General features: G+C 44.1%; 3 protein-coding genes across 3 annotated transcripts; all 3 read left to right on the top strand.

The window, feature by feature from the left end:
• The first annotated feature begins 74,385 nt into the window (after positions 1–74,385).
• Positions 74,386–105,598, top strand: LOC134415330 (protein LYRIC-like). Its single transcript, XM_063150561.1, has 12 exons — positions 74,386–74,526; positions 74,599–74,682; positions 85,593–85,652; positions 86,850–86,940; positions 89,396–89,464; positions 91,324–91,539; positions 92,433–92,507; positions 94,071–94,169; positions 100,591–100,694; positions 101,391–101,510; positions 102,792–102,921; positions 103,386–105,598. The coding sequence occupies exons 1-12, from the start codon at positions 74,386–74,388 to the stop codon at positions 103,439–103,441; spliced, it is 1,245 nt and encodes a 414-aa protein (XP_063006631.1). The 3' UTR covers positions 103,442–105,598.
• An 8,035-nt stretch (positions 105,599–113,633) lies between these two features.
• Positions 113,634–126,850, top strand: LAPTM4A (lysosomal protein transmembrane 4 alpha). Its single transcript, XM_063150887.1, has 7 exons — positions 113,634–113,795; positions 120,281–120,401; positions 122,513–122,589; positions 122,683–122,805; positions 123,942–124,037; positions 125,446–125,544; positions 126,071–126,850. The coding sequence occupies exons 1-7, from the start codon at positions 113,697–113,699 to the stop codon at positions 126,143–126,145; spliced, it is 690 nt and encodes a 229-aa protein (XP_063006957.1). The 5' UTR covers positions 113,634–113,696; the 3' UTR covers positions 126,146–126,850.
• Positions 126,851–129,591: 2,741 nt separating this feature from the next.
• Positions 129,592–143,855, top strand: MATN3 (matrilin 3; the record flags this gene model as incomplete). Its single annotated transcript, XM_063150560.1, has 6 exons — positions 129,592–129,727; positions 131,296–131,865; positions 135,000–135,122; positions 135,955–136,077; positions 141,401–141,508; positions 143,350–143,855. Coding segments are annotated over 6 exons (1,116 nt in total), but the record flags the coding sequence as incomplete, so codon positions are not given.
• Positions 143,856–144,179: the final 324 nt, after the last annotated feature.

Genomic DNA, 144,179 nt, shown 5'->3' with positions numbered 1-144,179 from the left:
GTCCTAGAAGGTTGCCAGAAGCGCCTGGTGGCTTGACTTCGATCCATCTAGGGATGTGCCACCCGTGTCTGAGGACATGAGAGGCGCTCAGGTTTGAATGGTACAGGAATGATGTATTTACAGGGTGAAAATATAGATTTTAGGGTTTTTGGTACAAAGGGTAATGGAGACAAGATGGAGGAATCAGGGCGTGTCTTGTCCTTCTTTCTTCTTCTTGTCATCCATTTTCTGTGATGATGTTGGTACTTGGGGATTGGTTTAGAGTACAAGTGCACTGTTTAACATGGGTGATAGGTATTGGGACATAAAAGTAAATATGATATACGTAGTTTGTAGTATATAAAGACGACACCGCCTCGGGGGCGGTCAGAGTGCCTTTGGCTGCCTTGCTGTTCAGATCTCAGCTGGGCAGAAAGAAAAACTTTGTAGATAAGAAATAATAAACAACCTGAAGATTGCAAACTGAAGAGTTCAGTCTCATCCTTCAAAGCTCGGGCTGCTCAGAACCATCTCACACACCTCGGGGCAGACACAGACAACTGGTCCCGAGATGGCCCCAGCAGGGTGCCAGGGCCAAACCTCTGCCGCAGAAGAAACAACCACAGAAAGGTCCCAGCTGCTCCTCCCACAGCTCTGAGTCCTCTGAGCTCTCCAAAACTGCCATTTACTCTCCTAAACTACGTCCACCACCTCAGTTTACACTTGGTGAGCCTGCATCACCTTAACCCCTCCACCTCAGCTCCGTGCACAGCCACAGTCAGGCTGCAGTGGCGCTGCTCTGCACAGGGATGAGCCATGGCTCGGCAGAGGCCTGGCTGCAGCAGACTCTCCCAGCAGAGCCCTCCCATCCCTGCCTCTTGCCGTGTTTTATTTCTCCCCCACGCTGCCTTGGCCCGTGGCTGCAGGCTACAATTCCTGACAGTAACTAATGAAGCAGCAGAGAGCTCCAGATGAGCCGGGAGAGGTCAGCCTGAAAGCAGGGCTTTAGGAGCAGCCCTACCACTACCCCTCCACATAAATAACTCCTCCTGACTTCTCCAGGCCTTTGACTTGCTCTGTTGGAAGAGCTTTGCTGCTGCTGTCCTCCCAGCAGGTCTCACCTCCCTCTGTGCAGCTATTTGGGCTGGGGCTGCACCTCTGCCCATGCCAGATCACCTGGAGAAAGAGTGACCCAAAGTCTGGCCAAACAGTGACCCAAGCAGTGACCCAAAGTCTGGCCAAACAGTGACCCAAGCAGTGCCTGACCTTCCATGGGCTCCTGGCAGTTCCATGTGATGGCATCCAGTGGGCTCCTCACAGGGCTCTGCAGCATCCCTTCAATACTGCTTGGGTTATTTTTACTTTTTCCTTTGGGCTTGTAAATGTGAAAATCACGTCTTGATGCTTTAAAAGGTCACATTTGGTATCTACAAAGAGGAACTTTGCCATTTTTTTTCCAAGAATGCTGTAGAAGTGGAAGGGACCACTCAGCAGGTATTTGAACAAGGTGCCTTTAAGCCAAAAAGGCCCCACCATTTCCATGTGACCCTATGAATGTTAAGCCTTCACATGATTTCAAACAAGCAGCTGAACAAATTCATACCGGACAAAAGCCCATGTGGGTATGAAATGCAAAGTCCCTCCCTCTGGTGCAGAAGGCCCTGTGCTTTGGCTGAGAGAGGCTGGGACACCACTGTGGGTAGGCTGGACATGTTTGCCCCATTCCCATGGTCTGCCTGCACCAGATGGGACAGGGACAGGGACAGGGATGGGACAGGGATGGGACCCTGGGCTGGGTAGATGTCTGATCCCACCTGGTTGTGTACAGCCATCCCTGTGCTCTCTTGTAGTGAGCAGTAAGGCTGCAGGGACAAAAATTTCAGCTGATTTTACATGACAATAAATATATTTGTAAGGGAAATTGCATAATGTGGTGGCTACAGTGGAGCCTCCTCACCTTTTAGACTCCGTCCAGCCTTTTCCTTCTCACTTCAGTCACAGCCATTTCCAAGTGTCCAATTTGAAGGTCTGATCCATATTATATCAAATAAAAGATCAAATCCCTTGTTTTTCCAGGAGCAGGGCCAAAAGTGAAACTCCAGTGTTTTGTCTGGATTCAAACCCAGTTTCTTACTGGGTTTGATATTAGATATACCTGGATCTGATATTAGAGATACCTGGAATTTGGCCCACATGGTTTAAAAATCTCAGGAGCTCTGAGGAAAGTGAAAAAGCGGCATCAGATTTTAGGCAAAAGTATATGCTGGGGAAAAGCCTTCATGTTTTAGCTGAAGTTCACACAGTTACCCCTGTTCTGGATGAATCATAATAAATCCTTTAGCCTAATTGTACTCAGGATTTCATCACAGAGCTCTCTGCAGAGCTTATGACTTAAGAAGAGGAAAAGAAAATGGTTGCAAAATATGGGAAACAAGAAAGAGGCTTTTGCATACTCTTATGCTCTGTAACAATGAACCAGCATTGTCCTGCTCCCCAGTAAACATTCAGAGCATTTTATAAACACAAGAAGGCTTGTGAGTTAATGAGAACACAATACCTGGGTGCTGCAAAGCATTTGTACTGATTAGATGAACATCCTTTACCCAACCACAAGGACGAAATGTCACATAAGAGCAGTAGCAATGAAAATGTTGCAGATGAATGCCTAAAGCCAGGTTTTTCTTCTATAGCAAGGGAAAGTCTGTTCTTTGGCCTTCAGAAAAGGTGTCAATAAGCAGTGTTGTTTCCCAGCATGTTTGAAATTCAGAACACTGTTTTAACACCTCACTGTGGAATTAAGAGTCCATTTAAGGTCTTGCTATAGATGTTTCACCTGGTAAATATTTGAGGAATTTGCAATAAATATTTTTTCCCCATTTTTTCTCAGTTGCGTATGAATCAAGAAGTCCTGTAAACTTTTAAAGGCAGATTTGTGTTGCACCCTGCTGCACAGTATACAGGAACTCCAGGTATTTATAGAAAAATACAGAAACTATCAAGACTTGCACATGAGTTGTTGCTATTTTACGCTAAAACATGTTAGTTAGGTGTTAATGTTCTGATCTCACAAATATTTATGCCAATAAATAACTTGAGTTAAAGGGGAAACATTGCTTACACGTGTGACATTAGTTACAATCACAAAATTGTGCAGGACTGGGGTTTCATCTTGTAAACCTTCATTTGCTGAAATTAAAATCATAAAAGGCCATGTTATTTTAGGCAGCATAGATTTTTGACAATTTTTTTTTTAATATTTTATCTCGTAGGACATCATCCATCATTTATTGGTTTATTCTTGGAGTGGCTCTATTCCAACCAGGTGACAGGACTGTTTGTACCTTCTACGTGCAGGAGTTTGGGATCACCCTCCTGACTCAGTGTCCCTCGAGTTCCACTGCAGCTGCCCAGAACTCATCTGGGATCTCAGCAGCAAAAGTCTTTTCACCAGGAAATGTCAAAATGCAAAATCCAGAGGTTTTTTTTCAGAAATACGTTGCATTTGATCAAACCCACTTTGAGAGTTGCTTTTAAGAGTAAAAAAAGGAAAATAAAAAATTCTGATTAAATTTCGAGAGGCCCATTGCAGACTAACAGAGCAGAGAAGCATCAAGGAGCTTTCAGGAGCCTTATATCTATTAATTGGTTTGGCTTGGGCAGAGTAGAGACAAACCTTGCTCGCACACACAGGCAGCCTGGTGTTTGATTTACCTTACTCTTCACTTTCTGCATTTCCTGGCCAGTCCCGAGGGTGATGTGCACTCCTGACACATTAGTACATGCTGGGAATTACAGCCAATGCTGGGAATTACAGCCAAAGCATCGACTTCTGCCAGCTCTTTAGAAGGCAGCAGCATCACTCAGTCCCTGTGCCCTGGGACTGAGTAAACTGAACAGTAAAGTAGCTGAAGAACAAAATTATACAAAATGCAAGCCATCAATAAACACATTTTCATGCTGGGAACTGTGTGAAATGGTGACCTTTTGTCTTCTAAAGGAAATCTATGCAACTGCTTACCAGGTTATTACAGCATCAGCATTGCATCACTCCCAAGCACACTGCAGACAGCACCAGGATAAAGGCACTGGAACAATGAAAGATGACTGTGACAATTATTATGTGGGATGTAGCTCTTGCCTTATTAAGCAATCTGTTTCCCACTCCTTTAGGGCAACCTGAATATGCTTTCAGCAATCTTGCTTCATTCCCTGGCAGGAGAAAGATTACAAGGCTGTTAGAAAAGAGCCTGAGATGGAAGAACCCTTTAAAAACTATTTAGGGACTAGCTCAGTCCCTGGAGAAGATTTGTTTTAGGTAAAGGCAACGTAAAACCAGATCAACAGGAAATTCTTGTCAAGGACTTAGAAACAAACAAATGCTGCACGAAGCATCCTAACTTCAAACACCTTAATGCAGTAATTTGTTTTTAATCATCCATGAGATGGAAAATATGAGGAAAATGTAATATAACTGTCCAAGAATAACAGTGGTTAGTTGTTTGGATTTAAATCAAAGGCGGTTTCTGTGCTGTTGAGGGTTTCCACACCGACGGGAGCTCAGGGTGCAGCAGGCTTCCATCTGCTGAGGACAGACACTTGTCCTCTCCATATGCTGGGATAATACTGCAAGGAGCTGTGCTGATGGGGCAGTGTGGCTTGGCCACTCCCTGGGGGCGAGTGAGCCTGGCTGGAATTGTTCCTCCTGGGGACATCCTCACCTGGTGCCAAAGTTCTGCTCCAGCGACGCCCGGCAGCCGCCTCACCTGGACCCTTGGGGTGTCTGGGGGCCCTGCCAGCACCGGGACCTGCCCAGCACTCAGAGAGGTCTAGAAACAAAGCAGTTAGAGGTCCACTTTGGAGAGACCCCTCTTATTTCCATGGTGATAAAAATAAAATGTTTCTACCCTCTTTTCGGGGGCTCTCAAGCCTGGTTTGGGATAGAAAGGAAATAAATTTTTATCGTGGGGAAATGGAACACAGAAAATCTTCTACGCACCTGTCTGCTTCTTTTGGTGCCTAAATACCTTTGAAAGTCCTGCCTTGAGTGCCAAAGTGATGATGGATCACGCAGTATTTCCTTTTTATTATTGCACTGCATCCTTTGGGCCTCACACTAACATAATTAGGGCCATATGGCACCAGAATCTTTGTTGGTTCAAACCGACGCAGCTCCTTTGAAGTCAGAAAGCCTGTGCCAGTTTATACCTGCTGAAGATTTGGTTTATGGTCTGGGAAATAAGAGAGAGAGGGGGGAAAAGGGACCCAGGCACTTTTTGTAGTTAATTAAGAACTGCCTAGATGTATTTGTGGCCCGCTGCTGCTGTCCACCAGGAGCCGTGCCTGAAGTGCCTCCATGGCTGTAATATCCTTTGTGTGATTGCCTCTCACTGTCAGCTGCCCTGCCTCTCCTGGTGACTCAGAGTGTTTCAGTGGCTGCAGGTAAAGCTGCACGCAGTGAGTCAGAGCCAGCCAGCCACCTCTGGATGGCAACCAAAAACATCCCATTCCCACTCCCCTGGTCCTAAGGAGGGAAAGAATTGCCTGAGTGACTGTAGTCTCTGTGCAAAGGAATTACTCTCACTTTTTCCTCTAGAATTTATTGTGAAAACAGTTACAAGTAAATAAATTCTAATGAAAATATCTGCTGGGTAAGACCAAATAGATAATGAAATGTAAAGAAGGTAAGTAATGTAAATCCAAAGCACAGGGCCATGGAATTAGAGCCAGGGAGCAGAGAATTATTGTGACTGGATGAAGCTTCAAAGCCCTGGACCAAAATTCACATTCCTGAACCCCTTTACAAGGCACCCAGAAAAAAAGTAAATTATACTGTCAGAAATGTTGCAAATGGAGTCACTGAAAGCTCTGAGTTGTCAGTACCTGGAAAACTCTGATAATTGGCCTCTTGGGAAGTAGAGTCATGTCTTTTGAGAAACTGAAATGTGAGTTTGTGCATCCACACTCTGCCCTGCTCCTGTAACAATCCTAAAATGATGTTTCAATTCCAAACACTTCCCTGTTTTGAGGCAGCTCATATTGACATCTAACCAAGGCTGGTGTGCAGTGGATCAGACACCCATGTCCTGCAGCCAGCCATGGTCTGGCTCAGAGGGCTGGCTGTCCCCTACCCCAGCTCACCCCCACGGCTCAGAGCCATCCTGGGATGCAGCAGCCCAGGTCACCACTGCACACCTCAAATACATTCCTGCAAGTCTCCCAACAGCTCCAGTTAGCACCAAAATGGGCCCAATAAAAACTCCTTTGCTTCACAGTGCTGTAGGTCACAGGGAGAGAAGGGTAATCCAAGTGCTCAGCTGTGGGCAGCAAATACCCAAGCAAAGTCTGGAGCCCAAACATGCCCTGGCCACTTTGCAAATGCCACACTGTACCTGTCAGCTGAGCCACTCTGTGCTCACTGCCTTTCATATAACGCCCTTTAATCATAGAACCACATAATATGCTGAGTTGGAAGGGTGATTGAGTCCAACTCCTGATGAAGGAAGGCAAATTTTGGTCTCAGAAGGTCCTTGAGATGTGTAGCAATGGGGGTCTGGGACTGCACTGTCTGTCTGCTTTTTCCAGCCCTCTCGGTGCCTAAGAACATGCATTACCACTCCCTGCAACACGAGCTCTCCCTGTGTCCCTGGGTGAGAACAGCAGCACTGTGACCTCTGGGAGCTCAGGCACCAGGATTTGGCTGGGGGTGGTTTTATCCCAGGCAGATCCAGGACAGTGGAAGCTGTCCCTGCCCATGCAGGACCTCTCAGGTCCCTTCCAATGCAAACCATTCTATGGGTATGTGATTCAATCAGACAGAAAGGCAGCTGAGCCCTGCCTGAGCCAGCGCTCTCCCTCTTCCTGAGAAAAGGGGAAAAATCAGCTCTTGCCAAGTGCCAGCAGGGAGAGGGCAGCAGCAGGACAAGGTGCAGAGGTGCCAGGCAGAGCCCTTGCCAGCCAGGCACAGTGTGCCAGGGATGCTGGGCAGGGGTTTGTGTTTGCTGTAGGTGTAGCTGATTTTCTAGATCACATCTGTTCTTAATCTTCTGCTACTATGCACAGTTAAACATTTCACAGGGCTTTTATCAGCCAGCCCTCAGCTGGGACTAGGAGCTGGTTATTCTGAGGAATTTCCTGCTCTTAAATTAGTCTGTCACAGGGCAGAGAGGGCTCATCTCTAACCACAGCTTCAGCACATGAGGACTCCTTCCAGACCTCACTGGATGGCAAAGTCAAAGTGATTTCTTGTGGCCATTACCTCTTGGTAAGAATAATGAAGATCAGCAGCCTTTGTTAGAAGATTTCACATAACTAAGAGTGTTAAGCTTTGAACAGACTAAAGAATGTGGATTTAGACAATGAGACCAAAATTTGGTCTATGTGAAAAAGCTACTTCCCCAAAAGAAATTTTAAACCCCTCATCATCTCATATCTCATCAATGCAAATCAATCTAACCCAAATATGGGAAAATTTTACCACTGAGATGAACAGATTGCAAAAAGACTTGTCTAGATGTGAGGATTCCTTAAAAGGGGGAAGTGCAGGTCATCTGGCATGGGTGTTTAGAGTCAATACAATAGGGGGTCATTCAGTCCCTCATTCATGGCAAGAGGGAGAGCTCTGGCTCAGGCAGCTTGGTGGAACAAGGAACAGTATTTTATTCCATCCTCTTCTTCTCTGTAATGCAGAAAAAGTGGAGAATTATGTTCTAAATAACAACACACAGAGTAATTATCAAACTGTAGTGACTGTTTTACCCTAAAAATCAGCAATTGATTTGTTGTCTGCATATGCAGTAATGTAAGTCAAATTTTTAGCACTTTTTGACTCTCCCAGCTTGAAAAATCATAGCTTATCTTCATGTTTTGGTGTTGATGCCACTGTTTTAATGTGGTTACATAACTTGCAGCAATTAAAAACATTTCATTAAACTTGTTTTGCAGGTTACATATCACTTTATACTTCACAAGTGCCCTCCATCAAATCCTCTTTGTACTTTTGGTAAGCATTCATTATATCCTGTGCCAGTCCAGCAGGGTATGGCAGCAGTGTCACAGTCAAATTGATTTGGCAGTGAGAGTCAAACACCTGCAGGTGCTGGAAGAGATCAAGTTTGTTTTGGGGGAGCTCAAAACTGCATAATTCAGACTTCTTTAGCCCTATCCCAAACCAACATAGAGTTGGGATAGTGGAATATATTGAGATTTGGCCTTCAAAACCTTTGTGCATCCAGGTTTCAGAGCAGGGCAATTCCCTGGGCAGGGATGAGTAGCAGAACAGGGATAATGCTGTTTAGAATGTAGGTGCTGGTGAAACAGGACTGAGAGGAGTTTTCCTTGGCTGCAGCAAGCCAAAAGACTGGGGCTCAACCCTCCCCTCTCTTGGTCCAACTTTATGTTTTGCCTAATGCTGCAATGACACAAAATGGTCCTGGCAAGGGAAGGACATGAGTTTCCACCTGCCATGGTGAGGACAAGGCCAGACCTGGACTGGTTACCCTTTGCTGGGGATGCTCCCAAAGCTGTGGTGTTTCTGCATGCACTCAGGTGTTGAGGAAGCCCCTGTGGCTTTCTGGACCTCCCTGGCATTTTTGGAGGGGCAGGACAATGACCACCTCCTTAAGGAGAGTGTGGCTTGATAGGAGGGCAAGAGGAGGGAAACCAGGAGAAGTGTGAGAAGTGTTTGATGATGAGAAAGGACCCGTGCAGGGAACCATATTCATAGTCCAGGTAAAGCTTTTCCTGGCTGCCAGGGGAACAGGCATGTCCTGGAGCACATCACCAAGCTGGTGCCCATGCCAAGCTGGCAGCATTGGCCACCACCTGCAGTTCATCACACCCTGGGTCTGAGTCCATCACAGCACTCCTGACCTTGCTCTGTGCTGTTTGCTCTTCCTCCCACTCCCCTTTTGTGGCTTACATCTGCTAAAAGTACCCAAGTGTTTCTAAAATGCATTGAGTCCCACCTCCAGGTGAGCAGAATCCCAAACATAAACTGCTCCAAACTATTTCTCACTTGAGTCCAAACACTCCCACTTTGTCACCATTGACTCTTTTAGCATCATTTGGTCATTTTCCTTCAGGGTCCAGGTCCCTGTCACCTAACTTCAGCACCAGGCAGAGGAGCATAAGGTTGGAGCCAACCTTTGCCTCTTCTGGGAAGCATGAGAGGAGAGGAAAGAGTCAAACCCCTTTGGACCTCACATCCCTGGCATAATACTATTAACTGACTTGGCAGGAGTAGCATAAGGCTTAATTAGTAGCTATTTGTAAAGAGCATAAAGATAATTTGAAGTGCAAGATGATGTATTAACCTGAAGAATTAGTCTAATTAAATGCTTGAAATTGCTATTAGATACCTAACATTATTAGAGCAGAGGCTTTATATCAATAATGTAATGCAAGCACAGTTTTGATTTTATGTTTTGAAAAATACTGCCATAAATTTAATTACAGGCTGCTTAATTATTTTATCCCCATTAACACTAGTCATATCTTAAAATAATTTTAGCGTCTCTATATCTTTCATGCAGATGTGACTAACAGTGGTTTTTGTTTCTAAGAAATTAATGTCTGAGCTGAAAGCACAGGAAAATATCCATCGTTTTGGGTTTTTTTTCAAAATCATCTTTCAAAGGACTATAATACGCAAATTTGGCTCCACAGTGAAGTGGTATGGACAGAGGTGTAAACTCTCCATCCAGGCAGACGCAGAGTTTTCTGGGACAAAGTGTTCATTAAGCAGAGTCAAACCAACAGTGGCTCATGAGGAGTGTACTCCTGTTTCCCTTTCCCATCCCCTCCCACTGTTCCCAGAGCAGAACTCTGACCTCATTGTGAACCACCTTGTGGTGCTGCCCCTTGGCACCATAACCCCACAACACACAGAACAATGTCTGGGGGACTGAATCCCTGAATCAAACTTACTGTAGGGTGAGATGAGTGGCAGAGCAGAGGAGACTGTGCAGCCCAGGATGGAGGAGAAAGCAAAGCAGCAGCACTGCTTTAAACACCAGCTCCTTCCAAAATTGCTTTATTTGTAGCATAAAGCCATACTGTTGGAATGAGGGGCAGCCACCCCAGCACACTACTGCCAAGCAAGGAGAAAACAATTAAAAGCAACACAGCAATTACTAGCACACCAGTAGTGATCAGAGATGCAGCTGATCTCAGGCCTGCTGCAATACAGATTTGCCAAGGACAGGAGGCAGGAACAAGACCAGTTCCACCCAAACCTCTCTCCTGCTTCCCCATGCATGCAGTACCACGAGGAATTAGGTCAGTAGGCTGTGTCTGATGGTGCAGTGCTGACACAACTGAGCAATGTGCACCTACTCTGCACAAAGACAGGAACCATTCGTGCCAGCTCCAGCCAAAGGCTCAGGCAGCCCATCATCGTGCTGCCAGCAGGGATCAAAAATGGGCACCTGGGGAAATACATCAGGAAAATGCAAATGTAGCATGACACTTGCCCCATGCACTCTGTCAGCCTGCACATGCCCATAGCTCCTGGGCTCAAGCACTGTGGAAAGAAGCATTTCATTCTGTGAGTTTTGGATCTGCATCTCTTATCTTTGTATTCCTCTTGCCGTGACAGTGAAAGCAGACAGTTCCTCTCAGCTGGCCCTCTTCATGATTTTACACACATGTATCTCTAAGTCCTCAGTTGCCTCTCATGGCAGATGAACTGAGGCACACATGGGTCTTCTTCACGTAGTGACCATCCTCTGCCTCATTCTCCCTGCTGGCCTTCTTGGGTATTCTCTTTCCAAGCGTGGAAAGCTGGATCCCTGATGGATGGACAAAGGACAATATTCTGAAGGTGTAGGGTGACAAGCAGGATATAAAAAGAGGAAAGCCAATATCATAAAAATACTGATCACTCAACTCCCAGAGGAGATAGAAGTGAGAAGGCCAGGGATCCTACACATGTTCCTTTTCTGTATCAAGGTCTCTCAGTGAGCTACCCTTCAATCTTCTAGGAAAAACAAGTATTAGGTTTTTCCTGGTATAAGACTATTTAAGGAAAATTCTACAGTTCCTCTTATTAACCAAATACTTTGAAGACTTTCCATACAGTCATGATTAGTCACTACTGACACATCCCATCTATTCTGCTCTCAGAGCTGCACACCATGCCCACTGTAGAACCTCTAAGGGAATTTTAAAATTTATTTAAGTGAATACTTTTTGAATGTATTTAAGTGAATCCTTTTACAGAGGTACTCCTTGTGCTTAAGGCTGATGTTTTAAGGACCTAAATGTGCAGGTTGGAGTTTATCAGAATTTGAATGTAAGGGCCACATGTACATCACACACCTAAGCATTACAGAAAACTGCACTAGAGCTGAAACATCCATGAAAGTCACATTACAACCCTAAGATACTGTGGAGAATTTGGAAATCACAGTCTATGATTTCTTTTATTGGTATTTTTACATTTCTTTCCATTTCCTCAGTGTCTCCATCCCATAAGAAGAATCAAAAATGCATGAAATAAGGCATTCAAGAGAGAGGGACACATCAAGTGAAGTGTTGCCTGCAAAAAAATGGAAATATCAGTATTGTTGAGCAAAGCCTCAATAAGACATCATTTAGCCATCCTAAGGTAAGGAAAGAAGGATTCAAACCGGAGCAAGCTCAGAGAAGAGTAGCTTGAATGGCTGGAAGAACTGGCAGTCTATTAGACATGGAGAAACAAAAACACCTTGGCTCCTTAACTGATGCCAAGTTAAAATGTGTTGTATAAAATGGCTGTTATACAATATGAGGGCACCTGTGAGACATGGAAAGGATGCTTAAGAAAAATGTTGGTACAGCAAATTATTTATAAGCTAGCCATGAATAAGGTTAGGATGGAAATTGGAAAGAAGTTTCTTCCAGGGGAACGCCACTCTCTGAGCCTTTCCCAGAGAAACAAACAATCCAGTCACTTCTAAGCTTAAACAGTTTGTGAAAGGGATTATATCAAAAGGCCTCAAGATTATGTCACAGCAAGTCTCTGCCAGTCCTATTTGCCAACATCCTCATACCCAGATAGAGCTGAGCCAGACAAAAACAGACTGCGTGAATGGGGGAACTTGGCACAGGCACCAGGCTGCAAAACTTCCTTGTGAAACTGTAATCAGAAACCTCCTTTTGGGAGATGCACTGAGGAAAGCAGAACCATTCAGTAAGTATTTCTGTAGGGGCAAGGAAGAGAGCAGTGGGTTTCTTTGACTTCCTAGTCCATTGAGAGGACAATGGTGAACGTGTTGGAGATTCAGCAGGGCCAGGTAACCTGAACTCCAGAGCCACAAAGGAGTTAGGGGAGGGAGACTCAGTGCACTGATGATAAACATTGGAAAAGCTGGAAAGTTCAAGAGGGAAGAAATGGTCTCATGTTAAGGCAGTCACACATGGAAATCAGGATTATTTGCATAACCACAGGCCAGGTATCCCACTGCTCTCAGACAAGGGAATAATTCCATTAGCAAGATTCATTTCACAAAGAAGACATCAATAAGAACATAATTCATGCTTCACTGTCTCATTCAGACTAGTTTGATTTAATTATTGGGGGGACTGAACAGCTGAGTGGTGATGGTAAATAGGGGTTCTCAGAGCTTGGGCCTCCTGTATCATTGCAATTACAAAGAGCAGCATACACTGCCAGTAAAGCACATATTAATTGGACTGTGAACATGCTAATTGATAGGTCTCAAACAGTGACTGTCAATGGGGAATCATCTAGTGATGAACTGCAGAGATCAGTGTATAATCAATGCTGCTCAAAATTTTGTACACTGTTCTGGAAGCACATACAAGGAACATGCTGAGATAACTTGCTGTAGGTGACACAAAGTTTGACAGGATGATAAATAATGATTAAGATAAGGCTGTCATCCAGAATCAGCTGGAAAGAGAGATAAATTGAGCTGATTCAAGCAACCTGTATTTTAAATTAGAGAGCTGGAAAATAACAGATTTCATAGCAAAGAGAGCTGACCATCTGCAGAGTGAGGCTGGCCCTGAAAAGCCATTACACTGGAAGGATTGAGGAATCTTATCAGTCAAGCAACACAATACGAACTCCCACAGTGACAGAAGAGGATAAAGCAATTTCTGTCTGTACAAGCAAGGAAGTTGTTTAGTAGCAGCAGAGAACATATTTTGCCTCTCTAATTGTCTAAAGCTGATCCTGAAAACAAAAAAAATCTTGCAGTTTTGGTGCCCTTTTTAAAATACTCTTGCAAACTGAAGAAGTCAATAAGAGTGTCATGAGAATTGGCTGAGCAAAACACCTCTAATGAGAAATACAGGCTCAGCCTCCTCAAATTATCAAAAGCAAGAGTGAAGGGAGCTTGACTGCAGTATATGCACTTGTCTTGCAAAACTGAAACCTGAAAAAAAAGAAAAGGATAATGCAAGCTATGGCTGCACACTGTAACCAGGTGAATTTTGAGGGGAAAAAGGGCACTTTTCTAACAGCACACGTGCTGCAGTATTAGATATCACAACCTGTGGTGTGTGCACCAGGGAGCACTGCACACCTTGGCAGCTACAGGTGAGCTGCAGGGCTCTGAGGAGGGGCAGTGTGTAGTTGCATTAAGTTCTAACTCTCTGCTGCAGTTTGGAGAGTGCTGTTGCTGTGTAAAATGGGACAGGAGCTTTCACTGAACTGCTGATGGACAGCATGGGATAAGTGTGACCCATGGTGTGCATGGAGCCACTGAGCACGTGCCCTTCATACACTCATGAAATTGGGCTTATTTCTGTCTGCAATCCATTGTGGGGTGGAAAGAAACAATTTGTGAGTTGGGTCACATAGCAGGACGATGCATAATGATAATAATTGACCCTGACAGCACAACACTCCAAATGCTGATGAGTTCAAGCTTTTTGAAGTGCAGGCCAACATCCTCCTTACAGCCAGAGCTGAGTGCTGATGGAAATGTGACATTTTGTGCTCCTGGAATGCTCGGGGCTGTGGGCATCCCTCCCAGCCACCACACTGGCAGCAGGAACTGTTTGGTCCCGTCCTGGTCCACCTTTTATGGGAAACTTGTGTCAGATCTGCCCTTGTATGAGTGGGTGAGTAGCTCCAAAATAGGCTGAGAGCAGAGAAGCAGGTATGGGAGAGCCTGCTCTGACACCTCTGGGAGGGTTGGCACTGACCACAGGGTGGCAGGATGTTGGAGGACACTTGGCTGAAGCCTCTCCAGTGGGTCCCCAGCACAGGGAAGGGGATCTCAGCCTGGATGCAAAACATCAGAACAAAGCTGTGATGGAGGTTGAACAAAAGCTCCTGACCAGCGTGTCTTCCCCAGCCTTTGTTTAATTTAACAGTGAGAGGTCTCTTAGGAAACCAGGAGTCTCCAAAGCCCAAAGTAAGCACAGAGAAAGGCACTGATAACAGAGGAATTTGATAGATCCCAGTGAGGACATTTTTCCATGGATCGTGCAGTGTCTGGATGTGCAAACAGAGCAATGGGTGAGCCCGTGGCTGAGGAGCAGAGACACCCAGCTCAGAAGCTGCAAGAGAGGGAGGCAGCCTGTGAAATCAAAGACATGTGTTGCTGGGCAGAGTGGGCAGGAGAGAAAACCTGGGAAAAGCTCACGTAGTTTGGGAGCTGTGATTCAAAGAAAGCCAGTTCTGTGTGAACAGTAACTTGCTGCTCCTGTCTTCAGGGAAGAAGAACTTTGTATTTTCTTGTGACAAAGCAGCCATATAAAAATGCTTGAACCCATCTCCAGCTTTCTCTCTGTAGCTAGATTTCTTTTACAAAATCCTGAATTTTAGTGAGCTACTTGGGTTAAAAAGTTCAATGTATGTTTGAAAGTTTTAATGCTGTGTGTGTGTGTGTGTGTGAGAATAAGAGTGTAGGCACCCCAAATTATGTTTCAGCTTCCAATTGAGGGTAGCAACTTTCTCTGCAATGTCAGCAGCCTGACTGGAAGAGCATGTTTCTAATGAGGGAAATGCAAAGTATAGCCAGAGAGAATTTAGGAGACAGACTAGAAAAAGACAACTTCAAAATATTGTTAGAAATGAGCTCATTAAATGTGATGTTTTGATCTCTGCATCCCACACAGTACAAAGGGTCCACTGGCTGTGTATGAAGGGGGGTGGAAGGATCAATTCCTATCAAGGACATCAGCAGAAGTACACAAGGATTTAGGTGTCTTGTTTCACTTGTGGTTTTTTAAGCTTCTGCTTATGACTGCATTTCGTTTTGAGCTTTGAACCCAAGAGCAAAGGTGCAGTGAGCCACAGATGTTGGGAGACTGAAACAGGGCCAGGCAGCAGGGCCTCGGATGTCAGGGCATGGAAACAGGGGCCATGGAACATAAACATGGCAGAGGGGCAGGGTCATGGGCAGTAAACACGGGCTGTGCAAGCAGATCCTGTGTAAACATGGGGTGTCCAGCAGGACATGCCTGAGCACAGAGCTTTGGCAGAAAGACTGGAGTTAGGTCCCTTCTCCTCAGAGAAGAGAAGGCCTAGGGGAAATCTGATCACAGTGCTCCAGTAGTGCTGGGGTGGCTATAAAGAGGATGGAGGGTGTCTCCTCACAGGAGAAACACTTGAGTGTGGCAGGGCCATGAGCTACCCACACAGAGAGGGTGGGGGAAGGAGGATGCCCATGTGTGTGCAAACAGAGCAGGTCAGGGCATGAGACAACAGAAGAACTCTGGAATGGAGAAATTTGGGAAAGCAACGTCCCTGCTTAGCAACACAGCAGTACTGCATGGCAAATGTGACAGCTCAGGGAGGAGGTTTCAGTCACAGGTGCTGTAAGGGCAAAAAAGGTGTGGAAAGCATCCATTCCTTCTTAATGATGGTGTGTATTATTTGCCATAAAAATAAGCATAAGACAGGTTGCCTTTCCAAGGGCAAAGGAAAGGCAACCTTTTTTTGGAGATAAAGTCAATATAGACATAAAGGAGATCCTCTTCTGCAGGAAAGTGTTCTGTGGAGAAAAATGAACTATTAACTTGGTAACTGATGCTTTACTGGTTAAACTGGAATGAATCTCATGTGCTTCTGCTTCTGATCTCATTGTTTCCACTGGATTCCTCGGGCTGAGCGTGGGAATCTCACTTGTGCTACCACACCCATAAAGATGATCCATGCTGGGAAGATGATGTCTTTGCTCCACTCACCACATTTATGGTGAAGCTGTTCTTGTACCAGCATTTGTAGGGAGCAATGTGGGAAAAACAAGCATGTCACTCTGACATAGATAAGGAAATTGGATTAAACCAAGTGGATAGGGAGGGAGTTGGAGTTTAGCTAGAGCATCTCAGTTAGCTGGCATGAGTTCCCTCCATCCTCTCCTGTTTCATCACATGTGACACAAATCCATGAGCTCCTCATATGCAGCTTGTCTGCACTTTATCCATGGAAAACATTGAGTAAGAGGTGATGTGAGCCAGCCTATGCTAAATCAGGTCAGAGCTGCTAACGGGGCACAGAAACCATCGTGCTAATTTCCATGCTGCTCCTCACATGAATGACTACAGTATATATTTCTATTTATATAATAGGGGAAATAAGTTATTAAATGGGATTCCAGCTGCAGATGTACTTGTGTGTCATAAGAGAGGTCATTGACATGTAGCTGAATCAAGGAAGATGACCAAGAATTTAAGAAATCTGGGCATGTATTATTTATGGAAAGAGAGGCTCAGCGAGGAGCTGTGTGGCAATTGCTGGGGGCGGAAAGACTCATGGTGTCTGGGTGAGGAATACTTTGTGTAATCTGTCTAGGAAGGGAGAAGTCATCTGATTGAAGGAGAAAAGTATACAGATAACTAAAGCAACCACAGGAGGCTGCTGCACGAAGGCTCCCAGGAAGGAACAGAAGGGATGTTAGGATGCATTTTGGGAAACATGAAAGCTCTGCATAGCACTGACCACACAGATAGGTCTGAGGTTTATTTTAAAGACTGTGTTCACCACAGCTGAGGGCAAAGCTCAGGAAACATATGAGGTATCATCAAAAATCCAGCAAAATGGCATAATCCCCCTCCCCTGCCATGATACACAGGGACAGCAGAAGTAAGTGCAGACATCCAGGGCATCCAAGTTTGCTCCACCCTCAGCAGCAGGGAGAGATCCAGGGGTCAGCCTTGAAAAAGCAGAGATGCTCTAAAACACAAGGACCAGCAAAGGCTTGGAGAGCAAAATATCTCCTGTGTACCTTTGGCAGCAATCTCTGCAAGGGATGAGTTGGCATTAGGGGTAGATTAACAGATTTTTTCTTTCTGCACCTTCCAGGCTTTAGGGTGGGACCCTCATTTTGCAGACCTCTGTTTTCTCTCTTACTCTTCCAGAGTGATCCCATCTCCCCTGGGTCCCCAGCTCTTCCCTCAGCCTTCAGCCTGCCATTGCCTCACCCCTGGCAAGAGCTCAGTGATAATATAAATCCAAACTGAATTTGGTGGATTTAAACCCAGTCTGCCTATCACTGTGCTTCCCAACAAGCAGACATATCAATGTTATGGGAAAATTAAAAAGAAACTTAAAATACAAACCCTTTTAAGGAGAGCCAGTCCAGAACCGCTTTGAATCTGATCATATTTTATGGTTTAAATATAAATCCCTTTAAGGGGAAAAAGAAAAGCCAATAAACAAAAGAGATAATGTAATGGAAATAATGTTTCCCTGCCCAGGACAGAGCTGCCAGGCTGAGCCCTGGCTGGCATTTACACAGAGCTACCTCACACCTCCTGGGTGAGGATGAGGCCCCACAGCCACATTTCATTGACACGTTGATGTAGTGCAAATAAAGTAGGGCTGGAGCTGTGGCTGCTACAGGCAAGAGGAAAGGAAATGAGCCAACTGTGATGTCTGTGTATACTTGCAGATTATAGGAATGTGTTTTGCTGGCCTAATGGTAATCCAGACTTTGAACTCCCATTCATTCCCTTTCCTCTCTCCCATGACATAAAATAATTCCTCAGGACTGTCTATAACCCCCAAACTCCTTGGAGCTTGTTCTGTGCAATGTTACACCACTGGGGCTCCTCACACTATTGTGTAATGGGGTGAGATCAGAGGAGCTCAGCCCCTGTGGCTTGCACTATCTTGCCCGCCCGATGGTTAGCTGCACATTAAAAACTAAAGAACAATTCCTGTAGGATTACAGCCATGATTCTTAATAGTGACAGGAAATACTGACATGCAAGTGATCCAGACCAGCAAGAAATCCATTGATGTGGGGAACTTTTCTGCTTATGTCTATAAGTTCAGATGCTGTGGTCACAGTTTGGGAAATTCAGCCTTTATTTGTCTTACTGTGCTTCACAAACACATATGGATGGGTTAATTGTGGAGTCTGGTACAGGGGCAAGGACAAGAGTACTGTCATGTTTTCAGATGTGGTGTTTGGCCTCACAATGTTAAACAGAAACCTGAACAGTATTCGTGGATTTAACCTCTCATCAGATGCACCCTGATGGTCAGATTAAAGCCTCTGAGAAGGAGGAACTACCATGCCAGGGTAGGATTTTCCTCTCAGATGAGTCACTGGCCTTTGCCAGGCTCTCGTTGTTAAAAGGCTGTCAAATGTGAGGCACAGAGACCAAGCACTCCAGCTTCCTGCAGTTTGCCCTCATTGAACAGTCAGGGGGGTTTTGCAGCCTTTTTATTTACAAAGAGCCTCTGGAAAATGCAGTTTGAAAATGAGCCTGGCATGGTTTGCTGAACTGTATTCTGACCAGGAGGTCCAACAGAGATGGGACTCAAAGCTGTGTCCTTGGTGACTTATTTAGCTTTCTAACCACAATTCAAATCTCAGTGCATCATCAGACAAAAAGTGAGCAAACTTGATCGAAAGTAAGTTTATTTGGAAGCTTCAGACTTCTGTGACAATCTGATAGTTGTCACAGAATCATAGAATTCTAGAATGGTTTGGGTTGAAAGGGGCTTTAAAGATCATCCAGTTCCAACATTTCTGCCATAGGCAGGAACAACTTCCACTAGACCAGGTTGCTCAAAGCCCCATTCAGCCTGGCCTTGAACACTTCCAGGGATGGGGCATCCACAACTTCTCTTGGCAGCCTGCATATATTTTATAGATATTTGTATATATTTTATTCACTAAAATTAAAATAACTAAAATTTGAAAAGTTGATCATATGGATGTGTAAATATGCTGATGCAGGACAGGAAAACAAGAACACACAGTGTAGTCACTAAAAACTATTTAGGTCCTCTGGGGAGTGTAATATGTGTCTGGGCTGAAGGGAGAGGAGCACCAGGCTCCCAGCAGCAGCTCATGGTATGTTCTGGTCTCCTCCAGCATCAGTGTTTAACCATCCTGCTGCTGCTTCCCTGATGTCTATTACCTGTCCTTCACTGTTGACTACATAGAGTTAATGGATAATGAAAATATGCTTTGGGAGAGATTTATACGACCACATTTTATCATTGGGTCATTTTCTGTTGGCCTGTGTGGCTATAAACTGGGAGGAATAGATTACTATAAAATAAGCCCTTTGGTCAGAGAGGATGAGCTGTGGCTGGAAAATGCCATTCACTGTCTAGAACAGGCTGAGAAGAGAAAATTGCAAATGCCCAAGAGCTTAAACATTTACACTTGGAGGTAAAACAATGACATTCAGTCACCCTGGGCCTGGTGTTGGTGTTGGCACCTTGCCCTCAGATCATTCTCTGGGCTGGTTTCCTGCAGCAATGCCATCCCAGGCTGATTATACATCAACCCCAAGCCAGACAGAGGACAGGACTGTGCCTCTGGGTCTAGCCTGAGGGCCACAAGATGAAGATTTGACAAGAAACTAGTTTCCTGTTTACTTGATTAAATACAACTATAAAATTAAGATAAAACATATCCACAGCCCACTAGAGCTGTGTGAGATGCACCACTGAATGTTTGTAAAGTGGTTTGGAAGTGAAAAACATTGCAGCAATGCAAAGCCCTGTCCTTGTGAAAGACAGTTGATTGCTTCTTTTACAAGGCAACAAAGTCCAGAAAAGTAGAATGGAAATTAGCAGGTCTCCAGATCCCTGGCAGCAGCTGCAGCTCTGACACAGCCTGATGCTGCAATCTTCTGGAGAGAAGAAAGCTGTCTAGCACTCAGTGACTTCAGTGACTGAATGTTGTTATTTACTCAGAGGAGTACAGATGCATCCCCCAAATCAGGAGTTCAGGCCTGAATTCAGCTGCCATCACAGTGACCAGTGTGGCTTCACAAAAATCTCACCATCTCTTTATCACCAAATCTGCAGCATTGCTTACTCAAGGATTGTGAGTGAAAGCTTCTACAAAAAAGCTGGCAATTGGTGTCCAGCGCATTTTGAAAACTGGCAAAACCCTATGGTAGCAGAACAAGCATTGCTCTTGAACTTTTAGAAGCATTTGTGTTACGAGGATGAATGTTTGTATTTGTGAGTCTATGGGACACAGGACCATGAAAATCTTGGAGGGGCAGAAACATGCACAGTGTGTGTCAGTAGTTCTCTTGAAGAATCTCTAATTTTATTGAAGGATGTCTGTAGGATATACTGCCATGGAGACTGATAACTCCAGAGCACAGCAGGGGCATTTTATAGCTCTGTACTGAGAAATCTGTCTATGCAGTGAGGTACAAAATACCTTCTTATTCTCTCATTGCCAATATCCAGTTGCCCACCATATTATTTGAAATATATTTCCTGACTGAAATGTTATTGCAGGGATCTACTGGAAAAGCAGTGAGTGTCTCTGCCCTGCTTGTTTGGCTACCAAAGGGCCCTTGGTGGGATCCCACCCTGTTTGCTCTCACCTTCTGCTGCAGCTCATCACCCTTCAGCTGGGCTGGGGCAGAGAAGGATGTTTCTATTTCCAGTGAGGATGCTTTCAGTGATGCTGTGTGCGAGGGGGTTTCAGTCACTGGTGTGCTCCCTCTCCTCCAGGGCAGGGCTGTGCCCTCTGCCCCAGGTGCCAGGGCTGTTCATGAGGTAAAGCACACACAGCCTGGTGGGAAGTCCTCAGTTTAACTCACAGCAGTGCAGCTCTTGTGGACAGGGATGGTTCAGCCACTGGGAACTGGAACAGGAGTCAAGCAGGCTCTGTGCCAGTCCCAGCTTTGCTACCCTGTGGGACCAGCAAGACCACAGGAAAAGGTTCAGGGCAAGGAGAATACAAAAGTCATCACCTTCCCAAAGCCCTTCCCTTTACCTTAAATGCTGATTTAAATGCAATTGCTGATTTAAACTTGCATCTCAGAATCATCACCAACTCGTGCAAAACATCCTTTAAGCAAGAGGCAAAATGACTTTTTAGGAAAGCTGTGGAATTCCTGCCTGAAATTAAAGTGCTGGTTCTTTTTGGTCCCTCCAAGCTATTTTTTTACAGTTCCTTAAGCCACAGGTGAGAAGGAACAAAAGCACAACAAAAATCCAATTAAGGAAGAGCTTTGGGAAAGTGGTTGTTGTTTAAAGGTGAGCTGTAAAGGTAGCCAGGAAAGGTGGGTTAAATGCAGAGCCTAAACATCCAGCAGCCATAAGTGTTATCTGAGCTCTGCACCATTAGCAATGCAGCAATACTGGTTTGGGTTTTCCCCTCCACTCTCCAGGTTCACATGTGAGCAGGTCTCCACAAGCTACTGTTATTGGTCTGATGAAAAATTGGCTTGAAAAATAAAACCCTGTTAGAAAAAGAAAGTGTATGAACAGGCAAAGTAACAGTCTTGGAGCTCTGGAAAAAAATCTTGGCTCCAAATTATTCTACATTGGGAAAATTCATTGGGTGAGAGAAAACAAAAAACCTGACAGCCTTGTTTTGATTTCCACCCATTCCAGCTGATCCCTAGTCTCCAGGCTGAGCTTATCTTTTTAAAGAGAGCTTCTTATTCAGTGAGCCACAAGCAGTGACTGCAGGGAGAAAGCCCAGCCTAGTTTTATGTAGGATGTTTCAGCTGCCAATGAAAAGATCTTCCTTCCATGAATGGCACAAAACCTACACCACCAAACTGTGCCATAAGTGATGTGCATGCAACAGGATTTCCTTGTACTCCACTAAACAGAGACAACCTGAGACCCACTTACCCATTCACCCACTGAAAAGGAAATGGGATGAAGAATTAGAAGAAGGAACAAGATAATGAACGCAAACACATTTGCCATTCATTCCCCACCTGACTTTTGTACAGGCTCCTTCTCCTCTGTCTTTCTCTCCCTTTGACCTGTATGTCTAAAACCACTCTGCAGGGCTTCTGCCTTTTTCAGTTTGCTGGCCTTGGTGGAGGGAAAAAATCAGCTTTATTAATTTAAGCTATCTGGCAAAAGGCTTGTTTTCTCAGATGGCACAGATGCAAAAGGCCACAGACTGAGCAGTGCTAATCCACTAGGTAAAATGAAGACAGAGTTTATGGGAAAGAAGTGGTTTTATGCAGGTAAGTGACTGAATCTGCCACTTCAAAAGATCAGAAGAAAATAAATCAGCTCACTCTATGGATTGAATTCTGCCTGTGGCATAAAAAGGAAGCACAGCTGTACTAAGGGCAGCATTGGGCCCTGGGTATATATTTGGTTAATTAGATACTCTTCCTCCTTCCCAACCAGGATAGCTTCGTTTTATGTCTGCACCTCTCTCTGGTCGACTCAGCTCCAACATGATGGAAGGCACAGGGATTCCTGTCTTTGGCAGGGAAATCAGGAAAAGCTGATATTATATATATATATATATATATATATATATATATAAAATATTACATATGTATGTATATATATGAGTGTATATATATATACACGTGTGTGTATCACCTCTTCTGGAAGTCATAGTCATGAGCACTGACAGCTCTTAGTTCAAACGGAAGTAGCTCAGGTATATACAGGGATCTGTTTGTATATATTATTCAAGTAAGTATGTGTGTAGACATATAGAAAAAATCCACATGCGGCAGCATACTCCAAATGATGTATTTCCATATAAAGTCATTTATCTTGAGAGGCAGGCAAGGAGCAGTTTCTGGAGCAGCTTTCTGCTGGAAAGACTGACTAAGAGTGATCTCCCTTTGGTCATTTAATGAGTGGTGGGGTCAGATTAAGATCTCTGAGGCTTTCAACATTTAGCTTTCTTTCTCCCACCTATTTGTCTTTCTTTCTTGTATTATGCAAGAGGTGAGATGCTCTGATAAAAACTCTTCTCGTGAGAGAACATGACTCAGTTTTCACAAGTGGATACCCCAAGAAACATAGCCATCATTCCTCATAAGTCTTCATATAACCAAAATAATATCAGAAGTGGAGGCAGGAGAGAAGCAGGGTCAGAGGGGTGAAGTGGAGGAGGAAGTCATAAACTTCCTTCTGTATTATTTGCACTTAGATCCTACAGCCTCTGAATCACAGCTATGTGCACAAATAAGTCACAGTCATCTGCAGGAGATCAGCACAATTGTAATCATCACCCTTTCTACTCCAGAATTTTCAAAGTTAAAGTATTAGTGGCATAATATATTTGTACACATCCAAGTTATACCTCTGCCGTGGAGGGGGGTCCCATTCTTCTAATCTCATTCAGCTGTCAAACATCTCTTGAATGGGTCTGGGAAGAAAATCTAATGGAATAAACCACATCTTTATCCACCAAGGGAGAAAAAAACTTGAAAACTCATTGTTTTCTCAGACCCAAGAGTGGATATACCTAATTCAACCACAAATTGTTGGGGTGAGCAGGGTTCATGGCGCAGCCAGGAAGACTAATTCTTTCCTGTGCAGGAATTACCATGTTAAACTCCCTGACCTGGGTTACACAGGAGGTCAGATTAGATTATCACTGTACAAAATTCTGCTCCCAGAAACCAGTTTCCAGTGCCCATCTGGCTGCAATCCCAGGTAAACATGAAGAAAGGAGAAAAGCAAGCATGTGGTCAGGGTATCTCGTTTCTGTGTGCTGCAGTGGAAGGGCTCTCACTGCTGTCGGTAAGAAGGCAGCAGACATTCCTGAAAACAAGAAATGCTTTAGCAGATGTCCAGGAGGGATTTTTAGGGTCATGAGTGGCCAACATGGAGCCCTCCCAGCATGGCCTTGTGTGCATGCAGGTAGTTCCTGCTGCTGACTCAGGGCTCCCAGGTGCCCTGAACTTGGTTAAATACAGAGAAACTCCCCCATGGCAAAGTGAGTCCCAGAGGTACAAATCATTGCAATGGGCAATGCTGCCAGTTTGTTCCATCCATTCCAGGACTACTCTGGGACATTAGGTCTCTACTGGAGAAGGGGATGCCACCTTGTCCTATGCAGCCATTCAATTACCATTTCTGCCCATAAAATAACATTTCCGCCCCAGTGAGAGACCAAACAAGCTTTGCTGCCTGCCTTCTTTCTGCTGCAGCAGTCAGCCCAGAGAACAGACCTGGAATGGAGTATTTCCATGCCATGGATACCCACGGCAAGCCAGCCCCACACACCTGAAGGCCACAATATACCTGGAGAGGTATCTGCTCTCTCCAGTCAGCCTAAGCAGCAGAACTTTTATTTCTCAAAGAGCTGAAGGAACATCTGCTCAGTAGCTTCTCACCTGCCAACACAGGTAGCGGAGCCTGTTTCTCTGGTTTCTTGGTGCTCACTTCCAGCTCACACTTATCCCTAAAGCTCCAGGATCCCTTTTTAGCACCTCCTGTGTGAAATGCTTAGGCAGATGGTACCAGCAAGGCTTAAGCTTTCTTTCGAGGTGCCAAGAAATCACCTGCCCATCCCTGATTACCAAACACTGGCCTCCATCCACTGTCCTGTCCCCACCCCAGGGAGGCTGGTGAGCCCAGAGCTGCTCTGTGACTAACGCAGCGAGGAGGCCACCATTGGCCACCTAAATCAGCTGAATCAGAACAGCAGGGGAAAAAAAAAAAAAAAAGCTGTGTGAGCAAGCACTAATCGCTTACAAGCCGCAGCATGAGCATCAGGCACATTAGTGAGTCACGGGTGAAATGTGTGACAATGACTTGGGTGAGGTGGGAAGGGCTTCACGCCCGGGCGGGAGCGAGGGTGTGCGGCGCAGACACAGCCCCGCCAGCCAAGTGTTTCCCACGCACATTCCTCCCCTCCGTGCACTATGAAATTCGGTCAGGAGATAAGGCATGGAAGCAGAAAGAAATTCCTAGGAGGAAAGCGAAACAGAAAAACAAACCAGCATGGTAATTTCTTGCTTGTGAAGAGCGGTATTTCCATGTGCGGGCTTGCTCCACCTGCAATTTTACATGTGTACAGTGATTTCTGATACATGCCTCTGGTAAGAAGCTTGATCTGTCTCAGGAAAATCGCTTTCTTGTTAATTTATTATTTGATATATATGTAAAACAGCATACAATATAGCCTCAATCCACTGAGACTCATGCCTTCAGGGCTGTGGGTAAAGGAAAGAGTACAGAAGAGATAAACCAGAGAGAGAACTAAGCTAACAGCTGAGCACCCTGGGTTCAGAGCAGCCCCTGGTGTTCTTTTGGTCATGTTTACCAGCACTGCGGTAGCACCCACAGCAGTGCATGGTGCTGTAGTTACACACAGCAGGTGCCTATCAGTGGGCATCCCTCAGCAGTGCAACCCTGACACTGGACAAACACAAAAAACCCAGCCTAGGGATTTTTGGGGTAATAGGAGACAGATCTTTGGTGGTGCTGAATTGGGTGAGTCTTTTAACTGGAAATGTTCAAGGTCAGGTTGAATGGGGCTTTCAGCAAGCTGCTGTAGTGGAAGGTGTCCCTGCCCATGGTAGGGGACCTGGAACTGAGTGGTCCTTAAGGTTTCTCCCAACCCAAACTGTTCTGTGACTCTGTGATTCTAAAAGTCCCCCTATGAGTCCCTGCATCTGAACACTTTGCAGCAGAAGAGCATTCGTGAAGAAGTGCTGCCTGTCTAAGGGCCCACACACTCCAGACCTCACCTCAGAAGGCATCTGTGCATGATGGGTAAATAGGTGAAAAACGCTGCTCTGCAATGAGGAGAGTACTGTTCCAAGCAGTGACCTCACCGGCTCCCTGTGCTCCCAGGTATTCCAGTCAGCTGCACCGACATGCGGGTACCTGCCGGGACACCGGCCCAGCCCCGGGGCTCCGTGCCCGGCAACAATGGAGCAGATCCCAGGGCGAGCCACACCGGGATTACAAAAGAGACCTGAGCTGCAAAGGAGCCCTGAAATACTCCAGCAGCATGGCAAACAGGGCTCCAGAGCTCCCCCAGCCAAACCACTCTGCGTGTAGGTGCAGCCAAAAAGCACCGGAGGAGCAGCCTGGAAGGGAGAGCCCCCCATGCCCAGCCCCTGCAGGGGAGGCGCAGCCCCCAGCCCATCGTCCCAGAGCAGCTCCTTCTGCCAGCAGCGGCACACGGTGAGCTTTCCACGCAGCCAGCCCTGATTGCAACACAATGACTTGCCGTGTATTACAATTAAGCAAGCAGTTAAACCATTTTTCAAATCAGGTCCTAACATGAGACAAGATGCAAAGACAGCTCCATGGAGGAAAAGAAGGGGGCGGAGGAGAAAGGGAGGAGCGCTCCAGACGTGCTGTAATATAAACCAACAGCGCGCCCGCCCTGCTGGCTGCCAGCCTGGGCGCTTTTCCGACACACCTGAGAATGGGAGGTGAAGCCAGAAGCCCAGGCAGCCCGAGAGCCACCACAAGCCCGCAGGGTGACCCATCTCCTGTGTGGCTCACGTAGCTCTGCAGCCTCTGCCCACCCCAGTGCCTGGTGTGCAGCGATGCCTCGTGGCTGCAGGGCTCCATGGGTTTTGTGTTGGGTGGGCGCCACCCGACCTGAAATCCCAAGTGCGCAGGGCTCTGTTGCTGGCAGAGACTGCCAAGGCAAGCCCGTGGTGCCTGCAGCTCCCTGCTCCCCTCCTTGCTGCCTGCCTGCAAAAATTCCCAGCAGTTCAGCACATTTTTTGTTGTTTATTCTGCTGACCTTTGTACAAAAACCAGCCTCTTGTTTGCAGTGGAGAGGACACTTGCAAAGAACCTGCAGGTATTCACTGGCTCCTGGAGCAGCTTTGGGTGCTAACAGAGCGCTAAACAGCCTTGAGCATCCCTCCTGCCTGTGAGTGACTGGCTCCAAGGTAATCTTTTTGTGGATGTGTGAGTTTTAGTTAACATCATCTAGTACAGGTCCCTGGGAAGGGCTGTAGGACATGTGCAACAGCCCTTCACAACCCTTTTGTTGGGTATTAATGGGCTACCATGACCCTGGCTTCCAGGTCTCAGTTCAGTTCACACCAGTTCCTCTCAGGCAGTGTGAGTTGTGCATCTCTATCACTACTAACACTGGAGCAGCTGCCACTTCTCTATCACAAATATACACTTGTTTTTATAGCAAAGAGATTGAGCCTATTCCATCCTAGTATGAAATCAAAAGTACCCACTGTTCTCCTTTTTTTCAATCTTGCGTCTGGCCTCTCCACCACCATTATATGGCAATAAGGACCCAGCTTCAGTCCTATGAAATGTCTTTTGCATCCAAAGAATGCGCTTTTCTAATGAATGTGCTTTTCCTTGCCCGCTGTACCCAAAACATTATCTTTTTTTTTTTTAATTGTGAGTTAGAGTGAGGCCCTGGGACAGATGGGCAGAAACATCCAGGTAAGGCTCTTCTTTTCCATAATTTTCATGGGGCAGAGGACATCTACAAGCCTAGCCAGGTCCCAGGCTAGGGGCCAAATAAAAGGATGGGTGGAGAGCCTGGCTAACACCTGCTGCAACCCTACCATGTCTGGCAGGTGTTGGAGAGGCTTGGGAGAGCAGACACCCTCTCCATGATGGAATGGGGTTACAAGATCCCATGTCAAATGAAGCTGTGGCTAATGCAAGCTGTATCTGGGGCTGCTGTATTGAAACTGCATTCAGCACTGAGCTCCTGGTGCCACTGAAGCACTCTTGCCTTCCCCAAACTTCCTGGGAAGTGTTTTGAACTTTATTTTTAAAAGTGCAGTTAATCACAGTGCAGGGCTTGAAATGAGTCCAAGTGCAATAAAAGCAGCAGAGCCTGCTCAGCCCAGTGAGCATTGTTCACCATGGCCTGACTTCAGGCATCAGGAAACTTCCAGATGTAACTTTGCTGCTCCTGGCTCCTGCAGGAATCTTAACTGCTTCCATCTGTACAGGGGAAAGACTCAGAAAAGCAGCTCTCCCTCTCCTTTTACTTACATTCCTCCAAGCAGCAAGAGTTGTTATCCCACAGCCTCTGCCTTTTCTGCTGGCTTCACCCTCACTGATGGAACGCTGCACCCTGCACCCTGCCCTTCCTTGCTGCTCCCACCCCTGGCAGGGAGCATCCTGAGGGAGCCCCTCCATCTGCTCCTGCTCTGCCTGTGGTTTACAGCATGCTCCAGGAAGGCATTTTCTCACGCTATTAAGTTTTCACTGGATGTGGAGGGGGATCAGGAATGCCTGGGATGGCGTAAAAATTCCCTTCTTGGTTTGGTTATTAGGATCTAGCAGCAAGCAAAATTATAGCCTGCATGAAATCTGAGTCTGCTGCCCTGCCATGGGTGAGGAGTGCACCCATCCCCACTCCAGGTACACTCAGCATCTCCTGGGCCAGCCTCAGAGCCTCTTCAGTTCCTCCCCAGGCCTCCAAAGGCAGGAGTAGCTTGTACCTGTGCAAGCTCCCTACTTATGCCCACAGTCTGAGGGTCAGGAGACTTTCTGGCTAAAAGGCCCCAAAATAGCACTTCCAGCTGAGCTGCTGCCCTGGGGAAGTTGTCCTTCACTCAATCTGTTGCTTTCTTTCCAAGAAGAGGCTGCTTTTTGCTGTGTGTTTATCACCTTTTCCTCTTTCCCAAATACTTCTAAGCAGCAACCCCATGCACAAGCTCTGTAGATGTTCCTAAACATCCCAGTTACATTTAGCTCCTTGGTCCGTGCTCTGTGAAGCATTAGAGGTGTCTCACAAATGTAAATTAATTGATTTTTTCACTCTCAGAGGATGGAGGTGAGCAGGGGCTACACTCCTTTTGCAGATGAGGAAGCTGACACAGGAGAGGTCCATGGCTTCACACAGGGCCACACAAGGGGTGAGTTAGATCAGAAAGCTCTGGCTCAGAAACTCTGCTCAAACCACCTAAAGTCAGGGCAGAGGAAAATGGGAAGGAGCAGGTCCAAACCAGAAGTGAGCAGTGCCCAGGACTATAAATAGTTTCATCTGACACAGCTTTTGTGAAGCTTGTGTAAAATTCAGAAAAGGCTGGTGTTGCCCTGGGGTTTATGGCTGTGTTTCTTTCCAAAACCCTATACAGATCACTCAGCCCCCAGTACCCAGATGAGTCCTGGAAATGAAAGTCCAGTGAAGCAGTCTGACCACACAGACCTTGTCTGTGGCCAGGGCTTTGGGTGCTATCACAACAAAGCCAGTAACAAAGTACAGCTGCTCTAAAGCAAACCTGCACACGAGGCCTTGGAAGAGTGGAGCAGTGAGTGAGAAACAAGGAGGAGCAGGGGAGAGAGGAATGGAGATGCTTGACAAGAGGAGCTCTGGTAACCCAGGATTTCTGGGGAAAGCTAAAATGCAGCACTGTTTACCTGTCTGCAGCATGACTGGATGTGTTTGCACCCAAATACAGAGTGGATGTGTTCAGAGATGGGACTGCCTGCCCTGTGCTCCTGGCTGGGAATGAACCAAAGCCCTGCTGGCTGGAGAAGGGGGAATGTGACTCAGCCTGGAGGAGCTCCAGCCATCCTGCCAGCACGCCAGAGCTGCTGTCCTCAGGCTGTACATGCCCCCAGGCCACATCTTCTGGGAGGAGGGATGTTTTCATAGACACTGTGCCAGAGCAGAGGCAGGATGCAGAGACATACACGTTACTCATCCTGGCTTAAACCCCACAGGATGTCTCAAGTGACTGAGCTGTAGGCTGAAATAAAGACTTAAACTATCACTTTGTGGATTTTGGCAATAAATCATTGTCTGTAGGGAGGGCCAGCATGGGATGACCAAGTAGATAACCCCAAACGACAGCAGAAAAAGCTGCCAGATGGAGTTGTCTGTTCCTGAGGGATTTTGGCATCACTAGTGGCAGTCGATGCCCGGGCCCTATTATGGCAATATCGGAGCAGAGAAGTTGTGGTCACAGGGGGAACAATGCTTATTTTTTGCTCATCTGTGCTGGGTGATTTTTGTAGCTGTTCATAAAATTTTGAAATCAAGAAGTTTCTGTCTTCTCCATTTTTCTGCCAGTGCAGCTTCTGTTTCTGAGAACAGGCCCCAGATGGGGAGCAGTGGAAATGAGATGTGAAATGAGAATTCAGATTTCACATTAGAATCAGAAATTAGGAACGACAGTTAGCTCACCTCTCCACTTTCTATGTGGGACAAATTAATTCCCTCAAATTTTCAATGCTTTCAGTGTTATTTGCTTAATCTGATGGAACAGATCTTTTATTAGGAAATTAAAATGTTATAGCATGATTCATCAGGAAGCAGATAAAATATATTTAAGGAACTATGTTAAATTATGATATGTCTAAACATGTATAATAAAGCAAGGATTTCCGTATCCAATTTATACAGAAGATTGTACAAGATTTATTGGACCAGTTATTCTAATGCATGTTAATTTTGGGTATAATAACAGAAATGCAAAGCAAACTGGAGGACAACACCTGTGACAGTTGTGACATGGTGGAAATAATTCAACACCACCCATTAAAGCTGAGCAAAGAGAAAGGAAACTGAGAAGTCAGGAAGATGATACCACAGAAGAAGAGAATGAGCTGCTGCTCCTCCAGAATCAGACATGGTTTCTGTCTTTGCCATTTCTTAGCTCATTACCCCTAGAACAGGCTCCAGCTGTAGTGCATTGACATCCTATTGCACAGCTACCTTCTCATCAAGTCTTTCACTAGAAACAAAATCAAAACCACTTGTGATAGCTCTGTTAACTGCCAGCAATCTGCTGACTGGCTTTGGCAGCCATCACTCTCACCTTCCAGGCTGTAAGGTTTTCCTCACTTGTTTGCCCTTTTCCTTGGACTCTTGCTCTGTTTTCACCCATATATCCAACAGTGTCACAGACAGCAGTTCCTCCACAGTTGCACAGACTGCTGTCCCAAGGGGGCTCACTAATATCTGTGTGGAGTAGGCAGGATTATGATGTTTTGAATGCTTTCTAGTGCTCCTCGTTTCAAGGATTACTTGTGATTTCTTGTGACTGATAGTGTTACAGATGTTGTGCTGGAACTGTGATGGCAGCTGGAGTGCACAGTGTGAGAACTGAAATTCTGTTTCAAGCTCCTGCAGTAACCCAGGAAAATAATATTCATTTGCCTCCCATTCCATTCAAATACACATGTGTGGACGCTGTGGCCAGATGGCAGCCTGTACAACATTTATTTCTGCAGCTCTCTGAGATACCTTACAGGAGATTTTCTTTAGGATCCACATCGAATGGGGTTGCTATACTAAACTTGTTCAGCTGGCCTGATTCACTCTGCTCAAATATGTATAAGGGTAGGTTTCAAACTTTTTTCCATGGGAAGAAAAAAAAACATAAATAAGAAAAATACATCCTAGTTCATTTCTGCATTCTGCAAAGGTCTGGTCTCTTCACCAGGGTTTATTTTGGCAGACCAGAGTGCACCGATCTGCCTGTGGGTGTCGTTTCCAAGCATGTTTGCTGTTGAAATGATCAGCATCTGATCCGTTCCTATACAGATTCCTGGTTCGCATGATTTTTTAGAAGTGGGAGGGAAATAGAAATGTGATTCAAACATCACAGTGCCGTGTATAAAGGTACCCTATGGCCAAGGTTCAGGACCTGTCTCTGCCTGCATGGGGTCAAACAGAATGACATGCATAAAAATCTGGACCTCATTTTCTCTAGGTTATAAACCCACAAAACCTGGGTCCAAGCTTAGAAAATCTTTTCTCTCTATTCCAGGGGATGGTTCCTGTGGATTATTGAGCAATTCAGTTGATCAGGAAGCCTAACAAAGTGCTGGAGCCCCCCAGCCCTGAGGTACCTGTGCAAAGGGTCCCTCATCTGCTCAGCCCCTCCCTGCTGTGAGATGATAAGTGCTCTGCTATTGCCTGAGCTCGTTTTCATCAAGGACTGTCATTGGCATGTGTTTGTTTGCCCACACCATCAGGGTTCTCAGGCTGCACCTAACTCACTCAGGCTGCACCAAGGGCTCATGGCATCCTTCTCCACTAAGAGTGAGGGGATGCTGGTGCAGTAGCAGCTCCTTTTGCTTAGAGACCTTGAGAAACCCAAAGGTAATATAGGGTGACGAGTGCTGGAGACCCAGACAGGAGGTAAAAAGAGGGCTTACACAGAGCTCTATTGTTATAGCAAAAATAAGTAATAATAGCAACCACAATAAAAACTGTGACTAGGACAAAAGTGTTGGTTCATGCCAACATCCTCAGGATACATAAATAAATAAATAAATAAATATATATATATATATATATATATATATATACACATATACACACATAAGCACACTCTTGAGCCTGCAGGTACCAAAGTTGCATAGATAAATATCCAGATAGTTGTCACATGCATTTTACTCCTGTAGCACTTCCCTCTCAAGGATCTCAGGGATCTTTGAGCACATCCACAAACAGTTGAAGTGAATGAATATTGAACATGCATCTCTTGTGAGGAAATCCTGACCCTGCTCTGAGCAGGAATGTTGAACCAGATGGTCTCCAGAGATCCCTTCTATCTCCAACGATTCTGTGAAACAGCCTTAAACAACATGGGAAGTCTGGGTTAGGATCAGATCCTTTGAGTCAGCTCTGAGCACATCATTCATCAGACCACTTCTTAGGACTTAGATGGATGGAAGAAGTAGTTCCCCTCTAAGAGTGCTACCATCAGGAATTTTATGCTGATCCTACCTACTACCTTCTAAGGAAGTTGGACTTTGATGACCCTTGAAGGTTCCTTTTAATTCAGGATGTTGTATGATTCTAAGGCTAGTAAAACTTCATCTTTTTCAAAGTCTTAGAGAAATTGTACTCAACAAGGCAAAGTTTCCTCTTTGGATGGGTGTTTCCAAAGATCTCAGGCCTTGACTTGCTTCTAGTTGAATTCATGGGAAAAAATTAACAAATTAATTGAAAAGGACTTCAGTTAGGTTGGTGCGTGGAAAATTCTACTATGTTGCTTTTAGTGAAAATGACTGTAATTAATGATAATCCATTTTCTCTTTTGGTGCAATGGTGGGCTCAGGTAAAATGATTGCTACTCTTTACAGTGACAGCCATAACAGGTATGTTCAGTGCTAGCTCAGGTGGCACTGGATCTATTTTTCCTCTGTTCTCCAAGTGGCAGTGCACAAATCCCTTGCACACAGGGACAGACAGACATTCATATGTGCTAGCCCAAAATATCTTGAGCCCATCACACTTCAAGTAGCACTGCTCCATGTGGTTGTATGAGATTATTCTGATTATGTCTGTTGCATCAGATCATTTATGTTCTCATTTTTGTCTCCTGAGTTGTCCTTTTTCAGGGCTTCCTCACTGCAGCTTCTTTTCCTTTGCACACTGCATACCTTGTTTAGATAAGATATTCAGATCTGGGTATCTTAGTCAGCTTCCATGGTACTTAGCTGCACGAAACCTTCTGGTAAGGCAAACCAAGCTGCTTGTCTTAGTGGTTTAGTTTATCCCTGTCATAAAACTTAACCCTGGTGTGATGGGGGTGTGTATGGGGTAATGGGACAAGCCAGTTGGGAAAATGCGGAGTGGGAGAGGTATGTCACTGCTGAGAATATTTCATTCACCATTCATGGGGAAGAAAGGTCACTGAGAGTGAGCCATAAAGTGGATGAATTGCCCAGGCAAGATATACGGACACCAGAGGTCATACATTAGGTATGACACTTTTTATGAAACTCATTTAAAGGGGGGTTCTGTATATCCTAAATTTTATTTTTCTTCTGACACAGGAAAATTCCCTTAGGCTACCAGCATCAGCTGCTCTCTGTTATGCTGCCATCTGTTATGCAAAATAACTAGAATTCCTTTTTTGTCCTTCCCCCATGGTTTTCCTGTTTTTCAGCTTCGGTCAGTTTTGTCTTTTTGGCTTTCTTTTATGATGCAAAATAGCTTTTTACTTGTTAAATAAATAAAATGCTGCCAGAAATACTTAAATTATTTATCTTTACATATAAAATGCATCAATTTGTTTTTACAGTAGTCATTTGAGAAATACCCATTGCATTACTTTCTAGTTGCTGACTTAAATCACAATGTGTTCCAAAGTGTGTGGGGCATTTATGCTGGGAGTTGAGGCAAGCCCCCTGTGATGGTGTGGTGGTGTACTTCAGATCCAAATCCAGATCCACTTTTAGACATTTTTGAACTAGAAATCTTATTGAATTAAGGGTTTGGATTTAGAATTTTCATTCATTTAAGATCCAATACTCAAATGAGTGGGCCAGGAACTAAATATATGTAATATTTATACTGCCAGTCCTCAATAGGGTGCTCCATAGATGGCAGTGAAGTCTTTGGTGACTTGTTAGGTTGATATGGACTTTAGAAATATGTGAAACATGCTGTAAAACAGACTGCACAGTTGTGTTGTTATTTGAATTCTTTTCTTAAAATTATAACTGTTCTTTATTTTTTTCTGGTGAGCCTCAGACAATTTTTAGGACAAGCCCTCAGCACATTTTCCTGTGCCAACTACACATTCACTATTTCTCTAAAACGGAAGAAATAATCACTGTACATGTAGAAAAGTCAAATTCTTTCTGACCAAAGGGGTTTTACAAAAAAATTACTCTTCTGCAGATTTTCAGATGACTGTAGTAAAGCCAGGGTTCAACAGTGTGTACTGCCCTCAGAAGACAGCAGATGCTGTGATGCAATGTCTATCCCTCCAGCTCCCCTTCCCCCTGGGGGTCTGGGCAGCTCCCTCTGTTCCCTCAACTGGTGGAAATGATCTTGGAGTCTGCAAACTCTCTGCATCACCAATCTCTTTATAGAAGTTTTTACTTTATACAAGTAAGGGACAGTGGAGCTTTTCTGTATGTTAACCTCAAGTTTGAGTTAGATTTCCAGGAAGAGGGAAAATGTGATGGCATGGGACCAGCCACTGGAAATTACTGATCCTCTGCTGGTATAAAAGGAACAAGAGGAGAAAAGGTGTTCACTGCCTGGTGCAAAATAGCTCTCCTGTGAACTTTTGTGGGGGAACTGGGAGGGAAGAGGCTGAGGTTTCTTCCTGGAGCTGATCAAGGTGAAGCAGAGAGGAATGACAGGATCTGCTTTCACTGGGCACTGTTGTGTCTGTTGGCCTCCAGCAGATGAGCTGCTGGAAATTGCACAGAATTCATAATCTTTATGCATTCCTAAACCACCTAAACTCCGTTTTTAGTCTTTCAGAAGAAAAGCCACAAAACTCACACAAAGCCTGTTTCTGTGTGTAGGTGCTACCTTGCCACCTGCTCCACAAACTCATCCCTTCCCTGGGTAGCTCCTGCTATTTAAGTGATCAGGTTGTCCTGCCTAGGAGCTGTGACTGTCCCAAGGGCCAGCAGCAATGGCCTTGTGGGCCCCTGCTTTCAGGAAGGACTAAGAGACAGAGATGATAGGTGTCATACCACTTCCATTCAGGTATTTAAATTTTGCCACTTAGGTCTCAGCACTTCTGAGACTCCATTAAAGTCATTAGAGGCAAAGTAGGAAGTTGGAGGACAAATTTCTTCCTATCTAACTTTGACAGTTGCCTTTGAATGAGGAGAATACTCCACTCAGCATGGTCCTTTGATGCCACAGAAGGCAGAGGGAAGCTAAAGACGACTTTTACATGTTGAAATTCAAGTGAAGCTGATTCCACCTGGAGTAGTCTGTGCCTGATGTGTACCAGGAGGAGCCTGTGGAGACACAGCAAAGCTGAAAGCTAGCAAGCAGTGAGCTGACACTGAGCACAGCAGACTGGGAAGTGTCCATGGAGATGTTTACCAGATCAGTGGCACCACCACAGACACAACCAAAGTTGCTTCAATTCACTGTCAGATGCCAGTCAGACAGAGCCAAATGCAGCTGCACAGAGATGTCACTCACTAAGGTCCCCTGGGGTAATTTTAGAGGTGTATTTTAGAGGTTCCTCTGCTGGAGCATCCAGCATGGATGTGTGCTCACTGTGGGGGAATTATCCAGACTTCAGTCCTGTAGAATCACACTGGTAGACTGAAGACATTTCTGTCTTTTGTAAGAAATCATGCTTTCTTAGATCAGTTGGGGAAACTGGCAATAAATAATGGCTTTGACCATTATGCCTTTAAGGCTACTAAATATGGGGGAAATTACACATATGCAGCTTTTACTCTATGCAGGCCCTCTAAGAAGGGGCTGCACATGGAATATTAACTGCATTATTTTACAGGAATTCTCTGGTTAGGAAACTGCAGGACAGCTGTAACTAGTAAGTTACTCAAGTCTCAGGACAGTGGAGTTTGCTCCATGAGGTGTGTCTTCTGGGGGCTTTAAATGGAGTTTATAGAGATTTGTACATTGGGAAATTTGAGCCAGGACACTGAGATTAACCTTTCTGTTACATGACAGGCACACTGAGCACTGTGGTGAGTTGCTGAAACTCCCCAGTCATGACTGCATGGCATGTTCAGTATCACTAACAGAAACAAGGGATTTATCAGCGGGAAAAATCCCAATAACTTATCCTGTCTGCCACTTCAGAATGATATATACTCAGATTTCTTCTTCTTTCATGGATTTGCAGCCACCTTCAGAGATGGGACAAGAGCAGCTGTTCAAACACTATGTAGCAACCCTAAACCATGCAAGGAAGTGGAAAGATTTATCATTACTTGTTGTGGTGTGCTGTATTGTCCCATTTTGGCCTTCCAGGTCACTTTCCCAGGTGTGCCTATGTCTCTCTCCCTTCCCCCTTACCCCCATGCTGAGTGAGTCCTGTCACTCAGACTTAACATTCCAGCAAGGCGTCGTGTGGTTGGTCAAGTTCAAAGGATGCCACTCAGGCCCAGGGGTCATTGGCCTGTCTGGGTGTCATCTTCCCCTGAGACCCTGCCCCTCTCACCTGGTTGGTGGCTCACCTGTACCTCCCCTCCCCCTGTCCCTGAGCTTAAAAAGGTCATCAGACCATGCGGTCTTGTTCTGTTGGAGCAGGTCCTCACGTTCAGACCTCTGTAACCATGGAATAAACTTCTGGACATTAAACCCTCCAGCAGAATCCTCTCCTTTTTCTCTTCACCATCGCCTGAAGCTATCCTCCTGAGGTAACGGGGTCCCTTACAAGCCTGGACTTGTTCAGTGCCCAGCTGCAACCACCAGCAAGCCGAGGTATCTCTGCGGTGATACACCGCAGTTGCTGCCTTTGGCCCAGCAGTGAGGGTCAGACTGGCCCAGGCACAATCTAACTGGTAATATTGGGAGCCTTTTTTTTTCCAATATTTGGCGTCCCTGAGGCGGGCAAAGCGACTCTGCAGCCCAAGACGGACCCGCAGCACCTTGGAGAAGCTTCTGGCAGCCGTGCATCCAGCTGAAAGGGGCTTTGGTTGCAAGGCCCTCGGCTAGAGACTTAGGGAATATTCCCAGAAGAAGTTTCGTGGACTGTTCGGCGCCTCTGGAAAGCCCAGCTCCTTTCTGGTGAGCAGATTTTCCAGACGGAGGACAGGGGAGCCTCTCTCGCCCAAGAGAGGTCCTGTTCCGGTGAAGAGACCTGCCTGTACCCAGCCAGCTACAGCTTCCATTTTGGGTGAGTATCTCTGCTCTCGGTAGGGCAGGAGCTCAAAAACAGACTCTGCCGTGAGTTCTGTTCCTTTTTGCATTTGCATTTTTGGCTGCGCAGCCCCACAGACGGGAATTCATTGATTTCTAGCTATTAGCTTTCTGCCGCGTGTTTTGCTGTCTTTTGGAATTCGCGCCGGAGTGGGAGTGCTCTCTGCCCTTCCCCCAGGCTCTGCAGCGCAGCGTGCTCGGCTCTCTCCACGTGGTCGGGAGATCTTTCTCTCTCTCTCTGTGCCGGGGAGGAGGGGTTCTCGGCTCTCTTGCCGCGGGGGACTCTCTTTCTCTCTCTCTGTGGAGGAAGGGGGGTTCTCTGCACACGCGGCGCGGGGGGCCCCGGTTTCGGCTTGCCACGTGGCGTGGCTGCTCTCTCTGCTCCGCGGGGGGGTGCATTCCACGGCGGGGGAGGCTTTGTTTCTGCCTCAGCTCAGCAGGGCGTGCCCTGCTGCTGCTACCCGGGAATTTTAAAAGCGGTAAATACAGCTGCATTGTGAAGCTTTTGTCGGCTCGTTATCCCTTTCCATCTGTGTTTTTTTTTTTTTAGAAATCGGTAGCTGATTTTGGCTTTGTTCTTGGTCAGGCGGGATTTAGTACTTTGCTTTTTACATCTAACATGGGTTTGAAACTCAGCATTGTACAAAAAGGAGTGTATTATAATATTGTTAGCATTTTAAATAGTGGTAATGTGAAGTTCTCAAAGGGAAAATTGAAACAATTTATAAGATGGCTTTTCCTCCACTTCCCACAAATCTCCCCTGAAGAAATCCACAATATTCAATTCTGGGATAAAGTTGGGAATGAATTGATAACCTTAGGACAATCTAGCAATGCACCCTCAGCTAAATTTGTGTTTTGGAGTTTACAAATTCGAACAGCATTGCTCAAACAAAAGGAAATGGAGAAAAAGCCAAATGTAAAGCCATGTACCCCTGCTCTCCCTGTTTCTCCCTCTCCTAGTTCTAAAACCCCTAAACCTCTTTCCCCAAAACTTAGTATTTTAAACAGATCAAACTCATTGGGAAGTCGACGCCCAAAGTCTGTTGAAATGCATGAGTTGCCCTCTCCACAAGGCCCTGGCCAGCCTGCGTGGAACCTCTCCCAATCCCCTGTGTCCCATCCTCAGAAACCCACAGCACGTGTTAGCTTTGCAGAGAGTAGTGTTACCCAAAATGGCCCCCAGCCCCTAGGGGGTCCACAAGATGGTGGATGCCACGTGGCATCTTCCCAAACCTGGTCTTCTTCTTCCCAAAATCCCCTTAAGCATCCCGAAACTCCAGCCCCATCCCCCTCTCCTTCTGTTCCTCGTGATACCTTCCCCCCTCCCCCTCCCTTTCCTGCAATACCCTCAGCTCCGCCCCTCTACTCCTCCCAGGGGGCGTCTGCTGACGTGATGTCACCAGGTGTCCCCGCCCCCTGCTTGCCCCCTGTTCCCACGGTTTCCCCGCCCCTTGCCGGCCCCCTGTCCCCGCCCCCTGTACCCGTTGCATCCCCGCCCCCTCCCCGGGTTCCCAAGGTGGGGACACACCCACTGCCATCCCCCAAACCTGTAGCTGTGATCCCAATGCTTCCAATTCAAGGGATACAGAGCAGGGAACAGCAGATTCAATGCATAGTCCCATGTTGTCACTGGCTCCTGTTACCTTTCAGCCTGCAGCTCAGGGGGGAGCAGCTCCAACTGCTAATTGGAGTTCTTTTGGATGGCAATTGATTAAAGAGATCTGTAAGTCTCATAAAGAATATGGTCCACACAGTCCATATTTCCGTGGCCTTTTAAATTCTGAATTGAGTAGGACTGTAGTGATTCCACATGATTTAAAACAGCTTTTTTCCTGTCTCATGACCTCTACGGAATTCAAATTATGGGGAATAGCATGGAAACAAATGCTGAATTATGCTCTCCCAGGCTTGCATGCTGATCCAAACACAGCCAAAGACAACAGTGGTAACCCTATCACCATTGAGCACCTCTGTGGTGAGGGCCAATGGTCTTCTCCCTCAATCTAAGCTACTGCAATTCCTGCAGAAACACTCGAAAAAGTAAAGGAAGCAGCTGAAAAAGCGTTCTTTTCCCTACAACCTGAGGGGCCTTTTGAGCCCTATAGTAAAATTAAACAGCTACCATCAGAGCCTTTTTTGAAATTTGTAGAAAGGTTAACTAGAGCTATTGAAATACAAGTTAAAAAAGAGAATGCTAGGGAAGCAATTTTAGAAGAAATGGCGTTTACAAATGCAAATAATCAGTGTCAAGCAGCAATCCTCAGCCTTCCTCTCGAACCTACCCCTACGTTAAAAGATATGCTCCTAGTCTGTAACAGGAAAGTGCCTCTGATGAGTGTGGCTGAAGACACCAGACCAAGGCTGCTGCCAAGACCACCTCAGCGTGTCGCCGTTGCCAGCCCTGCGCCTTTCCCCTCATCACAGCAGTACCCTGGGCAGCAGCGGAGACCAGCACTGGCTGAGCCCACAAAACCATGCCTGCTTTGTAACAACCTAGGGCACTGGAGTAACCAGTGCCCCCTGAAAAGGGAATTTGATGAATTTAGAAATGGCAGGGGAGGAGAACTACAAGCCCTCCCTGGGGGTCAACAACAACAAAAAAACTAAAGAGCCTGTGCCGGCCTGCCAGGCGCATAGACACAAAAAGAGCAAACCCAAGGGGACTGAACAGTTGTGAACTGTGGCAAACAGATGTAACACACATACAGTCTTTTGGACGGCAGAAATATGTTCATGTTAGTGTAGATACCTTTTCTGGAGCGGTCTATGCTTCTGCCCACACAGGAGAATCATCTATTGATGCTACTAAGCACCTCTTGCAGGCTTTTTCTTTCATGGGCATCCCCAAGGAGCTGAAAACTGATAATGGGCCTGCTTACAAATCCAAGGAATTTGAGAGCTTCCTGCAGCAATGGGGAGTAGAGCACAAAACTGGCATCCCCTACTCCCCTACAGGTCAAGCCATTGTAGAAAGAACTCACCGTGATATTAAAAGGGTCCTGGACCAGCAACAACAGGTTCTGAAGGTAGAACCTCCCCACATCCGGTTATCCAGGGCGCTATTCACAATAAATTTTCTGAATTGTTCTTTTGACAGCCTGAACCCACCCATCCTACGCCACTTTGGGGGGAGCCATCATAGGTTAATTAAGGAAAAACCTCCAGTTTTAGTAAAGGACCCTGAGACTTGGAAAATGGTGGGACCCTACAAATTGGTTACTTGGGGACGTGGATATGCCTGTGTGTCCACCCCCTCTGGTTTAAGGTGGGTTCCTTCCAAATGGGTAAAGCCCTATGTTCCTAAGGTCTCAGAGAAATCTACAGAAGCACCCCAGGTTGCTCATGCTGCCTGGAGAAGAAAACGCCGCCCGTGTTCTCTGGAGGAAATTCCATTTAAGCCTCCTATCTGGAATAGTTTATAATATATGTTTGTTTCAAGTTTTTGTGGCAGTTTAGATCCCGCTGTTCATGTGTAGCCTCGAGACGCCATGAGACCGAGCCTGCTTCTCGTCCTACTTGTGATCATCCCACCTGCGATCTCCTGCATAGTGCCTCAGCCCAAACCACATATGGACTACCTTGACAAAGGCTCTCGGACATCAACAGAGAAACTGACAACTGGCTGAATGGACTGTTCAAAGGCTGGGGACTCTCGGGCTGGTTGGGATCTATTCTGAAAACTGTGTTTTTAGTGATGTTTATTTTAGTTATAGTTATTGTAGTTTTTAGCATTGTTTTTGGACAAATCAAACGCATGGTTCTCAAGTTAGTTTCAAGCTCATCTCCCCCTCCTGAGGTCTACCATTTGGAAGCCCTCAGTGCTCCAATGGATGACCTAGAAGCCTCAGTGGAAAACACTGACCCTCCTGTAGAGGAAGAACTGATTTACCAACCATGGTTTGGCAATCATTCTGCACCACAAACACAGTCCTCTTCTTTTTAAACAAAACTAGGGGGAGATGTTGTGGTGTGCTGTATTGTCCCATTTTGGCCTTCCAGGTCACTTTCCCAGGTGTGCCTATGTCTCTCTCCCTTCCCCCTTACCCCCATGCTGAGTGAGTCCTGTCACTCAGACTTAACATTCCAGCAAGGCGTCGTGTGGTTGGTCAAGTTCAAAGGATGCCACTCAGGCCCAGGGGTCATTGGCCTGTCTGGGTGTCATCTTCCCCTGAGACCCTGCCCCTCTCACCTGGTTGGTGGCTCACCTGTACCTCCCCTCCCCCTGTCCCTGAGCTTAAAAAGGTCATCAGACCATGCGGTCTTGTTCTGTTGGAGCAGGTCCTCACGTTCAGACCTCTAACCATGGAATAAACCTCTGGACATTAAACCCTCCAGCAGAATCCTCTCCTTTTTCTCTTCACCATCGCCTGAAGCTATCCTCCTGAGGTAACGGGGTCCCTTACAAGCCTGGACTTGTTCGGTGCCCAGCTGCAACCACCAGCAAGCCGAGGTATCTCTGCGGTGATACACCGCAGTTGCTGCCTTTGGCCCAGCAGTGAGGGTCAGACTGGCCCAGGCACAATCTAACTGGTAATATTGGGAGCCTTTTTTTTTCCAATAATTACTCTTCATCTCCAAGGAATTCCTGGAAGATGGTGGAAATTATTTTTCATCCCCAAGTATACCATGTCTCTTCTGACAAAAGTATGCCAAGGTTTCTTTAGTGTCCCAGCACATTTGACTTCTTGGTTTTGTGCTCACGAAAGGAAGGACCCACCATTGCAAGGCTCATGGAAGAAGAAATATTGAGTTTTCAGCTCAATTTTGAAAAATTGAGAAGTCAGTGCTATGACTGAGAAAGCCTCATTTAATGGGAATAATTAAGTCCATGTACTCTGAATTCTATTTTTTCCTAATCTCTCTGAAAATGTAGAGAATGCAAAAGAGATTATGCAGAAATCTGGGCAGAACTCTTTTTGCTTATGGCCATTTCTGATTCTTGTGTTGACACATCACCTGATGCCCTTCTCTACAACCAATATTTTTTGTCTCCCAAAAAGAAGTGGAAGAGGTATTCCCATGTGATTATTTTCAGGAAAATAGTCCCAACTTGATGATACAGTTGGCATATTTATCTAATAATGTTCTTCTATCTGTGTTATCCTGAGAAGTGCACTCAAAGAGATGTACATGATCACACAGGTAATATCTAGCATTGCACTGGGAAGGACTGCAGTTAATTTAGTTAAAACTCAGACACAGCGCTGGGCTGGCAGCACTTCTCTGCTTTGTTGAGGGTGCAGGAGTGGCGTCAGAGCCCACAAAGCACAAAGAAAATCAGAAACAAGGTAGGTGTGCTGTATCTTCATGATCCAGACACACTGTGCTAGTGATACTTTCGCCCATGTTACAGAGATAAAGGGTTTGATCCTTCAGCTGGACTTTGGATCTCTTACACAGGCTCCCCAACGCCAGAGCAGAGCAGCTAAAAGTGAAAACCTATCTGAGGCTTCACACATCTTTAGTTTTGGACAATGAAGCCTTTATCTCTGCTTGACAGATCCAATATTGCTCCTGGCATGGATTTAAACAGCTGTAATGTCAAGGATTTACAAAAATTCAAACAGCAGAGTGTAGCCCAGGGCTTCAGCAAGCACAGTTTAAATGGTGTAATTAGGCATTTACTGAGATGTTTCTTGGTGTAAATTGTATTACCTGTTCTTCACACTTGCTTACAGCCTTTGTTAGCAGAGACAAATGGTACCATCATAAGTCCTGTTGAAACATTCAACCTACTTTTAAGGCTGGGTTATCCATAAATTCCAGCATTTATTAGAAATTTAGACCTTTACATAGAAAAGGAGCTGTTTGTTACGAACCAGGTCCATTGCACCTCAAGTGTTTTTCAGGTATTGTGACGGTGTTCACAGGGGTTCTTGGATGAGGGAAGTTCGTGTCGTCCTTTTTTCCCCTCTCACCCTGACCTTGGTACAGCTGTGTTATATCAAGATACAATATTCCTACTATTGTTGAACCTCACTTCCTGAGAGACAAAAATCTGGGTTCTCTCCCTCTGAAAGTGTGACTCACAGCAGCAAAACAAACCTCCTTCACAGGAGGTCTACTCTTCCAGAATAGTTCCTCTTCTTCTCATTCTTGAGCTCAGGAAATTATATCAGGAAATTGTATAATACAAACAAAACATGGTTTAAAGGGGAAAGGGCAAGCTTAGATTGAACAAATATCTTTCCTGTTAGGATGCTCATGATGAAAACTGCAAATGTCTGTCACGGGCTGCCCTTTTGCCAAGCATGCACTTTCTTTCCTGGCCTGAGTACTTTTCTCCTTAATACCAGCTTACCTGCTGTCTTACAACAGATGCTAAGAGTGAAGAAAGAAGCAAAAAGCTGCAGTAGAAATGTAACTTTTAAAACTATTGCTGGTAGATATTTATACAAAGAACTGGAGGCATGATTGAAGTTAATGTAAAGAAAACCACCTGTGGACCAGAAGCATTAATTTCTGTCAACAAGGTACAAATAGTAAATGGCTTTGGTTTCCAGCTTTGATGTTTACCAATACCTGACACTTACATATATAAAAGTGCATGTTTATTCTAGCACATTGTCTTCATTTTCTTCCAGCAAACCTTTGAGAAGCACTGTCAGCATCACGAGCCCAAAGGCTGAGCAGCTGTGGCTGGGCACTGCTGGTGGGTGCCCAGGCCCTGCCCCAGCCCTTGCCAGGATGCCAACATTACTCACTTTGGAGTCCAGCCCCTCTGGAACAGCCACAGGGTGTTTATCACTTGTGACTAACACACCCCAGTTCCCCCCTCTGTGCAATGAGTGCTGCTCTCTGTATCTGCAGAGTAAATCAAGAATAACTCAATCTCAGTTGTTGTGGCATCTAAAGAAGCTAGAAAGGAAATCAGAGTTGTTTCAATTCTTTCCGTGCAATTTGTTCAGCTTTCCCTCCTTCAGAAAGGAGGGAAACATGCAGTGGCAAGTCTGACTGTGAATGTGGTTAGGGAGGGTGAACCTGTGGGTGTAACTCTATCATCCAGTGCACCCAGGTTCACAAAAAAGGCCTGTGAGCCTGAGAAAAAAGGGCATAGAAACAGAGAGACAAAGAGGGGATAGATGACAGAGGGAGGAGAGTGAAGAAGGAAGGAAGGAAGTGGCGGAAGGAAGTGGCGGAAGGAAGTGGCGGAAGGAAGTGGCGGAAGGAAGTGGCGGAAGGAAGTGGCGGAAGGAAGGAAGGAAGGAAGGAAGGAAGGAAGGAAGGAAGGAAGGAAGGAAGGAAGGAAGGAAGGAAGGAAGGAAGGAAGGAAGGAAGGAAGGAAGGAAGGAAGTGTGCTGATATGGGCCATTCTTGTTTCTCACACAGAACCTGTCACAAAACTAAATGCTGCAACAGGAGCAGACAGCATGCCAAGCAGGCACTGCTGATCTGAAATGTATCCAAAATAACTAAACCTCCTGAGCCTGGAAATCCTGGCTTGAAATTCCATTACAATAAACTTTCCAGCACTGGCACTCTGGGATTTGGAAAGTAGAGTCTGTTCTCTTGGTCTTGTTAATTCCTTGATCTATCCTCACTTTTATGTTCAGCCACAAATAAGTCAGATTCTACTCAATTACAGTCTGAACTGGACAATATTTCCCTACTCAGCTGAGTGGTGTTCCATCACAGTAAAATAAAAAAAAAGGCTACAAAGATGCAGCAGAGGTCTTTTCTTTCCTTAGCTTGCTATGCCTACTTTTTTATTACTACTCCATTTTCCGAGAAACTTACTTAGACTGGGAGAATACTACCAGTTACCTGCCTATCTGTGAAAGTTATCACAAAAACCAGAAGAAATAATCCAGATTAGGACCAAAAACAGCCCCCCCCAAAATTGCCTTTTACGACAGTCGCGCTTTACGGCCGATTTTATGACAGTCGCGCTTTACGGCCGTATTTACGACAGTCGCGCTTTACGGCCGCATTTACGACAGTCGTGCTTTACGGCCGATTTTACGACAGTCGCGCTTTACGGCACCTTTTACGACAGTCGCGCTTTACGGCCGTATTTACGACAGTCGCGCTTTACGGCACCTTTTACGACAGTCGCGCTTTACGGCCGTATTTACGACAGTCGCGCTTTACGGCACCTTTTACGACAGTCGCGCTTTACGGCCGTATTTACGAAAGTTTTACGACAGTCGCGCTTTACGGCCGCATTTACGACAGTCGCGCTTTACGGCCGCATTTACGACAGTCGCGCTTTACGGCACCTTTTACGACAGTCGCGCTTTACGGCCGTATTTACGACAGTCTCGCTTTACGGCCGTATCTACGACAGTCGCGCTTTACGGCACCTTTTACGACAGTCGCGCTTTACGGCCGTATCTACGACAGTCGCGCTTTACGGCCGTATCTACGACAGTCGCGCTTTACGGCCGTATTTACGACAGTTTTACGACAGTCGCGTTTTACGGCCGCATTTACGACAGTCGCGCTTTACGGCCGCATTTACGACAGTCGCGCTTTACGGCCGTATCTACGACAGTCGCGATTTACTGCCGTATTTACGACAGTCGCGCTTTACGGCCGTATTTACGACAGTCGCGCTTTACGGCCGTATTTACGACAGTTTTAAGACAGTCTCGCTTTACGGCCGTATTTACGACAGTCGCGCTTTACGGCCGTATTTACGACAGTCGCGCTTTACGGCACCTTTTACGACAGTCGCGCTTTACGGCCGTATCTACGACAGTCGCGCTTTACGGCACCTTTTACGACAGTCGCGCTTTACGGCCGTATTTACGACAGTCGCGCTTTACGGCACCTTTTACGACAGTCGCGCTTTACGGCCGTATATACGACAGTTTTACGACAGTCGCGTTTTACGGCCGTATTTACGACAGTCGCGCTTTACGGCCGTATTTACGACAGTTTTACGACAGTCGCGCTTTACGGCCGTATTTACGACAGTCGCGCTTTACGGCCGTATTTACGACAGTCGCGCTTTACGGCCGTATTTACGACAGTCGCGCTTTACGGCCGTATTTACGACAGTTTTACGACAGTCGCGCTTTACGGCCGTATTTACGACAGTCGCGTTTTACGGCACCTTTTACGACAGTCGCGCTTTACGGCCGTATTTACGACAGTCTCGCTTTACGGCCGTATTTACGACAGTCGCGCTTTACGGCCGTATTTACGACAGTCGCGCTTTACGGCCGTATTTACGACAGTCTCGCTTTACGGCTGTACTTGCGACAGTCGCGCTTTACGGCCGTATTTACGACAGTCGCGCTTTACGGCCGTATTTACGACAGTCGCGCTTTACGGCACCTTTTACGACAGTCGCGCTTTACGGCCGTATTTACGACAGTCGCGCTTTACGGCACCTTTTACAACACTTTTACGACAGTCGCGCTTTACGGCCGCATTTACGACACTTTTACGACAGTCGCGCTTTACGGCACCTTTTACGACAGTGGCGGAAGGAAGTGGCGGAAGGAAGGAAGTGGCGGAAGGAAGGAAGGAAGTGGCGGAAGGAAGGAAGGAAGGAAGTGGCGGAAGGAAGGAAGTGGCGGAAGGAAGCAAGGAAGTGGCGGAAGGAAGGAAGTGGCGGAAGGAAGTGGCGGAAGGAAGGAAGTGGCGGAAGGAAGGAAGTGGCGGAAGGAAGGAAGTGGCGGAAGGAAGGAAGTGGCGGAAGGAAGGAAGTGGCGGAAGGAAGGAAGTGGCGGAAGGAAGGAAGGAAGGAAGGAAGGAAGGAAGGAAGGAAGGAAGGAAGGAAGGAAGGAAGGAAGGAAGGAAGGAAGGAAGGAAGGAAGGAAGGAAGGAAGGAAGGAAGGAAGGAAGGAAGGAAGGAAGGAAGGAAGGAAGGAAGGAGGAAAGGAGGGACATACATACATCTTGTTTTAAAATTACAACTTTCCTCATGGTCTAATTTTCATTACTGACTCAATATATGAAATTTACCATTAAAAATGTACTTAGCGAGAGTAACACATCAAATACCATAAGGATGGAAATATAACCACAGCAATAAACTAAAATGGTTCAAGGCATACCAGCTCTGCACACTAGCACCAAACACCTCTCCATCCTCAAATATCAAGAGACAATATCAAGCCAAAGAATATCTCAGAGAAGTTTTTTCTCCCTAACTGTTCAAATCCATATCTGACCTCTGCTGGCCAGGTTTCTCCATGATGCATTTGCAGAACACTGCGTGTTGGCTTCCCAGGAATGGCTGAGGCTGGGAGGGGGTATTTTGCATGTGGCTATTTTGATTCTTCTCTCAGCAGAGTTTTTAAGCAGCTGGGCAATCCAACCGCTGTTTCTAACAGTTTCCAAAGGCTGGGCAGCCAGCGGTGCTGTGGCAGATAGCACTGGGCAGGGTGGGGTGTGCGGCTGCTCTCCCGACAGGTACCCGGCAGCGTGACCTGGTTTCGCCTGGGAAATCCCCGGGTCAGGTTTCCCACGGGCCAGCACACCTTCACTGCCACCCAGCCAGGGACAGCTACGGCTCTGCTGACACAGAAATCCCACCCCTTGCTCACAGAATGCTTTGTGGGCAGAGTGTTATTAACACGGATTTCATGCTCATGATCTTGCTGTGTTTCTATAAAATGTAATTGACTTTCCTTGCTAGTTTTAAACTTTTAGGAAGTGCAGAGAGAATGTGACTGCATGGGAACATGCTGGACTGGCCCAAAGCTGGGTGAGTTCTCCTCTCTGACTGCAAACCTGCATCTGAGACGCATGTGACAGGTAGGTGATTGGTTTAATACATCACTGAGAGGCATTCAAACACAGGGTGTGCTACAGGGACCTGGGGAAGCACAAGCAGACCACAGTGAGTGCATATTGCAGAGGCACAAGTCTCCACAAATATCCCAGCCTCGTGCTCAGCCCTCAACAAGAGCCATGGCCTTGTGGGGGAGCGTTCCCCCTCCCAAGTGCTGCAGGGAGCATCCCAGCTCGTCAGGAATAATAACCATTTAATTCCATGTGTCCATCTGACAAGATCCATGAACATTAATCACAGGTAGCCTCTAAAAGTAGCTTCAGACACAAACTGTAGTATTCCTCAGAACTGCCAATTCCTGTTTTAATAGCAGAGTTTGTGAGCTCTTGAGCTTTAATATAAAGTGTATCATGCACCGGAACTGGGAGCTCTGCATGGACTTAAATGTACTTTCTTCTTTTGTGCATTAATATGTTGGTTTCACTCTGTAATCCTCAGCTGGCCACAAAATTCTGTAGCCTTCTAGATGCTTGTCCCCTGTTAATGAGCCCACAAGACCGATTTCTTGGTCTTATGACATCAATGTGACCTCATATTTACATGGAAAAATCAGTGGCTGAAAGTTTTTGAGCAAGTTAAATCCTGAAATCCTTTCCCAACCAGAAACCTCATCAAAATCAGTAGGGCCAAAGATGTAAGGATTGCTCATGTAAAAGTTTCAGGGCTGTTCTTTCAATCTACATACCTAAAAAATACCTGCTAAAATGCATCAGATCAGTTTGCTTTGTGTCTTTTCTCGCTAACTTGAAAAATGCCTTGATGATTGCACAATCACAGTCCTTCAAAGAATAGCTCTGATTTGACTCAAAAAAAGCTTCATAATGCTGGCTTTGCCACACAGACTGCTCTTGCCTTTGGTATGAATGGGGTACGTTCTGCCTATCAAGCCGAAATCCATGCAGCAGTGCTCAGATTTTAATGAACAGAAAATCTTTGCTGGAAAGACAGGTTAGACTTGATTTATTTTTTTCTTAAGAAGAGAAAATATTGTCAGTAGCAGTGGGAAGGAGTTAACGTGTATTCACTGGTTACAGCTGTTATAAGATCTTGTATATGAAAAGTATTAGAACAGCACGGCTTTTACATTTTCTGAGGAAAACTTAGTTACAGATTCGTATTGATGAACAAATGCTATGAGCTCTTCCCACTCCTATTGACATTAAGGGGAATTTTGTCATTCATTTTCTAAGGAACGACTTTTGGTTATTCTCTTTATTCCATGCACAAGAATGCTAACTGAGCAGCACAGGGATTTAACTTCAGAACACGCTTGTGGGACATTATAACACAGACAATGCAGAAAACCTGATTTCAAAGATATGTCTTAACAGAGACAGTGCTGTAGGACCAGGGAATGAGCCTATTGTGTAGACAGCAGGCAGCCATGGAAATCAAGGACCACAGACTGAATTGAAGTGAGTTCCTACTGTAAAGCAGGAGAGGATAATGTGATTCATGGATGTATGAACAAGGAAGTAGTGAGTAGGAGTGGGGAGCTGATTTTATCTCTCCTCTCTGCTCTGGTAAGACTAATACTGGCAAAGAGCATAAAGTTCTGGTGCCTTGTGTTTTAATTGTAAAAGCTGGAGACAGGTCACAGAGAGGATGAGAGAAAAATGTCTCTCTCTAGTGAAAGCCTGGAAGGAATCTCTCTGCTTACCTTATCAAAAAGATGGAGACATGACTTGATTAAAGCATACAAGTACCACCACAAGATAATACCATATGCAAAAGATCTTCTTCATCTAGTGGAGAGAGCATAGCAGGAATCAACGGCTGGAAGCTGAAGCCAAACAAATTCATACAAAGAAACCCAGGCATGCATTATTAATAGTAAGAGCAATTAATCCTGGGAACTACTTACCAAAAGTAGGGCTGGATTCTCTGTCTCTTGATGTTTTTAGATCAAGATTGGATGTCTTCCTAGTAGAGGTGCCCCAGGCAAACCCTTATGAAAGGGAAGCAAGGTGAGACATAATAGTCTGTGATACACCATCAGACTGGTTGACTAGATGATCCTGTTCTTACTACCCACTGGCTCTATCTCTGCCAGTAAATTAAAGTGTCAGGACCCAGGCCCAGACTCCAGAACATGATCACCTATGCTATTAAATTGTTAGGACAGTCCTTCATGTGTTGTTGACCAGGCTCAACTGGCCCTCTCCCAGACACACTTAGCACAGTTTGGGAACAAGCATAGTCCAAGGTTACAGGAAATCTGGACATGGGCACTGTATTTTGGAGAGGAAAGGAATATAGTAGTGGTACATGCTGACCAGACCACCCTTTGGCAAAATCTATTTTCACCTGTATTATTTGCAAAGATTTGATTTGGCTACAGCAGCTCGAGGTTTGACACCAACAAAGACAAATGTCTGTGAATCAAATATTCCAGAGCCGCCTCCATGTAGGTGGAATGATGTTGACACACTCACAGCTTTGAAGAGCTCTAAAAGGGAAAAAGGAAGAATGTTTTGACATATTTTGAATATTCAGAAAGGCTAATTGTTTCCTGAAGTAACTGACATTCCATGGGAGTAGTGTATTCCTGCCCGTCATGTCCATACTAGATGGAGACATTGAAGCAGTGCTTCCCACACAGCCCTGGCAATTAGGCAACATGGAGCCTGATGACTGGGATCTTTTAAATGTCAGCACAGCTTCCTATTCCAGTGCTCACCCGGCCCTCATTAGCAGCCCTGAGTTAATGTCTTTGTTGCTGCTGGTGATGATGTGCAGGGACACAAGTGCTACCCCTCCATGTCTGCTGTAATACGAGAACAAGGAGTGCAAGTTCAGGATTTAGTATCTCATCTCAGGGATCCCACAAGGATGCTCTTCACTATTTCTGAGTGCTAGAAGCATTTCTTGCCTCCTGAATATTAAACAGACACGAACCCTCAGGCTTTTTATAGAAGAAAAAAATCCCACATGCTCTGGCTAAAGCTTTAGCAGGCTCTAAACAATTTCTACAGTGAAATTGCATCTGCAATTAATTTTTTTCCAGCACTGTTGAACCTGGCAGCACAGTAAATATTGTATGGGTCATAGAGTGCTGGGCTACCACTGTGCACATCAGCACAGTGGGCAGCAGTTGCTGGGCTACCACTGTGCACATCAGAGGCCCCTAATGCATTAGTTTGTCTACTGGGAGACGTGGGACAAAGGACTGGAATTCTAGTAAGCCCCTATGTAAAAACTTCCAGATTTGATCGCTGTTTATAAATCAACTAACACAGAACCCCCAAGAGAAAACAAAATAGTACTGACACTTCCTTCTAGTGTAAGAAATGAAGGCAGAAAAACCAGGTGCTTTAAGTCCACGAGATGTACAAAGAGAACTGGAGGGCAGATCTCCATTCCAGGCCTTTGTGCAGAGACACCAGGTGGCTTTATGGTCCTGGATGCCTCCAAAAGAGATGTCTTGCTCCATGCTGAGTACTGAAATGCCATATCTAACTTAGCAGACAGTACCTGAATGAAGAACTTTAGCATTAGTTCCCATATCTCCCCAAATCACCCTTTTGCTTGGTGTGTATCAAAAAACTCTTGCCCAAGAAAACAGAGCAATTCTGAATCTCTCTGAGACTCTCCAAAAGAGCTCCACAGCTGCAGAAAGACCCTTTTCAGTTCTCTTCTGCAAGCCTGAAGATCCTATGCTGACAACAAGGTCATCTAGCTCAGATCAAGGTTTATTATTTTTGTGAAACTCAGATCACTCAACACCTGGAGGCAATTTCCTAAGCATCTGCACTTTTACAATGTGAAGCCAAGGTGGGATGAAAGGGCAAAAGCCAGTCGACTCTCAGAAAATCTGGCACTCCTGGGCTTTGCAAGCTTGCCTTAGCTGAGTAAAGTTGCCATTTGCAGGGTATCTGTGAAAAGCTTCTGGATTAAGGGAAACAACGCTGTGGTTGTGATTTTCACTTCATTATACAGAACACACTTATTTTTGAAAATTTCATTCACATTTCATGCTGGCCTTAAAATATTGTGTTGTCATAAAAGCTGGATATAACACTGACAAGCAGTGCTCAGAAAAGATGATACAAATCCATGAGTGAGGTGTAGAGAGGCCCATGGTTTGCCACCACTCATCCCAGGCCAGCTTGTTCTCCTGCAGTCACAGCTCAGGCAGGGTTCAGGAGCTGAACCACTGCCAACAGGCATTTACAATGGGACCACTCAGTTTTGGGGAGAAGGTTGCTTACCTCTGTGGTCATGAGGAATGCCACAGCTCTAGGCCATGGGGCAGAAAGGGTCCTAGAACTACTTTCTTGTTCACAGTGGTGCCATCTTAGGATTTATCTTGCCAGAACAAGAGAGGAAAGGAGCAAATGAAGCTCTCTGAAGCAATTCAGACACCAGGACTTAGCAGAAAATAGTCATTATTACATTTCTTACATTAAGTTTGGTTGTCTACATCTAAGTTTCAACAGATAAGGTAAAGGAGAAGTTGTTTTTATCGCCTGAGACCTTTGTGGTACTTCCTCAGGCTTTTCTAGACAACAGTGCAAACATCTTTGGGATTGTGCTGTGTCAATTCCCACAAGACCACATAAAAGTCTTGTGCATCCCAGGACACGTGTCTGGCCAATGGAGCTGAGCCCACAGCCCCTCTTAATACTGAGCTGAAACTCACCCCAAACTTCCTAAGGATTAATTCTGAAACTTGTAATAAATGTCACGAATTTAAAAAGACAAACAGATAAAATAATATATTGGTCTTTTAATTAAGTTAATTACAAAGTTTGAAATGCTACTCTTAGTTGATTTATTCAAAGCATAGAAGAGTATCACAATATCAAGAGCTACCAGTGTGGATTTCCATACTTTGTATTAGTCTTCATTCCAATTCTAGGTACTGGAATTTTGCCTGTGTGAGATGGCATTGTGTTTTCAAAGAAGGTCATGGGTGGATCATGTCTCTGGATGCAGCACTGGTCTCTAGTGTTTTTAATATTTTTATAGACCACAGAAAGCAAATGTGGGGATAAATTCCTAGGACATATCTATGCTGCTGCTGCCCCCTCTATGACAGTGACAGTGAATTTCTCGGCCTGAGGCTCTGCACAGTGAAAACTTCCAACAGAGCAAACAAAGGGACAATTGTAAGAACATAGTGGTTTGGCAAATAAATGAGTAAGAGACTTCCTTGGGCACATTCAGAGTTGCCAAACGGAGCCTGAACACATGACCTAGCATCTGTCAGGACGTGTCCATGCCCAGTCCTGTGAGGGACATGTCAGACAGGCTGAGATCTCAGACATCTCCACTGTGCTGTTGATGGTCTGCTGTGTCACAGGATCACAGAGTATCCCAGCTTGGAAGGGATCCATAGCTGGGTTATAGGATATCTTATGAGAGATCCTGGAAGCATCCCTCACCTCCTTATTGTCATCCCATTTTTTGGGTTTTGTCTTCTACCTTCTGTAACATTTTCAGCATGTGCTGCTAAGCTGGGTTCAATTTTGAACCACATGTCCTTGGAAACTGGAGCAACCTAGTCTCAATTATACATTCAGAAACTTGGGACACTAAATTCCTCTGTGCACCTTGGATTAGACAGTGTTTCACCAGTCACAGCAGTAAGCTTTAAATGAACAGAACTTTATTAGAGGGAAGGAAACAGAAGGAAGCAACAGTTGGGGAAATCTGAATTAACACCCAGCCAGCCCCAGGCTTGCCCCTCTGCGGAGTTATAAAGGAATTAGCCTGGACTCTTCTTTCTGCTTGCAGCTGTGACAGCACAAAGGGACAGCACTGCCCTCCTGCCTGGTCCCATTCACCTTGAAATGTGTCTGTGCTCAGGGTGTTACAGTGGGCTGCCTGCTCAGGCCATTTCCAGGGCTCTGAGGATCCATGGACAATGTTCCCAGCCCTGCTGCTGGTGTCCCCATGGAATCATCAGGCCAGGCAGGTGCTCCCAGTTGCCCCAGACTGGTGCCCAGTCACCTCCAAGCCATGGGTTTTGCCATGGGGTGCTGTGGCTCATGCAGTACCAGCTCTTGCTTACAGCCAGGGACCTGCTCCCCTCTGCAGCCATCACTTCCTTGGGTCACCTCTGGGCCACCCACCCACAGCTCCCTCGAGAAGCTGGGGTTGTCCTTTCCTCCAGGCTCTGCAATGGGGCTGGTGATCTCTACACCTTTTATGACACCCGGGATCATGTTCACAAGCCTCCTGGGTGCAGCAGTTGTCTCCTATCATATGTTTTCACTGTACCAAGGCCAAAAAATGTAAAGTTTCTAGGTATTACTATTGCAAGTGACAAAGATGGTTTCTGTATGATACATGGTCTGTAGATGTTTCAATGATACATGGTCTGTAGATTGTAACTCTACCTAATGGCCAGAGGTGATGGGAGTGTAAGGAGGGGTGATGTCCCTCTGTCCCCTGATGCTCAAGAAAAGAGATGTGTGCTCAAGTACAGGAGGATGAATGGCACAAAGGGAGGTAAGAAAGAAAACACAGAGAACAGCAAAGAGGAAAAAAAGAGTGGGCAGAGCACATGATATGAAATGGGTCAAAAGAGCAGGTAGAGAGGCAGCGCATCTGAGACATGGTGCAGCCATTTCCTACTCATAATTCATTTTTCCTGAGGATACCCGAGTGCTTCTCTTTCTTTCCCTACAAGTCTTCACTACTGGCACACTCTGACCCAGGGGCTGCAGGCCAGGACACCTCCTGCCTGGACAGCCACAATGGCCCCAGTGCTAGAGACATCCAAAAGAGCCTGGAAATACTCATTTCCAGCATGTTTAGCACTGATGTTAGCCTTGAAGGTTCTTATATCAAGCACAAAATACATCCGGTTCAGGTTTGCCAAGTGCTATTGCAATCTACACTTGTATTTCTCCAAAACCTTCCTCCCGGGTCCCAGGATGTATTCTCCCTCTTATTACATGTTACAGAAACCCCCTTCGTGTTGCACACACGAAGAACGGGGCTAACTGAGCCCTTCACAGCATTGAGTTTTGAAAAATAGATCGTGGGCATTGTTTCTGTCTCCGTGCGAGGCGCGGGGCCGGAGCGCTCCGTGTGTGACACGGGACAAAGCTCAGGCTGCTGTGACACCCTCGGAGCCGCAGCGGGGCTGCTGGCCCGGCCCGGGAGCGGAGTCACGGCGCTCTTGGCTTTGATAAGGGCGTGAGAGATGCTGGCACCAAGACACGGCGCTCTTGGCTTTGATAAGGGCGTGAGAGATGCTGGCCCCAAGCCGGCAGTGAGCGCCTCTCCCCTCCCAGTGCCCCTGAGCGGGGCTGCCCCGCTCCCGAGGGGCTGACTCATGAAGATACAATAATCAAGGGAAACGAGAAATATTTGACATTCCTTGCACCTTCTCACATTAAAAAAAAAAAAAAAATACAGTTATCAAGGGAAATGTGAAATATTTGACATTCCCCGCGCCCTGTCACAGCCAGAAATGCTCTGGGTGTCGTGCCCTGCGGGCACCTCAGGCCGAATGCCCGCGTTCCTCGGAGCACGGAAGGGCCCGTGGTGTTTCAGGAGAAGGGAAATGCCTGGGCCGGGCTGTGCCAAGGCCGGTGCGGGATGAGGAGGAGGAGAGGAGCCCTCAGCAGGCGGGGCTGTGCCAAAGCCGGTGCGGGATGAGGAGGAGGAAAGGAGCTCTCAGCAGCCGGGGCTGGGCCGTGCCAAGAGGAGCCCTCAGCAGCCGGGGCTGGGCCAGGCCCGCCTTGCCCGGGGCCTGCCGCCAGCCCCACGGGCATCAGGATGGAGCGGCAGTGCCAACAATGAAGAGTTGTGAGATGAAATGGAGACTTTCCCTGTGGAAGAGTCCTGATTCACATAGAAAAAAAAAGAAAAACAAAAAATCAGTCTGCTGCCACATGCCTGGCTTGGCCCTGTTACAATTTACACGCGATTTTTGAGCAGCCCTCCTCGTGGCTGGGGCAGGCATCAGCCATTTTGTGCTTAAGTACAAATTAAAGGATGTCTTATCTTTGTTTTCCCATCGTCTGTCCTCTCTACAGCTGATCTTTGTACATCCTTGCATTACAGGAAGGGGAAAAAACTCCCAAGAATTCACTTGTATTGTATTGAAGAGAATGTCTTAAAAATACCACAACCCCCCCACCCTACCTCTGTTTCCCCCTCCCTCCCTCAGGTGATGATTTTGGGACCTTGCAATATCAAGTTTGGGCTCCTGTTTCAATGGAGTATCTTCATGAAATAAATCTTACTGAAATCTGCTTCTCCATCACCAGAAGAGCCCTCCTGAATAAATCCCACCTCTCTCCCTCCTGTAAATGGCTGTCATGATATCACTCACCTGAGCTGGATCTGCATGGCTTAAAGTTAGCAACAATGTACAGAAATAAAATTAGCTTTTTCACCATTTCTTTCTCAGATTCTCATCTCCTAGTTTCTCTTTCTTACCTGCATAGGAGGAAAGAAAGTGAAAGCCTTTCTGCTTGTGAGACAATGAATTTCTCTTTTTAATTAAGAAGGTGTTTTGCCATAAATGTGGTTTAACTTCTACCCAGGTTGTCTTCTGCTTCTCCCACTACTTCTCAAAACCTTTAAAATATGTAATGTGTTATTGCTTCATGGGCTCATTGACTCCCACATTGTGCTGAAATATGCTCCCATGGGAATACTTATTAAGTCAAGCTTTTTAAAAATTAAAGGGGCTTTAAGCAATCCTTCTCCCTGCCAGTCCTGATGGCATTGCTGAGGACAGACAGGGCTGAAGCTGCTCCTCTGCCCCCTTACCACGGGGTCTAAGTGGTTTGAATCCCTGCCTCCCTCAGCAAGGGTGCTTTTTGGACCAGTTTCTTCATTTATCACCTCTGCAACAGCTGTTTCTATTGTTGAAATTTGAAAGGAAATCAACCCACAAATGCCCCAGCAAATAGAGAGGGTTAAGCGTTTTCTACAGAAAGCTTCTCTATCTGAAAATTTTGGTTAATATGAACCAAATTTATTTTTTAGACTATGTGTATCTGTTCTGGGGGGGAAAAAGGAAGTGATTTTTGCTTAACACAGGAGAAAAATATTACACAAAGGTAACTAAGAGATCTTTGCCTAGACCAGGATTCCAATGTCCTCCCTACAAATAGCTGGACATGAGAATAGGGACTTGACTTTTCCTCTATAATCTATATCTGAGTATGAAAACAACATTTCCTGTTTAGGCAGAGATTGAATAAACAGTTAGAAGAGAAATTTTCCCTTAGGCTGAACTGAGAAACAGAAGTTTAGGGTTTCTGGAGATGAGAAATACTTCTGTTAACATCTAAGATATTTGTGATCTATACCAACATGTCTCTTAGGGGAGATAGAACTTAAACCTTCAAAGGCTTTTTTTGGTAAATTTAAGATAATTTTAAAATTCAAGATGGCTTTCTACAGTGAAAAGTAAAGGGGTTTGTTTAGCAAAAGCCAAGAAGGGATACCAAAGTAAGATTTCCAAAAAATATGTCTCTATTTTGAGGGTCAATATTTTTGGCCAAACTTAACCCAGATTTATAAGTAGATTTATTCTTTCTAAAGATGTTTTGATTTTGGTGGGGTTTATTGTTTGTTTTGGAGTTTGGTGGATTTTCTTTTTTTTTTTTTTTTTTCAGGAAAAAACATACTGTTTGTAAAACTAAATTTAGAAAGCTTGCATGTCCTCTCACTACATCTGGAATAAGGATTGTGACCATTTGGTTATGCTGAAGTAGGTGAGAGGCTTCTCCCTCACTCCTATTATTTCTTCATCTTGAAAAATAGTGGTTTTCCCCTGTGGTGAAACAAGGAATTAGTTTTCTAGTTGGATTTCTTGCCAGGCTGTGACCTGTCTCCCAGCAGGATGAACTGCACTGCAAACCTTCTTTCTCATTTAATGCCTGGCCAAGGCATAGGAGCAGTTTTGAACAGGAAGACTGTCAGCAAACCCCTGTGCACTTTCCAGTCCTCTGGCATCTCACTAGATGAAAGAAAGAGATGGCAGAGGAATTATTTCAGGCAGTGGTGCAGTCTCTTGGCAACTAATTCCTGAGGGAAGCAAGGAAAAATTGTCCTCCGGGTTTGAGGCTCTTACTGTCCAAGGAAAAGAACAAAACACTAAACGCATTACTTTTGGTGAGCTACCTGTAGGTAAAAACACATTTAATTTCTTGAGCTGGATATCAGTTACACTATTGTGAGTAATATCAGCAGGATTACAGCGATTTTGCCACTCCTGCAGAGTCAGAGGACGGCAAACTGAAATCGCTGCCTTGATCTGCTCTGCCTGTTTGCTCATGTTAAAAGGCTGGGGACTGGTTTTCAAGTGGGACAGGTTTTTGAGGGCTCATTGTCAACAGCTGTAAGTGCTTTCAGCACAGCTCACACCCAAAGGCAGCTCAGTGAGAGCTATTGTTTCTTCCCTTGGAAATGTACTGAGCAACGCCAGAGATGCAATTTTATGTAACACAGTGGTGTGGTGTTCTACAGCATTCTGCAGGCAATTTAGGGGCCTTGTGATCTACACCAGCATGAAGAGGCAAGGTTGCTTTAATAAAAGCTCACTCCTGCCTCTATGGTATCATCAAAACAAAAAGTTTTACATGACCTCCCCTTTGGGCGTGCTGGTTTTCAGTGGCAGTGGTGCACTGATGCACTGATCCAGCTTCACAGCCAAAGCACGTGCCACAAATTATTGCAGATTAATAAAATAGTAAAAAAGTTTCAACTTCCCCTATATTTGTAGGACCAAGATGCTGCCGTGCATTTTATTGTATCCTTAGATTTTACGACATTTCCTCCTGTGGGCAGAAATCTTAGAGCCCCCAGATTAATATAATTAAATGAAAGTAAATGCCAAGGGAATAAGGGCTGCAATATAAACTGCCTAGATTCTGACTCCTCAGTGGACACCTTGCTTTTATAAGAGCCAGCAAGTCAGAGTGTGACCCTGGGTGCCCAGCCATTGCCTCCAGGCTGTCATGGGGAAAGCAAAGGCTCATCCTGCCACCTGCTAATTCTCGAAAGTGCACAGTGAAATACAACATCTGAAAGGGCAGGACTGAGCTTTACATCACTTTTTAATTCAATGGCTGGTTCATTCAAATGAGATTTACAAAGGCATTATGCAATTTTGCAGCACACAATCACCAGGGTTGTGTAATGAATATCTAACCTGCAGCCTGAGAGCCTTAACTGGGTGTAGATCATCTCATGACCATGGTTGGGAAGCAAACAGGGGCCATGCACCAACTGAGCTTGTAAAAATGTGTTGAAGTTTCTGACTCAGTTGTTGTCTTATATAAAAGAGAAATGCTAGAGCATTGTGAAACCTTGGAGTTATGCAAGGAGGGAGTTTAATTACTGTTATTGAATTTGTACATTTTTTGCACTGCTAGTAGCTTTTAATTACTCATTACATTTTAAGCACTTGACAATTAGAAATAAGAACTGCAGGCAAATTTGTCCTTGATACTGCTTTTAGAGTAATGGAAAGTTAAACCTATCAGTACAGCTTATTTTATAGAGATATTTTAATTCATACATGACATAATGAAAAAGAGAAGCTAATAAAAATCTTGTTCACTCGTTTCTCCCTGAGAACTTGTCGAAGAGATTAAACATTTCTCATTAACAGTGTTTTAACTTCTATTAGAAAGGTTTTCTCACCTTGAAACACTTCAAAAGCATTTATGTTACCAAAAAGCATTTCTGGAAGTTATAACACACACACACACATCTATTTTCCAGCCTCCAGTTTACTGAGAATATTGACATAGTTTCTGCAAACAAAAGGTGTAAAAAAGGTAAAAATACAGTATTTATTGCAGTAGGTATGAAAACCTAATAACAAAAACTTGACACAATTAATTGGAAGAAAAAACTATTTATTTCTCATTTAAAAATTGAGGAAGAAAAATCAGAAACCTGGGTATGCCTCCTTATTGACTAAAGTTTTTGAGTGCTAATGGAGTGAAAGACAGGATGCTTTGATTTTTTTTTTTACATGGACATCTGCAGCAACTCTTATAGAAAATATCAGGAGAAAAACAAGCAAAAATGTATTTGATAATGATTCATATTTGCACTTGTAAACATGGTGAAATCACTCGACACAAGGAAATGGGCGTCAGTTCTGCAGAGTTACGGAAAAAACATAATGAACACTAGGCAATGCTGAACATGGTCTCCCTTGTCCCTTAACGTAGTCCCCATGCCCATGGCAGTGACAGGATTTAACTGAATTCTCAGCTACATTTTTGTTGCCCCTGCTGGGTTTAATTTACTTATTTGGTTTCCTAGGTAGGTAATGACTTGTGTGAATTCATGTGTCTGTGATTATCAATACCAGTATTGCTCAATACTTGGGATTGAGTCTCCATTGATTCTATTAACCAGCAAGAAGTACAGAGCCTAAATTGTGGTAATGGGGGGAAAAAGTATCACATTGGTGATCCTGTATTTTTATAGCTATCACTTTCCACTGAGTCTATGCTCTGCACATCCTCAGGGTTGCAGCAATTCATTCTGGTGGCTGATCTCAGTTTAGTAATTTAATTTTTTTGTTCCTTCTGTAGCAGACTGATGGCACATATAAACAACGCATGTCAATTTGATTTGAGTATTTTGACTTGTCCTCAGACATCTTTACAGCATAAGCACAACAATAATAAATCTCTGCCACTATTTATTTTTTGTGCCCAAAATCCCTGACCAAGCTCAGGAGATGAACATAACTTATTCCTGCACAAAAGTGATGATTAGAGTTTTGCCCTAAAGGTTCAAGGTGGCTACAAAAATAACTGAGTCACTACCATGAAGGTATTTAAAAGAAAGACATGTAGATTTGGTGCTCAGGGACATGGCTTAGTGGGTGACTTAGCAGTGCTGCTTAATGGGTGGACTCTGTGATCTTAGAGGTCTTTTCCACCCTTAAGGATTCTGTGATTCTGTGCATTAGCATAATGTCAAGGTTTATTCCCACAGCCAGGTGTCCCTGGTAGCCAGAAGGAGGGGGCAGGACGTGGAGAGTGTTTTGGGGCTGGATGTGCCCAAGTGCTACACAGGACAGCTTGGTGACGCAGAACAACATCCCACAGGTGCCTGTGCCTGGACCTGTGCCCTGCAAGCCTGGAGCTTGCTGGTGCCAACACACCCAACAAGCTGGTCAGACTTCCAGCTCCAGCCACCTACCTGGGGTAGTTACAAAACAAGCCCCAAATTACACAAAGCTCACTCAGCCCACCACCGGATATTTATTTAGCCTTGCCACTCTCAGACAAAGTTTTCAGCCGGGTGGTGAAGAATTTGATGCTAAAGACTGAAGCCAAAACCCCAAAGGCTAAGAAGCAGTGGCACAGAGCCGCAGATCCCGGCAGCCTGCGGTGCCCCTGGCTCGCCTGCCCCTGTTTTGGGTTACACAGTGTGGGTGACTCAGCCAGGGAGAGGAAGCCCGGGGAGGGGGAAATAAATGTGTTTGGAGGAGGAAATTGAAGGAAGAAGAGTATTTTCTGTAGGAGAGTAGAGTGGTACGTAGGACTGCTCGGTGGAAACCCAACATAAACCTTGCACAAGCCTGACTGCTATGATCCCCATGACTGTCTTCTCATTCCTTCAGTAATTGAGGCTTCAGCTCAGCAAAGCATTAAAGCTCAGGCTTCATTTTATGCTGTCAGTAAGTGCTTTGCTGAACAGGGGCTTAAAGTATCAAGCTCCTTGCATGAGATTTATCCCACCTAATTTTAGACATTTGCAGCGCAGATATTTACGCCAGTGCTAGTGACCCCAGGCTCTTCCCACTGTGAATGAGGACAAATAAGCATCTCTGGGGTGCCGTTCATTAGGCCTACTCTACCCTAGAACAACAAATAGCACTCACAGAAGTATTTGCAATCAGAGCTCAAAATAGCTAAATCAGATGTAAACATCTACCATCCGTGTACCTACACTCACGCACCTGAACCACAACAGCCTCTGACAACAGATGAGTAGGAAAACACTATACCAATTGGGAGAAATCAGGAAAATGCAAACTGAATTCTAACAGAGAACGGAAACTGAAAATTATTTTCTCCCTGAGAAAGTTACAGTTGGAATTGTTTTTAAGACAAACAGAGGAAGAACAGAATAGGCCATTGTTATTCCCTTGTTTAAGGCATTATTTCTTTCATACTTGCATTGTTTGAGATTGCTTCCCTGCCTCCATTGGTTACTGGGGATTCCTGCTCATCCGTCTAACTTTTAGAAAACTGTAGTTAGGTGAAGTTAATCTCCTCTTGTGTCAGACCACTGTTTTTGAAGGAGTAATCTCAAATATTTGAGATATTTCTGCAAAGTTATTTGATTTGGAGCTCATGTTTCTCTGAATATTGAAAGCAAGCCACTGCTTTCCCTGTGGAGGCAACTGTGATGTAAACTTCTGGGAATCACTGCAAAAATGGGAATGCCTGGAATCCCTCTGGGAAATAACTGCAAAACCTTTAATCCCTGTTATCTCTGAGAGCACATATTTTTGTTTGCTTGATTAGCAGTGGGAGAGGATGAGCGATTGGTGTGTTGGGCAGTAAAGGCGTGTGCTGTTTCTCTGCTGCTGCCTCAGGCTGCCTTGGGGAAGCTGCTGGTTCCTGGGCAAACACCCCTGAGCAGAAGAGCCACAGCAGTGCTTGGTGTGAAGTGGTGGGAGGCAGGGAATGTGTGGCAAATACAAAATCAGCAGCAGCAACTGCAGCTGCTGAAAGTACAACACAGTGACTAGCACTGTTAGACTTAGCTGGTGCTCAATCACAGAATCACAGAACCACAGAATCACAGAATCACGGAATCACAGAGTCACAGAGTCACAGAGCCACAGAATCTCAGAGTCACAGAACCACAGAATCTCAGAGTCACAGAACCACAGAATCACAGTCACAGAGTCACAGAGTCAGAGTCACAGAATCACAGAATCTCAAAATCCCAGAAGGGCTTGAGTTGGAGTTCCAACCCTTTGCCATGGTCAGGGCCACCTTCCACTAGAGCAGGTTGTCCAACACCCCATCCAACCTGGCCTTGAACACTTCCAGGGATGGGGCACCCACAGCTTCTCTGGGCAACCTGATCCACTGTTTCATCCCCCCCACAGTAAATAATTTCTTCCGAATATCTAATTAGGAAGAATATCTAATTAATGTGGTCTGACTCCTATGGCAGGAGTTTGGGATGCCCATTTAAGCACTGAGTTGAGGAATAAGTTAGGAGTAAAACTGCTCAACCTTTTGTTCTGCAAACAGTGGAGACAGGCAGCTTCAGAAAATAATTCATGCTATCCCAAGGAAAAAATTAAAATTTGTGGATTGAATCTCTCTCTGAACACAACAGTCTCTCTAACTGCAAGAAAGTCATGGGATACTTAACTGTGGTGGATAGTTCAGTCCTTGAACATTGCTAATACAAACACTGCTAATACAGAATCTTACCACTGGAAAATTCTTTTTTTCTGCACTTTGACATCTGCTAAAATGACGACTGTGCTGAGATTGCTGCTTCCATGTGCTCTCACAGGGCAGCTGATAACAGAGCTATGGGCTCTGTGAAGCCTGCAGAGGGAAAATTCATGTACTGGACTACAAGACATCTTTCTATTTTGACATCTTTCTCACTCTAAGGTGAAAGCTTTTAGCACAAGCCTGGGAGCTATGTGGGGACCAGACCTAGTAAAGGGTGTATTTTACTTGGGGACAGATTCTGTCTGGGTGTTTTGTGGGGCCAAAGTAGAGGAAATGATTCACTGACAAAGGGGGGAACAGATGCCTTGACTCACAGTTTCCTGCTACAACCACTAGACAATTCCTCTAGCAATTCCTTAGTGCAGCAAAAGGATGGATTAGTTTCTTAATTCCTTCAACATCATGGAATGGTTTTCCAGTATTACACATCCAGGCTTACCGTGTTACCTACTGGAGGAAGATCTCTAGGTTTTGTTCTGTAAATTCGTTGAAAAAGTCCCAAGCTAAGTGCATTTGCCTGCCCAAATGCTAATTGCTGATGGAACCAAAGTGCCAGGTCTGCTGCACTGCTTTCCTCACATGTGGAGGGCTGGGAATATGGAGTTGATTTACCCATATCTCACTTAGTTCATGAAATCCCAAACATAACAGAAGATTTTTTTTGTGCCTAATTTGGTAAGTTTCTGGATGATGGTTAAGAATCCCAAAAGTATTATGTCCACATAAAAGCAAATTTCAGACATTACTGTTCAATTAAATAATTCTGGGGTTTCACTTTCTTTCCAGTAAATAGAATTTCTTTGTATCCATGAACACTGTAAATGGTTTCTAGATCATACAAGGAAGTTCAAAAGAGTGATTTATCAGGCATGGATGCAAAAAGCTTTTACTTACACTTAAACTGTCAGCTGTACTTGAGAATCTCAAACGAAACTCCACTGCTATCAGATTGTCTCATATATGCAGTTGCTTTTATGATTATTTCTCCTAAAGAGAAAACACGCCGTTTTCAAAACCAGTATGCTTAGGCTTACAAATCCACAGGATCCCCTAGAAGGAGCGCTCAGATTCACAGCCCAGGCAGCATTTCCTCTTGCAGGCTGGTTTTAGTTTTAAGACTGTGCCATCTGCTGTTAGAATTGCAGATTTCCCTAGGTCCGCAGAGTCTGCAGTAATCAGCTCCGACGGCCTGGCCACGCACGTCTGTGATTTGCCCCAGGTGGGGGACACGTTGTAGAGTGACTGCCACCCCTGTCAGAGGCTTCAACCATCCCAGGATCATTTATTTCACTGCTTTGAAGGGCTCTGCTTTGGCACGGACATGTAAGGGCTTCCATTTTTTCCTTCTGCTCAGAAGTATCAAAGGTGGTATGACACACATGGGATGCATAGTCCTATTCTACAATGTTAAATTTTAGCAAAAAAATGAAACCGCCTTCTGCTCTTCAGTTCCATGAACAGAGAAGGTGCACAGGCAACTAAGGAATGGGCAATTTCACCTTCCCAATCTTATAGTTTAGTTCCCATTGTTTATATGCTTGTGGGATCACAGAGCTATTAAAAACTAGACTGAACAATAGACATATTATTCTGCTACTGAAACTGGATTACACTCCTAACCACAAGCTTCTCCTATCTGCCAACATGAAAGCGACACCGCTTTGGGAAAACTGAAAATGACTGTGCACTGGGTACTCAGATTCCTAACAAGGGTAACCCACATCCTCTGCAGAAGCATTTCTGAGCTCAAAGGCCTACCAGGACAGACTGGCAGGGAAATATTCCCAAATGCATTTTGAAGTTTAACATTTCAACACGGGGCACCTTCCTGGCAGTCGCTGCAGAAGAGGCATGCTGTGCTCCAAAAATGAGGCAGTTGGTATAGGGATGAGCTCTCCAAGGGAACAATACCACATTTTGAGAGACACAACTGACCTGGACCGTCTTAATCCCACTCCTGCTTCCTGTTATAACTGACTACCTCACATCACCAACATGCTATCTACTGACACTATTAGAAAAGGAAATGTCTTACATTTTACACACAGAATTATGTGAGCAGTATAGGATTCTGTTACTGGGAGCTGTAGGACCTGGCACCTTTGGCACCTGTCTAATCAGGGGGATGTATATGCCTAGGGATCAAACTGAGAATGGCCAGCACACCACACACTAAGCTTATTAGAAATTCTGAGGCATACACCTTAAACCCTGTTCTGCTGTAGGATTTAGGCAGTTTTTAAGGCTTGTTTTTCTCTCAGCAGCATGAAGAACTCCCAGATCAACAAGCATCATTAATACTCGCAGCTGGCATGACACCAGTGCTCCTCCAAGTGCTTGTCCCCAAGACTTTAGGTGTCCATCCTACCATCAACAGTTCCTGCACCAAAATGTCACCCCCTGGCCATGCCAGCCCACGCCCCTGGCCACACCAGCTGACCCTGCCGGCCACACCAGTCCCTGGCTTGTTGAACCTGCCCCAGTGCTACTCACAGGCACAGCACTTCTGAAGTTAAAACTGAGGCTCACAGGGAGAGCAAGGGGTGGTGTGCCTTGGGTAGACCATGGGCTGGTGGAGTTCAGGGAATGCTTATCTGAGAAGACAAGCAAATAAAGGATGTGAAAGCAAAGCCATTAGCTCCTGAGCTGAAATGACTTCACCAGTGTTACCCAGCAGAGCTGGGAAGTGAACATGGCCCCCAAAGGTCATGTAAACCATGGTTTGTTTTCTAGTTGAAAAATAAAATGGAAAATACCAGGAACACAAGTAGAAAATCCCTTTTGCAGACTGAGAATGTGGCTAATATTGGTGTTCCTCCTCTGCTTCATTTAATCATCTTACAATTTGTTTATAACAGCAAATGATTCAATTTCAGATAGAAACATGATGAAGTGTCAGCAGAGACCTTTGACTTAATGATGGCCAGCATTTCCTTCCAGGATCTGAGTTTTTCCCACAGGACCTACCATCCACACCAAGCCCTTTTTCAATGGGAGCTGCCTTCTCCCAGTACTGCCTGCAGCCTGAGGCTAATTGGAGGAGAGCTGTACAGAGGTCAAGGTGCTGAAGACCTTTCCCAGTTTTCCTGGCTTGAGGAAGTTTCAGAGCGAGCCTTGGGCCAGAAGCAGGACTACAAATGAAAACAGGAGGGCTGAAAGCAGGAGGCAAAAGTAGCTGTGAGTTTTTGACCAAGAGGGCTTGGGTGAGAGCAAGACATGAAGGGAAGTGAGCTCCTCCTGGAGGGAGGCCTGGGGATCCAGCCATCACTGGACACACCTGGCGGATGGAGCTGGGCATGGAGCCACCTGCTCCTGCCTCAGCTGCCCTCTCCTGCCTGTCCCGAGGCCAGCACAGCTCTGCCCAGCAGCAGCACCCCTCAGACAAAGAACTGAGCCTTGGCATGACTGCCTACATTTTCCAGCCTGGATTGCCTCCTGAGACACTTTGCTTCCCACATTCCGGAGATGGATTTAAAAATAGGACTGCCTCTGATCCATGCCAGGTAAACAGATCTTATTTTCCCGGTTTGTGTGTTTGAATAGCATGTGTTGCATGGTATCTAATGACCACGGTAAGCTGCAGGCAGTACAGTTTTTGGAGGCTGAGAAAAGACACATCTCATCTGTGGAGATGTCTCATGCAGTGAATTTAAGCTCAATACCCTAAATTTAGAACAACCTTACATGAAAGGAACATGAAGTGTAAGGAACTGCTAAAGGATTTGAACTTAGCTTAAGCACACACTCCTACAAACACTCAGAAAATTGCAAGGTACTCCCTCCTGAAAAACAGCTACTAAATATGCATCCTTCCTTTCTAAAATGCTGCATTATCTGGGAAGAAATCTGGAAGAACAAGTAACAATGTGCATGGGAGTCTCCAGTAGCACTGCTGCAACTACATGTTGCTGTATGGTGTGGCTGGCAGGCTGGTGGGATGGCACTGAGTGCTAAATTATGCCATGTTGTGAGAGAGATGCAGCCCCAGAAATGAAATGTTATCAGAAAAGTTACAATATAGTTGCCATGGCAATTATAAAAAGGGAAACCATTGGTGCCATTTATTTCATTGTCACATGCCTTATGGTGAAATTTTGGCACCCTGGGTTGTGAAAGGAGATGATAAATGTGCGGTTCATCCCAAGTGGCTGAGGGTTTTTTTGCGTAGACTGAGCAGAAGAGCAACAAACCCAACAAATCTTGATTGTCTGGATCCTTGGGGCACAAATCAGGGACACAGTCTTGGGATCCAGACAAAATGGTAGTTTGAAAAACCTTAGGACTTAGTTGCTAATAGAGATTTCTACTAAAAACCCAGATCCAGAATTTTCTTTGTGATTAGTGTAGCCCTGTGGCCTGGCTGCTCACAGGACAGAGCCCTTGTTGGAGCAAACCTATGTGCCCTGGAACCACAGGCAACTGCCAGCCATGGAGGAGACTCAGCTCTCCACTGGACTCCTCCTTTGAAGGATCTGGGGTCACATTTTATTTAAAGGAAATTAGTAAACTGGCTAGGAAGCAGAAAAAACACGAGCAGCCAGCTCCACTGGTGCCCCTCATATGTTGATGAGGAAAAGAGAGCTAAAATGGTCCCACACCATGTGTCTAGGATTAAGTTAATAAATTACAAAGGCTGAATGTTACCTCTCCATAAGACAATGCAGAAAAAGGATGTCAAGGGAATGCGCAAAATAAGAGACTCCAAAACCAACATGAGACCTGTTGGAAATGCCTTTTGGTGAGAAATACAATTTTAATATTTTTTGTTTATCAGAAGTGAGTCTAAGAGGTAACATAGATGTGACACTGAAGCACTTTCTCAGGAGGAACAGGAGAATGATATCGCTGTCAGAGCAAGTCACAGAAAGCAGTGGTGGGAAACCAGAGCTTGATAACATTAAATTAGCAACAAGATGTAGGTTTTTTTCACGTGGAGGATGACTAAACATGAGAAGAAACCATGGAGGATGTGGTGGATGTGGTACATTTTTCAGACCTCCACATCTCCAGATCAAAGTGGAAGATCCTCTTCAGATGCGAAGCTCATCTGAGCACATCCAAGGACAGCCATGCCTTTGATACCCAGATCTCATGAGAATGGGAAACTGCCTCAACACTGCAGGGTAGCCACACTTTTACCAGTGGATGTGTATTCAGACATTTTTGACACTAAAACTTCCCTGAGGGCAGTGATGCCCTCCCTCCAGTGTGTCAGCTGCATCTCTCAGAATGCTGGTTTTGATAGCAATAAACTGTGTGTCATCACTCATTTACTGCATGCTCACTGTGTCGTGTGCCAGTTTGGATTAAAGCAAGGAGAGACATCTTAATTTGGAGACTTCTCTGTAGACATCATGTTCCTGCAAAATTGCACACGTGCTGCTGGTTGCTGATGAAGAGACCTAGAAGTCTTTAAAGCATGAGCTTGAAGTGTTTGTCAAAAGAAACAGCAAATTACCAGCTGGTTTCCCAGACAGCTGGATGTGGGACACAGGCTGAAAAGCACAGAGAATAAATATGCATGGAAAGAACATAATAAAGCCCTGTCTTTTGCTTCTAAACAAATACAGTTATTACTTGTATAAAATATTTATAATAGTACGTTGTAAGTTGCATTCAGCTTTTTTTTTTCCCCTGCCAGACTCCCAGATCACCACTGAGATGTGCAAAAAACCTACCAATCCTGCTGTATAATCAGGCAGCTCTGCACAGGCTTCCACCCAGGGGAAGAATGGGTGCTCAGGGTGCGAGTGACCCCGGGCACTTAACAGCTCCTTTCTGAATTGTTTGACAGGGATGCAAACCTCTTCACCTCCAGAAAAGCCAGTTATGCATACTTTTATGTCTACTTTTGCTTTGCTCTCAAGGCCTTTGATTTTATCTTTAAACCAGCAGTGTTTACGGTTCTCAAGATGATGTGTTCTGCTAAACAAGTTCCTTTGTCCCACAGTATGGCTGACAAATCTGCTAGTGAAACAATTTTACTATTCAGCAACTTCAGTTCTGCCTCCAACATTTTCTCTGTCGCCTTTGAACTGCCACTGCAGCATTGATGCTGCTCTGGCTCTGCCTGCCACGCATGTCATTGCTATAGCCCATTAAAGCAGTTGCAGCCGTGCTTACCACTGGCTTCCTCCTTCCTTTGAAGCCGCTTTCTTTGACTGGTCTTAATTAATGCATAAGCTGGGAAAGTGCCTCCTTTCCTCCTTTCAGATGTTTTTTGTTTCTTTGTTTTAGTTTCATGTCTTTGGCTGAATAGATGCTTCCAGTATGTTCTTTATGAAAATGAAAGGGAAATTGAAGCTTTTTTATTGGTGAAAGAAACCCAGGCCATGGTCTTTCTTTGACTGCGTTACCATTGCGTGCTTTTTTGACTCCATTGCTTCTCTCTATTCAGGAAAGCCAAGTAACATGATTAAAGTCTTCTTCCAGCTCAAAGACTTTGACAGCAAACAAAGATGGATCACTTACCAACTGAATGAATCATGTACAGGAAACCGAGGCAAGTGTTAAACATATTTACTAGGGGAATCAGTTAAGAATGGTATGCTGAAGATCTGCAATTAATTAACAGCAGTTCCCTGTACTGAAACAAGAGATTGAAAAGCTATTAGATAATTAGTAAAATTCTATAAAGCTGCATTCCTCAAAGCAGCCACAGATGCCAAAAGGAAATGCCGGACTGCTAGGCCAGATACCAACTTGTCAAGGAATTAATCATCTTATTTAATGGCAAATACCTGGCCACGTGGGCAGCTGTGCAAAAGAGCTGAATAGTCTGAGCAGATGGAGCACTCCTCTCTCATTACTGGTCATTGTCACGCTGCTGCCAGGCGTGCAGCCACCACCTTCCTCAGTTTCCTCACCCACAGGCTAAGCAAGCTCAGTGCTTCATCAGCTTTAGACCTGTCCAGGGAAAGTCACTGCTGCTCCAGGGCTTCAGACAGGAGAAAAAATGGGACAAGTTTGCAAATTACACAAATATGTGATGAATACATGCCCTGCACATCAGCAGATGAGCCTCAGGACTTGGTGCAAATGTCCTTTCAAGCCTGTAAACAACTAGGGTGTGAGACCATCTCAGCCTGTAAATATCTCCATTACAGCAGAGCAGGAGGGTCCCAGCCCACAGCAGGGCCTGCAGCAGGAGCTTGCTGGGGGACACATCCTCACTCAGCATCTCATTGCCCCCAAATGCCTGAAACAAAGACCTGTGCTTTCATCTCAGCCACGTCCAAACATCCTCCTGCCCACGTTTGCACAGTGCCCCTCAAAACCTCTCCCAGCTGTGGGCTCAGAAACACAGGGAGTGCTCCATGGCACTCAAATGGGTGCAAACCCCTACTGTTTTCCACCCAGTATCCTGTTTTCCAAATTCCCGAGGCTCAGAGAGGGGAAGGCAAAGCCCTGTGATCCTACAAGAAGTGTCTGTTCTGAACAGCCTGGTCAGCACCAAGGGCTCCTCCAAGGGCAGACACAGCTCCTGCTCTGCCCTGACCCAGGGATTTCTGAGCAGCTGCTTGGAAACAAACTCCCTGCCTTCTTCCAGATGCAGCTTGCTGAACTCCTCAAGGTTAGGGAGTCTGATTAAACAGGTCTCCTCACTGCCCCTCAAAAGATGGTTTTGATGGGACCTCAAAAGATGGTTTTGCTGGGGCAGTTTAAAAGCTTCCTCTCTATATCTCTGACTTCTTTGAAATCCCTAATTTTTCTATCATGTCTGTTGCTCTTGATTAAACATGAGCAGTGTCAGGGTAGGGCATTTCTCTTGGCTTTTGTAGGAGAATCATTAAGTCTGTTAATACATCAGGTCAGAACCTTATAATTTCTGTGAAATGGTATTAAAAATAATGTAATTCCTTCATTTTTTAGTAAATTTCATTTTAAAATGTTTCAATAGAAAATTGAAATAAAAATAATGCTTTAATTTCAGCTAGAAAACTCTGCTTTGCCTTTACCATGAAAACTGCCCAAACCAATATTTTGGCCTTTTTTTTTCAGTTGCCATATGGTTTTGTCAAAATCAAACAGCTTTCATGAAATATTTAAATATTAATAAAACTGGATTTTTCTCCAGAAAACTTCCCAAAGCCTACCTTCATAATTTCAGCACCCTGAATGACAAACTCAGCACAGAAGCAGACAGGTTTGACCAGGGGCCATCAGGCATTAGTGTCTGCACTATTTTGTCAGTGGAAATCCACCACATTTTGATCTACAACAGATAGGTGGTTCCAGCCCCTAATTATTGGACTTTCTGTCCAGGTATGAAGGGAGAACAATTCCCTATCTGACATTTGCAATTAGCTCATGTCACACATAAATGGAAAAATATCTGCTCGTGTTTGCAATAAAATTTCAGTCTTTCCATAAAACATGACATGATAATAATTTGTGCTATTTTCATAGAGCAATAATGTAAGAGATATGCTGCCAAATGAGCCTGTAGTAATACTAGAAAAAAAAGGTCTAATATGATGATGTTTATCTTTTTAAATAAATGCCATTAGAGGCCAGCCACAGTAATTGCTTCTATTGAAGAAAAAAAAAGAAATAGAAAGGAATGGTGCAAAGCAGTAATCTCATACTCAATTAAGCAATGCTGACTCCTGAAATGTCTTTCAGCTTATGTTTCCCAGGAAAAGAAAAACAAACTAATTTAGATGAGCTGAAAGTAGTGAATTTATGTATGAGCTGAGATATAGATTGTATGCATTTTAACAGCTCAGACCTGAAGAGATGTATCTTCATTTTACAGAGAAATAAAGAAGGGGAAAAAATAAAAATCAAGATAAGGAAAAAAACAAAATACAAGTATCTGTACTAACCACCTAACTGCAATTTTTAACTATGGAGGAAGTTCCCCTCTCTGACATTAGCACATGATAACTCAGTTATCAGCTCAGGGCTCCAGATGCGTGCAAGATAGACATATTCTCACAAAACATCAGTATCAGGCCTAGGAACAGAAAGACTCACATTCCGGAGGTTTTAAACCACAAGATTATTCAGTGCTGAATTTTAGAAGATAGGCAGTGTGAGATACAGACAGCAAATGATAACTTGTGTGATCTGTGTTTAAGCAGAAGCTTCCTATCCCAACAACTGTATTTGAAGCACCACCATACCCCCACAGCTCCCTCCTGTATATTAAGCATTTCTCCCTCCCTCCCAAAACCTTCTTCTCCCCAAAAGGCCATTCAACATATCATTTTATTCACAAGTCTCCTGTATTTCATCCGGAAATTTCTAGAGTGCTATAAACACCTTATTGTGCTTTCAAAACCTAGACTTCTTTAGGATTAACTGTAATTCAGCCTGGGACGTGGGAATAATAAATCTTTAATCCCTGAAGAGTGGGTGATCCAATGGAAGGATGGATAATGAGCCTTCCCCATTGCTATCTTTTCAGTGGGTTTCAGTTTGAGCTCCAGCACTTGGATCCACGCTCAAGAGAGAGAAGTCCCTGCTGGGTGTGAAATAAACAATGACAGATCAAAGCCATTCCCTTACCAGCCTTTTCTCTGTGCTGGGTTTACTACAAACATGACTTTTTATGCTGTTTTAGTTAAATACGTTTGTGGGGATTTTGGGGGGGGGGGGGTCTTTGGGGGAGAGGGTTGGGGTTGGGTTTTTTTTTTGGTAGTTATGGCCCCTGGTAAGTCCCACTGTGTTTGTGCCAGGTGCAAGACACAACCATGCTGAGAGAACGAGGAGCTCATTCCTTCCCTTCACTGCTATTCAATGTTTATTAATTGCTCAGAGGCTGCTCCCTAGACTGACCACGGCAAAACTCAGCTTTCCTCTTTAAAAGAAACTCGGTGACTTTGAAAACAAAGACTTTCTGAGAGCATCATCTGCACTTATTCATCAGGTGGCTGTAGAAATTTTCCATCGAGCACGGCAGAGGGGTCTGCGGTTGGAGGCGCTCCGCTCCGCTCGGCTGGCGGCGGTGAGACGCTGCTTCTGGGAGATGAGCCCGAGATGAGAGCGCATCTGCGTTACATGGCAGCGCCTGTCATCATCACAGCGATGGTGCTCGATAACGACATGTTTGTAGCGCTGCCTGACAACACAAGTACATCCCCAAACACTGCTCCGTCTAGACCGGGGAATTTTGCAGAAAAGCATCACTTGTGAGCATCCCCGCATACCCAATCGCCGGCCAAACATCTGCTCTCAAACCAGCGCTGCTGCTTCCAATCGCATCGCCTTCACCTTTCATCGCGTAGCACTCTCATCCTTGCACAGGGGAGACCCAATCCGTGCATTAACCCCTTCCTGCCCCGCAGCAGGGATCGGCCGCGCCCGGGGTCCCACTCCCGCCCCCCGCACGGCGCCCCCGCCCTTCGCCGCGAGGCTCCCGTAAGCACCGACGTGTCCGCGCCCCCCGCCCCCCCCGCACCGCCCGGCCGGTCCCCCGCCCGCTCCGCAGCCGCGCTGGTGCCGCTCGGGGCGGCGGCGGCGAGCGCGGCTCCGGCACCAACTTTGGGAGCGGAGCGAGCGGAGCATCCCCGGCGGGGGCGGCGCGGCCATGCTGGGGCCGGCGGCGCGGATGGCGCTGGGCGCGGGGGAGCTGCCGGGGCGGCTGCTGGCGCTGCTCTGGCCGGTGCTGGTGCTGGCGGCCGCCGCGGCCGCGCTGCTCGTCCTGCGGGGGCTGCGGGACCGAGGGGCCGTGCCGGGACCCCCCCGCCGCCGCGCCGCCGGGGAGGCGCAGGAGGAGGAGGAAGAGGAGGAGGAGGAGGAGGGGGATGGCCCCGCGGGGGCCGGCGGCCGGGCGGCCGGGGCGCTGCCGGCGCGGCAGCCGGAGGAACAAAGGCGCACGGCGCAGGTAAGGTTAGTGCGGGGTCGCGCCTGGCCGGCTCCCCGGGACGGGACGAGCATCCTTCCCTCTTCCCTCCCCGCACCTTCTCAGGGCAGAGAACAGTCCTGCACTCTCTGCGTCCGGCCCCGCCGGGCTGCTGCCATCCCATCTCACCGTGTCTCGTCCCATCCCATCCCGTCCCGCCCTGGACGCACCGTCCCGAACCTCTCGGTGGGATTCAGGGGTGAGGGGCTCAGCATTCCCCGCTGAACCCTGTGGTGCCATCAAGATGACAGTGCAGGGCAGCAGGTTGCCCGAGCACCTGGCTGGGGGTGCTGGCACCGGCCTTTCATCCGCCGTTCTGTCTGACAGCACAGCTCCATTTGAGATTGATTTTCTTTGCAGGGAATTGAGAAAACTCCAGTTAATGTCCATCATGTTAAGAAGGAATATACAAGAATAGTATCCATACTACGGTGTTAATACAATGTGCTAATTGTGTGTATTTACTCCAAATCAAAGCTCTCTTGTTACAGCATGAATACCTGGCTGTGAGCTGATGACCATGGCCACCCTGTTGAATACGTGCTGTGAGTTTGATTTGATGCAGTGTTGAAGTTTCTGTATGACATTGTCATGACTGTTGCTTTGACACACTGTAAGCTGTATGTAGCAGAAAATCTCAGTGTAAATTACAGAAAACAATTTCACTGAGGCACTGCAATATGGAAAGTAAAGGTAACAGAATAACTTACCAAACACAAGTATGTACTTAAAATTAATGCATTGAGCTTTTTAAACATTTTAATCTGTTACTGTTGTCTCCTAGGTCTCATTTCTGAGCAAGACAAACAAAATGTATTTGCAGGATTTTTTCTAAGTGTGCTATAAAATAAGCACACTTAGGGGTTTGTTCCTCAGGAACAGAAATGTGTCAGGCTTTCCATTGTAACACTAGTTTTCAAGGGTTTATTATTTTGTCGTGGAAGCTTTAGCTTTTAGTTGTATTATAGTTATATTTTAAATAACTATTCCATTTTAGGGCATTTTTTTTCATCAGTCAGAGCAGAATCTTGACCTGGCAGCACAAGTACCCCTGAATTAGTAAAGAACAATTAAATCCAAAAGCAATCTGAATAGAGCTGCCAGTGTCAAGGGGTGAAGAAGGATTTCAGTAACAATTTTATCATACCTTTATAACCATCAATACCAGATAACTTGAATCGCCTGCAGAACAAATGAAAATTTTCCAGAGCCACCAATACTGGAGGCAGTGTGGGACAGGAAGGGGAGACACCCACTTTATTGTTTAATCTGTTACTAATATCTCCTAAGTCTCAGTTGGGAAAAAGACAAGCAAAATGAATTTGCAGGGATTTTTTAAATGTGCTCTATAAAATAAGTGGTTTTGTTCTTCATGAACAGAAATGTGTCAGAGACAGTCCAGGTGCTGTGATGGTGGTAGGGTTATTAGTTCAAGCTGAAGGCATTGATTTGAATAGATACCTTCTAGTCAGAGATGCTGCATCTCACAGGCCTAAGTAACAGAAACCAAAGAGGAGGAGGGATAAACTGAAGGGATAAATTTGTTTACAGTCATGTGCAGTTTCTGCCATTAATCTCATCTTTTCCAGTGCTGAGCAATCCCTACTCTTTAGGGACTGGGTTCTAGCAGTTGCATTTACACAGTAGCATCATCTTCTGTATGAGACCCACTGATTATTGTGGAGACTATGGAAAACATGGTCCTGAGGAGGTGGAGGATGAGAAGAGGATGATCAAGAAAAATAACTTAAAAGATCCTAAAGATAGATAACCCAGAGAAAATACCTTGCATACTGAAAAGAAAAACCAAGGCTTGTCCTCCCATGACAGTACCGTGCCCTTTCCTTTCTTTGTTTGTCTCTTTTGTTTGCTTTTCCCCATCGTGCCTTCTCCACTGCTCCTTGTCATTTCCCATCAGATTCTCTCTGCCTTTGGAACATCATATCCTTGAGGCAAAAACTGTATCTCCTTACTTAAGTGTAAAACGCTGCACTGCTTTGGCACTTAGCTGATGGGAGGATGCCAGAACAGCCAAACACCTTTGATATGCTGAAATTTGCATATGAAAATCTCCACCAAAGCAGCAGCAGAGGTGTCATTAATAACAAAGTCTCCCATTCATACACATGGCCAATGTGATAAGATGGGGTGTGCAGGATGGGACCCCCTCTCTGCTGCCTGCTGAGATATGAAAAAAACAAGAAACAAATTGCCTCCAGTGCTCAGGTGTGTTGATACATCCCAGCGGCCAAACATCTGCATTTCTGCATTTCCTGGAGTGGTGGATAAGTCAAGATCTTAATTAAAAGAACCTAGGTGGTTAATTATTTTTTCAGTTTGGGAATGCATGTTTGCCAGTGATTCCCAGTTGCTGCCCCAGGGGTGGGCTGTCAGGTTGCCTTCCCATGAAATCTGCTCTTACTTGGCTGCAGGATGGTGTAAGACTGATCTTCATCCCTTTGTGTGTCCCTGCTCCCCATAGCAAATGTCCAGGAGCCACAGTGCCCTGTTAGACCCAGACTGGGTGGCTTCAACAGCTCTTGTGAGATCAGTCTGTTGAAGAAACTTTCATAGAATCATGGAATGGTTTGGGTTGGAAGGGGACCTTGAAGATCATCTGGTTCCAACTCCCTTGCCATGGGTAGGAACACCTTTCACTAGACCAGGTTGCTCAGAGCTCCGTCCAGTCTGTCCTTGAACATCTGCAGGGATGGGGCACCCACCACTTCCCTGGGCAACCTGTTCCAGTGCCTCACCACACTCATGGTAAAGAACTTCTTCCAAATATCTAATCTAAAGCTCCTCTCTTCCAATTTGAACTCATTCCCCCTTGTCCTCTTACTACATGCTCTTGTAAATAGTTCTGCCCTATGTTCCCTTGAAGTTCCCTTCAGGTAGAGGAAGGCCTCAGTTGGATCACTGTCGTGGTTTAGGAATGGTAGTGCCCAGTTTAGTGTGCCCACCAAGATTCCCTAAAACCACGTGCTCCTCCCTCCTGCTCCGCTGCTTTTCCCCTCCCATCTGCCGTGGGATGGACTTGAGACTTGGAGGCACAAAAGGTAAAGATCATAAACTGACATAAGATCAATCTACTGGAAACAGCAACCAGATAAGAAAACAAACAGGAACAGGAGTAATACTAATGACAGAGGCTACAAGAAAAGAAATTATTTACACAGAAGCCCCTTGACAATAGACAATACCAGACTGGAAGGAGCCCCTTCTCCCCAAAAGAGAGTCCCTTCCTCTGGCACCCCTGGTAATGACTGTAAGGTGGGATAGAAAGGGCTCCCGAGTCCTGGTCACACCACCTGACAGCTTCTGCAAAAAATTAACCCTGTCCTGTCCAGAACCAGGATAGTCACCCTGAAGTTGTCTCTTTTGCAAGCTGAACAACCCCAGTTCTCTGAGACTTTCCTCATAGCAGCGGCTCTCCATCCCTCTGATCGATTTGCTGGCCTCCTCTGGACTCACTCCAACAGGTCCATGTCCTCCCTGTGCTGGGGCCCCAGGGCTGGATGCAGCACTGCAGGTGGGGTCTCAGCAGAGCAGAGGGGCAGAATCCCCTCCCCTGGTGCTTTGGGTGCTGCCCAGGACAAACTTGGCTTTCTGAGCTGTGAGAGCACATGGCTGTGTCATGTCCAGCCTCTCACCCACCACTTTGTTCCAATGGATACATGGCCTCCACACAATCACACAAGCACATTTTGAATGTGATCTCATTATGCATAGAAGAAAAAGTTACATTCTGGCTGTTGTCACACAGCCATACACACACAAAAAAACCATCTAGAAATTATGCTGAGTGTGTTTAGTCTTTTTCAGAATTGCCTTTTCCTTAATTTTGGGAAATTGCTAATGAGACTTGCTGTAAGCCAGCTGATCTGAATGGCAGTTGTTGAGTTGGGTGGTTTGTGTTTATTCAAAGGTTTTGGGCTGTTCTGCAAATTGATCAGTTGTAAAGGAGATCATTTTTTACAAATGCAGTGACATCATCTTCCTTAAAAAGCTTCTAAAAATATGCACCATCTGATACATTCCAAAAGAAAGCTTTCTGCTTTTCTGAAGTGTCTTTATAAACTAGAGATACTTTTTGCATCTTGCAGGATTGCTTAACAGTACCAGAGCTTCATATCCATCCTTTCAGCTCCAGTTTCACAAATAGCAAATAGAAGTTTTCTTTTACCCTTTCAGGTTACACAGTATTTTTCATGCCAATGCAACACACTTGCACAATTAATTTTATACAGCTGTCCTGGATGAGCATTGATTTTTGAAGCATCCTGGAAGGTGTTGGAGTTTGGTAATTGCCTCCTTAAAATGGAACCTTTATCCCTTGTTGAGATGGATCTCTAATTAATCAGAATAGAAGATGCCAGGAAACTGATTTCTTCATCTCTCCTCACAACAGTAGTTTTAATCTACTCATGCTGCAGAAACTCTTTCCCCAGATATATTTTTCCCCCGATGACGAGGGCAGCTGAACTGAGGCAGGTATGTGTCATGTGTGATTGTGTTTTTGGCTGCTGTGTGGCTTCTCACGTGTCCAGGGAAGGCTGGCCAGCTGGAGGACATGTAATGCAGGCAGCATCATCTTAAGGATGTTTCCCTAAATTTTCTTGTGCAGCTGCTTTTGGATGTGAATGGCTACATACATATGCAGTCCTGGCTCCCACTCCTTGTTATCAACCTGTGTTTGTGCTCAAGGGGTTCCTATGGGCAACTCCATCCCTGGGAATATGTGCAGATGAATGGGTTTTCTGTGCTGATGGCCCAGATCCTTTTCCACAAGGTTCTTGGAATATCCATTTGATGGGAGAACTGCCCCTTTCTTTTCTACATTAGGTGCCTTAAGGGAAAGGGAAAATTTCACATATTCCTAGTGTGTAGTTCTATTTAGTTCTGTCTGTTCATTGCATGTGTTTCCCATATAATTTTCCTTTCCGACAGACTCTTTTTTCCTAATGGGAACACTTTTGTCTGTGATTTGAAATGATTTTGCCAGGGAAAACTTTGTGTTATCATATATCAATAACAGCTATTAACAATAAAATTATTAGTACTTACAGTATTGATCAAAACCCAGGATTCTGCTCTCTTTTCCCTCCCCTTTGCAGACATGTCTTTGTAGTGTTGTGAGCAGCCATGTCCCAAAGAAGATCCTTTATGTCCTTCTGCCATGCATGGAGAGCCACTCAGTTTCCTTTGCTAACAAACCCAATGGTTTTTTTGGCTTTCCATTTTTACCTGAGCAGAAATTGCCATTTTGTTATCCTTTCTCTAGCTGTTAGAACGGAATGAGTGATTTTCTTTGAAGCTGCTACTTTCCTGTTTCTCTGATGGCCTCTGCCTAAACCCCATCCTTTCTCCTCTGACAAATGCAGGCTTGTCTTTTCCCATTCACCTGGTTCCCATTGGTTTAGGGAATTGGTCTCCCAGAGCAAAGTCCATCATCAGGACGAGACCATGTGGCAAAGCCAGGCTGGCCAGGATGTCTGCTTCCATTTATGAGTCAGAGTTAATGAAAGCCAGCCCTGCTTTGTTTCCCAACATGTTTGTCTTGCCGATGGTCCACTGTCCGTGGATGGAGAAATGCAAGCTGTGTCTGGCTGCAGCAGCAGCAGCACTTGGGTTTGCTCTCCCTGTGGCCCAGCCCCTGCTTCTGTGCACTGGAGACAAGAACCCACCTGCAGAGAGCCAGCAGTGAACTGCAAGTGGTGCTGTGAGCAATCTGACTCAGAGCATGGAGTGTAGGGAGCAAGGACCAGATCTTCCAGAGGATGCTGAGAGGGATGAAGCCTTCCTGCTCACTTTTCAGCTTGTTGAAGATCTACTGAGAAAGCTGAAAAGTGCAGTCATACTTTGTTCAGTTGTAACAGAGCATGTTTAAGGGAGATTATTTATTTCCCTGCTTAGAAAGTCCTTTTTGTTCTTTTCTCCTGCTCCCTCCCTTAACATTTTAATTTAATGCGTGTTGGTGTTACTTTTGTCATACCAATATTGCCTTTTGGCCTACATCCATGACATTTTTCATGTGTTGTAACAAAGTGAAAAAAAACTCCAGTTTTTTTCACTGGAATTGAGCACTATGAAACAATTTAATTGAAGTACTTCTTAAATCTGGAAATGGTTTTGTGTTCACAGACCCCCTGCCACAATGGGGTAGTTTTGCTTCCTTTCATTTCCAGTGTCCAACCCACTTAATTTGAGTTTTCTGAAAGTGGTAGCTGAGAACAATTTTCTGAATCTTTATTCATGTTCTTAAATGAATTTCCTGATTTCCAATGTGTGAAGCATATAATAGCTCCCTTTGGGTTTCATAGGCTGAGTTTATTTTGTCCTAGTATCCCTCTACTGGGCAAACCTTTCCATGCCTTCCTCAGGAGGGCAATTTTAAGCACCTTTCCCAAGAGGGACAAAGGGCAGTTAGTGAACCTGAAGGTGATATTCACACATTTTTAATTACTCCTCTAACCAGTTGGTGGCACTGAGATGTGAAAGCAGGCAGCCTGATCTGATAGACACAAAGGTGTTGGGTTTTATAAAAATGACTAGTCTAGCAAAACTATTAAAATGCATAAAGGTTAAGTTTCTAGATGTACAGCTTTATGACTTTGAATACAAGGCTTATATACTAAACTCAGTATTATTTAGTACTTGGAGATGTATCACTTTGCCTCCTTCCTTTGTGACTTTATGTAGAACTATATTAAAAGAATGAAATAAATTAAACACTAGCTCAAGAGAATCAGAAATTGCTAGGTTCAGAACAATCATCAGAAATATAACCCTAAGTTACATAGAAAAGGGAAAAAAATGCAGGGGGTGGGGGGGGAAATCCTGTTCCACTGGGTCACGAACCAAATGGCCATGAACTAAAAATAATCTTTCTATTGTTCCATAGAATGTGAGTAGAAATTAATATGCTAAGTCTGATTCCACTAAAATTCCTGATTCTTTTTCTCTGCATGTATTTGATGTATTTGGAATTGCACTTAAGACTTAATATAGTCATTTAATGTGGTGGATTTAGATGTGTTTTCCCCATACAAAACTACATTTTTCATTAAGAAAAAAATTCTCCTGACAATATTAATTTCTCTTTAATGATTGCATTAGGTTAAATGAAATAAAATAATGAAAATTCCTTTTTCCTTTTCATAGTGGCCAAATGGCACGATAAAGAGGCATGACTAATCCCCTACCCTAAGGGCTTCAAAAGGAAAGAATAGGGTAGGGTGGGGTTCCTCAGCCACACAGCCAGCTTACTGCCTGAAAAAGGGTTGGATAAAGGCAGGATTTAATACAAAAGGTCAGGCTAACATAATACATTTCCACTGAAAGGAAATAGAACTCAGTAAAAATTCTTGGTGATGAAAGAAAGGGAGTTGCTGGCATTACTGAAGGATGGCAGAGAAGCAAGAGATATTTCAGGTTAGAAAAAAGCATCACCACAGTGGTGGGACATTTGCTGAGCATCAGGTTTGGCATTTTTTTGCAGGTTTGTGGTCAGGTTTGGCATTTTTTTGCACTCAGCTGCTTGTTAGGAGGGATGCAACAAGGTTGAGGAGTCCCAGGTGGGCACTTAGGGCTGAAAAGCCACTCAGTCATCATGAAGATCTCTGGGACATAGTAAATGACTGTCAACAGTATATATTTAACCTCTTAGTCAGTGATGGAGAGACAGGGAGATGTTTGTCTAGCAGGTGAAATAGCATTTCAGTAGCAAAAGTTGTGTTTGTCTGGTAAAAGTACGCAGCAGTCAGGTTGGCAAAGCACTAAAACCGAGTGCTGCAATTTTCCAGCTCCTTGCTTGCTGTCATTTATAGAGAGAAGGTCCAGGAACGTGATCCTGCCCCAGCTGAGACAAGTCTGTCAGAGCCAATATCGTTTGCATCTTCCCTGATCTGTTATTGCACTCAGCATTTTCTTTCTGGATTCTGCCTGCCTGCGTGAGGGCCCTGTACAGCCTCGGGCTGTGCTCGCTCACCCAGCCTGGGGAGGAAGGCACTTTCATGTCCTTAATCCTGACATTTCCTTGTCTCTGCCTGCAGTCCCTCGTGCTTGCAGAAGCATCTTGATATAAAGAGAGTCTAACAGGAGGTGGGCTGTCTCTTATCCTCTCATCTCTGTGTTTCTGAAAGACGGCAGTAAAGCATCCTCCTCCTTGCCTCCTAAGCTGGTGTTGCTATTTCTGTGCCCATGGTGGCAGTCTTGCTCAAAGTGCCTTCACTTGGGAGGTCCATTTGCAAAGCTTTCAGAAAACAGTGAAGATTTCATTATGGGAAAAACAGGAAAATCACCAGGGTTTGATGACACCAGGAAGGAATATTTCACTTACATGTTGTTTGACTTCCCTCAGTCATCTTTTCTTGCATTCATCCGATAAAATTCAGTTTTCCTGAAGTGCTGTTGTATGATTGAAAGTCATTCCCCCAGGATTCTATATTGCATAGGAATTGTTGTCTTCTGAGACAAGATCCATCTGTATTTTCACATATTTAATTGGACAGAAACATATGCTGAGAAAGAAAGAATAATATAAACTCAAGATTTTCCATATCTACATGGTTCAAATTTTCACCAAAATGCCCCTGGTTTTTATTTTATATCCCACATTTTATGTGAGAAGCTGCTTCCCTCCCTGCTGCAGGTAGAGTGGGATTTTTCCCTTGAGCAGAGCAGGAGATGGAAAATTATTTGCTTTGTGGTGGGATTTATGGAGTGCCTCTAGTAAATGAACCTGAGAGGCTTAGAAGAGAGTGCCCATGGGAAAAAACAAGACAGCCTTGCTAGCTACTGACAAATGTTGCTGGGTTTTAACAGAGAAGTAATTATTTTACTAACGTTCAGAATAACATAATTGTAAACAATTCTATTGTTTGCGTTTGACAGCCAAGGGAGATGGAGGAGAGTTTGGCTTAAGCTTGTAATGTGAAGCTGGTGGAATTACTGATATAACAGGCAGGGTTTTGCCTCCTGCTGCTGTGATGTTTTACTGGAAGACCCCGAATCAGTATTGTTTGTGTGCAAATTCCACCATTTTGGGGCTTCCTTTCCTAATCATTGTGGAACTTGGGATGAACACCAGCCTGCTGGCTCTGGGTCTACCATGGGCTTGTAACTGGTCTGGAATTCCAAGCAAACACCTCCAGGGATGAAGCATTTGCCAGCATACAGGTGCCTGTCATGCACTTCAAACCAGACCTTTCTGAGACTTGTGAAAAATGGCTCTAAAATCCTCAAAATATCAAAGACATGACTATTAAGAGTCTGAAGGATTGCAGCCCTGTGACAGTGGTCACAGGGGTTCTTGGATGAGGGAAAAGACGGGAATGTTGACTTCACGTTCAGAAGGCTTGATTTATTATTTTATGATATATCTGTATTACATTATAACTATACTAAAAAGAATAGAAAGAAAGGTTTCCTCAGAAGGCTAGCTAAGCTAAGAATAGAAAACAATGAATAACAAAGATCTGTGGCCTGGACAGAGAGTCCAAGCTATCTGGTCTGTGGTTGGCCATTAATTGTAAACATTCAAGATGGCCCAATCAAAAATCCACTTGATGCATTCCACAGCAGCAGATAACCATTGTTTACATTTTGTTTCTGAGGCCTCAGCTTCTCAGAAGGGAAAAAATCCTAAAGAAAAGGATTTTCACAAAAGATGTCTGCGACACAGCCCCACTGGGTCTGCTGGGGAGAGACATGGGCAGTCACCCACAGGATTTTATCTGCTGCTAACTAGTCATGGCCCCATCTCAGGGACAGAGATGACCTGTGAGAGTGGGGAGAGGGAGGAGGCAGGAGGAAGCATCAGCTGCCTTCCCTTCCCCAAGGGGACTGGGCCCCTGAATTCTACAGGATTTGGATCCAGGCAGGGCTGCTCTCACCTGCCAGGGACCCCCTTGTCCCCAGCAGAGGAGGCAGAGGATGGATCAGGGATTTGGGTCACTGCCTGAGTCAGGCTCCCTTCTGGGAGATGTGGGTTTGGCTGGGCAGCCCAACAGGTCTGATGGTGAAGGAAGCCTGGGCCGGGCTGAGCAGCAGCTGCATTGCACAGGGAGAGCAACCTGCATAAGTCAGAGAAGTGCCTTACATCCAGCAAGGAGCTGCTCTGTGTGCCAGAGGCACCTGTGGAGGGAGCTTCAGCCTTGTCTTGGATGCTGCTGGCTCTGCATAGTGTGCAGTGGCCCTTCCTGTCTCAGCTGCAGATTTACACCCTTCCATCCCTGTAGCTGGTGGCTGGCAATTCCCAGGGAATTCTGAGACAGCTGAGACATTAGTTAGACTATAATTTGAAAAGTCTTTAAACATTTCTTGTTTACTTTACTGGATCTAGATAGGATAAAATCTATTCTTTTAGTTGAAAAAGATAGACTTTTAAAGATATTTTAAAGAATATTTAAAAGACTTTAAAGACTTTTAGAAGATATTCTTTCAGTTGAAGTCAGATAGACTTGAGAGGGAACATAAGGCCCACCCCAACTGGTAAACAAGAATTAAAAATAAGAATATTAAAATAAGCCCTCTCATGTCTATGCTGTTTCTTTAAGACAGGCTTACCCTATTTGAAAAACAACTTTGATCCTAGACAAATCTTATGATAAACCACAAATATGTCTGCTTTGGAATAAGTCTTTGTGGAGTTTCTGGATTTACATTTATAAAGGCTTAGCATACATTAATTAATTTGGAATAAATTACTCCAGTTGGAACAAGGCCACAAATTCTAGCCCAGATTTGTACAGGGGGTTACTTAGCTGTATCTTTCAGACTATTAAATGTATTATAGAAAGGTATTGAAATAAATATATTTTTATATCTATTTACACATACACACACATATATATGTACTATAATGCATTTTGTTATTATCCACTTCCTAGGTTCCAGTGAATGGCCATCTTATCACATCAGTCAACATCAGAGAGAAAAAGCTCCTCAAGGTACCAGCAAGAGTTTTAGAGTTTACATACTGTCTTTTAAGAGACAGTTGTTTTAAGAATGTTCCTTTTTTGAGATAGTTTGTTCTTCCTTGGTTTGCTGCACTTAAGAGATGATGCAGGAATATATGACCATGTAATTTTCTGGCACAACCACACTGTAGTGTTTGTCACTGCCACCACAAGGGGAATGGTCTCATCATCCAAGCCCAGAAGTGGATGCTGGAATCTCCGGTATTTCCATTCTAGCTCTGACAGGGACATTTCCTTGGGTCTGTATAAGGGTTTTACCTTGGGCATTGAGCACTTGAACTGGTAGGGAAGAAGAGACTAATGCTTTAAAGAGCCTCCAAGGCTTTACAGCAAGTTCCAAGTTGCCCAGAGAAGCTGCCTGCCCTGTCCCTGAAAGTGTTCTAGGCCAGGCTGGATGGGGCTCTGAGCAGCCTGGGCTAGTGGAAGGTGGCAGGGGGTTGGAACTGGATGGACTTTAAGGTCACTTCCAAACCATTCTGTGATTTTGTGACTCTAAGTGAGGAGCAGCCCCTGAGCCTGGGCAGGGAACTGTATTTTCTGGCAGGGGTTTCCCACCTTGGACAAATCAAGAGCCACTGTTTAAACTAGAACATTTAAAATTTATGGTTTAGGGTTATGCTACCATTTCATCAAGCTGTATGCAAATGGCCTCAGTTACTCCTGTGCCCTTTCAGATTAGTGCAAACTGCAGATACCTTCATTAAAAATAGGCTGTTCCATGGTTTGAAGTGTGGGGGGGAAGGTGGGGCTGGGGTTTTTTTGTTAAGCATTGGCAGGGTCCTAACTCTTGATTACTGCATTCCTGATTTTAAAGGGGGTAAATACTTTAGACTTTCCTCCTTCAGAGGAAGAACATTAGAATTTAGGAAGAATTAATGCAAATCTTACTACAGAGCAGGTACCTGAAAAATGTGAACTTTCTAATCTAGCAGATAAATTAAGATTTGTAGGTCCAAAGCAATAGCATTTATTGGTTTGGAATTTGCAATAAAATCTGCTCAGGAAGACTTTTGCACACACTGAAAAGACTCCAGCAACCCTCTACTCTCTCTGAGTATCATGGGTTGTCTCCATTTCACAGCTATTGCCCAGACTCTTTTTTCTTCTGGATGAAACATAACAAATACTTGTTTCATCTTGCTGCTCTATATCTCCTCCATACTGCAGCCTAAGAAGAAGAGGAAAACCCAGTGCTCAGAAAAGGAAGTGCCAAAAGATCTGCTTTCTGTGGAAAAAGATAAACTGCAAGAGGAAGAAGGTAACAAAAGATCTGATTCTTCTGTTATCTGATGCATATTACCAAATAATAACATGGGATGAAATATGTCAAAGGCAGGCTTTCTCCACTATTCTAGAGTTCTGTGTTAGTGGGGAAAGCTGCCAGTTTGAGAGTTATCACCTGCTCCTTCCTATGTGTAGCTACGTGGACAGGTGCTGTTGTGATCTGGTTTAATTACAGAGGCGTAAAGGGAACTTTTTAAGCTCTCCTTGAATAAAATGGATTGAACCCTGGAAGATTTGAATATACCCAAAAAACGTGATTCAAACCAAACAAACTGAGATGTTGATATAAAAAATCTTGATATATTTCATTTAATAGTAAAAGAGGAAGAAAGAAAGAAAGAAAGAAAGAAAGAAAGAAAGAAAGAAAGAAAGAAAGAAAGAAAGAAAGAAAGAAAGAAAGAAAGAAAGAAAGAAAGAAAGAAAGAAAGAAAGAAAGAAAGAAAGAAAGAAAGAAAGAAAGAAAGAAAGAAAATGAGATGTCTGAGGGAACAGGGAGAGTGACAAAGATTAGAAACGTATCACCCCTCCATGGGTTCCAAGGATGCCTCGTTGTTTCCCTCCATCTGTTCTTCTTGGTGGTCCCCTGCCTTAAAGCTTGGAATCCCATAGATTAATATACATTTGGGCACGTGGGAATGGCCATGTCCCTCCCCTGAGGGGGGCAGGTTTGACACTGTCCCTTGCAGCACTGTGGATCTCTTGCATTACATGCAGTGCTCTGGTGCAGGGTCTGAGGGCTCTTTGGGAGGGGCCTTTGATGGGCCATGACACCCTCTCTGCTGTCCCTCACATGGATGTCCCTTGAATGTGGCTGTCCTGGGTGAAGGGGCCCCACAGCTGAGCTGGTGTGCCCAGCAGAGGATAAGCACTCACTGGCCAGAGGCTGTGCCACACACCCAGACCCTTTCCTCCTCTCCCCTTTGCTGCAGGGTCTGTATGAGCTTGGCAGCTGATAAACCTGGGGCTGTGGCCTCCACCTCAAAGCACGTGCTGGGCTGGGCCAGGAGTGCTCTTCCAGATGCTCTGAACAATAGTGTCACTTCCTTATCTCAACTTGTCCTATGGGTTTAACTCACAGTTTGGGGTTTCAGTCAGGAGGCCCATCCAGGGAGGGCTTTGGGGGTGCAGTTTCATTATGCACTTTTCTTATAAAGGGCAAAAGTCCTTCATAAAGATGTTTAAGCCATAAACCACAACATTTCAGTCTCTGACATGGGCCACGTACTTTCCTGCCCCACTCCCCAAGTCCTGACTGTGTACACAGGGAGGGCAAATCTGCAGGTGAGGAGGGATCTCTGAAGTGGTCAGAGGCCCAGTGGTCAGGGGGTCCTTCCCCTAATCCTGCGGCCTCTGCCATGCTGATGCACAGATGGAGCAGCACACTGTTGTGCCCATGACTGAGGCTGGTAAAGGTGCTGGGGCAATTCACAGCCAGCTTGTAGCACGCCTGTGAGCAGAGCCAAGACCTTTGTTTCAAGCAGATCTGCAGAGAAATCTGGCAGAGGCCAGCAAGGCTCAGGCAGCTAGAATTCACTGGAAAATACATTACATCCCATGAGCCCCTCTCTGCCTCCCCCCACCAAGGGCTGCACTGAAAACAACAAATTCTAAGCTTTTCTGGGCTTAAAAGATTACACTGTGATTAGTGTGGTGAGAGCAAGAGAAGCCCTCACTGCTGTTGGACCAAGGTCCTTCGTGGGGGCCTGTGAGGCTGCTGGGGGAGAAGGGGACACAGCAGAGGCTTCCTGCAAATGGAACTGTAATTTTTTGAATGGATGAGCCAGCTGAACTGTTTCATGTGTTTTTCAAGAATGCTTCATGTGCTCTTCAGGGATGCTTCAGAGAAAGGAAGTGTCTTGGTCAGCTCCAGGGCTGTTTTTTTTCTTCGTTAACCATTTTTGCCAGCACCTCCTCTGACTTCTTGGGCCATGGAGGGCATGGATGGAGACAGGATGTGGCCCCACGGGTGGGAATGAATGTGCATGTAAACCAGATTAGTGGGAGAGGGTGTCCACATTGTAGGACAGGTCTTAGGGCTATGGAGCCCAGTAAATAGAAACCTTATTTAATGGTTAAGATTTACATTAACTTCTCCCCACTGTCAGACATATAAGGTGTCACATGCTCTGCTGTGACACCTCCCCCAAGGGAATGGGTGTCACATCAGGCTGACACACAGGACAGAAGAATATGTGCAGTTACATGGGTCAGGACACAACAGACAGGTCTGTGATGGGGATTTCTTATGTAACACATCTCTGCAGAGGAAGCAAAGGCTGCACACAGGAGACATGCTGCACAAGATCTGATGCCTCTTTTACAGCCAGCATCAGAAACTTTCAGATGGCTATTTACCTTGGTGCTGAGCAGTAAAGGCAATGAAGAAAGTTGTTTGATAGCTTAAAAATGAACTTTGCTCTCTGTTGCAGGAGTTTGGCAGACCAAGATCAGCAGCCGTGAAAAGAGACACTTAAGGAAGGAAAGGCTGAAACAAAAAGGTAAATGTACAGGCTCAATTTACACACCTGATCTGGCTGGGCTGCTTACCCCTCCCCACAGCCCAGTGTCTGTTTGCTCTCTTCATCACTTGGCAGCAAAATCCAGGCACTTACTGAGGCTATTTACTTAAGAAAAAACAGCTTTGGGAGCTTTTACTTGGAGCTTGCCTTTTACTCCATGCTCTCATTAAAACACACAGCAGAGCACAGAGCATTACCCACAGGACTTGGAAAGCAGATGTCTCTTAGATGGTAGATCTGCTGAAGGCTTGGTGTCACGTGGGCTTGTTCTTTTTGCATGGCTTGACAGAAGTTTTCTGATATGGAAAATTGGATGGAATTCGGATATTGGATGTTTAAAAACACAAATAATTGTCTCAGTTCCAAACAGGTTCTTTAGTCCAGGATTGCCCAGACTAAAGAACTGTAAAAAGAATATACTCTTATCCTAATGAGATAAAATGACACACACTTGGTGCTCACTCCACCTTTTTTTTTCTGGGGATTTCAGGGTGTCTGCTGTGCACTTATGCCTATACACATGTCTGCTAATCATGTTATATGTAATAACCACTATATGAAAGCAGATCATGGAATTAAGACATTTGGAAGTATTTTCATTATCTGTGATAAAATGATCAAAATAACTTTAGGTTTATAATATTAGAGTAATTTAGAAGCTAAGATAGGAGTTTGGATATTGGAGGGACGTAAGTGGATTAGGAGATGTAGCTGGATATATGTGTGAGTTAGTGCACTGTTTGCAGTAAGGCTCTTAAAGTGCTCTCAGGTGCTCTATTAAAATTGAAGGGTAAGGGAACAGGAAATTTCAATAGAAAAATATGCAGACACCTTGGGACCACTTTATCTATCATTTGGGTTATATACAGTTAAATATCAAGAGTTTAGATTTTTAACTCTAGGTTTATCAAGGGTCTTTAGAGGCTGGAGGTGCTGAGGTCTCCACTTTTTCTCCAGCAAAGTGAGTGGGTCCACATTTCTTTCTTCATGTAAGTTGACCTCTTGACATCAATGGTCAAGCTCCATCCGCAGAACCCCATAGGGATTAACCCTAAGGTCATTCAGGTGTTAAGGGCTTTGCTGACCCAGGAAAGGGAGCTCAGTTTACCAAGTCTCATTTGAAGCACCAGAAGTCTTTGGTGCAGTCCTGCAGCCTGGGCTGTGCAGAATGCTGACCCCCTGATCATGCTGGCATGGGCATTTCCAGGGTAGTGAGATCTGATCCAGGAAGAAGCGCTAACCCTGCCGAGTGCTGGCTGCTGTTCCCTGGCAGGGGAGAAACAGCAGCATCACCATTAAGGGATGTGAAGGTGGAGTTGGTGTCAGCAGTTGGTGGTCTCCTCCTCACCAGAGCTCCAGAAAATGGAGCTATTCTGAAGGCTGGAGTCATGAAACTCTTGAGGAGTCCTTTGGAACAAAAATGTTGGAGATAACTGTCATTTTTTAAAATATTCATATGCCTGCACTGATTTCTGTAGCAGCCTTGAATGACCAACATCCAAGAAGTTTGCTTTCTTTTTTCTTGGAGGTCCAGCTGTTCTCTTTTTCTCCCTTCACTGCTCTGGGCCCCCAGCAGGACTCTGGAGGCTTTGAGCCTCCCCTCCAGGGAGGGATGCCCAAGGCCACTGTGGTGCTGTCCTTCTCACATTGGCCTTCCTTTTCTCCACTTCAGTGTCCCGTCCCAGGAGTTGTTTCACTGCCACCATGTCTGTAAATAATTTCAGTTGGAGAGAGTCTGATGGGTTTAGATCAGGCTTTGTTCTGTTTTCTCTCTTGAACAAACTCTTCCTTGTAACTAAGAATAACAATGATCTGTGGTAATGTTTGTTCCTGAGAAGACCCCAGCAGAGCATCTCTGGGTAGCTCAGTGGCTGAGCCAGCCTTTGACTGGGATGAGAAGAGAGCAGTGTGGCCGCTCACAGAGGACATTGGTGGTGGTGGAAAAGGTGCTTTCTTTGCCAAGGCAGAGTGTGGGACTGTGCTGAAGGGCTCAGGAGCTCTACGGGAAGAATTGGCAACCTCCAGATTAGAAGATGATGTTTTCTCCAATGTAGGTGAGTGTTGACATTCCAGTATTGCTGAGGTGAAGCTTCGCAAATTGCTGTGTCCTTGCTGCAGCCCCACTGACATTCATCCTGCACACACAGTGTTGTCCACCCTCCTAGGACCCTTTATTTCCCAGCAATGTGAAAAGAGGGGTCCTTATGGCAGGAATCCCTTGTGTTGCAGACTACCTGCTGGGTGCAAGTTGTTTTCTACCCACAGGTACTATTTGTGTCTTTTACAACCAAAGCCTTGCCTTCTGAGGATGCTCATACATGGTCAGAGTTAGGCTGCAGGGTATATCCATGTATTTCAAATAAGGAAAAGGCAGGATATTCCTAAACTGAAAGCATTTGATTTTGACTACATTCTCAGTGATTATTGAGCATGGTGGCTGAACTGAATGGTATATAAGGCCACATGATGACTCACCTTCAGCAGCAGTAATCCAGTACTCTGATGAGTCAGAAAATGCTCTTAGTTGCCCTCATGTGAGTTGCCTTCTCTGCTAGAGTCCTTTTCTTGCCAAGTACAGGGTTGCTGGGGGAGGACATTAGCACCATTTTTACTCTAATGCTTTCAAAAGGCCAAATTCCAATACATGATGAGAACTTTGCCAGCAGTGCAGAAAGGGGGCAGCAGTTCAGGTGAGTGAGGAATTTTAGTCCAGAGAAGGGCCATGCTGGTGTGACATGCATGTTGAAAGTCTGAGAAGGTGAACATGGTGATGGGGCTGGACTCTCCCTGTCCATAAAGGTGATTTCTTCTTGCTGGAGGCTTGTCCAGCAACAGCAGTGGGTGTAGGCTTGGAATGAAGACAACATGGAAGGGCTGTAATGAGCTTGGGAGCATAAGGTAGGAACTGTGAACATGACATGAGATTTTGTTTTCATTTTAAATTCAGGAACATGGGATATTGCAGATGTAAAATCCTGCCCTGTGACCTTTGGGACATTGTCAGATCTCTCCAGGGATTTAGGTGAGTGGCCTCTTGTACTTCTGTCTGAATTCCTCTATCACTTTCTTAGCTGCTTGGCTGAAAAGAGCTCTCATTGATCATACATGGGTCGTCTCCCCTGGAGCCACGTCTCATTAGTCACTCTCCCTTGCAGAGCTTCTTGCATCTGCAATCCAGCACACCAGTGTTTTAGGGAGCAACATTAGAACCTTTACTGAGTGCTTTCCAAACTCATGTACTCATCTTGGAACAAATTTTAAAAAATACTGCCTCCCCTGCAGATTCTTTCTGTTAGGTTGACTCACACAGAAGGTTTCTGTTGTGCTCTGATAACCAACAAATTCAGAGAATTCCAGAGCGAGGGAGGGATGAATGTGCACTTGGAAAGGCTGTGTTAGAGGCTGCCTAGCCAGCAGCTTCTCATCCAGCACAGTGAGGGGTTTCTTGCCTGAGCCTCTCCATGCATGGCCTTGAGAAGGATGGAGCATCTCCTCATTTTGCATTGAGTTAAACCTCATTTTTGGCTTTCACTTTGCATCTCTGCACCTGTCAGTCTTCACTGATTGACTGCACACACCCCTGATTCATACATTCCCTGCCTAGCAGAAACTCACTTTGATTGAAAGTTTAGCTGGATGATGAATGCAAAGTCTGGTCCTGAATCTATTAGAGATGCTAAAGACAAGCACAGATATATATAGATATCTGTGCACAAAACAGTGCGTGTGATGTTAGCCAGAATGATGATATCAGCTTCTAAAGCCAGATAAGGCAATTAATATAACACATGCCATATTTAACCATCTGTTTTCCAATACTTTGTCAGTGGATTCTAGCAGTTCCTAATGCATAAGTACTCAACAAGGAGAAATATTTTTTAACATCTGCATTTAGGCACCAAAAAAGCAAACTGATACACAACTGCATAAACCTCAGAGTTTATTAAGTGAAAGGAAGAAAGGAAAAAAAACCCCAATTTATGAAAGATGTGAAGAATACCCTGGTCTATTATGTACAGGCCTTAGAAAGGGCTAAGGGGAGTCATTCAGGGAGGCATGTGAATCTTACTGGTTGCTTTAGTTACTGAAAGTAATCATCAAAGCAACTTTTTCCTCCAGCAGCTCTCTCACCTGTGCTTTTTCATGGAGCAATTAATTTGGTAATTATGGATTTCTGTTAGCTTGAGCAGAAGCCTTCTCACTGAAGGTGGTGGGAGTTGGAGCTGGATACTCTGGATGCAGCTTTTGTTCTGCAGGAACTACTGCTCCCTCCTTAGGTCCCCAACAGAGATGTGCCAGAAATTTACTTTTCTGAATGCTGTTAGTGTAGCCACTCCTGAGTGAGTTGCTTTTAGTAACTTATGCATGTAGTGTCCTCGTCCAGCCTTTGTTAATAAATCCACAGTGATGAGATTAATGTGTGGCTTAAATTACATAACATCCAGGCATCGTGACATAGCGAGCAGACAGAGATATGATTAATTGGTTTTAATAATGTGAATATACCTATGTGATTATCTTTTAGGTTTGGGATTTGGGCTTTTTTTGGTTTAATTTTTTAATGAAGATGCTTTCCTGTGTGCAGATAACGTGAAGAGTAAATCATCTGAGGACAGTCCTTCCAGATGCTGTTGGCATGGCAGCTCGACTTTCCTCCCAGCAGATGATGCTTGGCAGGGGCAGGGTACGTCTTTTTTGCCCTTCTTCTGTAGACAGACAAGGGTACCAATGCAGGAACTCTCTTCAGTCCATTCCCTAAGCCTCAGACATCAGGGTCCACTTCCCACGTGGCTCATTTGCTGCTCAGGGAGAAATCCCATGTGGGTCTGGTTTTGAGCAGGTGCCCAGAGCTGCTGTGAGTCAGTCAGGGCAGCGGTTGTCCAGGTGGAACCTTTAAGGCAAGAAAGTGCATTTCATTTATGTTTTCCCTCTGAAGAAAAACAAATAATGTGGTAGGTAGTGTGTGTTTTGGTATGTACATACTGGTGCAAAGTGTAACTAGAGCTGCTGGGCAGCAGCAGCAGCAGCTGTAGGGGGCTGTCTGCAGACTCTGCAGCAGTGCCCTGCTATCAGCTGTGGGCAGATAAGCACAGGAACAGGGCAAGCACAGGGTGATCCCTCCCCACACCCTGCAGAGAGTGGGTCAGGGACTTCCTGAGCCAGAGGCAGCAGGATGGGCTCTGTGTTTCAAAAAGCCCCATGTGTTAGCAGTCAACTCGGATTACTGAATTTGTGAAACGAGTTCAAAGCTGTGTTTGGGTTTCATAACTGAAGCATTGTGTTTCCCTCCCTCCTATGGTTGTGTGGGAAGGTGGAGCTGAGTGGCCTTTTCCAGGCAGCTGCAGCCTGGGCTCAGTGGGGTGGCTGGGGGAGAGCCATGGGAGGACAGGGTGCTTTTCAAGCTCCGTGTACCTTTGCCAAAACTTTAAATTTCCTTGGAAATGCCCTGAACCCAGATGCCGAATACAACTCCAGTGCATTGTGGCAGTCAGGATTTCAGTCTTTTTATGACTGGTAATGGGTGTTTTTTTAGTTTTAAAAGAAAGACAAGCATGGGTCCTGAGTGGCTGGAATAATTTGGCATGAACAGTGTGGGTATTAGATGACCTTTTCACTTGACCTTTTGGTCAGGATCGAGTGAAGTATTTATACATATATATATATACCCCTGTTGTTGGGAAGCCTTTCCCTGCTCTTGCAGGAATGATGGCTGATGAGCTGAGCAAACCTCTTTGTGCTCTAGCTGCTCTGATTGCTTAACTGCAGGAGAACCCAGAGGGGTGGAATGCATTAAGGAGAAAAGATTGTGGTTGTCTTCCTTCTCTGCCCAGCGGTAACTGAAGCACTGCAGCAGATGCACCATTTTGGCCGTGATTTTATAAATAACACAGTTTGCTTTAAAAAGAATAAAAACAAAACCCCCAGCCCTGAACCTTCCCTTCCCTTGGTGCTGTGTTTCTTCACCCCTGCGTTGCTGCAAAGGGTGCCTGGCCCTTTCCAACTTCGGAGCCCCATCGCACCCACGCGGGATGGAGGGAGGCAGTGTGGGCAGCTCTTCAGCAGTGTTCTCGTGCACTACATTTAGCACATGTCAGGCTTGGCACACTCTGGGCTTGATCTGCACTTGCACAGCCAAGCAGAGCTCTGCTTTTGGAGTTCCATATCTGTTGAGAGAATGATAGGAGCAAATTCAGGAGCTTGCTTCTGCAAACATCAGAGCAGAAGTGTTTAGAGGATTCAGTCTGTCTTACAGCTTGCTTTTCTGTTCTGGTATTTTTTTTCCTTTGACTCATCAGCCTTGCACTCGATGCAGGGGAGGGGTGCGTCCGAAACATGTATTCCCTGAATTTAGATGAGGTAATGGTTGGCATGAAGGTTGGCGCTGCAAGCAAAATGAGCTCTTAGACAGTTAAACACGGCCTGTTGGCTCTTGCAGGCTTGGGAACTAAAAAAAAAAAAAGCCATTCATAGCCTAAATATGACCTGGGGTCATTTCATCAAATCCAGGGCAGTACATGTAATGAGTCTCTTTGTTCTGTGCTGGGCTGGTACAGCCAAAGGAGATGCATGCTGGACTCCTGCCTCTAGCCTGGCTGGTGGAGCTCCCTGCTCTACATCAGGTTATCTTTTTGTGAAGTACCAGCAATAATAACACCCTCACTTACAAAAGGCTTGAGATTTAAGTGTTGGCACAACTGAAAGCATATATACACAGAGGGAGAGAGGGAGTTAGTGGTAAAGGGAGCTAGGCAGTCACTTTTGGAATATTTAAAAGACTCTCAATCAGGCTGATTTCCAAACAACACACTCCTGTGTTGACATTCATTAATGATACATGCTTGCTGGTGGTTAATTCTCAATTATTGTCATATCTGGAGTCCTGTGTCCATTTCTGGGCTCCCCAGTACAAGACAGGGATATGCTGGAGAAGATCCAGCCATGCCTGTGTATGAGCACCTCATGAGGGCATGGCCTGGAGAGTGGGGAACAGGCAAATGGGTAAGAGGTGAATTTCCACTTATCCATAAGTGAAAACTTTTTTTTATGGGGAAAGTGGTCAGGCAACAGAACAGTTTGCCCAGAGAGGTTGCAGACTTTCCACCTTTCAAACTATTCAAAACTTTGCTGCATTCCTGAGAAACCTGCTGTAGTTGAGCCCTCTGAGAGACATGAGGTGGGACTAGACAATTTCCAGAGGCCACTTCCGACCTCATTGATTCTGAAATTCTCATTCTGTCATCAGTCATTGTCTCTGCATATTCAAACAATTAGTCCTTAGCAATCTAAGTCTTTGTTAGCTGGGGGCATTCAGTGTCTTGGAGTTGAAGCCGCATGGTCAGCACTGATGGCTGCTGTCCCACCAGTCCCACCAGCAGGGTGAGGTGGCCAGGACTCTGCCATGAGAGCCCCAAAGTGGAAAGCTTTGCTTGTCATCTTTTTCCCCTACTCATCATTAGTGTTTGCATACTTTTCATTCCTGTCACAAAGAGAAAGAAAGGGGGCTGAACCTCTTCTGGTCCTGACATAATTCACTTCATTTTTGAGCCCAGGAAGTGCTCTGCTTTCACCAGGTGCCTTTCTTGTTCCTGTTCTGCAGAGTTGTTCTCTGCCTGGGAAGCTTTACTTGCATGTGTGTACCTATGGCACACATCTGCCACTGCCCCTGTGGTGACATTTATGTGCTTGAGCTTTGCTGTCCCACAGAATGCATTGCAAGCTGTGGCTGGTTCTGCTGTTATAAAACATGTAACCCACACAGTGTGGCCAGCTGGGCTGTTTTAGAGCACTTGTGTCTGGTTCCAAGGCAAGGGAATACTAATTTTATCCCACGCATCTGCTTCCAAGTGCAGCAGACCTGTGCTTTGGCAACAGCGCAGTGCAATCTCAGAAAATCCACATTCTGCTTTGCAAATGCAACGGCTCATGACCACAAGAGTCACTTTTTATCTGTGTCTTGGCATCCTCCCAATGAATCTCTTGATTGCCAAAGCAAATTTTCCCCATAATCTTAAGAAAAGTTCGATGTCTCCTGATCCTATGTCTCCTGAGTCCCAACCTTCCAGAGTTCCAGAGTTCCAATCAATTGTAATTCCTTTGTTTTATGGGAATCAGTAGCTTTTTTCCACTAAAAGAAGTCTTCAGTCTGGGGTTTATTTGATATTTTGCCTCTACTGAATTATGCTGAAGGAAGGTGCCAAATAAGGGATTCTTCCACCCAGCTATTGACCTGTAACACAGAAATTCGAGCTTTAGACTGGAAATTATTTACCCATTTTAAATGAATGTATTACACTTAGTCTACAAGTGATGTCTTGGCAAGGATTTGGGTTAGGACTGTGTTCCTAACACAGTAAACTGCCCTTTGCAAAGGGATGGGTTTTTTACAGCAGCCACAGAAAAGCTCAGTGCCATGGACAATATGCAGCCTACTGAGGGGTTTGCCCTGCCAGATGAGCCTCCCTTAAGTTTCTGCTGCCCATATTTTGTGACAGCGTGCAAGAGAGGTGCTGGTAGATTAGAATCCGAATGTACAACTCCAGATTAGAAAATTTTGAATCCCCGTCTGGGTGACACAGACTGTTTTGCTGCAGTACTTTCCAGTTTCATTTTCCAGGCCAGATAATTAGGTTCAGCCTGTACAGTACTGCACTCCACCCTGTCTATCAGCAGGCACAGAGAAGTTGCTGACTGTCCCCTTTGAGCAGATCCTGCTGCTTGGGGCCCTGTTTTCCTGCTCCCCAACACCCCCAGGGCGCAGCCATCCGCTCCCTGTCCTCTCCTTGTTACACAGGGGAGAGACTGGAGACCAAGGGCATTCAGGCAGTTGGTGCTGGGATGGACTTTCTGCCTGCAGAGGTGCTGGCAGCCTCCCTGGTTTCTGAAGACGCCTTCAGTGTTGTGCCTTTCAGGATCTAAATGTGTTTTCATTGCATGGGGTGCGTGGAAACCACCTTGGCCTTGAAATGCACTCTGCAAATTTGCTGCCAACAGAAAAGTACAGCTTTGTCTGGGTGGAGTTTGCTGGAGGACTGGGGTGGGTTGCAAGCAAGAACTGAAATGGAAAATGACATTTAACATCATTGCTTTTGTAAAAATGAACAGCAGGAATTGCCAAGACGTTGGCCTGTGTTGGTGCTGAGAGAGATATCACCTCTGTCAGGGCTAAACCCACATGGGGAGCAGGAGGACATGCAGGGCACATTTCTTTTAGTGTTTATGCTCACAGGCATTAATGATCAGTTTTAGCCTGTTGGAGAATTGATGACCCAAGGAGAATCAGATTTAAAAATACTAGAGAGTATTCAAAGTTTAAGGACACTGTGGGAGATGTCACTGAAGGGAAATATGCTACACAACAGAAGAGATTTTAAGTCAGAGCTTTGGGATAAGTACATTTAATCCGATTTACCCATCAAATCCAGCAAATTGTAGAGAATCTTATATTGCCCTTAATTTTAGTCTGAGTTGATTTTAAACACCCCTGGGACACAGTACTTTGGGACAAGTAATTCTGAGATGAGGCAGTCACTGCTGTCTGGCACAGTTTCATGCCCACATGTGACAAGGGTGAAGCATTAATGTAAGCCCATTGCAGGCAATTTGCCATCAAAACTATTTTCATGTTTAGAAGCATATACATAAATGCACTTTTTGAGATATCAGAAGTTAAAAAGGTGAAAACAACAGTTGTGGCTTTCCATGTGTTAAGTTATGGTCTGTTTTGCTTGCACACCCACAAGAACATCCATGAGCGGGGCTGCTGTCTTGCAGCTCAGGAGGGCTGAATTCTGTTTTGGACTGGAATTTTATGAGGGAATGCATTCAAAATTAGTTGTTCCTTTCCCCTTTGAAGAAGGAAAGAGATATTGTCTATATAGAGGGCATGGATTTTAAACTGAGAAGCTTGAATAATGTTTATAATCATGTTTATAACATTTGGCAGCAAACTGGTCAGAGCAACTTTTTGGAAACAGTTTTCTTTTATCATTCCCAGCATGCTTTTGGTTTTGGCCCTGCTTCAAGTAGAAGTCTTTCCATCCCACTTGGGAATTTTTTTTTAAGAGAAGTAATCAGCTAAGAGTTATTATTATATGTTTTCAAACTTATATTGTGTTTTTAAAGTCATTCTTCCTGTTGGGATAAGACTTAAGATTGTTACATTCAAATTGTTAAAAAATAATCAAGTAGTCCTTTCAACATCTTATGCTGATTTATCTGCTTTTTTGCACCTCATTCAGTTTGAGTGAAGGAATTAAACTGGTCTGTTTTGCCTTCTTGACTGAGGATAGTTTGCCAGTGCTTTGTGGAGAGGCAGCTGAGGGCTTGCAGCCAGATCTTCAAAGGTACCAGATGCTGAAAGATAGAGAAACCTAAACTATTTTGAAAAGTTTTTTGCCCGGTTCCCATGAAATTATCAGAATTGACGCAGGGGAGGTGTTCTCTATTTCATGCCTGTTTAGAGTTGTATATTAAGGAGGTTTGGAAATCAGTGCTGGGATGGTGCTTTTCTGGCTTACATTCAAGAAAAGAAAATAGAAAAGGAAGATGAAGTTGAGAATGTAGTTGGTTCTATTTTTTGTAAGAAAGAAAACACCAAAGAGAGCAATAATGAACGCACAAATCCTTTGTTAATGTTACTCTTCCATATGAATAATTGCCCAGAGGATGGTGCTTTGCAGTGAATGGAAGAGCCTGCTGTGTCTGCCAGTGTTTCTGGATATGCCTCAATCCTTCTTCATAAAATTAAAAGGAAATATTTGACAAGCCACTCTATTAGTTTTGTAAAGCTTGTTTTCTTGAAAAACAAGCTTTACAGAACTAGAAGGGCTTTTGGTTTTCTATGTGCTTTTCTGCCTTTCTTTAATTTTTCTCCTGTCCTGCAGAGTGCTGTCACTTATTGTGAATTGGCAGTCAAGGTATATGTCTTAATTCATTTTAAAAATAAATTTGTAAATGTTTTAACACATTTAAGACATGAATACATGCACATCCAAATATCACTTGAGCAAGCAAGAAGGTATTTTTTGCAGCATTTGTGCTGCTCATGTGAGGCTGGGAAGTAGTATGGATTTGAACATAATTCATTCATATGCTTGCCCTAATAGGTGACCCTTCCATGATTGACCTGGACTCTGACTGGAAGGCTCCCACGGAGGAGTGGGGAAACTGGACTGGAGATGAGGAGCATCAGACGAGGGATGAGAAGAAGGTGAGGCAGTGCTCTGGATGGCCAAGGGAGACCTGGTCCAATGGGGTCAGTCTCATCCACACTGGGTCTCCAGTCCAGCCCTGGAGCCAGGCTCATTTGGTTGTGGGGGCTTTCTCATGCTGGGAGGAAATGCTTGGCATGATCCCTGCCTCACTTGTCTGTGATAGCTGGAGCTGGGGAACACACTTGCAGCAGGCATGAGATGGGCTGGGGGGAGCTGATTGGTTCTGGGAGTTCATCATCCCCCTGTGGTGACTGCCCTAAGCACCAAACCTTGGGTGTTTGCACCCTACTGCTGCTGACCTTCTCAAATACCCAGGCCTTAAAAGAGGTGTGGAGCCCAGAGCTGACACAGCCTTCACAGCATCTCAGGCAGCCAGGACATATTTATTTAAGTTTGCTGATAAGAGGGTTTGGTGACAGAGATACAGTGGTATCTTGGGTGGAGATGTAGAAGCAGACGTCTTGCTGTTTAAATGCTTTCTAGAAGCCCAGAGAAATGTTCCCTTCAGGCAGCATGGGAAGAGCAGGCTGAGCTTTTTGCAAAGATACGTGTTAAGCTGAGGTGTGCACCCTATCCAGAGAGACAGCCCTTTTACACTGTCAACACATACCCCTGGAGGTAATCAGTTTTCCTGAAAAAAACCAAAATGAGCTGTCCCATGACTCCTCTTACAAAATCTCTGATGATTGCAGGATTTGCCAAAAGGCAGAGCAGGCATTCGTTTCTGTCTTTCTGGACCTGAAAGCAAAACACAACGGAAGAAGAAGAAGATGGAAGTGAAGGAAACAAAGGGTGGAGCTGGACTGAGGCATGTGAGTATTTTGTATTCCAAGAGTAGTGTTTGGTTTTCCATTAGCAGAGGGGGATTCTTCTCTGTTAGGATGACCTAAGGGAGACTTTTCTTCCTCTCTGTCTTCTGGCTTTCTCTTCTCTTTTCTCCCTGTCTTCCCATAAAAAGCAGTTACGAGCACAGGGAACAGTGGAGTTTTGCAACATGGTATTCCCTAACATATTTTCAAAACACTTTGAATTTGCAGTACAGAATGTTGTGCACTAAACTTGGAATGCATCTGCCTAAACATTTTTTCATGCATGATTAAAACCAGATGCACTCCAAATTTAGTGTACAATTGGCCTGTGTTTCATCTGTAGCTGAGGGTCACCCAGAGATATCAACAGTAATGAAAAGGTGGTTCCCAAAGTCAGTGAAGATAAAACAAGGCCATTGTTATACCACTAAAAAGCTTATTGAGAGAAAAATGTCTCAGAGTGTAACAGAGAAAGGCTGTGGAGAATGTCAGTTCATTTGGGATGGGAAGTGCCAGGAACAGAGTGTTGACTGGCTTTTGGTCCAGTGCTTGCCTGTGACTGGTGTTCAGTGAAATGAGAAATTGTGGGGGAAATGCCTGAAATGTCCAAATTGTATTTCATTCACTTGTCACAGAATGTGTTTTGGATGTGTACAGCTGCTTTTTTTTTTTTTTTTAATCATTTGTCTTCCCCTCACACCCACTATGGTCTCTCATGATCGTTGAGATGGTTTTGCTCCCAGATCTCCTGATGCTCCCATTTTAAGGGAAAGGTTTTAACTGCCCGACTGACCACAGTCCACATAATCATCAGGATATCCCAGAGTTCCCAGAGTGCTGCCATACCTTTTAAAATCCTTTATGGACATAAAAAATGAAATTACTTATGAAGCCAGATCCACAAAGTTGCTCATCCCACTCCTTGTGCTACCTGCAGTGTTTCTGTGGACTCTAGTCACTTAGCAGTCACTGGGCACATGTTACTCTTCAGTGTCACTACACAATGACAGTACTTTCATCTCAGTATTTCTTTGCTCTTCTGTTCACTGGGAGAAGCAAGGGGAAAAATAACACTGAAGCACAATTTCAACACTTTAATCCCCTCTAAAACAAATAAATAAGAGGTAGGTAGATAACATGGCAAATTATTCTAATAATATAAAAATCAATTTGTCCTGCAGTTTCTTTAAATGCCCCACAATAATGACATTTTCTCTCATATTTTGTACTTGCATATGCTTCGTTTAACTCATATGCTTAGTGAAGCATATTGTTTCAATTAAGCCCCAGCAAGGTTTGCAAACAAGAATGGAAGAAGGCCCCAGGGACTTGATATCTACAAGAGATAGCAGTGATGCAGTCAGTGCTTCCTTCGAAAAATCCTTGGACATTGTTAATAATTCACCCAATAATGGTAAGTGATTGTTTTTGCACATCTGATGAATTTTCAGAATAATGTGTAATCTAAGAAGTATTCACAAATGTATTTTTAAGTGAATATGTGAAATACTTCTCCTTTAGCTGCATATTTTAATTCTTTGAGAGGCTCTGTATTACTCAGAGGCTATTCTGACAAATACTTGTTGCTGTTCCTCTCAGAGTTACTGAGCAAAAAAAAAAGCTACTATTGCATTTAGTGACTGTAATTTTTGCACAGCTCTTTTCAACATGAAACAGAAGCAAATATGAATGAGACAGAGCCCACTTAAAAACACTGAGTCCTCCCCATGATTTTGAATTACCCTAGAAAGTAGGTGGCCCTTGTAAAACACACCTAAAAACCTTTAAATCCTCTTCATCAGGCAAAAAGCCAACAGTTCTCAGAGATGCAATTGCACGTGGAAGGTTTGTGCATCGTCCCTGTTGTTTGTATGGCAGGTGTACCTGGAAAAAAGGAGAGGAGGAAGAGGAAGAAAATGAAGAAAGAGACTTGAGGGAGCTGTGTAGCTGCCAGAGTGCCAACCTGATGGGGCAGACATGCCATGAGCTGCAAGGATTCTGCTTTCTGCCATGCCGCTGAGCCCCAGGCAAAGAGAGGCTCTGGGAGACCTCCCAGCGAGAGGAAGAGAAGAGGAGCAGTGAGCCAGAGAGCGTGAGTGTGTGAGAGAGGAGAGAGGGAGCAGGCTGTGCACAGGAGGTGGTTTTGAAACAGAGTGGCTGTTCATTGCAAGCTGCTGCCCTTGATCAAAAGCTGTTGAATGGGGTTTGACTGGTTGCATTAAGTCCTTTCAGTTTTTTGCTGTCACGTTGTTTGTCAACTTGTAGTGTTCTATGCCATTGTAGAAATAGTGGGGCTGTACCTGACTGTGATTGTACTTTGGTCCCATGGAGGATCCCCCAGCTAGTCTGGTCTCCCCTGGCATTTCTGCAGAGGTGCTCATCGACAGGCTGGTAATGTACAGAAGGAAGCACTGTTCAGAAACAAAGGGAGAATAACATGGATCATTCTCCAACTTCCTAACTCTTTTAAATCCTTGGTGGCTGCTATTTGTCAGACTTTTGCCTCTTACCTTGCCATATTTATACTTTTTACCCCACATCAGACTAGTTTGCTCCTCACAGAACATTTCTAAAGGAGGTTTTTAACTTGTTTGGAAAGATGGTCTAAACCCATTTTTTCCCCTGGATTTCATGGTGGGCTAAAGTTTAAAGTCTGTATGTCCAAAGCATGTTGCATTTGTACTTATAGTAGGCTGAGGTAACTTTTAAAAATGATTTTTCTTAATCTGATGTTTGGAAGTTTTTTATCATTTTGTCACTTGAATATTCTAATATAAACTAAATTTGTGAATGAAGTTTTTAAGTCAGTTTAGTATTTATTGAAGGGTGTGTATTTCTCCTTGTCAGAGGGCTCATAGTATGGAGGAGTGTTACAATAGAATACTGTGGTTTATAAGCAATGCTGAACTGACACCATTAAAGGCAGAAGCCCTTTATCCCCAGAGGAGCTGCAGCTTTGTTGGTAGCTGGGAGGTCTTCTGTAGCTGGTAGACAGTCCTGAGACTGTGCCTGACCCGTCCCAGAAGTGCTGCCTCACAGGATGAGAGCGTTTTTCTCAAATCTCCATCTGCATTTGACTCTGTGCCTTTGGAGATGGTGGGGGACAGTTACTAATGCATGTTAAATGTGTGCACATTTGTAGGCTTTGGGCTGATGCTGTGAAACTATTCACTAGGACAGTGAATAACCAGGGATGTCCGTGGCTATACACTGCCACAGCTGCAATCCTGTTTGCATCATGGAGCCAGAGGAGAGCTCTGTGCTTCTGCCATTGCATCCCTGATCCCCAGTCCCAGCTTGTGTAAGCTTTACTTGCAGCTCAACACTTTTCCCTGATGGCCTTCATCTGTTGCATAGCTGTCAGATTGGCTGTACCCTTCAGAGAAGCAATTAACTGCAGTAATGTATTTGTGTTTAGAGTTTAGCTACTATATGTTGAAGCTACTATATGTTGAATCACTCTTGTGCTGTGATTTTTGGGGTAGTTAGCTGTACTGTGTGCCCTGAAATTTAGCACAGTAGGGTTGTTTCAGAAGGCAAGGGAGGGGTAATCTTAACTTATGCCAGTTAACAGCCCACTGTCTAGGATCTGCACATCTTGATGTTTGTGTCTCAGTGTAGGTGAAATATTGGCAGTTCATGAATGGACTGAACAGACCAAAGAGCTTTTATGGGGAAAGTAACTGGTTTGGAATGGATGCATAACAAGAAAATACATGGCCTTGCTGGAGGAACAGGTACAGCAAGTTCAAGGATTTAGAAGATGTGGTAATGAGTATGTGGGTAATGAACAAAGTTCTGCTATCTCTGAAGCCAATGGAAAACATTCATTGACCTCATTGGGGCCAGGATGTTGCCCATGGCCTTTGCTTAGCATTGAAGCACTGTCATCTAAAAAAGAAAGAAAGAAAAAAAAGAGATAAAGAGAAGCTCTTGATGGACTACAGATTTCTTCTGCTTTTTTTTTTCTCTATATCTGCTTGTAAACGTTTTGATGTCTTTGTAATTATGCTTTATTTCAACATTTTTCAGTATTTCAAATGCCACTGTTTTTATAATAAAACATTAAAACTTTTGTCCAGAGCCCAACACTCATGAGGTATTTTATTTAATTTGTATGTGTTTGAGTAAGAGCACGTGGTTTTTGCTAGAACCATTCAATTTTCAAGCTTTTTTGAGGTACTGTAATTTTTTTAAGAGATTCCCTTCATCTGAACTCTTCAATGTTTAGGAAATCCTAGTGACATTCTTTTGTTGTTGGGATGAAATAACAATCCAGACTTATAACGCTGACAAGCTGACTGAGGTGCTGATGACAAGCAGCACAAATGACACTGTTTTTGTGTCAAATTCTTCAGTACCCCTCTTCCTGACTTCAGTGGTGTCTGAGGGTTGCATTTTCCTTCTGGCTTCACTGTTTCACCCCTGGGAATTCATCACAGTAATACAGAGATGGGCTTAATAGTTTACAGCAGCACATTATTTAATACCACTCTCTAATGTAGGCAAAAAAGAATACCCTTCTACAACTAAATGTTCTTGATCATAGGCTTTCCTAAATAATTGAAAAGCACCTTTTAGGGTAAATTAGGTGGCAATGTACAGCATGCCTGTGTGATTAATCTCTTTTGTCAGCAGTTAGGAAAGGGTATGTTGGTTGTTGCTTGTTTGATATGACTGTGGCAGTGCCTGGAGCCTTCCAGTACCACGTCCCCCAGCAGTGCTGCTGCACAGGCTCCCAGGGATGCAGAGTGAGAGAACTGAATTTACAAAAACAACCAAATCAGAAAACAAAGCTCTAAGCAACTCTGTCAACTTCCATTCTTTCACTTCCCATTTGTCAGAGGCTGAAAAATCATCACACAGCTTAATAAATGGTCTCTGCAGTTGCTTTGAAAATCAGACAAAGCTTTGAGTTTCTGAGGAAACTCCCCTTCATCGCCACATGTTCAGGTGAATCCCTGGTGAATCTGTGCTTTTAGGACAGAGGCTGTGCAGATCATCAGCCTGCTCTGCTGCTCCTGGCTTCAGGAGGCGTAACTGGGTGTGCTGGATGTGTGCATTCTCCCAGTCTCTGATCTTTGCTAGCTGGAGACTATTGAAAATCTTCAGACAGAAGATTCAACATCCCCCCAACATGCTGAAGCACTGCTTGAGCTATAACTGAATGTTATTCCTTAGAAGAGTAAATAGAGAGTAGCTCTCTGGTCATTCAATAACTCAGTGTAGTCTAATTGCCAGTTCATGGGCCAGGTCCAGCTGGCACCCCCTGCCTTTTCCCTCAGCAATTCATTAGCGGCTTGAGGGGCACTTGCCTTAGGAACAGCCAAAAGCTCTCCACATGCCTGCAAATGGCCCAGCAGCTGGAAATCGAGCCTCTGGTGCAGCCACAGTGTGGGATGTGGGATGAAGTGTGGCTGGCAAACATCTATGATCTCGTTAGGGGCAAGCAATTAATTGTTACAGCAGCAGCTGTAAATGATGAAATACATGGCTTTAAGTTTCCACTTTCTCTTAAACTCAGTCTGCTCTATTTTTCTAATGATGCTCTTTCTTGTGGGCAGCTCTTGAAGGGGGGAGACTGGCTATATCCCTAATAAAAGAGCCATGTCCAGATGCGATGAATCCATTGGCATTAAGACGTGGCTGATTATGTAACTGACACGCTCCTGACCTACAAAGTTGTGTTTACTTGCAGGCAGACAGCAGGATGCAGATGTAGAGGCTGAAGTTTCACACTCAAACCATGGTGTAACACTGCCAGGGTAAAGACAGGCAATCATAGAGAGGAATTTGGCCTGCTGTTCCATAATTATCCATAACTGTAATTGTCTATAATTATCAAGGTCCCACCCAATGTGGAGATCGGTGGCACAGCCAACATGTGCACAAGCTGACTAGCAGGTAGACATGCTAATTGCCTGGCAGGAAATAATTTCTTTATTATGCTTTACTATAGCAGAGTAGCTATGGGCTACTCTGTAGTGCTGAGTATTTTCTAAGGGTAGCTGGATGTTGTGAGAGAGGGTTTTGAAGTCATGGGCCACAAAAATCAGATATAGGAAACCTTGTCCTTCTTTGATTGTACTGAATGAGACCCAGGCCCAGGGATCTTTTCAAGGTAAAATGAACTTTCTAGCATGTGCCATCCCTGACATTCAGCCCTGCAGGTGTTCTTGCAAAGGAAAGATCCTGTACTGACTGCACAGACATTGTAATGCATTGATCTCAGAAACAACTCTGTGTCTTCTGGGGAAAAGGCCACTGTAAAATTGACCCCTGTGTCATCCCACCAAGGGAATATCAGAGATTTGGCAAACACTATTTTCTATCAAACTTTGATTCTCTTAGTACACACGATTTTCCTTTGGTGGTGGTTCTGTGCAGCACACCTTGCAGGGACTCACAATAACCGGCTTCATCGAGCTCTTCTGCAGCACCAGTCTCCTGCCACAGTGTTCCTCCTGGACACCTGCTGGCCTGTGTCATCCCACCAAGAGAATAGCAGAAATTTGGCAAACACTGTTTTCTCTCAGATTTTGTTCTTTTTGTACATACACTTTTCCTTTGATGGTGGTTCTGTGTAAACAGCTTCATCGAGCTCTTCTGGCAGCACCAGTCTCCTGCCACAGTGTTCCTCCTGGACGCCTGCTGGTGTCCCCAGCTGCAAAGCCAGTCAAGGAGCACACGTGTGAAGAAGTCGCAGCCATTAGGAGGTGACTCCCTGCCTCCCTGAGGAGGCAGTGTTCAGGTGCTCAGGCTCCTCCTGCTCACCCTGCCAAGATTCATGGAGGGGCAAGTCCAGGCTGAGGCTGGAAGGGGGAGGCTGCCAGTGAGTACAGGAGATTTTCCATTTCCAGTGCTCACTGTTGTTCACGTGAAAGCACTGAGATATTGCAAGGACCATTTTAGATCATGTTATTTATAGACATTTTCATAGCTCCTCAACTGTGTGGAGGCTGCTATAAATGAAACACAGCTCTTTTAGTTTTGAATATTTTGATTCTCTAAATGAAGAATTTTTATTCAGTGTTTAAGATTTTTAAAGAAAATCTGAGCATACAGTGAGTAACCGGTAAACAGTCCTGGGTTTGGAGAAACTTTATATCATGCTGTCATATTTCAGCTTATTTTCTAACCCTGACTTTGTGACCCATCTGTTATGAGTTTAAAAGGTTTGGAACTGAGTTAAACTGACTCACACTGGTAAAAGATAATTCATATTGTTAACAGCAACCAACTAGAACAAATAGTACAGAAGCTTGGAACATTACATTAGGAATCCCAAAATGAAGTTGATTAATTCAGTAAACAAGAGTAAAATTCAATAATCACAAAACTCACTGTGATACATTCTTATTACTTTCTAGTCCTTTTTACAAGAAACCACTGATCTTCCAAATTAGGCTGTTTTCCTACAAAATTCATCTTGGAGAAAAAGGATGGTAAAATTTGTTAATGCTGACTTCAGGATATCTGTGATTTTGCTGTATGAGTCACCAACAGGAAAGCTTCTCCCTGACTAATTTATATGATGGTTTTTTTCCTCTCATTGATATGTTAATGCATTGCTTTTACTCTAGTACATTCTTCTCTTTTTTTAAGGAAGCAAAAAGTCAATCCATACTTTCAGCCTGGGTATTTTTCATACCTTCTGCACCACTTCTATAGATTTTTCTAAATTCTGCTAAGGGGATACAGTATACTTTATATTGCAGTTTCTATGTAAAGATACTACTTTCTCTGTGATGTTGAAAAACTTTGGTTTTTTTAGTCTAAAAATGTTTGTTCAGCATGGAAAATAACCATGCTGAACAAAGGACCTAACTAACCATTTCTCTCTTTTTTTCTTGTTTTTTTTTTTTTGTGTTTCATTTTTTTGGTTTTGGTTTGTTTTTGGGGTTTTTTTTTTTTGTTGTTGTTGTTTTGTTTTGTTTTTAGTTTTAGAATGCAGAGTAGCAGGCACATGCATAAAGTTATAGGAAAAAAAAAATTTAAAATAGCAGTAGCTTGTTCCTGCCCTCATACTCAAGTGCCCTCCATTTGGGATGGAGGAGCTCCAACATGTCCTGCACTGCACCTTCTATCTCCTGGCAAAGAAGCCAATGGACAAGATGTTCCTGTAACTTTGACTGACCTGTAGTGGTGTTGGTCAGCTCAGTTCATGTCACTGTGCCTCAGTTTCTCAACCCTCATCAGGACAATATTTTCACTAAAGTGATATGATCTCTGCCTGACATTGCATATGATTATCAGTTCAGAGTCTGTAGGTTTCCATTCACCCAACACAGCAAATGCTGAAGCAGAACAGCACCTTATTCTTCAAAATATTGCCATCCTGGCTATAGTTCAGTGTGTGGTTACAGCATTCAAACACCATCTTCTAGCCAAGGATAGGCATAAGAACAGCACAAGAGAGAAAATATGGTATTACTAAAATTAGCAGAAAACAGTCTTAGTGCTGCATTGTTTTGACATCTTGCAAGTACAGGACTTGAAATTTTGGAAGAAGTTGAAGCCTGGTCTCTCATTTACCTGATCCTAGCTCTTTTGCTGTCACCTTATTAAAATCTGATTATCCAAAACTAATTTGTGTTTGGTAAAACATTGTCAGGCTCTCTCAAGACAGAGGTGCAAATCTCCTGTCTAGACATGGGTTTGAAAGCCCGACTAGTTTGGCTAATGAGGAACACCTCGATATCAAACCCTCCCTACCTGCTGAGAGGGAAGGAGTTAAAACGTCATGCTGGTAAAGGAATCCCAAGCATTCTTTTGCAGCTGCTTCTGGCTCGCAGATCTGTGTGTGGCTTCCTGCTCTTACTGCTGTGGATGCTTTGGTCCTGCATGCCATGGTCTGCTTGTGAGGAAGTTTTATCACTAGCACTCGCTGATTCTCGGAGAGTTTGCTCAGCCTGTCACGACTGTAAGCTGAGCCCAGAGTTTTTAATATATTTAGCCTCAGAAATCCTCTTTGAACTAGCAAAAAGGAGAGAATTAAGACTCAGTGAGAAGGAAGTCTCTTGCCTGAGGTCATCTGGGGCACTTGTGGCAAGGAAGAACTGGAATCTTTCACAGAGGGTAGGACTAAAATCATTACCCTATCACCTCTTCCCTTAAGTACAAGAAACAATGTCATCATTCTCTTTAAATCGTTCTTTTCCTTTTTTTTTTTTTTTTTTTTAGGGAGGAGAAAGTGGAGAGGGTTTTTTTATGCAAATTCAATAGTTGCACATCAGCTTTTCCTGCTGTGGAAAGCTTCTTTGTGATGTTAAATGAGATTCACATTATTCTTCCCAGTATCTTTGTTGCTGAGTATAACAAGCAGCGTTTGCAGAGTATAACAAGCAGTGAAGCTCAAGGGAATCACATCAATTTTTGTTCTGAGTCTGGCTGACAAAGATATGAACACTTAATTAAGATTTCTTTCATCTCATGAAAATAGCCCTGACAATCTGAGCCTGAGGAGAGCTTGATCTTAGCGAAGGCAGTGTCCAACTGCAAGCTCCTAGCTGCAACACTTGCCCTCACAAATCACTTCAACTGGGAGTGGGATCTAAAGGTTTCCAAGTGGATGTCCAAACTTTGAGGGAAGGGCTCCTCCTTTAATTTCTAGCTCATTCTAATCGTGTGAACTCCTGCTTCACACAGGGACAGACCAACAGGAAGGAGAATCTCTCAGCTCCGCAGAACAATGCAATCAATTCAGGCATGCATGCAGCAGGAATGGTTGGTTTAGGCTTCCCAAAGTGCCATCTGTGAGAAAAACGATTTTTTAAATGACTGATTACAACAAAATGTACATTCTTTTTTCTATTTTTTTTTACATGGACACGTGTATGTTGATTAAAATTAGTCCCTTCTTGCTACATTAAATCAGAGTGTTGATAATTATGCATCTGTGCACAGGGCTGAGAACATCACAGCACTAAAGAAACATTAGTTTGTAAGAGGATCATTACAGACATCTTAGCAGCACTTACAACATGTTTATTCAAAAATGAAATATGCCCTAAGGAAGAAAAACACCAACTATGGAACCCTGGGGATTTAAAATAAAAAGGTCACTTTTAAAGCCCTTAAGTAAATAATTTCAAACAACTCAGCAACAGCTCACATTAAAAACAGACTAGGCAGCTAAAGCAATAAAATGTGTTAATTGTACAATCTGGAATGTATCAAAAGGACAACCACTGTCACCCCCATTACCTTCTCATTGTTCAAAGTGAAAAAACTCAATACTGATGTGCATCTTGGTGTATATAGGCACAGCAAATATTTATGGTTCTGTGTCTCGGACTGTGCACTGGCAAGAAGGAAATAGTTGCAGCTGCAAGTAGAAGGTTAAATAAACTGTGTGCACTTCTGCATCAACAGCTCAGGTCTCTCCAGAAACCACCGGGTCAGGGGAAGTTTACAGGTCCTGCTCCATGTGGGAATAGGAGACTGTGTGTCGCTAAGTGGTGGTGAAACATATCACATACACAAATGAAAACAGCACTTGGATTTACACACATTATTTCTACTTAATACATTCAAAAGTGCAGCACCCACAGGTTTCAGTGGAACTAATGAAGCATTTCCATTACCCACTCACCAACAGGGGCTTGACTAGGACTTGGGGTCACCAACAAAGTAAAGCACGTCTGTGGACTAAATTTCACCTCTTCTGTTTTCCCTCTAATGGCATATCCTCTTAGCATGTAACACAGTCTTAATATTATTTTTTAAAATTCCTTTAATCCAAGGAATTAAAAGAACAGCGAAATGGTTCATGTGAGCTAAACCTTCAGCAGCAAAATTCAGCGAAAGCCGGGGGATGTTGGCAGCACCTCAAAGCAGACCTCTGCATGCTCTGCCCAGGTGTCATGGTTTAATAATGGTACTTCCCAGTTCAGGACCTCTCACTCCCCCTTCCCCTCATCTTTGCCGCTGCGTTGGGATGGAGTTGAGAATTAGAGGCACAACAATATAGTGGGGAAATCAGAGAGATAAGAAACCTGTCCCCACTCCCAATACACAATATTAGTCGGCTCCCTCCTCCACGTTTTCTCCATAGGAAAACCCTTTTCCCCTGCTCCTGGCAATGATCAATGATGTGAGCTGGGACAGAATAACCTCCACATCCGAGCCATGCTCCCTCTTGGCACCTGCAAAAGTTAACACTGCCCCAGCTGGAATCAGGACATCAGGAGACATTACTTACTCATTACTATATTAGAATTAAGGGCTGTGCATAATCACAAAATCAATTAGGTTGGAAAAGACCTGTGAGATCATCGAATCCAAACCATGACCTAACACTATGTCATCCAGACCATGGCACTGGTGCCACGTCCAGCCTTTCTTTAAACTCCTCCAGGAACACTGACTTCTGTTCCAACATCTAATCACCCTTTCCATGAAGAAATTCCTCCTGATGTCCAGTGTAAACCTCCCTGCCGCAGCTTGAGGCCGTGTCCTCTAAAGCTGTTCCCAGCTGCCTGGGAAGGGGCAGAAGAGCCCGACCCCCACCTGGCTACAGCCTCCTTTCGGAGTTGTACAGAGCGGTAAGAGTCTCTCTGAACTTTCTTTTCTCCACGCAAAACACCCTAAGCCGTTCCTCCTTCTGCTCCAGCCGCTTCACCAGCTCTGTTGCCCTTCTCTCGACATTCTCTACAACTTCCGTGTCCCTCCTGAACTCGGGGGCTCAGAACTGAGGATTCGAGCCGCCTCCCACCCGCGCTAAGCACACGGGAACGTCTCTAGACAACGCAGCTTTCCCCACAGGTTTTTCGCTGCCTCCCCGGCTGCCAAGTTCCGGCTCTCCGAACGCCCGGCGAGCTGCTCCCCGTCCGCCAGGCAAGCAGAGCGGGGCAGGACAGGACTTTTCCCCGCCAGACCCGCCTGAGGGCCGGCGGCAGAGGCGGGCAAAGCCCAACATGGCGGAAAGAGCACCACCCCCACCTCAGGTGCGGCCCCCGCCGCCGCAGGTGAATGCGGGGCGTCGGTACCAGAGCTACTGTGATTGGTCAGCGGTGCTGTCAATCACCCGTCACCGCGGCAACAAAGGCCCGCCCCACGACACTCTCTCGGCGGTTGATTGGTCAGGGCGGCGGTGACGTGTGCCGGGGGTTTTACGGTGTTCGGTGTCGGGAACTGCTTGGAGAGGGCGGGTGGCGGGTTCGGCGGTTGGAGCTGCGCGCTGCCGCCATGACGTTCAAGCGGAATCGCGACCGCTTCTACAGCACCCGGTGCTGCGGCTGCTGCCATGTGCGCACCGGCACCATCATCCTGGGCACCTGGTACATGGTGAGAGGCGAGGGCGACCGGCCGGCGGCTGGAGGGGCGGCGGTGGGGGCCGTGCTCAGCGCGCGTGCGCGGGGTGCTCGGTGGGGCGGGGGAGCGGCGCCCGCGCGGCCGCTCTGAGGGACAGCGCGCGTCCCGCTCCCGTCCCCGGCAGCCCTTCCCTGTGCCGGGGCGGTCGGGGGACGCTGCACCCGGGGATTTCCTGCGGTCACCCGCCGGGGTTCGGGTCCCTCGTCTTTCCCGAGGTCTCCTTCGTGCTAACGAAGTCCTGCTGTCCCTAGGCAGCCTCCCTCGTCGTGTTTGGAAAAAGAAAGCGAAGAGAAAGTTCAAAGTGTTTTAATCTACGTTTCAGAGAGATTGTGTTACTTTTCTCTTTCTTGGTTTGGAGGGGTTGAGACTTTAATATAGTACTGAGCGTGTAAGGGAGGAGATCGGGGTGTATAATAGGGGAATAAGGTGAGGTACCCGTGAATGCTGTGTAACCTCTGAGAGGAAGATGAGTGTCCCCCACTTTGTGGCAAGGGAAGTTCCTGGTTGTTCCAGATTCTGTTCCTGAAACAGTGATTGAAAAGCAGTGGAAACAAATTTGTCTCCCTAAACACTTCCTTTTTTCTGACTGGTGAGTGCTTTCTCTCCGAGGAAGACCTGTGGTAGTGCGGATGAAATGCTAGAAATAAAGTTCTGAACTAGGGCGAAGTAGAAAAGTGACAACAGTAGCAGCAAGTTAAAGGCCTGGAGCCCTGACTTCCCTTGGTTCCCGTAAAGGGGGCCTGAACTCCCCTTTATTGGAGTAATTTCCTCATCCTTCCTTCCCCTTAACCCTCGTGGGCAGTAAAAATGAGAGGATAGTTTACAAAAGTTGCATCATAGCTTTTCTGTTCTCCTGAAGCTGTAATCAAAAGCTGTGTTCTCCTTTGGCCTTCTGCGAATTGTAAGAAACAAAGAATGCCGAATTTTTGTGTTGATATGAAACAGCCATGCACATAAACTGCCCTTAGAGGCATGGGGTTTTGATTTTGGGGAGTTTATGGTTTATTTCCAACAAGTATGGGGAGATCCTTTATTTTTATGCAGATTGGTCCCTCAGTTGGCAAAAAAAAAAAAATGTACAGGCAAAACAAAGTGGCTGGAGAGGCAGGACTTGAGGAAAAGGGAGGGTAGGGCGTTGGAAATGTAACAAAAGTTTAGGGAAAAGGTATCTCTTTCAAAATGAAACTGGACAAAAGTCTTGGTGCTGATTAAGTTCCATTATTAGTTCATTTCAAAGGAAAAGGTCCATTGTAGTTTTGAGAATCAAACTTCTGGAAACCTGCAAACCAGCCTGTGCTGATGGATGGAGTTCAAGAATGTGCCTCTGGTCCCTGAAGGAAAAGCACAAACCGCGAACAGCGAGGGGGACGGTGATCCTTGTTCCAGAACAAAAGCACCTCGCTGCCTTCCGCACTGCGATTCCTGTTCGCGGGAGTGTCCCTAAACCCAGGAGCTTGCTGGGGCGGGGGACAGGAGATGTTTCCGTGGCCGCAGACCCGGTAGCGCTTCCAGTTTCCACCTCTCCTGCTGTGCTTATGTTTCCCCGCGTTGCCTGGCTGCGGCGCCTCTCTCTGTCTCTCCGTGGGTGCTGGGCCGGCGCGGCTGCCCCGGGCACCCGTGCGGCTGCGGCTTTGATCTCGTGTTACCGCAGCCTCGGTCGCTGCAGGGAAAAGTAGAGCTGAGGTCAAGGTAGCAGGGGGCATGCAAAGTGCTTTAGAGGTGCGAGTTTTTATTTAAAAAAATCCTGTCTATCGAGCACTTTGTTAAGCCGTGCGTTGAATATTTTTATCCAGTTCTCAGCTGTCACCTGGGTAAGGGTGAGAACTTTAAAGAGTCTGGCAACAGCTGTCTGTTTGAGCTGGAAAAGGTTATAACATGGTGGTCTTCCCTAATGCTTCAAAATCAGAATTCAAATATAAATTACTTTTCTTGAAGGTAAAGTACACTTTTGACAGTGAAAGTTAAATTTAATTGCTTTCTGCCAAGCTTTAAAAAATTGTCCAGAACATGTCAGATTTTTTAGACATGTTAATTAATGCCCCATTTAAGAATAGCTCTAACTTAGTCTTTCAGGTTCTTATGAGAAGTATTTCTAAATCAATTAAGTAATCTCTGCTTTTAAGTTGCAGTGGGACAAATAGTAATAACTTTATGTGTAGGGTGGTGTTTTTTGGTTTGTGGGTTTGGTGGGGCTTTTTGTGTGTGTTTTGGTTTTGTTGGGGTTTTTTGAAGGATGTAGCTTTGTGGAGGGGGAGAGTGTTTCGTTCAAGAATAGTTCTATGTTACTGAAAATCTTGCTATTTACTATATAAACTGTGTTCTCGTGCAGTGCAGTCCTGAAGGAATTTGCTATCAAACTTAAAATGGAGTCTAACAGCAATCTACTCCAGATGTTTTAGTAAGATAAGACTTCTCTCTACTTAATACATGTGTTATTTTTACATAACCATTTTTTTAGGCATTTTCCTATTCTTTGCTTATTTGTGTACTTTTAAATCATTCCTGTAATTAACTTTGCTCCTCACTGGAACAGTTTTATCACTGTCCTTGCTGTGTGCTTCTGCAAGTCCAGAGAGAACCAGGACTACTTTCTAAAATGTCTGCTGCTGATGCTGTGTGAGCAGAGTGTCTCAAGCACAGTTCTGTCGGTGTGCTGCTGCTGTTTGTGTACATATCAGTGCATAAAAGTGTATTTATCAGTACATAAAAGTGTATTTACCACAAGACAAGTTAAGAACATTTCTGGCAGAATTGTACTTGGGTTCCAGGTCTGCTAAAGCTTGGTTAGCTCTGCAACACCCACTGCTGTTCTGTGTAGGAAGGAAAAAGAAACCTCCTGTTCCTCTCCCCATAATTGCAGTCGTGTTGCTTTGAAGTTTGTTTCTTCCTGTGAAGTTTCATATTGGTCACTGCGCTTTCCAGAGACCGGAAGCAGGAGCACTGCCCTGGCAGAAATGGATCAGAGTTCAGTAAACAGCATGGAAGCCAGTGGTATTGTTCTGGAGGGAGGGGCTGCTGCCCTCAGGGCTGCGGGCAGTGATGCAATTGCTGCTGCTGAGCGGGAGCATGAGGGGATCTCTGCACTTGTGTTCGCTGAACCAGAGTGAGCCTAGTTACACTGGCTCATTTCTGTCAGTCTGCTGCTGGTGCTGCTAGAGGCTCTGAAGTACCCTAGTTAAAATCACTCTTCTTCAGTTTTTACTATTTCAATATGTTAATAAATCAAACCAAATCAGAATCTCCATTTTGATTTTTTTTTTCTTTTTTTTCCCCCGTTTGGAAACATGTCTAGGGAAAAAATACTGGAAAAGTGAAAGGAAAATGAGTGTAGTAGTGCAAGGGAATTTCCCTCTTTCCCCTCATGAAAGGATATAAGCAAATTCTAAGTAGGAAGTTGTGGTTTTGCCCAAGTCCCTCTGAGTGCTTGGGGAAAACTTGACTTCATGTTCGGGCCTCCAGAGAGTTGAAGCACTTACCTGATGAGGCATAAAGTGCACACTGTGGAGATAAAACTAACTAATTAAAAAGCTAATGCTTCTTAAGAGTTCCACAGTCTTTTGAGTTCTAATCATATGGGGAGCTCATATTTCTGTAATAAATGATGACTTTCTACTTGAGAATTGGAAATTTCAGCTATCTGAATCTTGATACAAGCTACACCAAACTATTAAACTTAGCTATTCCAGATATGAAAATGTAAAATACACTCCTTAAACTATTACAAAACTAAGGTTATTTTCATCTTAATGGGATTATTTTTTAAATAAGAACTTGAACATGCATTTTGCAGACTTTTTTTACTACTATTTTTGATTTCTGAGCAAAAAAAAGACCAAAATGAGGCTGCTGAAATTTCTGAGGTGTTACTTTAGGGTGCTGCAGTATCCACTGAGTGCTGTCTTGCCAGGCTTGAGGGTTTTTTTTGAGTTTGTTTTTTTTTTTTTTTTTTGAGGGGGAGATGGTGATGGGTTTAATCCTCATATTATACTGAGGCATACAAGAGTTACATTTTTTCTGACTTCTCTATGTAGACATTTGTGGACATACATTTGATTTGCAGTGAGTATATACTTAAAATCTCTAACAATGTTCTGTGGTCCAAACCATATTCTTGCTGCCTGTTACACTGATTATTTTGAAACTAGCCTTGTGGTCTTGCTGCTGTCAAGCTTCTGGGAAAGAATGAAGTAGTTAAAATAGAGGCTCTGGCTCTGTAGGTCTTGATCACGTTTAATATACGAGTTTCAATTAATTACTCAGTGTTGTGATGGATTTGTACACAGTAGTAATGGAGCACTGGAAACTCTGAGGTGTTAATTGGCCACGGTTTTGGTTTGTTGTTTGTTTTTGTTTAGATTTGTTTTGGTTTGTAACTATTTTTATTTGGTCTCATTGATTCTAATAGATTGGATTTTGAATGATGCTTATTTTCTGTTTTACTTGGATACCAGTTCAGGTTGAGAAAATAAACCTTTAATACTTGAAACTACATTCAGTAACTAGTGAAATTACCAAAGACTTCGGTACACTGAATTAGGACCACAGATAAGGTGAAAATAAAAAAGAAAGTGACAGATGGAGAATTACAATCTCAAAATTCTGAGGCATTCAAGTTCTTCAGTACTTCTGTAGTAATTCAGGTGCTGCTTGCTCCTTCTCCTGAGGCAGATAGCCTATGATGGCAGTCAAACTCATGACTACGTATAAACAAGAAATGATTTAGTTGTAATTGAGCATGTACTTTTGTGCTTTATAAAGTAGAGATCAGTATTTCAGCTGCCAGAGGCATGAACCTTGACTTAGGCTTTTTGAAACAAGTGCAGTACAGAAAGGTATTTTCCAACATTCTCAGTTCACTCACTGAGAGAAGGGAAAAGAGGGTTGAAAATGCAGAGAGCATTGAGAGCAGAAGGCCAGAGTACAGAAGGATGAAGCAGGTGGGAGATGAAAGTGTTCCATATTTTTGATGAATGGTGAAGCAAAATAAGATTTGAAAACAAGGCAGGTGAGCAACTTGACAGTTTGCCCCTTAAGAAGTATCCTGTGAGGGTGAAAATAAGTGCAGTTCTAGGTTAAATATATTGATGGTTCAACAGAGTTCTTCACTGCCAGCTGTTTTGGCTACAGTGTTTTATATAAAATGCCTTACAGAAATACAGGTGGCTCAAAATAGCTGGAAATTCTAGAAAATTTGTGTAATACATGATGAGATGATTGCATTTCTACAAAGTGAAATGCACTACCAGCTTTAATTCCACTGAAGGGTTCTTTTAGCAGAAAGTTCAAGCAAGCTTATCGCCATTTATCTGTAAACCCCAGGGAAAAAAGAAGAGAAAAAATTAATAAAAACAATGAGGGGAAAAAAAAGTTATAGGAACTGTGAGTCTCAACATTTTATGAGATTCAGATTTTTTTTTCCTTTCTGAAATCCTCGGTAATTGTACATAGACTTGCCACCATCATTGACTTCTGGAACCATGCCCATAGAAGAAGAAATACCTGGCAAATATTCTTAAGTTGTTAGAAACTACAAACCAGTTTTCTTTTTATTTTGAGGCTAATTGGAAGGGATCCTGCTGCTGGTGGTGACAGTACTGAATACTGATTGGAAAATGTCTGCAGCTAGAAAAGACCATCATGAGGGGGTTTTTTGTGTGTTATGCAACCTTTGGCTTGTGTCTCCAGATACTAGTAACAGAAACTATGTCCCTGTAAACCTTGGGTACTTATAAATGCTGTCAAGGCAATTTTACTGAGACTTCAGCTACTTCTGATTCTTTGAGATCTTACTGAAGACATTTCTGGTGTGTACCAAAATGGGGCAACAGAAGGAGTCTTTAAGTGTCAGCGTGAGGGAGGAGAAAGACTGGTGAGCACACACTGTGGGGGTTGATCTTTGTGTGAAATTTTTAACTTCCCCTGTGCTTGTGTAGACCTTTTTGATAAGGGGAGGTTTCAGTAAGTGACCTGGGAAGCAGAGGAAGATCTTCTCTCTGGCTTACTAAGGCTGAACTGTGGCAGAAACCCAGTAATTTATTTGTTGTAGAAAGCAGAAATTCTTTCAAAATATTCCTCATTCTGTACCTTTATCTTCCTGACCTTTTTTAACTGTTTCCAGTTTTTCAGCTCACAAACCTGTACATTCATAAGGCAGCGTCAGCTTAATTATGTTATTTGAATCCCTAGGAATCTTACCATCCCCTCAATTTGCAGAGTTATTCAGTGGTGATTCATTGAACCTAGCAAGTGCCTCACACTCTTTGAGTTGTTTTAGTAGTCATTTAATTAAATGAGCTTGAAATTTAACTGTAACTTATGCTCTTTTTTTTTTCTTCTTCCACATACATGCAAAGAGAAGAGTTTATTTTTAACTGAAATAAAGGATTATTAGTGGTCATTAAAAAACATCTCAGCTGTTGCAAAGTAATTAACCTTGAGGTAACTGTGATCTCTCTCAGGTGGTGAACTTGCTGATGGGCATCTTGTTGACAGTAGAAGTGACTCATCCAAACATGGTGCCAACTGTTGATATCCAGTATGAAGTCATTGGAAATTACTATGCTTCCGAGAGAATGGCCGGTAGGTTTAGAGCTCTGCTGCCTGATGGGAATATACAGCATGCACTGCCATGGATTTGTCTTACACCAGGTTGTAATAAATATATGCATATGACTTTTCATAAATATGGTTATCTTGTTTTCTGAATTTTTCTTCAGTTACTCTGGGATTGAATTCTTCTACAAGAATAAAAAGAAAGCTTTATGGGTTATTATTATAACTTCATTTTATACTTCATTCATTTTATACTTCATTTTATATCTCATCTTAAGTGATGAGATTTCTTGGCCGTCTGATGCTTTGAGTGTTGAAGTGTGTGTGGGACATCTCTGACTCGCTTTCTCCATAAACATTAATTATCTTTGCTGACTCAGTAAAACAAGCAGCAGAAAACAAGTTTAAAGACTTTTCTTCAGAGTTCTTGGTCATCTTCATAGATCACGAAATACCTTAGAGCTCCTGCAAATGAATTTACTGAAAAGAAAGCCATGATACCTTTGAAGAAGAGAGGAACAATTGGGATGCCAAGTATTTGAGTGAAACCAAAGTGTTTCTCTAAGTTTCACCTGCAGAATAAATGAGAGAAAGCACCATGAGCAGAATTATGCCCACTTTTCACTCTTCTACTAAATGTATATGTTTACAGCTGTAATTGGTGTCAAGCTTTTTAATTATTGTATCTGTGAACTTGAGCATATGCTTTGCTTCTCTTGGTTTTAAATATGCAGAAATGTGTAGTATGGCACTTCTAATCTACCTCGGTCTGTTGTATTACATGAAAATTTAGGGAGGGTCAGGTTCAGCAAAATAGAACAGCACAAAACTGGTTTGAGCATTTTGGATTAATTGTTCATGACCTGAGTTGAGGATCTGTCAGTTCTGACCTGTGACTGTAACTCACATTTGCTACTAATGAAATGGGAGTGGGAGCAAGGACCAAATTCTTCGTGAGGCTAAGATATTAAGTAAAATCACAGCAGAGGTCTGTAAAATGTCATATAATCTGTAAAGGCCCTTGGGGTACTTGGTAGCATTAAGCTTATTTGAGTGAAAAATGAAGCTGAAGGTGCTTTCTTCACTCTTTAGTGTAAAATCTATCACATTTTACACTATCTATCACAATTTTTTTACCTAAAAATTCTTATTCCTTGTGTTGGGATCTGGGCTGGAGGGCTTTGTGTGTGTGAAAGAACCTTACAGGTATTATTGTACTAGTGTATATTGTGAGTAATAACTCCTCAGAAGACAGCCACACTCGCTGGTGATTGCTGAGACTTGTGTCTGATCAACACATTTCAGACATGGGGGAGCTCTTCCTTGATGCCATCTGTGTATGTAGATAGTACTTGCAGAGTAGAAAGGGTTCTCAGATAATCTTTTTCAAGCAGGAAAACAAAAAAAATTTGGCTTCAATACTGCTAAAACCCATTTATTTACCATGTCCATAGACTCTCAGGCTGGTTTCTTTGTGTTTAAAAAAGAAGAAGTTTAATCTATCTAGTGGAAAGCAGCTCTGCTTCTGTAATCAGTAACTGTGATGTGCAAGGAGAATCTTTATCATGCAGCTTCCATGAGTGTCCTGGATTTTGCTACAAATTGGTTTCTGTTCAACTGCCTTTTCTTGTAAATAGTGGGATACCTTCCACACAGTGATTTCCTGTTTTCCTTAGTGTTACTGAAGGAGCAGTGCTGCTCCCACTGCCAATGACCAAATTATGTAACCAAACCATTTTCAAGTGTAAAGGTTGATAGTGTGTTAGCTTCCCTTAAGATTCTGTCCAGTTGTAAAGTTAATCACTCACATAGTTTCAGCACTGACACATATTGCAAATCAGCATCATTATGGTGCATTACTGTCAAACTATGTCAGGCTTCTAATTGGTGTTCCTGGACTTCAGTCAGGCTTTTGATTAAGGCAGAGGGATTTTTCCAAGCAGTTGTAGGTTTTCTTGAACCAGATCTTTTTTTGTAAGGAAGAATCTGAATTACTCTATTCTGCTACTGATAGTTGGCATGGATGAGTCAATTGAGCACAGATCATAGTAATGGACAGAGCTTGGGTACCTGTCAGCTGCAGTGTGGCAACTCCAGGAAATGACTGATTCTTACTGGTTTTTGTTTTTTTAATGCAGAAAATGCCTGTGTTCTGTTTGCTATCTCCCTCCTCATGTTCACAATCAGCGCAATGATGGTTTATGGTGCCATTGCTGTAAGTATTTTTATAATACATGGTTTTAGAGTTGCTACTTGATTTTTTTAAAACTAAATAATTTACGTGCTGCTCCTTTTTTCTATTTTTTAGCATCGTGTAGGCTGGCTGATACCATTTTTCTGTTACCAACTCTTTGACTTTGTGCTCAGTTGTCTGGTTGCCATCAGCTCTCTAACCTACTTGCCCAGAATCAAAGATTACCTGGATCAGTTGGTAAGTATTCAGCTCAAATTGATATTTTACATTTGAAATTAAAGTTTGTTTTTATTGGATCAGTGACTGAGTTACACTTCCCTTTGCATAAGAAAAAGGAATTCAGCCTGCAGCAGCCATAGGGTGGTTATTATGGGCATGGTAGCTCATCAGAGGTGGAAGAGTTAAAGTTGTCATTGCTCCCTAAAAGGAAAGCCAAGGAGAGTAAGGAAAGAATTGTGATGGGAACTACTGGTTTAAACTGTGTTGACTACATTTGCCTTGGAAGTGTGTTCTTTAACACACTTAACTGTGCCTTTTAAGCAGTGGACCTCAGTGGCAAATTTGCTACTGCAGATTAAAAATGTGTTGACTCTTATCTGGTAGGGGACAGGAAGAGAAGTATAGGTGAGGGTTCCCGTAGCATTACACATGGAATCTGAGCTTTCCTTTTTACATTCTGTATGTCTCTTCTCAAGTTGCAGCGGCACTTTCTAAGGAAATTGCAGTGGAGTTCTCACTAACACTGCCTGTGTTTTAACTGCAAGAAGAGTCAATGCATAGAATGTAGTGTCTGCATTGACAGACCGTGAGCTCTGGCTGGCTGGTGCTGTGATTTGTTCAAGTAGATGTTTAAAAGCAAGTCCTTTTTAAAACAGATAAAATCTTAGATCGATGTTTGAGAGAGGCTTTGTTACTGTGGTCAGGGAAGGAAGAGAGACAGGTTTGGAGAAGATCTGTTTTTGCTCCCCCAAGTTTGGGGTGACATCTTACACTGCACACCAGTGTGTTACAGGTTGGACTGACAGGATATAATTAACAGTAAGTCATTAGGTTGTAGAGGATCATGAGTACAAACACTGTTCTGCAGCTGTGAAGAAGAATCTGTGTTGGCATGAGACTGATGAAGTGACTAGGGACACAGACTGTACTGTAGTGATCTGTTCTTGTGGGACAGAGACAGGATAAATACTCTGCTTTGTGGGAGGATAAAGAGGAAATTTATTAGAAATAGAACTTGTTTCAGAGGAGTAGTTTACACAAGGGTTTGTTTCATTTGGTGTGAAGTTTGGATTTTTTTTTATCATATTTGATTGTGCAGTGTTCATTCTTATCTCTTCCCTTTCTCACCCTTCCCCCATGTTTTTTTTCACTAGCCGGATTTTCCTTACAAAGAGGATCTCCTTTCTTTGGACTCCAGCTGTCTCTTGTTTATTGTTCTGGTGTTCTTTGTATTATTTATCATTTTAAAGGTAAGTTAAAACTTAATCATGTGTCTGTTGCAAGAGTTAATAAATATTAAGATGGTGTCAATCTGAGTTAATTCTTAATGCTGAATTCAGAACCCAGCTGCTTTCTTAATGCTGAGGTAAGAACTTCTTTGAGCACAATTGTTGGGATGTTCAGTTCCAGTATGACTTAGGTCTAATCTGTTGTGTACTGGTGTCTTCACCTAACTTGTGTGTGTGCAGTGGGGTGTGTTTATACAGCTCTGCCCTTCCTAAGTAGAAAGGAGGAATGCAAAAAGACTTTTTGTCTATGTGGGGATAATTTTAATATTTGTAATTAAGCTTGTAGTGAAATGATATTGAGTTAAGGTATGCAAGTTTCTAAACAAAATGTTTAAAATCTCTCACTAAACAAAATGTTTAAAATCTCTCACTAAACAAAATGTTTGAAATCTCTCACTGTGCCTAACAAACCAGAATGCAAGTTTTGGAAGGAAGATGATGGAATGAGGAAATGTATAAGTTAATTTGAGATCATCCTCCCTTCTGAAGAGTAGCAGTTTCTTTCTGAAAATCTAAATAATGAGACATTCATTTGGGTTACAAAAACTCTTGTGTAGACAAAGCATATTAGAGAAATGTATTTATAATATACATTGGCCATGATACTGTTCCTTTATTGCATTCAGGTTGCATTTCAGAAAAAAATAAATAATGAAAATAATTTTACTGATTTTCTATACTTTTTCCAAGAGGAATGTTTAACTGGGGAGAGTGAAAGCCTAATACAGTAGGTACACTTGTGTATTGATTGGGAAATTTGGTACCTTAGGTACAACAGTGCTAACTTGTCAGTGAGAGATTTGGAAAAGTTAATGTTACACAAATTAGTAATAAAAAACCCCTAATCCTCATCATATCATGATAATGTTTCTTTCTGCAGCAGTCAGTGTTGACTCGAAGTTCAGGCTTCACTGCTCTACCCTCTCCCTGCTGCCTCAGTTGTGTGTCTGAGCCCTCTCCTTAGCACTGGCAGTTAGTTGGAGCAATAGTGCTAACTGGGGGAGGAGTGGGATTCTACTGTTGGCCTCTCCTCCTCCTCCTCCTGGCAGGCTTGGACTGAGATCCACAGAGGCATCAGCCAGTTGGGGATTAATTTGATTAGCACTGCTCAGGCAGACAGAGATTAGTTGAATGGATCTGTGAATTCTTTTGCTAAAACCTGTGTGGTGCATCCTCTATGAGTCACTGTGAATGCAAAATGGAGAGCAACATAGGTATGTGGCCAGGTCTGTGAAATAGCAACCATTCCTCAGATATGTGTTGTCTAAGTTGATGTATGCTCCTCTTTATCATAGGAATGTCATACAACATCTAATTTCTGAATCAGCCAATGCTTATGAGGTGTTTAAAAGAAAAATCTCTCTTTCAGGCATATCTCATTAACTGTGTATGGAACTGCTATAAATACATCATCAGCAGAAATTTGCCAGAGATTGCTGTGTACCCTGCTTTTGAAGCTCCTCCACAGGTAAAATCTTGTTTTAAGATAAAAGGAAGCAGTATCATTAATTTTGAAGTAGAAAATCGCCATATCCATGTATGTTTCCAAGCCTTGTCCAGCTTTCTAAAGAAAGACTGGAAAGATAAAAAATTATAAAGCAGCTAATTTTGTGGTGGGTTATTTCTTAGCTAAATTCTGAGTGCCTAAAAGGAGGGTCTTTAGAGAGAGGTCTTTGAATGTTTTTCTTGTGGTAGAGGGAAGCTTTGATTGCACCAGTCCAAACCTTCCTTGCTGCTTTGCAAAGTCAAGATGCAGTGGGGTGTGGAATAAAGGACCAAGGGTTAGGCTCAGCAGAGCAGTAAACTGCTCCTGCACCTTCTTTCACTTCCTCATTTGCTTACTAAGAACAGCAGTAAATTCTTAAAATAACTTTGCCTGCAACAGAGGATTAAGTTGCTGATGAGCCATGTATGCTTTTGTTCTCTTTTTTCTCTTTTTTTTTTCCCCATTTGAAATCTCCTGCATTAATCACTTCAAAATGTCTTCTCCTTAGTATGTTCTGCCAACCTATGAAATGGCAGTGAAGATGCCTGAGAAGGAACCTCCACCTCCCTACATACCTGCCTGAAGCAATTTGTATGTTCATTAACATCTGTACCAGCTTCCTGGGGGTTTTGTCTTTTAATCTTGCAAAACTGCTTAAGTAATAGAAATATTCAGGGCTTTAGGAGCAAACTGTTCTGTTTAAAATATGTTTGATATAAACTTACTAAGCAACACACATCTGAGAGTGATTTCATTTGCTTTAATTTTTGTTCTCCCTAATGCTCTTAAACATTTTATTGCCTTAGGGCCTTACACCTGCAAGAACTTATGCATGTGACTAACTTGTGGCTTTTAATAATACCAATTGAGCCACTCTCATTGAAGTTAGCTGTGATTATAAGTGTCTGCAGGATTATGCCCTTAATTTATATTAATTTTTTGTAAAGTAGTTCATAAAGACAATCTGATCGTGCAGCAAAATGACAGTTTGCCTTTATCCATTTTTTGGAAGGGGAAGGGTTTGAATGTGGTATATATGTGACTTTTTTTACTTTGCACTTTTCTCATATGTTATCTTACCTTTTATTGTGGTTTTTTTGGTTATCCTTTGTCTTGAAACAGTATTTTTGAGGAACAAGTGAGGGTGGCACAGGAGTTCTATTACAACGAGCTGGGAACGCAAGAAATATAAACAGAAATGTGGAACATGGTTGCATGCTTCTAATCTTCTATGTATTTTCCTCTTTGTGATAAATGATACTTAAATAAATCTTTTACAAAATGTTTACCAGTAGTGTTGGTTGATCTTTTTAGTGACTTTTTCATTTAAGTGCTTCAGTGTGCTGCAGACAGTCCAGCATACTTAGTTGCAGGTTTAGTGGTTGATCCATGCTTCAGTAGAAGTCCTTATGTGGCTGGAGAACTTGGATTCTCTCCAGCACACAGTCCTGTGTTAAAGCCTTTGCATTTCAAGTACTTGAATGACTTCCCCTTGTCTGATTGGTACTTACCCCTGAACTGGGAAAGGGGAATTGCACTGGAGGCTTAGCCCTTGGGGAAATCTGATGTCTGGTCAGCTCAGGCATTAAAAGCAGGACAGACACCCAGTAGGACTGCAACATTTACATTGGAAAATGTCCAGAGTTGTTGGAGATATGCCATAACTCAGTGATGTTCTTCTACAATCGACAAAAAAAACCAAACCAAAAAACCAAGGTACAAAAAACTTTCCACTCTTCCTCTTTTGTAGCAAGAGCTGTAAAAAGGTAAAAAATTATTTAACGATTCAGTATGGCTGAAGAAATAAAACACTTTACTGCTTTGGAAGAGAAGAGCTACCTGGTGTTAAATTCTGGGAAAATGGATTCAGATTGTTGCAGTGTATAATTTCTGGGGTTATACCTGTATTTTCAATATGTATCTCTGTACACATTTAAAAATGCTCTGTTAGGGCTGTGCTACCAGCAGTAGTTTCCCCTTTTTAATTAACTCAGGTGCCACCTGTGAGAGCTCTTTGAAGTGCAGTGGTGTCAGAGCCTCTGCCCTGTTCTGGCAGTGCTGTCCTGGTGGTTACCCCGAGGGGGTACCCAGGGTGGGCCCAGTGCTGCCAGCAGCTGCACTCCTATTTCCAGATTCTGAGGAGCTGCCCTGGATCTGAGCTCCCACAGAGGCTCCAAACCCAGGGCATCTTTAGATGCTGCCACAGCCTGCTTCAGTGTGACTGGAGTGGGATGTGTGTGAAAGACCGCTGTGGTTTCATGCTGTGTAAGAAACAGCTGAAACTGGGTATTGCTCAAATGTGGATTCCAGCACACTCTGCTCTGAGTCCCTCTGCAGTGAGGGAGTGTCTGTGTGTCTGATCATGAGTGGGCAAAGAGCTCCTGCCAAGGGCTGTTTACTGAGACTGTCCTAGTGGGTGGCTGACCATGTGTGTGAGCAGTATGTGACAGCAGCAGGCACTGCCTGAAATTTGTCTGGGGTGTGTGTGCATGTGCTCTTGCTCAAAAAAACCCAGTGTCTTCTGAGAGAGAAAAACCATTATACTCCCCTGGAGCCCTGCCCTGCGGCTTTCTCCTGCTTCCAGGGTGGTGGTCCTTCTTCCCTGCCACTGTTTGCAGCCTTTGGGAATGTGATGGTGGCCTCTTCTACTGTGCTTTCATGGTAGAAGTAGCTGAAGAGAGTCAGTGCCTGCCTGATACTGTACAGCTGGGGACTTGGTGGGTCCTCTTCTAAATCAAGGCTTCCTGTTCCCCTGATGGAGGTGATGGCAGAAAAGATGATCCTGCATGTGAAAAACGCCAGTCGCTTGTTTTTAGAACTTTAGAAGTTTAATAGTAATAAAATGGTTATAAAAATAGTAATATAATTAGAGTAATAAAAATTTGAACAATTTGGATTAGGACAAGACAATAAAAACAAAGTTATGGACAGTCTGGGTACCTCTTTCTGGGCAAAATAAGCCTGAAAAAGGACACCCGTTAACTGAGGATTAACCCTTAAAAGCAATAGCCTGTTGCATATTCATACACCTCATCCATGATGCATAAATTCCATTCAAATACAGGATTCTGTCTGGTCAGTGTCAACTTCTTCCTCTTAATCCTGACGGCGTCTTCATGACTAAGCAAGGCAGGAAGAAGTTAGTTTCCTCTGATAAGTGAGCAATAAATTCTTTTTCTCTGAAAGATTTTGGTGTCCTGTGGCTGCTATCTTGGTGCGAGTCCTTTCTTTAAAAAAATATCTTACGTAGCATAGTTTCTAGTTTAACATTATGTTATAACTTAAAACTGTATTTAACACACTACTTAAGAAAATTAACACAACATAACTTTCTAACATAGCACATAAAATATTTATTTTAAAATTTGCGAAAAGCCAATAATAAAATACGTATTTTTCACACTGCAGTACAACGAGATACAGATTTGGCAAAAGTGTCTTCTCAAGCTCTGTGCTGGAGATGAGGGTGCCTTTGAGCCTTAAGCCGCGCTTTCCCAAAAGCTCACTGCAACTTCCTGCAGGAACTGGCCTAAATGTCCTCGGCCAATTTGGCAACAGAGCGGGCAGCTCCTTGTGCCTCGGTGGTCACATTAGGAGCCTTTCCCCACTTCTTTGCAAATACTGTCCTGGAGACCGAAATGCTAAATTAGCCTGGAAGGAGGAACGGTGTGTCAGCTCCCCCTGCGCCCAGGTTTGAGCCCTGCTCGGCCCGGCCGCCCGTTCCCAGCGTCTCTCTCCCCGGTGCCGAGCGCCCGTCGGGGCGGGGGAGCGAGGGCTCCCGGCCCGCCCTGCGGAGGAGGCGGCGGGGGCGGCCGATGCCCCCTCGCTGTCCGCTCCCCCTTCCCGCTCCCGGCAGGTTAAAAGGCGGCGCGGCGGGCGCGGGGCCGGCGGCAGCAGCAGCAGCACCATGGGGCGGGCGCTCGGCATCCTGCGCTGCTGCCTGGCGCTGGCGCTGGCGCTGCCGCCGCTGCCCGCGGCCCCGCGGGGCCCCGCGCTCCGCCCGCGCCGGCAGCCGCGCCCCGGCGGCCGCTCCGCAGGTACCGCACCGGGACCGGCCCGGCCCGCGCTCCCGCTGCCGCCCCGCGCAGCTCTTCCCTCCCTGAACCCCGCGTAGCTGTTCCCTATTGCTCGAAACATCTTTATTTCAGACTCGTGCAAGGACCAGGTTACTGAAAAGGTTTTTTTCCTTTTCAATCTAAAAAAGGGAAGTTTTCTGCCTACGAATACTGCACTGGCTCCACTGGCTCACTGGCTCTTTTTTCTTTCTTATCTTTCTTTTTATGGTTTTTTTTTTTTTTTTAAACAAACCTTGCTTGTCTTTTTTTTTTTTTTTTCTTTTTTTTTCCCCTTCATGTCTTAAGCTATGCATGTATGCACTAACGTTTCTTCATGTTTTTTCAGCTTCCCAAAGGCGAAACTGAGTGAAACTGTTACAGGATGAATATAGAATTGTATAGAATATAGCTGGGTGGGATCCTAGATTTGTCTGTTCTATTACTCCACCCAAAGGCAAAATTAACTATGCTGCTGTGCTTCCTGAGGAAATTTGTGCAATTTCATTTTTTCCCTCTCTTTTCACTTGAATTAGAGAAAAAAGTTTCCAGTGCGCTGGGGGGGGGGGGGGGGAAGTGCTGTTTCCACCTCTACTTTTAAGATAATTGTGAAGATGTTTTTAAATTTCAGCTGGAATGGAATAATAAAAGTCAACTTGATAGTAGTCAGGAGAGGTGTGTCGGGTTCCCAAAACAGCCCTCAAGGTGTGAATTCAAACTGAACACCTCATATTTTGCTATTTTATGCACTGGTGAGCCAGGATGCCTCTTTTATAGAAATACTCTTGTTTTGGGTTTTCCATTTTTCAGCTGCAAATCCAGCCTTGATGGTATAAATTAAGTACAAGGTACTGTCTGTGTCAGGATGTGGTATATCAGGACAGGGAGGGGGCATTTCAGTTGCCTGCTGTCACTGTCGTGATTGGTTTTTGTCTTCCTAGAAGTGATGTTTGTCTCTGATCTAAGCTATGGCTTCTCTGCTTCTGTCTAGATTTATATGGCAGTGAGGAATTTTGGAAATGTGTGTATAAATGTTTATTTTTACATATAAAATTACTTCATGAGTAATTTCATTTTTCTTTCTCTGCTCTACAAGCCAGAAACAATAACAATTTCCAAAGAAGACTTTTTATAACATCATTTGTGTCTTTATCCTTGTTGGTCTTTATTTGTTCTTGTTGTGTATTTTGGATTGTGATTTACAAACAAGAAATAATTCCTGATTAGCAGTTTATATTGTTACTATCCAAAAATATATTATGATCCATTGCCTATATGATCTAGTCAGATGTTTTGCCATTTTATTTCTTTTTCTTATAAAAACTGGAATTCAAGCATTATGAAAATAAACAGTAAATACATTTATATATAATTGTTTCATCTCTTTGTTGGCTGTTACATGAAAACCACCACCCTTTGTTTCAAGGACAGTTAGACATTTTGAGTGCTCAAATGTGCACCTATCTATTAATGCTTAGAAAAACCCAGTTATTAATTACTTGTCAAAATTAATATTTATGGCTCTCTAATATGTTGCTCACTATAATCTGAAGCCTCTTCATAAAGAATCAACCAGCATTATGTGGCAGGAGTAGTTTGCCATGACAGCACTCGCTGCCCTTGGGTGAAGCTCCTGTCCCGTGTGGGAGGTGACTGAAGCATTTTCCTTCGCTCTTGGCAGACACCGCCTGTAAGAACCGGCCTCTCGACCTCCTCTTCATCGTAGACAGCTCCCGCAGCGTGCGACCCGAGGAGTTTGAGAAAGTGAAACTCTTCCTGTCAGAAATGATCGATACCCTGGATGTTGGTGAAAGAACGACGCGCGTGGCCGTCGTGAACTACGCCAGCACCGTCAGGGTGGAGTTTCCCCTCCGGACCCACTTTGACAGAGCCTCTCTGAAGGAGGCTGTGTCCCGCATTGCGCCCTTGTCTGCTGGCACCATGACCGGCCTTGCCATCCGAACTGCCATGGAAGAAGTCTTCACCGAGGAAATGGGCGCCCGGCCAGCAGCCTTCAGCATCCCCAGGGTGGTCATTGTGGTGACGGACGGGCGGCCGCAGGACCAGGTCCAAGGTGTGGCGGCGAGCGCGCGGACGGCCGGCATCGAGATCTACGCGGTCGGGGTGGGCCGGGCGGACGTGCAGTCCCTGAGGATGATGGCCAGCGAGCCCCTGGATGAACACGTCTTCTATGTGGAGACCTACGGCGTGATCGAAAAGCTGACATCCAGATTCAGGGAGACTTTCTGTGGTAAGGGGAGCAGTCCAAGAGGGCAGTGTAACTTGGCTCCTTTGGACTGCTGCTGTGGTTGCACTCCTTAAGAAAGATGTTTTTCAGAAGTGTTATGTATCACATTTAAATATTTCCTTTACCATCCATTGGGCAAACAAGCCAACCCTCTTTTTCAGTGGAGGCCAAGTAACAGCCTTTCATTTTGAATAGTGACCTCAGTGTAGGTAACAGACCTGACTCGAGTGAACCTCCTTGAGCAGTTGGCCAGATTTAGAGAGAAAGAGAAATTGCAGCAATCTGGACAAGGTTTAATTGTATATATTTACTGAATTACTGAAGGTACACCAGAGCTGTGCAGGCTGCTTGTTTCTTTTTCCATCTCACTGGGAAGCAAGGATGGTGGGAGTGTGGAGCTGAAGGGATTCCCTGTAGGTTCAGAGTGGGACAATCGGTGTGGCAGGTAAGCCACCACACTGGCTTGAGCAGTCTGGTGCAGGATGAAGTGCCCAGATGCAGCAGCAGATCATCTCAGGACAGGCTTTCACTCCTTAGGCACTGCTGGGCTTTTCCAGTGTGTGAGGCTCACATCTCCCTTTGTTTCTCTGCAACTTGATTTAGACAAGGAACTGTGGGATGGGAATAATTAGCTTTGCTTTTTCAGCGCTGATCTTCAAAAAATGCTGCATTTGGTTTAGGCTAGAACTCCACTGACAATGCTAGGCCAGAGTGGGCTGTTACTGTCATTAACAAGGAAAAAAGGTCATCTGGAGTATTTAGAGCTGCCTATAGATAGCTGTGACACAGCCCTACTCACAAAAATCAAATGACAACTTTCTGACAATTAAAAAACTTGTGCAAAATAGATTTTCCTAGTGAATTTCTAAGAAATTTACTTTAAAATAAGTCTCCAGCAAATCATAGGTAAAATAGGTATAAATGACATTGTAAAAGAATGAAAATAACAGCCACTTCCTTGGGAACATGATTGGCAGTGTGTTACTTTTGTTATTTCAGAGCCTTACTAAAAATTACCACCACATCTTTGGAGTATGTTTAAAGTGAATAAACCTCTTTCTGTAGGTATGAAGTAAACGTGTAAGACCATCTGCAGACAGGACACTTTGCCAATAATTAGCATAGGAAATGCCTTGAGGTTTGGCTTGACAGCACGCTCACCAGATCCTCACAAGTGCTCACCTGGCTGGACAGGTACGTGTGCTGTGAACACAGCACTCGTGTCCACTCATGTTCTCACCAAAGCAAGCCCTTTCATAGCAGCAAGAAAAATCTCTTGTTCTTAGGAATAAACTGTTTATTGTGCTGAAGCATAGAAATTAGGCCCCTGCAAGGCTGGAGGGTAAATCAGAGAGCTCACACATGTACACTTCCAGTGGAACTCTGAGTTGCCTGCATGCAGTTTGCCAGAATCTGGGATTCATGAAAATAACAGGGTGAAGGAAAACAGTCTTTAAAAAGACTCCTATAAACCAAATGAATCTAAGAGGGTCTTGTAAGACAGTGTGGTAAACTGGGTCTCTTTACAGCTCCAGACTGCTTTTGGTCAGAAATCTGGACTCACCAGTGGCAATTAGGATTTTCTTTCGCTTTGACCAAGGCAATTAATTTATTTGCAGGGTGAACTATAAACAGGGAAAGTAATGTTCAGGGGGAAAATAGTTGGCTAACACCAAGTTCTTGATGCACTGAGAGCATTATTCAGCATGAAGCCATCCCAGAGTTGGAAAAGTCTTAGCCTTGAGTAGCTGTCCAAGTCAGTGGACGTTTGACTTTCCTACCACAAAAATCTGACTATTTGAGTCTGAGCTTCTCACTTATGCTTGAAAAGATCACCCAGAGGTTTTGTTAATGTAAAATGTAAAGACAAGACAATTCTATCAGCCTTTTTTAGAATAATTCTAAATCTTCTTTGTTTTAGAAAATGGGAATGTTGCCATTTTGTTGCCACAAAATTGCCTTATTTTCAGAAACACCTGAGAAGGTTTAAGCAGTCTTACTTCTGATTTTTTATCTCCCCGGTATTGGAGATTGATTTTACCAGTAGTCCATACCCACAATAACACTAATTAATGACTACAAATCTAAGTAAAAATCTCAGGTAAAACCTTCCCCTTCCCCTTCCCCTTCCCCTTCCCCTTCCCCTTCCCCTTCCCCTTCCCCTTCCCCTTCCCCTTCCCCTTCCCCTTCCCCTTCCCCTTCCCCTTCCCCTTCCCCTTCCCCTTCCCCTTCCCTTCCCATAACAGAAAGGAACTGCATACAAAGAGCTGGAAGAGCTTTTCATGGCTGAGTTTTCCTTTCCCGTGTAATGTTACTGAATACTTAATATCTCTCCTTGTTGAACCATCTCATTTTCAGTTCATCTTTTCTCCTGCCACCTCAGGTAATGAGTTATTTCCGTGCCGCTTATGGCCTCTCTCTCCTGGCTATGGAGCGCTGCAAAGGAGGTCTAACTTGTTGTGACAGGAACACTGCCCTGACATTCACTACCAGTAATCCAGCAAACAGTGCAAGATGTCCTTGTGTAAGCAGGCATGAGTAATGCCTGTTGCTCCCCTCCGGGGTGGCTGAAGCAGCTCTCTGTCACTGCCCTTTGCAGCTGTGAGTGTGTGTGCCCTGGGGAGCCACGGCTGCCAGCAGCTCTGTGTGACTGCTGGGGCATCCCACCTCTGTGACTGCTATGAGGGATACGCCCTGAATCCAGATAAGAGAACCTGCTCAGGTATTATTCCTTTGGATAATGAGTTCAACTAGGAAAAAAACCCCACTATTCATGGATTTGAGATGCTACTTGTTTGCTTCTGTTGAAACAACAAACATCTATATATTTTCCAATAAGAATTCTAGAAATGAATAATAACTAAAACTCAGCTGCAAGTAATGGTGAGATGTAGTTTGATTCTATCACTGTCCTTTTTATTGTGCCTACAGATCCATTCATTAGGGCCAGATGCTGAAACAAAGTCCTCAGATGTAGACACCATAGATATTTTCTCCTACTTGTTCTAATTCCTTCAATTACTATTGCCATTTCTGAGCTGATTCCAAATCAAAATATATTTAAAAATAGGAGTGTGCACTCCATCCCAAACTGCTTGTTATTAACAATAGGTTGTTTCTCTAACATTCTTACCAAGCTGTGGACCCATGTGCACCTGGGAGGCACGAGTGTGACCAGATCTGTGTGAGTAACAACAGCTCCTATGTCTGTGACTGCTATGAAGGCTACACCTTGAATCCAAACAAGAAGACTTGCTCAGGTAAGAATTAAAGGCTACTTGAATACATGAAACTCTTGGAGATATGGACATGTTTTCTGTGAGTTACCCTAAAATGAGAACTCACCTGTCTTTTCCTTGTTTCTAATTGTCACCCTGGTGTTTTAAGGTTTTCTAAGCCTTCTGATGTTGACATTCTTGTAGTGAACTTTCTCACACACCTTCTGTAAATAACTCATTGTTTTGCATTCCTTTATAGAAGAAGAGAGAGTTAATAGACTGTTAGTTTAACCGGTGTCATTGGAGAGGTGTCACTGTCACCCTCCAATCTGCTGTCACTTTTGTAAAACTATAAATATTAAAGTCAGAAAATAAACTTCTCTTTTTTCCTTCACCTTGAGAGCCGTAGTGTGCTTATGTTCTTTCGTATCCTATAGCAACACGAATAACAGTAACATTGCATTTTTCTTTAAATTTATTGATTAGAAAATGCAGTTTGGCACTTATCTACCATTTTATTTGTTTATTCTTCACAGAATTCCATAAACACTGTTTAGCGGCTTAGTCTGACACAGGGCAGCTTATTGCTCATCTCATGGGGGTTTTTAGCTTCATCCTTACTGGGGATGTACAAGACTCTTGGGATTGCTGATGCAAGACAGAACTGCATGAGATGTGCTGTAGTCATGTCTTGCAGTATCTGCCTCCTCCATTAAATAATTAATAACTGAATTCACTTGTCTGCAGCATAATATAATAATGTAGTAGGACACTGGTTAAATTGTAAAGAAATTAAAATTTAAAATGTTGAGCATTTAAAACAGTATGTGGGAGGGATTAACAGGTTTCTTTCCTAAACCATGGCTCACCACAGCCATGGACATGTGTGCACCTGGGAGGCATGACTGTGCCCAAGTCTGTCTGAGGAATGATGGATCCTACAGCTGTGGCTGCTATGAGGGATACACTCTGAATCCAGACAAGAAGACTTGCTCAGGTAAGATCTGATTAAGGAAAAATTATGTTCCACTAAAAGCAAGTGGCTTTTAAAAATCTGGCTAATTGATGTTATTTTTTCTGATAAAATAACAGAGTTTTTGTACAACTCCCCAAAACTCAGGGCAACTTTGTTTTTCCATATGTACAGTAGTAATATGAGATCCTTGGCTCTTCTGCAGTAGTGTGAAGCTTGTATTTGGTTAAATTAAAATGCCATTTGACATTTCCTTGAGGACTTCACAGTATTTTCACACTCATGGAGAATGAATTGCCATATCCAGTATGTGATGTGGACCATTTCTGTCAGAAAATCTTCAGTAAAGCAGTACAAGGGAATGAGATGAGGGAGAACATGGACTGTGCTGGAAGAATGATTGTTGTCTGTATCATCCTGAGTATGATTGCTCTTTCTGGTGGATGTGTTTGGACCTTAAAAAATATTCCAGCTTTAAAGCTGTAGAAGATGGAGGGAAGTGTTCCTTCTCAGTGCTGAGATGTAAGAGCATAGATGTAGCTGGTACTCAGGGATGTACACATAAGTATATATTATCTACAAATTGTTATCTATTCTATATTATCTTCACTTGATTAGGGTTTGATCATCACTCTGAATTTCTTTGGATGTCTCATGATTTATTTAGACAAAATGCTTTTTTCCCCCCACTTCCACTATAATCCCTTTCCTCACTATATTTTGTGTGACAAACTGTTGAATTTAGGCTTCCAGTTCCAGGGAGCTCCTGGGCAAATCTCTCAAGGTAAGTCACAGGTCTCACATCTCAAAGAGGTGAAGCCAGAGGGTCTCAGTATTTCTTCCTGCCTAGCTTAGGAGCTGATTTTGTAAGTATGGTGCTTAGGATTAGCTCTTAGCTGGCATTACAGAGAGGCAATAAACATGTGATGGAATGCAAATTCAGTTAGGCCTCCCCTTTGGGAGTCTAATCCCAAACCTCATTTCATAGCACTGATTCTCCTTCTGCTTACTCAAACTTTAAATTATGTTCTTCACATGCTTGCTTTTTTTCCCTTTTGAATCTCATTTTGCAGTATCCTGCTAATGATTTCCCAACCATCCAGGTCTTTGTCTCAATTATATCACAAAGATGTGCAAAAATAGTCTAGGTCTGGGAGAGGGTCTTTTTTTCCTTTCTTTTACCTTTTCCTTTTTTTCTTCTTTTCCTTTGGTTCCTTTCCTTTCTCTTTTCTTTCTCTTTTTCTCACTCTCTTTTCTCTCTCTCTTCCTCTCTTCCTTTCTTTCTCCACTCTATTTTTTCTTGTGCCTTGCTGGGCTCTCTTACTGCAAAGATATCCAAATATAGGAACTCCTTCTCAACTTGGCCTTTCAGAATTGACGTGTTAAATTTGGCAGAAAACAGCAGCCTCACACAGAAAGTGCCCACTTTGTAACTGGCAGTGGGTGTCACATCTTTTTTAGCAGCCACATATACTTTTCTGTTTATGATCTTTTCACTCCATAAAACAGTGTCTTCTCCAACTCAATTAGAGTTGAAATAACGCCAAATAGTCTCTTAAAATCAAGATATTTGTTCTCTGAAATTCTGTTGGATAATTGTTTTGTAGCTTCTTCACTTTCAGTTCCATTCCTTTTGCCATCTGTTACAGCTGCAAAAAAGTGTTGCCAGTATTCCAAAATTTCCTACTAATTTTGTGACGTTGATAGTCAGATAAAAACACGCTCTGTGCACCCTGCTCTGGTTAACAGCACGCTGACATGCAGTAAAAACATCCTCATATGAATGCAAATGAAGATGCATTTGCTAATGGGAATCACTATGACCAGATCTAAAATATGGAAATGGATTGATATTCTCTAAAGTTTGGATTAGGGTTGATATTCTCTAAAGTCTGGATATGGATTGATATTCTCTAAAGTTTGGATATGGGTTGATATCCTCTAAAGTTTGGATATGGGTTGATATTCTCTAAAGTTTGGAGCTTTCACCTGCACTCAGTTGTCAAAAAACAGTTCTGTGTCCCTCTGCCTTGCCCACTTGAGCAAATGTCAGAGACACAAAGAACTTTATATGTAATAATGTTAATAATACCCCCCATGCAGTCTTTGTCAACTTATAAATAAGGCCTTCCCTAATTTATGTAATATTCAGCAAACCCAGAACTGACAAATTGTTGAGAAGAGAAGAGCTGGGGTTAGTCACACACTTTGCAGTTCTGTGGAATGTGTGTATCACCATGCAAGACACTTTGAGGTGATGTCCTCCCCTCCAGTCTGAATTTCATCTTGCTGTTCCTTTCTTTAGCTTCTCAGTGACTTTGTGTCACAGTAAAAATACAACAATTTCAGAAGTGTTTCTTTCCTTCCCAGTCTGCTTACTGTAAAGTTATTGTGTACTGGAAACCTTTCCTAGTGTGCCTTTGGAGCTGATGTGGCACCTCACATCTGGTGGGGTTACACAGCTGGCTCAGAGGGAGCAAGCTCTGAGGTATCCCTTGTATTAATTAATGTATTAATCCCCAGTGAGACAATTGCTGCTCCAAGGTGAGATCAGTTACACATCTCAGCTGTCCCTGATAAGATTCAAAGAGGAGAGGCTCCCATCATGGAAAAGCATTGCCATTGGGGAGCATTAAAAATGTTATCTTGGTTTTGGTGTGTGTGCACCAGGAACCTATGGCTGGTACCAGGTCTGTGTGAGTGATCACAGACCTGTGACTGCTATGGAGGCTTTATCTTAAATTCAGATGACAAAACATGCTCAAGTAATAACTTAATGTTTGGATTTTTTTCCCTGAATATGTTTATTTATTGAAGCACCTCTTTTTAATGTGTTAAACATTTTTAATCTGTTTGAGAAATGGTCTATCAACTCACAAGCTCTCAGGAAGTATAATCCCTTTTCATTCTTTTATACCTCTTTCCAAAATATGTTGAGCTAGTTTGGTCCTTCTTCTTTAGTTATAGCAGTTACTGTATTTAAAACTAGTTTAATGTTGTCTCTTATCTGTCATAATACCTTGAAGGACTCACTGTATTTAAAAATACAATCTGTCATAACCTGCATTCCTGAAAGGGGAATAACTGGGGGTGTTGGCAAAGCAGGGTTCTGGGGCACCTGCCTCTGGGATGTGAGTCTCCATTGCCTACCAGCATTTGGAGAATGGCTGGGGGGTCCCCAGGGGAGCAATGCTCAGGTCAGAACTGCTGCAATGCTAAACCTTGCATTCTTGGTGTCTCCTCTGAGCTCAGTGGGGCAAGGATGAACTCACCAACTGTTTTCAGACGGGCAATACTGGGATCAAGTGTTGGCAGAACCTCTCCAGTTTGATGTAGAATGCAAAGTTAAGTTGGGTAGGAAGGGACCTCAGGAGCTGCCTAGCTGAACCCCTGGTTCAGAGTGGCAATAACTTGCCATCACATCAAGTGGCTGAAGATGCTGTGTAAGAGCACAGTTATAAAATTGGTGGATATAGACAAACACCATCTGCAAAAATAGTTTTTTGTTGGTCTGGACATGACCACAAAGGCAGTGTAAAAACACAGCTTAGCATGCTTTGTGTGTCTTGTTGGGCATCCCAGTGGCAACAGGAATGCCCCAAATTTTAAATATCAAATACTGGAACACTTTCAATTTCACAGTAGGACTGTAGAAGAATTCAGAATATCTTTGGACAATTGCCAGAGCTGGTTGGAAAAATAATTTTGTTAAAAGAGACAAAATCCAAGGAGGATCTGTATCTGTCATTGGAGAATTTAAATGCAGACATAAAATGTTAACTGGCAGCTGGTTGGAAACCAACCATGTTGGTGTGATGTTCTGAACTGGCCTTCCTCCAGCTGACTCTTGAACAGCTCTTCTTTGTACATTGACCATAAAGCCAGTGGAATGTTCCAAAGAGGGGAGCTGAACAAATACAGCCTCAGTGGAATCAAGGAGACACCAATTTCAACATTGGCTTTAAGACAAATGAGTTTCTGCACTGTCACATCTGCAACCTCATAGATTTTGCAGTTTCCTTTTAAAAGGGGAGTATTAATGGCATGATTGACAAAAAAACCCCAAAACCAAAAACCAAACCAAACCAAAACAAAAACACACACACACACAAAAAAGGAGCCAAAACAGTCCAGGAAAAAAGAGAAATGTGCTTTTGTATAATTTACTGTTTGTATAATTTACTTTACTTTTACAAATGCTCACACACATTGTTTGACATGAATCAGCTATGCATTTATATATCTAGAGAAAACAAAATTTATTAATATGCTATTGCTGCCTTTGCAAGTAATGTAAAAAAAAAAAACCAAGAGATGGGTATTTTATACACATAATACTACTTGGTAAGTTATTGAAAATGTATTTGTAGGCTCTCTTTTAAGAAGGCTTTGCTTTTGGAAGCTTATGATTCCAGTCTCAGATATGGATGGTGAGCTCACTACAGTACCTGTGCTGCAGTAGCTGTTGATACGTTTGTTCTCAGCCTCCAGCAAAGTGGTGCAGCCTTAACTTATTTACTTTATGGAGTAGGTGAGGTTAAATTGCCTTTCATGCAGCCAAGATCTCACAGCCATCTACTGATGCTTGACATTATTATACTACAGTGAAATTGTCATCATTGCTGTTTTTTTCTGTGAAATATGGAGGAAAAGGAATTGTTGAGGACAGCTGAAGCTGGTCCCCTGTAAGTCTGGAAGACTGAGTTCAAGACTTAGGAACAGATTTAAGGAAGCACTGTGGAGTATAGCAATGATCACTTTTCCTTTCTGAAGAGACTGGTAACTCCTGTCATACTAACTGGCTCCTCCAGTTAGATTTCTGTCTAGTCTTTCTGCTAGATGATAAATTCACTTGGGCCTATTTGAATGATGCCATTCCCTCCATCTATATTCATGTGACATTTGAATGGATTTGTGTCCATACTCCCTATGCATGCATGTCGCAAATGTCAGAAACCAAGAGTACTTGTGGGGTAACACAATTAAAATTGAAGGGGAGCCTGGTTGGTCTCTGCAGCCAGGCCTTTTTTATATTTTTATTTTTTCTCAGTAATGGCCTAATTTAAAGAGTGTAGAGGATCCAGGTAGGCAGGTGAGGAACATCCTGCTCTGCTTCCTTCCTGGTTCGAGTTGAGCTCTCTCTTCCCTGTCCTGGAGTCACTCACACCAGCCCCTGTTCACTGCTACCTCTCCTTCCCACCTGCCCTGGCTTGCAGTGCTTGCTGTAGTCTCACAGCATGGGTTTGATCCTTCCACAGGATCAAGCATTTTCTTGGGATTTAAATGTTCTAATGTAGTTTAAATGTTCAACTGTAGTAAATCCAGTAAATGCTGTTTTCTCTCTTAGGAGCCATAACAAGCAGTCTTGTAACTGCTGAAGAATCCTGTAAGTGTGAAGCCATAGCTGCCCTCCAGGACTCGGTGACCTCACGCCTCGAAGCTCTGTCCACAAAATATATCCTTTTTCTGACATGATCACCTTCATTCAGCACTTTCCTGGTATTTTCGAGGTAGCTGTTTTGTTATTAACTAGGGAAGAAATATCCAGGGAAGAAAGTATTTTCAGGATGATTTCAGAAATATTATGGAAAAAAAAGATAGGTTGTTGCAAACACCACTATGTTTTCACATTTCATTGAAGAGCAACACGATACAGATAAAATAAATGCATATGCCCACATCCCCTAGATTATATCTGCCATGTTGAGCATCAAGCACTGTTTATCAAGCTCATAATTCTTCTGGCTGGCTTTTACTGTTACATCAGACACTCAGTTTTGAGTCCTCCTATTATGTCCCAAAACTTTAGGGACAACTTCACAGGCAGTGTGACAACAGTCCCATTAGCTGCGGTATTCCTCAGCATCCCATCTCCATAGGCAGGCACTGTCCCAAGTGATTTTCCAGCACCTTCTTTTCCCTGAAAACGTGTGAGCCTGTTAGTAAGCAGGCATGCAGGAGCATGAGGGGGCTGCAAGGCAGGGTGCTGGAGGCTCTGGGCAGGCTGGGTGCCCGTGGAGGACCCAAGGTCCCGGCTGGGGTGGGATTTGCCGGCCGCGTTTGCTGCAGTGCCGCGGCTGCAGCCGGGAAGGGAAAGTGGTCAGCCCCTGGATCAGACATTCCACAAACATGTGGGAGAGGAAAAAAACCCCAACCAATAAACAAAGAGAAAGTGGTGATCTCTGTGGTACCACAGCAAGCCTGAATGCTGGAATAAATGCCCTCAGATGACATGGCAGGAACTAATAACTGGAAGCTGAAGTTGGACAAGCTGTGGTACACCATAAGGCATGGTTTTTAGAAGTGAGAGTGGTTGATCACTGCTACAATTTACCAAGGAACGTCACAGATTTTCTTCACTGAAAATTTTTGAGACGGAATGCTTTTTTCTGTCAAAGGTGCTCTTATTCAAATAGGAATTGATTTAAAGGAGCATTATGTCTGTGGTTATCATCCCAATCTCTGAGGCTTCAGAGTCAAGGAAGAGTGGATTAGAAAGGAATCAAGGAAGAGTCTATTTAAGATTAAAAAAAAGGAGAGCAAAGTAGTGATATATATATCACTTATACATCATTTAGATAGATACATGAATTTTTCAGTTTGCCAAAGTTTCTGAAAGTCAAATAAACACTTCTGCCAACGACACAAAACTTTCCCAGTTTTTTAATAAATTCAAAGTTATTTTTATGAGATCGAATTGCACATCCCTCTTCATGCAGTGTGCTTGGAGTTCAGTTTATCTGCCTGGGAAAAGCAAAGGGAAGAACTCAGATTTTCCTGGATTATAATGTATAATTCTAGGGAATGTAATTAGTTAAATCTGAACACCAAGACATTTAAACCTGTAATGTCATCTCAGTAGTAGTATGTCCTTCAGAGATCAATCTTTCTGCCCCAAGAGCTCATGTTGAACAAGAAAATGTTCTGGGTTTAAGTTAGGAATAGACTTTATACAAAGAACTGAGGCTTTCCTTCAAAGTTTTTCTTTGATGGGCCATTTCTATCCCCAGCATCCTTTCAAGACAATCTGGAAAACATAGCAGAGACCATCACATTGTGCTCCTTGTCCCTGGGTATCACCTGATCCAACACATTATAAGAAATTAGGGTTGTTGAGATTATTTGGGAAGATGCCAGATCTTGACAGAGCTCTAATATGTTTGGAAATCTCTGTTTCAAGCATGTATTGACCTCATCCAGAAACCAGACTGTTTTTTGAAAATGCAGCCATATGAAAGACTGTAAATAAAACAATCCTTATAGCCATCTATGTTATTGCCCTTAACACCTGACCACTAGACGAAGTGTCTGAGAAGCTGCAGGCATATCAAGACAGACAGCAGATTGTCTGAGCTATCATTTTGCTTTATTTTAAAATAATCTTTCAGAATCAAGCCTTTTTATTGTTTTCAGGAAGCTTTATTTCATTGCACAGCTTACAAAACAGCAGTAGTTTATTATTATTGACAAACATGGAGAAGACTTCAGGAAGACAAGAGTCTTGAAAATACAGTGACACTAAGGATCTTCATGTACAGTCACTTTATAGCCATGAAGCTACTCATCCCTGCTGTGCTTCAGTTTCTACTGCAGATACTGCTTTTCTGTAGTAACTGCATTTTTTATTCTCTTACTTCAAAGTAAATGCAGAAAAAAAAAGAATGGATACAGTATATCACATTATATAAAATTTTGAAATGGCAAGGCAGAATGAAAAAATGTGCCTATGTCTTCTGTCAATTAAATGGGGAATTTGGGATTGTGTAACTTATTGTAATAAAATATAATATGATATGCACATTGATGTTGGAAGTTATTTTGTATTCAACCTAAAGGAGAGGTGTGATGAAATAAAGGGTTTAAAAAACCCAAGGAAACAAAACTTTAAGGATGAAGGAGGCATACATGGAAGAAATAAACAGAATACTACCCCAAATCAAATGTTTTGAAAAAGAAGTATTTGCTTTTAAAATCTAAATGTTACTGTAAATATAGATAAAATATTGAACAGTAATTTCAAGTATTAATAATGTTTAAAATGTAGAAGAACAAAAAACATCCTAGAATTTAGTATTTTTATCCTGCAAGATTTACTTATGTTCTTAGTTGTTCCTGTTGTCATTACA

The sequence above is a fragment of the Melospiza melodia genome, chromosome 3 (assembly GCF_035770615.1).
Source record: "Melospiza melodia melodia isolate bMelMel2 chromosome 3, bMelMel2.pri, whole genome shotgun sequence".
Classification (NCBI taxonomy): domain Eukaryota; kingdom Metazoa; phylum Chordata; class Aves; order Passeriformes; family Passerellidae; genus Melospiza; species Melospiza melodia.
Note: the sequence above shows the minus strand (reverse complement) of the source record. Positions and strands in the feature narration are given on the sequence as shown.

Bases quoted from the DNA above. Each gene is read 5' to 3' on its own strand.
- LOC134415330 (XM_063150561.1), top strand. From the start codon at position 74,386: ATGCTGGGGCCGGCGGCGCGGATGGCGCTGGGCGCGGGGGAGCTGCCG. The intron at 85,653-86,849 runs GTACCAGCAAGA...TCCATACTGCAG, and splicing joins GAGAGAAAAAGCTCCTCAAG to CCTAAGAAGAAGAGGAAAAC. The intron at 101,511-102,791 runs GTGAGTATTTTG...GTTTCAATTAAG, and splicing joins GTGGAGCTGGACTGAGGCAT to CCCCAGCAAGGTTTGCAAAC.
- LAPTM4A (XM_063150887.1), top strand. From the start codon at position 113,697: ATGACGTTCAAGCGGAATCGCGACCGCTTCTACAGCACCCGGTGCTGC. The intron at 113,796-120,280 runs GTGAGAGGCGAG...GATCTCTCTCAG, and splicing joins TCCTGGGCACCTGGTACATG to GTGGTGAACTTGCTGATGGG. The intron at 120,402-122,512 runs GTAGGTTTAGAG...TTTTTAATGCAG, and splicing joins TGCTTCCGAGAGAATGGCCG to AAAATGCCTGTGTTCTGTTT.